Source organism: Epargyreus clarus, unplaced genomic scaffold (assembly GCF_041222505.1).
Source record: "Epargyreus clarus isolate Ecla_fem2 unplaced genomic scaffold, WU_Ecla_fem_2.2 ptg000003l, whole genome shotgun sequence".
NCBI classification, from domain to species: Eukaryota; Metazoa; Arthropoda; class Insecta; order Lepidoptera; family Hesperiidae; genus Epargyreus; species Epargyreus clarus.
The window spans coordinates 10,777,076-10,921,254 of NW_027332211.1; the positions used below are offsets into that span (position 1 = coordinate 10,777,076).

Sequence of the window (144,179 nt, forward strand, 5' to 3'; positions counted from 1 at the left end):
GATTGAAATAATTGGGAGTTACCAGCATTATTTTTATTACTTAATTTTCTTTGTATCTGTATACTATTAACTCCTCTAATTTCTAATGAGAAAAGTAATACTGAGATTAATTATTAAACTCTTCATAGTATAACAATAGTATATTGTTAATTGATAATACCTCCTCTTTCTTTATTCTAATTAACTCCTTTGTCTCTAATTTAATCAGTTACCAAACAATTCCTTCAATTATCAAATTCCCCTGATATTGACACTAATAATATAAACTGTGCAGGTAAATTTTTCTAGTACTTTTTGTCAGTAATGGAAATTCTTTGTACTTCCGATCAGACGAATGGAATGTCTCGTAATCGGATTATGAACATGTGCATACATCCCGAACTGTCACATTTTACTTAGGTAATACTGATCACCTAAGTATAATCTTTACTGTGGTTTAAACGTAGAAATACCATTTATATACCCACTTAGGGCATAAGGTTTTTAATTAAGCCAAATACTTAATATTTTTTGTAGTCGATAATAAAAAAAACTAAACATTAAGTTTGTTTAGTTCGTTTATTAATTTATCCATTAAACAATTACGGTTAATAAAAGCTATTATTTCTAATAAATACAGCCATTGCCGACCTAATAAATACAACATAAAAATGAATAATGTGAATGTTATAAAATAAGTTTCATTCAGAAACTTGTTCACATAACAAAAATAATTCATCCTTAAGCGTAATTGATACGATTCGAGCTTTTCCTCATATAACCATAATAATATTACTAACAAAATAGAACTGAAATAATTTCTAAAATAAAAATATCTACCTGCGAATACCCGGAAATAATCAAAACAATTGACCGGGTTAAAGTAACTTGACCGTCAAACAACTCAAATCAGGCAAAAGTCATTTAGCTAAACAGCCGGATGGAATTACAAAAAAGTTTCCCCGAAAGAAAATTTTAATAAAACGCTGCAATGAAACGGTTGAAAAGAAAACCTTGCAAAGTAATTATTCGACACTGAAGTAAGGATTAAAAAGTAACGATCTAAAATTGAAGTCATTTTATATGGGCAACGATCATTGTATACTGTTGGCTGGCGTTCGGAGATTCTGGGGATAATATGGATAATCCACGGCGCTTGGAATGAAGCTTCGGAGAACCTTCAAGCTTAGCGCATATTATTTATTCATTATCATATTTTCGGTCGTGATCACCTCATAACTGAAGCCGGCAGTCAGAAGGCATTGTCTTCGGAACAATAATAAATATTTACAAATCTTCATCGCTTCTACGATATACATTTAAAGTGGTATGCTTAATTTAAAATTGAAAGCTATAAAGGGAATTCTTTTCTAAGACAGTTTTTCTATATATACGTTTATTTAATTTCGTTATTATGTGCTTGTGTTTTTAGTTTGAAGGTAGCTACTAACCGATAAAATTATTCCAACATAGCATGCACGTGACCTGTGGTCTCCTTTCCCATCATATTTGTTATTAATTTTCTATGTCTATATGCTTCGAAGAACATGAGTGATGCAATATCTGGGATCCACTGCTGGAACGTTTCGGATAAATTTCTCTTGCAACATTCAAAATAGAATGCACCAGCGCCTAACACTGCTGTTTTTATCCAAACATAATCTGTTTCTTTTGCCTTAACGGAACACTTGACTTTACTCTCCAATTTCCTATAATATGCGATCTCGGCGATTAACTTTATTTACTAAGTATAAAAATATATTTCAATCTTCCTAGTAATAATGGCTGGGTTGTCTATTGATGCCCCCGCTGTTGTTTGTATTCGTCGTTCCAAACAAGCAATAAAGTCGCCGGAAAGATATTACAAATCCCGACTCATACTCCACCGTAAGTATGCAAAATCTCAAATTTCTGGGTCAACGACAAGCTTGCGCAAGATTTGTAAGGGACAATACAATACTTGAATGGCCTTACATTGAAAATTTTCTTAATATGATAATAAGGTCGCGCTTATGTAAAATCATACTTTTAATTATTCTATGATCTACCTGATCATAGAAATATGGATATATTTACTTCATTTATGGCAACATTTCGTGACACAATGAGGATGAGAGGCAAAAAAGACTAACAATAATTAAAAGTGGGAAAAGTGAAAGGCTTATTTCTACAGACCTACATAACTTTAAACACATTTTTTATGTAAATTGTTATACAGATATTTTCTACTAAAGAACTAAATGGTTGATACAAGTTCTTATTCTTTAAAGTTACCAATGTCTTTCATACTCTAGGGATAGTTTATTTTTTGTTTCCTTCACGGTTAAACCACTAACTGTAAAGTTAATATAAGTTGTAAAACTAAAAGGACGTTATCCGCCCCGTTCTAACGGACTCAATATCGACTCTTTCAAGGACCGATTCACAATATCTACTTATTATACTCGTATTCCTTTTTATTCTTGTCTTTGGATCTGAACATTTATTACTGTCTTATTGCTTGTGGAGTGCTCGGGGCAGGGGGCAGCACTGTCAACAAGCGGTTATTATGTTGAGACTAGCGAAAATTGAACAAGAAAAGACGTCGCATCGGTACCAACGACGCTTAAAAAGACCAATATTTTAAATCGACTAAAACTCGCAATTGTACAGAACGATCCAGCTAAAATTTTATTGCTCGCTGTTAAGACTGGATTGAAGACATAGAGAGATTGAAAATATTTCATTGTTTTAATAGTTTTTTTTTTCTATGTAGAAATTTGTCTACTCACGGGGATATAAAACATGCAAGTACTTATGTCAAATTATCACATTATTAATAATTTTGCTTATTAATATTTTTGTATTTCAAATAATACTATCTCATGGAGCAAAGTTCTATAAAAATATTTTTAAATCTCAAATATTCGTTGGAACCGAACTAGTCTTTATTTCGTAGATGAGGGATTATTTACTACGTTTTTAATTAAAGTAGTTAATATTTAATGTGTTTTTTATATCTTGCATTAGATGTCTAATTGTCTATTGTTTACATAATTTTATATTTCCTTCCTGTCTTCTTTAATTTACTAACCATTGTGTCAGCTTTTGTATGACCCGGCAAACGTTGTGTTGCCATATAAATAAAAATGTTAAGGGTGAACAACCCTTATTACTTAGGGGTATGAAAAATAGATAGTAGCGGATTCTCAGACCTACTGAATATACATATAAAATTTGATGAAAATCGGTAAAGCTGGAGGAGTACGGTAACTAACATTGTGAGAATTTTATACATACATAAGATGTAAACAAGTAATTAATTTAAAAAATCAAAAACCCGACTGCACCAAAAAGGCTGAAGTAGAATTTCCAAAAGCAGTGAAATAGGCATTGCATTATTTTTATCCAGAAAGCCAAATACCAAGTTTCATAGTAGGTGTCTGCTTCAAAAACAAAAGATGTTCAAACAATATTATCCTATTTTATCGTCGTAAGTGTTCATTTACGCTATATAAAGAACCTATGTGTAAAATTCCAGCACGCTTAAGTTCAGCGGTTTCCCATTGCGTTGATCTCTGGCACAACAACTCACTCATTTAGTCATCTCGATGTGTATATACGAGTATATATGTACTAGCTGACCCGGCAAACGTTGTGTTGCCATATAAATAAAAAATGTTAAGGATGAACAATCCTTATCACTTAGGTGTAAAAAAAATAGATAGTGTCCGATTCTCAGACCTACTGAATATGTATATAAAATTTGGTGAAAATCGGTGAAGCCGTTTCGGAGGAGTACGGTAACTAACACGAGAATTTTATATGTAAGATATATCATATAATGTATGTGTAATCTCCTCTTAATTTTCTTTACTTTGACACCCTACTCGATAGATTTAGTTAACTTTTTTAAAACGTGTTACTATTTCGCGAAAAAATTCACCATTTACGGTCTATAAAATATATAACTTCAGTAAATCAAAGTTTCGGTCATTATTTTACCTCGTTAGAGGTAGCATTTCTTTATTTTTATCCAACAAGCCTGATACAAAATGTCATAGTGTTTGCTTCAAAATTGACGATTGTTCAAATGAACTTTTAACCCTTATTTTACCCTCTACGGGGTTGATTTTTCGGAGGGGGATAAATAAGTGCGTACTTGTTCCTGTCCAGAAAGCCAAATACAAAATTTTATAGTAGTTGCTTCAAAATTAAAGGATTTCAAAAAAAGTGTTTTCCCCTATTTTACCCTCTTAAGGGTAGAATTTCCAAAAGGCCTTTCTTAGTACTTATTCAAGCGATATAGAGAACCTGTGTGCAAAATTTCAGAACTGTAAGGTCCTTGGTTTAGGCTGTACGTTGATTTCTGAAAAATGAAAAAGTCATTTAGTTAGTCAGTCAGTCAGTCACCTTACTGTTTTATATATATACAAATATGTTTTTATAATGTCCGTTTAATTTCCTTCCATTTGATACCCTACTCGATAGGTTCGGTTAACTTTTTATTTTAAATGTGTTACTATTTCGCGCCAAAAATCCGCCATTTTGATTTTTTTTTACTAACACCTATCTAAGGACACTCGGGTCATTGAGACAAATATAATGACACTTTAACTGTTGAAATTCATCCAGCCGTTTGTTAGATCGGATCAAATAAAGAAAGACAAACATACAAGATACGCGCGAAAAACATAACCCTTCCTTGGCAGTCGGGTAAAAATAACAACAAACACAGCACAAATAACAATTACAAATAAGCGTACCTATATAAGTCAGCGGATGAAGCTTCACGATAAAAGAATTTTAAAATAGCGACGCAAAAACACGATACTGAACCCCAATAAACGGATAGAGATACGACTTATTTGTTGGATTTAAAAGCATTGTGGGCCAAAAAAGAATCCTCGGTGTTATGGCATAATGCGTATAAAGGTACATTTGGAGCGGATTTATGAAGGAGGCAGCGGTTGGTTTATGATGACAATGCTAGCGCCGAGCGCCGCGAGCGCCACCTCATTTCCTCACTGAAAGTTATAAAAACATATTGAAAATGAGATTCCCGCGGTGGAAGACCTAGCGAATGTTATCTTGTTTGGTGATTTGCCTGTTTTTATGCACGCTCTCGGGGAAATAATCGTATTTCAGGACGCAACCTTTACAGCTCAAAGTTCGAGTTAACATTGTGAATTTGTTTGATTCTTTCGCAACTTTTATAGAAGAATGAAACATGTGGCGTTATTGTGTTGACGGATTTTATTATGTTACTCATTTTGTTTTAATTTAAGCAAGTTATTGTTATTACACGCTCTGATTCCCATGTACAGAGTGTATAAAATTCAAAATTTTCTATTCATAGATGGACTGTTTCAATAAATTTATTATTGTGAACAAAAATTAGTTAATTGTATTGAAAGAATGTAGTTTAATATGTTATTTCCTGAATTATATTATTTATTGTACGTTTAATTATGTACTAAAATAAAGTCTAAGTGTAGTTAAAACAAAGGTGTTAAAATATTTGTTTAAATAACGGTATGAAACAAGTAACGTAGTTTAAAAAGTTCACTTTATTATTACATTCAATCTTTTGTTTAATTGAAGATTTTTAATTAGTGAAAAAGTATTTTCGCCTAAAAGATTGGTTGTCGCAATAAAGTAATTTAAAATGTCATGACAACTTTAGTATCTATACGCTGTCTAGTGATGTTTAATAAATCTCAGCGTTTTTAAACCCCTAATGAAATATTGTTTCAGATTTATTTAAATTATAAGACAGAGTTATTAATAATGTGCCAGTATAATTCACTCTGTTGATGTTAATGCTAAAATTTTTCATATGTTATGATTTTTTTTGATTCAAAGATGAAATATAGTACATAGTAAGATTATTTTTATAATATAGGAGTAGCAAACGAGCATGCAGTCCACCTGATGGTAAGTGGCTAGTGCCGCCCATGGACATCTGTAATCAACCCCAGAGAGGATTAGATATAGATGTGCCGCTACCCCTGAGGACTAAGCGGGAACGCCTCGGAAAAGCCTGTCTCCCTTACCGCACCCTTCAAACCGGAACACAGCAGCGCCTAACACTGCTGTTATTAGGTAGAAATAGGTTTGGCGGTGGTGCCGCCGGAGTCGAACCTCAAAGGGTTCTACCACAAACCTATAAGATTCTTATAGTACTATAACTTCCAAAAAAAACTTATATTACAACTTCAATCTTGCCCAAAACAATAACTATGCGTGAACTATTCAACAAAATTAAATACTTAGTTAAAGTTGAAATATTTTACTTGGAAGTTACGATATCAGTCAAGGAACGTTATTTAAAAATAAATACTACAATTAATCTCCATTAAGTGCCAGAATTAAAAACCAGGATGAACGAATTAATGAGCGCACAAAAACGTTTTCAATTATTGTGTAACTAGAGAGTTTGTTAAAAAGCGAACGGAAGACAAAGGTTCCGTAACGCGGCCGTTATTCGTGTGAAAGCTCACAAGTTGCTGTTATCTGTCGAGGGCCTGTACAGGCAAAGATTGTCTTGTCGGGAGAGAGCTCAGTGCGACGCGCCCCGCGGTTCGGGACGGACGCTCTACGCCGTAGCCCGTAGCTACGTAGCCGTACTACGAAAGTTTCGAACACCGTGACTCGGTAAATGAACTTTTCGGATATGATTTACAATATCGCCCGGCGTTCTTCAACGCTTGCCTAAGTTCAGTAATTCACTGTCGTCTATTAAATTAGTGGTTTACGATGGAACAAAACGTGTTGCGGAAACTTTTTGAATAGATTTGTGAGTATCTTCGTCGAGCTTTAATTTTTTTCAATTTATGAATTTTGTTTTTTTTTTTGTAGTATATAAATAAAGCATCTTCAGATTATTTTAATAGTTAATACAGCAATTTGAAATATATAATAATCTATGGCAATTAAATGCGGTTTTTAAATTTTGGATTTTGATTTTGGTTATTTTTGGAATATCTTTTGAAAATCGTGTAAAAATATACATTTTGATTAAAAGATACAGTTTAATTAAGCGGCAATCAAATTATAGAACGAAATTATTTAAAGTGGAATCGTGTTTTTATCACATCGCAAGATATACTTAGGACAACAAAGAAAATTACCCGAAACGATCGCCGTTGGACCCTCACAATTTTCTTTTGGATCCTTTGTTTTCAGACTATACCTTCCTTCGCTTTTGTCAAAGTCTCTTTGCTGTGCCAGTTTGTCGAAGATGAAAGGAAAAATAATTAGTCCTGATGGTGAGCACCGCTTTGGGGTCTTAACTTTATAGGACCTTTATGTTTCTGATTATTAAGCATTTTGAATGGATCGAGGTGCCAATTTTGTACACAATGCCATCCTATTTTATTGTGATCTCAGTTAAGTAGATATAAAATAAAAACTCCTCAAATCTAATTGGCTTCATATTTTAATCAAATCATTTGTATTTAGGATGATTTTGGTTTCGCAGTCAGCATTTTGAACATTTAAAACTAACTTGAAACAATCTATTTACGTAGGTTTTTAATAATCTATTCATTTCTTGCCTACAAAAATCACCCTTCGCCATTTTAATTATATCCCGTTAGCTACTCTATTGAGATTTTAAATTTAGTCATATTTTTTAATAAGTTTAGTCGTATTTTTTTCTAAGTAACTAAACGGCAGCTTACAGATCCTTTAGATTTACGTGCCTCGGTAGTATCAGAACTAAGTAGTTGTAAAATGGAATATCATAAAAGGTTCTCTATACCTAAAATAATAATTTCTAACATAATGAACGAATAACGTCTTAACTAACTAGTATCTCTGCATCAGAAAAGCTGATGAGTTGGGACCTAAAAGAACCCTGTATTTATTATTTTCGTTACCAAAAAATCTCGAATTCTCATGATTTAAGCAGGAAATACCTTTGCAATATCAGGATTGAGTTTCGAATATTTAACAATGTTTGGAAATCTCGTGAGAATCGGTTCAACGGAAACTAAGTAATACTTTTATGTAATTTACATAAAATAAAGGTAGCGCTGATATTAAGCATATCAGGAAAAACTGCTTCATATTTTTTTACGTAAATCAAATCAAGTCAAACATCTTTATTTGCCAAAACAAGGTACAAATCCCTATTGAAATGTGTGAAGCAGGTTCACATGTGAACTAACAGAGTTCAAACATCGCTAAAGAAACATCGCTAATTTTCATACCATATTATGTGTACATAAAAATCAAAAAGAAAACCTCGTTCTTTTTTAACAATAAAAATGTAATAAATTGGGTAAAAATAACCGACAATTACGCTCTCACAAAAGGAGTGTATACAAAAGATATTTTTTGCTCATTTGATTAAAAAGCAATATGATATTGGCCCATAAATGTAATATTTTTAGTACGCTTTTTTACGATATATTGTTCTGAGTTTTTCTGTAAACTGGAGGTTTGATGATTTTTATTAAATTGTATATCATATTCGTTTATTTATTAACCGTTTCATTACCAATTGAATGTATTGAATGTATTTTTTTATTTTATGTAAAATTCTTATTTTTATACGAGTACATATCCGTATATACATGATAATGTATTTTAAGGTAACCGTACTCGTTTCAAGTCTTATTTTAAAACTGAAGTAAGTATTATTTCCATATGAAATTATAACCCACTTTCTTCCCTTTCGTCATAATAATATTGTGGCGCCGTGGACACTGAACAAAGTGAGATTCCTGGTACAATCCCCAGTTAAGCAAATTTCAAAGTTGTCGAAATAACGCAGGTAAAACCGCGGGGCCCAGCTAGTTCTAAAATATAAGTAACCTCAGTTACTCCTTGTTACATCAGCAACCTGCCAATAAAAGTTCCGTTAAAATCGGTTCAGCCATTTCAGAGATGAGCCAGAACAAACAGACAGACAGACAGATAAAAATTAAAAAAAATGTTATTTTGGTGTATGTACCGTATGTATATTCGTATGCATGTAGTAAAAAGCGGTTATTACAATATTAAAAACATACACTCCAATTTTATTTATATGTATAGATGTATAGATTAAATGATGAAGCAGCTAGGCAACGGCTATAGAAAAAGCTTAATTAAAGACTGATTACTGAATTCTATCAGCCAAATAGTCTTTCCCTACACATCTTTATCTGTCTCTTCCTTGAGTATTCTTGTACAGCAATATCTTATAAAAATCTTTAGTACATTTCTGTTAATCAATCTTAACTTAAAAGAACAGTTTTATACACTTTATAAATAACATCACTTTACAACAAATGTTTTCTTACAAAACCATAAAAAATACTATAAGAATAAATTCTTTCAACAACAAGTTCGCTTCCATAAAATAAAATGCACAACAGCTACTAAATATCATCGCGTTCGTCCAACTGTCTTGCTTGCAACTTAAACGTTCTTATCGTTTTAAAAAACTGCCTGAAAGTATAATAAAACTTAAAGTAGCGCATTACAGCGACGATTGTGTATAAATGGTCGAAATAAATGATACATTTTAAAAAAGTTGCAAAACAAGGCTTAGTGATTAGTTTGATTTTAACATCTTTTTACAAATACTTTCTAATGCAAATTTTCTAATGAAATTGATGGTCGTAGAACACTTTGTGGTTCGACTCTGGCGGCACCACTGCCACACTTATTTTTGCCTCATAACAGAAGTGTTAAATGATGCTGTTATGTGTTCTGGTTTTAAGGGTGTGGTAAGGTAGACATACTTTCCGGAGGCATTGCAGCTTAGTCCTCAAGGGTAGCGACGCGTATGTGGCCGACCTCAGGTAGGAATATTTAATCCTATCTGGGATTGATTAAAGAAGTCCCTGACTCGTCTGCTACTCCTATATCTATAAAAAAATATAAAGTCGGTTGGTATATCATGCGTCGTGTAATCTAAATAAATAAATAACATTCTCGCTCTCAACACTACTCAAGAATTCCCTATGCTGCATGTAAATGGACTATTAATCGAACGAGGTCGAACCTAGGCCCTCTTTTCATCACGCCGGCATAGTAACCAACGTGCCGTATGGAATTAATTTATCGTCACAGTAACATTATTCTTTCACTGAAGTATCTCATCGCGAAGAATTGAATTTTCATCATGAAGTTTTAACGTGGATTGATAATAGATGTGATAACTCAAAATTGTAAAGATTCTAATGTATCTATTAGAAACATAGTTTTCATTGGATTAGTCTAAATACATTAATGTTAGCAGTTGTTTGGAGACCAACATTAATACGTTTAACAATTTAACGTAAAATATAAAAGTACTGTGCTTTTTTAATGCAAAATATTTTTTTAACACAAAACTACTCACATTCATATAAAACATCGACCATGTTATTAACTACGTAAAAATGCACTGAAAACTGGTTAGTTTAAAGTAATAACGGCGAAGTGGCGACAAAACGGAAAATAAAATTACGATAATCATAAATTTTACCTCAAAATACTGCTAATTTATTTGCAGTACATAAACACCTACCCTTATTTCGCTGCCGAGCATAAAACGAATGAAATAGAGCCGTTATAAATTCCATCACCCGTATACTGCGCACGTTTTTTCGGACAAAATCAACATAAAAACGATTCTATGTGTAAAAGAGTATGTGAATTTTGTCAATTTGAACTGAACCTCAATTGAATTCATCAATAGGGCTTCTAACTGAATAGAGGACTGGTTTTATGTATCCAACAAATTGGCGAGCCCCGCCAAATAAACATTGGAACAAATGCCAACATTATATAACCGACTAAAATATATGCAACTTGAATCTATTGGTGCATAATTTAGTTTGCTTTGGCTTTATTTTGATGTATGGCAAGGTGAATAGGACGGGAAGTTTTGTAGTAGTAATGTTTTGTAGTAGTAGTGGCATCACATATTACAGTTTTAAAAAGTATTTTGTGGTTCGATTTCTGCATTACTACCATGTAATTTTATTAACTGACTTAATGAGCACGTTAAGGCAGACATAATGTCAAGCATTTCATTTCAGTTTTCACAAGCAGTAACGCTGTTTATATAATTTTTATAATATTGAAGTGAACATAAGCCTATGATAAATGGCCCTGTCACCCATGGAGATCAGTAGCCAACTATACATAAGAACAGAGGTCGGTTATAGTTATTTTGCCACTGGAGATTAAGTTGGAACACCTCCAATAAGAATATGTTCCTTGCCGTACTCTTCAAAACGAAACATAGCAGCGCTTAACACTTGTTAGACAGAAATAGATGTGGCGCTGATGCCTCCGGATTGAAATCACAAAGGGTTTACCACTTTCAAACATACTAAAAACCACGATGCATCGAAAACGTCAACGTTACCCCTAGTGCTACCTACTTGGAGCAGTTTCACTATAATTATTTTGAGATGCAGTATTGAGCTTGAATGACGCCTCCGCCGCATGTATGAAAACACATAAATAAATCTTAAACTGTTCAATCTTTTGTCAACTGTAGGTGGGTAGAAGCAAATATCCACCAGAGTTGTCTCGCCAATGTCGCTTCGTGCGACCAGTCGTCGTCTTGCGCTCGGCGGGAGCCTACAGACGTTCTGTACGTGCCCTCTCGCTACTCCTTTCCACGTGGATTGCCGCGCGTGCATTGTGAAGTGCAGAGACTACTCCTCGGGGAGATCAGGCCGTGCTTGCATCCTCGAACCCCGTGACAGCACCGTGCGCGTCCCTCCTGACACGATTCGAGTCCGCAGATAGACTTGGAAGGCAAGGTTGGTGGTTTTTCTACTCATCTGCTGGGACGAAGATTGGGTCATACCTCTCACACTATACAGTCCACTTATATCATCCCGTGGGATTGCGTGGCCGTGCCCGCATACCTACACCCTCGCGGTCTGGCCTTCGAGCTGGTCCGCACAATACTTTTGGCCTTCGAGCCGGAAGTATAACCCTACAAACCCGTGCGGTCTGGCCTTCGAGCTGGATCGTACATAAACGTTCAGTTATAGATGTCCAAAGATAGTAGTTGCTTAATATACGAGTATGTCAGATTAACACTCGTTGTTTGCTTACGCTACGTAAAAAAAAATATTTTATTATCTGTACTGTTACGTAAACTGTAACATCTGTTATAAAAGAATTCCGCGGAATTTATTGCTCACGTAAAATGCACCTGATGCCTATACAACTTTAATATGTTTATGTGCCACAAGTTAAAATAATTATGTATAAAATATGTATTCACGTATTGTATTTACGTACGTATGTTTGTACATCCTCATGATTACGTGCTACACTTGTTTATTTTCCATTATATATATTTAACAAGTTTCTTTTAGATGTCCTTATATTATAATGGATTAAATAGTTTTAGACATTTCGTGTACATATAAACGCATTCAAAGATTTTTTAGCCATTAACTAAATTTGGAATTTTTAATATCAGTGTTAATTTTATAATACAGTGAGTAAATACTTCATTTGTCAGAAAATGACCGGAAAATATTTTTTTATCCAAATACTAACATATTTTAACTGAGTATTTTTTGTATTATGTATTATTAGCTGACCCAGCAAACGTTGTGTTGCAATATAAATAAAAAAAATGTTAAGGGTGCACAATCCTTATCACTTAGGGGTATGAAAAAGAGATAGTAGCCGATTCTCAGACCTACTGAATATGCATATAAAATTTGGTGAAAAACGGTAAAGCCGTTTCGGAGGAGTACGGTAACTAACATTGTGACACGAGAATTTTATATATAACATTTAGTTTATGATGAAACATACCTACATTTAATTCTTGATTTTTATTAGCGGTACTTAAAAGTATCGAAGTGCTGAGACATCATTTTAATTCTCGGTTAATCCTGTAAAATTGAAGTTGAAAGCGGTCGATTAAGTAATTATCCTTCTGATAATTAAGCGCCTTGGAAGCAAACTTCCGTGCTGTTTTTGTCACCACCGAATAAATAATTAAGATGGCTCTCTAGTTGACAACTCCAAACTTCTTGAAAAATTACCAAAAGACCAGCAATCACAATATCCAACACACTTATTTTTAATTTGTTAAATAGCAAAAAAAAAAAATAACATTAAAAGCTATAAGAAATTTTGAAATTTCAATTTTTTGGGCAAAAATTGAATAGATTGATTGGTATAAATCGTGTTGATATATAATAAAAGAAACAAATGAAAAAGACACACACGTAAGGGTTAACACACACATGACGTCACATCATAACAAGTTACGACGTCGTGTAACGGAATGAATTCGTTTCATCATGAAATATTAATCATGAGAAAAAATAACGGAGGATATCATCAAAATTTGTCTTTTCACGTGTCATATTGCATTTTTTTAACGTCTTAATTTCCACGACACGACATATTTTCGAAACCGTCTTACCCAACTTTAAAGTGCTACTCTAATTATTGTTCTGTAAAATATCGAGTACTTTCAATTTGAACAAGGAATCGAGAGTTGCAATCTTGCGTACATTAAAAATAAATTGAAGGAATTCCATTTACTACTCTGCGGTAAGGAAATGAAACTGGAAGGAGCTACTATAAATCACGCAACTTCGAATGAGATACTTAATATATTTTTTATTTGCGCTTAACATTAAGTGGTTGTACTAGGGCTAGTAATATTTTATGAGACATATTTAAACGGCTGTCTTATCTGTAACTGACACCGTCTTAATATTCCCTTCAGCGTTAATACTAGATATAGATACTTTAGCGTTACAGTATAAATTATAATATTAAATTATGATTATAATACTAAGTGATCTTTTGTTCAAGAGTTATTATCTTAACTCATATAGTGTTATTGACGTTTATTACTAGGTTAAAGATTGAAATTAATATTAAATTAGAAAATTAATAAACATTATTAGTAAATTAATTAACATTATGTTTAACTTGGCGATTCACCGAAAATTATTTATAGGTACTATACTGTATATATTTTCAATAACATTCAATAACGAATGTAAAATGCGTAACAAATTCTGTTACTCATTTTACATTCGTTAAAAATTTGACAGAAATTTTTAATCGTGAAACCGATATTCGAATTCAAAAAAACACCAGTTTTCTATGTATCGAATATTATTCATTCAGATTTTGTCATGATATTTCACATAACATTTTATTTTTTAAGTCTTTATTTTTTTAGGTTTTTTATGTTACATTTATTTTTAATAGTTTGTACCGTTGAGAGGACTTACTATAACATTATATCAAGCGCTTAATAGTGGGCGTTGCCTAAACATTATTCTGATAGCATAATATATTATACTAAGTGCGTTTGATTAAACATCGCTAACCTCTCCAGACTATGATTTGGGGCGATAATGTCTTTGGCATATGATCTGCATAACATCATTAGCCCCACATATGTATGGATTTGAAGGCGGATTATATAATCCGGGATATCATCATGAGCTTGTCATAACAGAAGGAAATAGTGAAATGGAGCGTGTATTGAATTGTAATCACAGCTTGTGTTATGTAATGTGTATGTTTGAGTAGGTAACAATATGCAGGTGTTACAAGCTTCAAAGCTCAAAAATGCAGTGATAGCCTAATGATTTAGAAACAACCTCTCTAACGAGGGGTCCGAGGTACACATCCTAGGCACCTCTGATTTTTTAAAGATATGTGCGTATTAAAAATTAATTATCACTTTCTTAAAACGGTGAAGGAAAACATCGTGAGGAAACCTGGATTCCTGAGAGATTTATATAAAAAAACTCAAAGGTATGTGAAGTCTATCAATACGCACTTGGCCAGCGCGGTGGACTATGGCCTAATCCTTCTCATTCTAAGAGGAGACCCGTACCCAGCTGTGGGACAATAATGGGTTGATGACGTGACGATGACGATATATGCCTTTGTGAAGTCATCGGCCTAACTGCAGTAGTACCATATATGTCCTTAGTTCTTTTAAAAAATAAAATATGGTTTGTTTTATTACAATAGGTAAATACCTATTAAATAATTAGGTTACTGTAGCAAACTAGCATTTAGTTCATCTGATAGTAACTTGTCTCTGCCTTCCATGAAAACCTATAACTGATTCAGTTGAGTTAAGTGATGCTATTTGAAGTCGATCTCAGAAGCTTCTCTACTCCTAAAGATTAAATGGTTCCTCACATGTAAGTCAATGGCAGTGTAATATATATAATATATAATTTAGGAGTAGCAGACGAGCATGCAATCCACCTGATAGTAAGTGGCTACTGCCACCTATCGACATCTGTAATTAACCCCAGATAGGATTAGATTACAGATAGGATTACCTGAGGTCTGCCACAGATGCGCCTCTACCCCTGAGGACTAAGCTGGAACGCCTTGGAAAAGAATGTCTCCCTTATCACACCCTTCAAAACGGAATACAGCAGCGCCTAACACTGCTATTATTAGGCAGAAATAGATGTGGCGGTGGTGCCGCCGGAGTCGAACCACAAAGGGTTCTACCACCTTCAAATATGTACGAAAATCAAAATTTACTTTAAGACTGAAGCCGTAGATAGCTACTATATTATTACTTCGTACTAAAATATTAATATCAAATAAACTTCCCAGGATACAATCAAAGATTTAATCCTGATTAAGTAAACAGCTATTAAACTTAACAATAACAAGGGCAACGAACTTAGCTACGATCATACGGGTGGTGCTCGCACCTAATAAAAACATTTAAAAGCAAAATTGTACAATATTAAGGAAATATAATACATAACTCAATTTTATTTCGTATTCTCTTGTTTCTTTTAGTTGTTAGGCGGCTTTTATCATATAAAGAATAAGGTTAGGTAATTAGGTAAAGTAGTTGAAACTTTATACTCGAATAAATCACTTGTATCTAGTTTTTGTCTCTAGTGAACATCAAAATACTTAGAACAATTTCTATTATATTATTCGTATAACAGTATTGGCAAACAAATATCTTAACTTAACCGAAAGAAAACGGTATGGCTGTTTGTCCACTGCACCGTCACCGAGCCGATAACAGTTGCCATGTTCCAGGTGCCACTCGTGTGACGACAGTGTATGGACGAGTTCCAACGTGTTTTACATTGCCGGCACATCGGCCCGTCAAAAACTCGGTGCTGATCTAGCGATCACGCCGATCTACTCGGAATGACGGTGCCCGGAAGACGGATATTCGGTGGATAAGCAGCTATAGCAAATGTATGTACGCTACTTCGGCACCGTTATTAATTATCGGTATCGAATCGGTATCGATGGTCGATGGACAAATAGCGTATCACTTAATCGTATCACCTTTAATCATTTATTAAATGTGAACCGAATAAAGGGCCCTCTAGCGCGAAGCTAAAGATTTAAATATCTGAGATAGAAAAGTCTTATAATCCGATAGATTGTGTTATATATCGATCAAGGGAAAAATTATTTTTGTTGAACCAAACCAAGGTAGCACAATCGGTTCTTGGAAGGGTAACAGCTATCAGTAATTGTCTGTGATCGATTTTGTACCTCGGAGAAATCGTTAAGTGGTCGGTTCCGGTTATAACATGTTGTAGTGATTGTTTAACTTAGAGGCTTTTAGGCAGTTCAAACTCCATCTTAATCGAAACTCATGTTAACATTGCCGATAAGGTTTGTAACGAATGTTTTTAACACGCTTTTATTAGCTTGCGTTGTATGTACGTATGTACGTAACAGTAACGGAATCTTTGAACCCGATTTCTGTCCACTTTGAACGTCCAGTTTAATTCGAAATTTTGAAAAAATATCAAAAACCGATGACAATACACGATTTTAATAATTTTGTACCATTGTCCTTATCAACATCCACAGGACTAACGATTTTCGAGGCGAGAGAAAGCGCCTTAGGGAGAGTTCAGGCAAAGTTACTAGATTGATTTTTAGTTTTGAAAAATAATAATATTATATTATATTGTTACTGCCGCGCATGGATTTTTGGAGTTTACTCCTTAAGAAACGATTTGAGTTATAAGGCCCGGTACGGAAATTTTATGAGGAGTAGCGGTGGTCGTTGAATCAACGAACTAGTTAAATCAACCGTTGATTCACTTTCAACGAATCAACGTTAACCCAATAGAAATTAACTAGTTAAATACGTCAACGTCGTTGAACGGAACGTTTCGTTATTTTCAACGTAAATTGTATTTTGTAACGGTGGTCGTTGAATCAACGAACAAGTTAAATCAACCGATCAACGAATCAACATTACGTCAACGACGTTAAACGGAACGTTTCGTTATTTTCAACGTAAAATTGTATTTTGTTTAGAATTAAACTTATGTTATTTTTTTTTATAATATGCGAGTAGCAGACGGGCTTGATTGTCGGTATAATAGCATAATTTGAACTCCAATTATTATAAGAACATATCGAATTATTTCCTAATAAATAATTATATAAATATCAAGAATTGATATTTATATCAATTCTTGATATTGATATTTAATAACACGCACTACGTCAAATCCTTACTAATATTATAAATCCGAAAATATGAAATAATGAAATTTTGTACAGAGATAGTCTGAGACCCGAGAAAAGACATAGGATAGTTTTTATCCCAGAAATCCCACGAGACTAGGGATGGCGAACTAAGATCGATTAATCGGATAATCGATCTTTTGGACCCAAAACATCGATTATTTTAATCGACATTAGTAAGGATTGAATCGTAAACTATGCATTTGATCAAGTGATGATTTTTAGCAAAGTTGAAGGTACGAATTTTCAGTTTTATGTATGTTAGTATGTTATATTATTTTCTTTTAAACACGGGCGAAGCCGCGGGCAAAAAGTAGTTGTTTCTAAAATAACATTTACCGCACTTCAGTAGAGATGCGTTGATCGTTGCAGCATAGTTAAAAACCGTTTATTATTGATGCAAGTTGAAATTAGTAACACGTTAACTCGTTGACGAAATTAACTAGTTGATCAACGGAAATTAACGTTGACGTTTCGTTGACGGAAAAAACTTCAACGACCCACCGCTAATGAGGAGTAAACTCAAATGTAACACGAAAAGTTGAGGCGTAACGTAGAAAGAGACAAACATATATATCCACACTGTTCGAATTCGGAGAGAGGTGAAGGGGCTGAGGGGTTGTTACTAACCACACTTGAATAAAAAACACACTTATATGTTCCACTGAATATATATTAATAAATTTACAAGGGGCCTCTTATAGTATCTACGAAAGGTTCTCAACAGCGTGATTCAACGGCTGTTTTAGCAGCGCCATCTAGTTTAATATTACGGAACTATCATATACAAATTATTTGAATATTTAACACAAATTTGAATATTGAACACACACTTTACGCGCAACACCAGTGAAGTCACTGAATAGAAATGTCATAATTTTATTTTTTTGTACTAGTGACGTGAAGGAATGCGTTGTATCGGTAAAATAGGTTCACAGACTACATATTAAAAGTATTTTTAGCCACAAATAAAACATAGATAATTTAAAATAAGCCAAATACGAATATATTATTGATCCATCACAATCCCTCCTTTTTATTACAATCATCATATCCTCTCAAAAAGGAAGTAGCGTTTTTAACCAAAATATGAATCAAGAGTGCTTTTATTAATTTAAAATACAGTAAGTTCAAATCCCATATGAAAGTAATTATTACAATAAAAATAATTAGCAATATATAAAACATTAAAACGTTATTAACTAATTTGTTTACATTTTTGCATAAATTAAGTTATAGGTTTGATCATTTATAAACACTGTGAAAAATATGAACATTGGCGCCATAATATGATTAACAATCTTTTAAGAACGTTTTTAAAGAAGAGTAACATATAAAATCAGTAAGCAATTGAATAAGATATAATATTAGCAAAATAAGTTTTTAACATAAAGAGGCTTTTGTAAGTTACTGATATATTAATTTAACTTATAAAAATGGATGCATTATTGATCAGCACCATCTATCAACGATAAACGGGCAAAATCAAAACAGTATTATTTGATATTTATTACAGAATTATTGCTAAAGAATTATGTTCAAAATAAGTTATATACAATTAGTAATACGTTTTAAATGAATTCTAGAATTATAAAACATTCAGAAACAATCCAAATTACATATGAGTCTCATATAAATTGCATCCGTAAATTGCAACAAGGATATTTTATAGATGGCAAAGAAATTATAATTATTAAGTTTTAAGTTATAAAACGTTTAACATTGTTTTAAATATAAATAATTATATTATATTAAAATTTACTTTAATATAAACAATTATATTAAGTTACCATTATAATATTTGGAACCAACATACATAGATTGATAAACTTGCAAACTTACAATTTATAAAACTTGCCACTAGATGGCGCTATTATACCCATGCGCCCATATATACATCTATATACAACGTACATAAACAGCAACCTAACCATCAAGTTTTAATGTTTTGATTTTAAAGTTTTCTTGTACTTCTATGCATTGATACGTGTATTTTTATGTACTATTAAACAAATCATCAAGTGATTAAAGTTGAAAAAATATTTGAAAATATGCAAGAAATTGATTTAGATGATAATGAAGAAGAATCCAAAAAACACATGGATGCGGTTAATTGGTATTTTCTATTCGATATATATCATAATTATCGTTCGTGAGGAGTAAACTCCAATCGTGCGTCGTAGCTGACACACACACACTTTTTTTTATATACTTTTGAAATAACGCTAAGTGTTCAATTGCCGCCCATGAACATCTGTAACTATGTATTGTATAGAATTCTAATTAATAATAATTAATATTAATTAGTGATGGTACGGAGTTCTAGCTGAACCTAATCTATATGGGTAGAGCAGTATTCCTGAGAACTAAGATAGTTCGTATATAAACCAACCGGCATACACACCCCTCCAATAAAATGCAATAACTTGATGCTAGAAATATCAAGGCTCAAGTAATACTTCAACACCAAAGTCGGACAATGAAAATATAATACTTTTAAAGCATATAATAATACACTTCTCAAATGTGAAAACAGCAGGAAATTTAATTTTATAGCGAAGAAAAATAATCTAACGGCAGAGTCGTCACTGTCGAAAGTGGCAGTGGTGTTTCAGTCTCTCTATGAAGAGTTTACCAACTTTAAAAATGTGTGAGTGAATGTAGAGTATCCTTCTAGAATTTTCTCGGTTGGCGGGTAGAGTTTATAAATGAATTATCACTTGCCACAAACTTACTTCACCATGGCACAAGTTCGCAATTATATTTCTAAAGACTTGTAAAGTCTATTAATTCGTCTTCACGATGAATCAAATATTTGATACCGAATTTGATGCTATGGATATTGAACAATTTTATCATAATATATTCAGTAGATCAATATTACATCCCCAGAATAGACGAGATTACCTGACTTTTGCCTAAGATACGTTGGTATCCCTGAAGACTAAATTGGAATGGTGCGGATGAGTGCATCTTTCTTTACACACCCTTCAAAGTGCGCAGAGCAGCGCTTAACACTGTCATTATAAGGCAGAAATAGGTTTGGCGGTGGTTCTTTCGGAAAAGGGTTCATAAACCACAAATAGTAGACCTATTTGTGGTTTATGAACCCTTTTCCGTGGTTATGAACCTTGGAAAAGGTAATTTAATACTTATAATTTTATTTACCAACAACGAGACTAAATTATTTTACTTATCCTAACTTGTATTATAATGTGAAAGTGTGTTTGTTTGTTTGTTTCTTTGTTACACTTTCACGTCCTAACTGCCAAACCCACTGTCATGAAATTTTGTATACACGTATGCAAGGAATCCTTTATCCTGAAAAAGTACTGTTCCCGAGGGACAACTAATGTCATCGACCTCAAACGGCCAACGAAGCCGTGAGGAAAAGCTAGTTAGAAAATATTCATTCTGTAGGATTAGTAGCTGGTAACGAGGATCGGCATTCAGCTCGGGTAAACTTTCTGCGAGATCTTTTAAGTGATTAGGTTCTTACCAATGAACTTTGGATATGCTCTAAGCGATTTTGATAGGGCTTTTAAAATATTGAATTCAGCTAAAAACTTCTGAGGAATAAGGCATCTATTAGTTTGGATAAAACTTAGTGTTTATTCAAACGTACAACGAACATACTACCCACTTTTAAGAGGGTAGAATTTTCTGTAGTTCGAAAACTCGTCACACTGGTTTCTACCCAATAACACTAGTTTTAAGCACCGCTGGTTTGAGGGTGTAAGAGCCATTTGAGGCGTTCGAACTTAGTCCTCAGGAGTAGCTGCGCATCTCGGGCCGATCTCAGGTAGGATTCTAATCTTATCTGGGATTGATTACTGATGTCCATAGACAGCAGTAGCAATTTATCATCAGGCGGACCTTGTCCTCGCTTGCTGCTTCTATATGATGATTTTTATTAAACTGATAAGGACACAAAATATGTTGGTAATTCAATAATAACTATTAAGATTATTAATTACTGAACAATACATTTTAATTTACGTTTAGCTTAATTTATTATATTTTCTTCGCATCATTTTAATGCAGTGTAGTTAAAATAAATTACATGTAAGCACGTGATAACAATGTCAAGTTTAATCCGTTTTACTTACCACTTAACTAAAACATCCATTAAAACATTTATAATCCTGCATTAATAATTAATTTTACGTCTAGACTGCTTCAGAGATGTTAAAATGTACTCGTACATGTAAAGCACTTGGCTAGCGTTACAAATATGATTTGATTTGTTATCCTGAGAGATAACAGCTACCCTAGGGTTAATATAGGCTTTGTTAAACTTTTTCGATAGCCTATAAGTGACTTAAAATTTCTTTAAAATAAACTGGACTAACGTGGTGGGGCAGATTGTGAGATACAGCAAACTTATTTAAACGAGGTGCTCCAACTTAGTTTTCAGGAGTAGGGAAGCATCTGTTATCGCCTTCAGGATTAGAAGTTGATTAGTGACATTTATGGACGACTGTGATCACAAAAAATCAGATGAACTGAAGTCCATAATAATATGTGTATAAATATATGTATTCCTTCTGCTGATAAGTAGCCATTAACTTAACTAATTAATCTACCAAATGTTTTGCCAAACCAAAAATTGAAATTTGACAATTTCTGCCTAATAGAAATTATTAAATTTCGATCTTTGATCGGAAAAAAATGCTAAATTGATTAATAATGTCGAGCAATACACATATACACACGTAGGTAAGTGAGACCGACCATACATACATTGGTAAACTTGAAGTCGTAAATTATTACACCCCTACAACTGGGGCACGGCAGCGAGCTCCGCAAAAAAAAAACGACAAAAGATTCTAATACATTGAAAATATTCATGATAATAATAAAACTATTACACCCCTACAACTGGGGCACGGCAGCGAGTTCTGCAAAAAAAAACGACAAAAGATTCTAATACACTGAAAATATTCATGATAATAATAAAAATATGTATTATATTCTTAATATTAAAAAGCAACAAAAAGCTTGATCTAGTACGGGCTGTAGGGCGGGCGGCGATAATTGCGCGCAGTCATTAACGGCATCGTGTTGTCTCAACTTATTATCGTATAATTTATGGCCATACATTATAGTTTAAAGTGCTGTTGTTATTAATAATTAATATATCTATTAAATATTTTGCATTTAAATAAAATAATTAAATTTAACAATTTCTGATCACTACAAATTTTTAAAGTTCGATCTATGATCGGAAAAAATGCGTAATTGATTAATAATATCGGCCAATACACGTATAATGTAATATGTTAGTGAGACGGACCATACACATACTGCTAAACTTGAAGTCGTAAATTATTACACCCCTAAAACCAGAACACACACCCCTAAAACAGCACAGCAGCGTGTTCCGCAACAAACCGACAAAAGATTCTAATACCTTGAAAATATTCGTTATAATTGTAAACATAAATATAATGCTCTTGATATTAAAAAGCAACAAAAAGCTTGATCTAGTACAGGCTGTAGGGCGGGCGGCGATAATCGCGCGCAGTCATTAACGGCATCGTGTTGTCTCAACTTATTATCGTTTAATTTATGGCCACACATTACCGCTTAAAGTGCTGTTAAGCTTTAGTGAAACAGGCTATGGTATTAATTTTGAGTATAATTGAATCGAATTACCTAGAATAGAAGTAGCGGCGACAGAATTACGTAAAATATTATGATATGGATAAATGAACATTTAATGTATTAGTAGCAATTTAAAATAATTTTGAGTACTCGTATAATTTAATTGAATTACCAAGTAAAGATGAATATTCGCAGGTAGCAGCGATTGAATTTCGTAAAATATTATGATATGGACACATGAACATTTAAATTACTTGTCTATAAGAATTCGTCCTGAAATTTGTAAAGAATCTAGTATAATACGTATCGTGTTATTTCAATATTACAACAGTAGTAGTTTCAAAATAATGAATGTTAATCATCTTTCCTTAAAACTCATAAGAATTTTAAGGAGAATTTCTGTTTAATTAAATCTCATGTCATCTTAAAAAATGTCAATCACCATTCAAAACTGTTTAATTTGTAGCAGTTGAACTCATGGTTCGTTCGCTTGCGACGACGCCGCTGCTACATTTTCTATTAAAGCACAGTTATTTTTTAGATTAAAGTGGTGTAGTTCCGTATTCAGATTTGAAAGTCTCGTAAGAGAAATTCAGTTTTTCAAGGCGTTCCTTCATAGTTCCCACAAATGGCATCTCATTTTCATCAAACGAACACCGGTTCTATATAGATTTGGTTGTAACCACTTAACATTTTCTGAACTTAATGCAAATTTAATATTATCACACAAAAATATGTACTGAAAATCGGTCGATTTAATCGCGTACCAAATTCGAAAATTTACTATCGCAGTACCCATAATGTATTAAAAGCTTACTATGGGGCGAGCGGCACTATCCTAGAACCCAGTCATTAACAGCGGCGCTGTTGTCTGAACTTATTATCGTTTAATTTATGACCACACATTACCGCTTGAGGCGCCGTTGAGCCATATTGCTATGGACCTGCAAATAAGGAAATGCCGTTAAGAAAAGCTCAGCGTAAAAATAGGGCCAAGTCTGTTTTCGCACGCTCTTTTCGTTAAAGTACAGCTTAATAAAAACAAAATATTATTTTTATTGTTCTTGGAGTGGTTTGTTTTGTAATTTATTTTAATTTTGGTGAAGTACAAAAGTATTGATTACTTCTACATAGCTTTAATCAAAACTTTTTAATAACATTTTTTAAATAAAAAGTATGTATTTGTGAATATAGCACAGCAAAAATCTACATAGTATGTCAATTTAGTCACTAATAATATTATCCGTATACATATTATATTTAACTTAAAAATATGACTTAAAACTAAAAATGCTAAAAGTAAAGATCGAATATAAACTGAAAAGAAATTAAATTTTCATTTAAATTTTCAAAATAAAATTACGCCATTATAATATATGCATTAAATATAATTTAGACTGTGTATTTTACTGTGTTAATTTATCATCTATACATAAAAATATAAGTAAATAATGAACAAAAACAACCAGCCCCAAACACTGCCGTGCCCCCAAATCTGCCACTCATGATGAACATCCCAACTCATTTCGTTCCCGCCACCGCCACGTGCACTCGTTAATTTGTCTCCGTCACACACCATAAACTGTTTATTGTTTTCTATTAACTCTGCTTACACTCGAGTAATTTTGTTAACTGTCAAATAAAACGGGGAAGCTCATAAATATAATACGTTTATGTATGAAATAAATTTTCGAGATCTGGTTTCGTGTTGGTTACGAAGAGGGTTATCTAAGCAGAAGTAAGTGTTACATGAAATAATCTTATTGCGAAATTATTATAATGAGCAATTGATAAAATTACCTTGCACATCAACATAATTTGATATACTATTATGTATAAGAAAATTGGAACTCATACAATGACGCATGCCATATTATTAATGTTATGTAAATAAAACACCATTTAGTTAAACTAACATTAAATTGTCTTAGTAGACAACCCCATCTAAAATTAGTCCTTCGAGATAGCAACCAACCTCAAATAGGTCTCCTTTGATCCCTGAGGGATAGTTCTAGATATCTGTAGACCATTTACTCCCAACAATAGACAGTCTATCCATTTCATACTTAATTAAAATAACATGGTTTTAATAACACCTATTTCTACCTCGTAACAGCAGTGTTAAGCGCTGCTATGTTCTGGTTTGATGAGTGTGGTAAGAGAGACACACTTTTCCGAGGCGTTCAAGCTTAGTCCTCAGGGTTCGCGGCGCATCTGTGGCCGACCACAGTTAGGAATATCTAATCCTATCTGGAGTTGAAGACATGATGACATGGGCGGCAGTAGCCACTTACCATCAGGTGGAGTGCATCTGCTACTCCTTTATTATATATTTTATTGGTTGATTGATTGGCAGTATCCTGTTTACAATTCCACACGAGCTTAATTCGAAAATTAATACCAGCTGTTTGCATTCTACTAATCATTATTCAATAAGCTTAAATGAGAACCGGTGTAAATTAATTTAGTAAGGGATAACATTAGTGAGATCCGTTAATAACATATTGCGTGCAAATGAGCTAAGTAATTTACTTATTAAATGTATGTAATTGGTTTTCGTAACATGCATTAACATTTCATAAAATATATTTACGGATACACATGTGAAAGGTGCTTGAGCTAGTATAGTTTGACAGGGGAGGTACAGTCCACGCCAAACTACTAGTCCGCTCTGAATATAGAACCGAGTCGCATCGCAACAGCAGCGGGGCGAAGACGGCGAGGAACCCCCCCGGCACCCGCCGCTGCCCGCTCCCTCCCACGGGTACATTGCTGAGTCAGTATGCGCTTACTATTGCTATGGAGTATATCCTTGTAGTTGTAGTTGTAACTTCAAAGCGGACTAGAAGTTTGGCGTAGACTTTACCACCATGTCCAGTTCTAGTGTGAAGGAGGTCTGCATTCTAACAGAGGGTATGGTCTATATTGAATTGTTCACAGATGTCTATAGGCGGCAGCGGCTACTTACCATCGAGTGGACTAAGTTCGTTTGTTACTCCAATATTACAAAACACACACTCACACACACTCACAAACACACACACACAAACACACACACGCACGCACACATACATACACACACACACACACTCACACACACATACATTTGCACACACACATACATTTGCACATACACATACACATACACATACACATACACATACACATACACATACACATACACATACACATACACATAGAGAAAAGTAGAAATAATAAAATGGTGAACGTCACTTAAACTTGACTTAAACATCAAAGAGCCATCTTAGTCCTAGGAGAAAGCAACGCATCTATTCGGCTCCAATTAGAACGTTTGTTCTATTTGGAGTTGTAATTTACCGTCAAGTGGACTGCAGTGTAGTAGGTAGTTATAACTATAAAAGAAACCTTATTTAATGTAGTAATCTTAGATTTCTTTATTAATAATGTCTAATATACCGTATATTTACTCGTTTATCAAAATTTTTAAGACCAGTTTAAATCTTTATACTAACAAAGTTACTGAAACTGAGACTGATATTATATTATATTTTTGTCTCTAAAATAATTCTTGAAAACTTCTACAGTATCTGTGTTATGTTCCAAATTCTTACTTTATTATCTTCGCTTCCATCTGAGGCTCATGTCGAATCTTCGCATATTTCAGCTTTAACGTCGTTCGTAGATATTTTACAAAACAACGGAATTTTTGCCGAGGAAAATATTTAAAATACAACATCCCACGGAAACATCTCGCATTAAACAGAATCATAGTTGACATGTCTCTATTTACCTGAAACTTGGGACGTATTGCTTAAAACTACACGTAATGGTAACCAAATAGAGTACTGTTTCCTACACCAGCTCTTCCTGAAGCTATGATCCGGTCATGGAAAAACAAACTCTCTGGCGATGGCTTACATTTAATATCCGCGCATGCCGTGACGAATTTGAGCAGGTACACGTGGGTTCCGCACTATATTGTAGATTTTACCTCAGGCACAGTAAGGTACAATTTACAAATAGAAGCGCGCAAGATTACCTAGACATGCAGACGACGATAAGCGCTCAGTCGTTATAGAGGTTGTCGGAGACCCTCAAAATATAAACATCGTGCAGATGTCGCAGATAAGCGCCGAGAGCTTTTTGGCCTAATGGCAGATTACTTCACTCGAATATGTTGCGTGTCCATCCCTGCATCGCCATGACCCATTCAGTAGACGGCTTATCGCATTCCGATGACAGGGTCCACAATTTATTTCGGTGATAAAATCTTCGCAGATAAAAAATAAATCACCGCTCTTCTAATTTCGCATTTTCGACCTCGTTTAGTTTTTACGGCCATTTAATTAAAGCCTTAGGAAACCTGCTTCAATTTCTAATTAAAAGAAATACCTCGGAATAAAGTCGCTTGGGTAATTAACGTTCAAATATTGTCTTAATTTTAGACGGATTAAGAACGGGCTTTCGGTATACTTCGGTTGTGTCTAACCAAGTTATTTTCCTAATGACACCACACAATACAATGTTCAAGGTGTCAAAGAATGGGTTCTCAGAAAGTCAGCCGGGTTTGTCTGTACTAATTAGGTTTGGCCTAATGAATACAGGGTGGGGTTCACCCGTAGTTGTCTGGGTAATTAACAGCTGAGATAGGAAATATTAATATTTATAAGCCCCGGGGCTGAGAGCAAATTTTCGTTATACGTGTGAACAGACTCCAAGTGGTGCGATGAATTTTATACGTTGATTATATACGTAAGAAACATTGAATCTGTTTATTTTCACCATTGTCAACTTTGGTGTTCCATTTTAGAATTCAAATTGAAACTGTTTGAAATTTAAATTCAAATTAACTGTTTTAATATTAAGAACAGAGGGCTGAAAAGGAAAACCCTTAGGATAGGGCGTAACAAAAATCTGCCCACGACATTTTATTCCAATAGAGCCAAAGTAAAATGTATAAATTGAAATAAATGTTGCCTTTACAACGATCAAATTGAAAAAACTAGAAACACTTAGATATAAAATTTGTTTGCAAATTAAGCTAAGTAAAAGGTTAAAAAATTCGATGTAAGCAGTAGAACAAAACAAGATTATTTCATCATAAAGATTTTTTTAAGGGATGATCAAACACTTTTCTACGTAATAAAATCTGGTGCACGGAAAATAATTAGTTACTGCTTTATAGTTTCTAGACACAGCAATTAAAATAGTACTTCTGTAAAGGAGATCTCCTTTGAAGATGGTTGTAAAATATACCTAAGAAAGATGTGGGAAGTCGGAATTTCCCACAACTCGTAAAAAGATGGCGTCACATGTTTCTGAATCACGTTGATGAAGTTTTCTCAACATCTTGCATATATCTAAATTCCAAAACTCAAGACAACTAGAGTATGGTCGCTGCATGATCACCTGGCCTAGCGGAAATTCATCCTTTGTCAGGAAAAAAATAGATGTGAATGTGATTAGAGGTGATAATATCACATTAGTATTATAAAGTAATTTTTAGAAATCACCAATTTTGTTTAATCGCTAAATACTGTCATTGCCATTCTTAACTAATATAAGCACTAACTTTTACTATACTTTAGTTTTTGTTAATTCTATTAATACAAATTGTCCTTAATATAGCTTTTATTATTTTTGTAACACCTACTTCAAATTACATTGTTAGACGACCAACCCTACTGTAACTACACCTATTGTTACTATGATATAATTCATGTAATAAAATAGTCGTCACAGTTAATAATCCAATAAATCTGCCTACCTGCTAAAGCTCTATCATTTTACATATTACTGAACTAAAATCTACTTTATAGTCTAACGTTGCATAGAAACCACCATAGTTGTATTCAAATTTTCCCCGATATGAGGAGTTACGAGCCGTTAAGGAGGCTTTATTGCATTTTGTAAAGATGAATATTGTGGAACTTAACGGTCACATTATGCATAAAATTTCACGCTGTTAAATCTGATTCAACTTTTATTGCGTCAACAAAAACAAATCGTTTTATGTTTGAATTTAAATTTTAGCATTTCCCCAGAGGCCGAACACCCCGCCTGTAATAAGGCGATGTTTTTATTACAGTGGGCCCATCTAATAAGCGGACACTCGTTGTTTGTTCACAAACAATCTCATCCCATTCCGTAATTTTACACCTATATCCGACAGTAGCAACAAAATTACTCCGACTAAATGACTTGAAAAAACAAGATATTCAGTGTTGAACCTTTATTTTGTTCGCTAGAATACTTTGGTCTTACTTCTAAGATTAATTATCGAATTAAGTTTAAAATGTCGTGATTTAAAAAAATATTGTGTGTATATATATTTGACTGTGTAAGTAATACTTATAATTTCCGTAAAACTATCATAGGGATTATGATGAGTGATGACTTACGATATAAGAAATAGTACTATTAGCGAGGTACCATTAGTACAAATCTCTAACTGGTCCTTTGCTGGAATAAGCCTACTCCACACACTTCCACATTGAGTTCTTCCTGTTGTCATGCATCACACCATTGTCCAAAGGATGTACAGCGATATTAATCAACATTGTCTATTTTACGAGCAGTTGCTCCTCACACAACACAAAAAACATGCTCCACTCGACAATTCATCTCTCCGTTCTAAAATAAAGTGTCGTTGTTTGTCGTTGTCGCTGTATCTCGCGACGCCGATAAGTAAGATTTTCGTATCACATTACTTTATCCAAGTGACAAGGGAAGGCATACCTAGCATATTATGTAAATATATCTATATTATGCTCTGCTGTGGTAAAGGGAAAAATGGTGCACAATACCAGGCGGATCGTAAGCGGATTTATCCGATATCCGGCTCGAAGTCTTTATTTATTTACTTACTTATGAGCGTGCTAACCGCTGAGAAACATTTCATTTTATAACAAAGAAAGCTTATTACGATGTAGATAAATTCAAATGGCAAGTTATGTTCAGTGCGGTTTGTTTCAAGCGCAGTATAAAGAAAATAAAGTTAAAGATTCTACTAATAATTATTTCCTGCGTTTAAACTTGGAAAGGGAATATAAATACGAGTACTTGCAGAGCTTAATTGTTGATATTCTCGTATGTTCAGACATCTCTTTATTGTAGCTTGTGTATTGTGTATCGATATATTTTAAATTACGATCATTTGTTTAATTACAGTTTAGACTGCGTTTAATTAATTCTTACATTGCAATTACAATTGAACTGTCCCGCCGGTGTTTGATCAAGATGTTTTGCCTTCGTAAAACGTATAATTCCATACCATTTTATTATAGAGCAGATCTAATAAAGGACTAAGGACAAAGGAATGTATAAAGTAAATTAGACTTGATAAATACTCTGTTCCTAGTTATCTACAGTCTCATAATAATAAATTAGGAAGTTGACCATAACGACTCTTGAACTAAATACTATTGATTAATTAAATTACTAATAATATTAACGTTAACGTATAAAGCAAAATCAAACGCGTAGAGAGTAGATATGTTTTTATATTTTGTTATTGCATTACATAAAATTCCCAATCATTAGTCTTGACGAATCTCGTTATATAAAAGCACCGTAAAATCATCAAATAATACTTACTCAGTATATAACTATTTCACAGAAACTTTTAAAAGTAACGGAGACCGTAATAAGGAACAAAGTTGGAAAATAAGTTTATATCAGAAACGTCGCACCGAAACTTGCAAGACAGTGCATTTATTCGCTAAATTAATTTCTCGTGATCTGGAGAACTTTGCGTGTTCTTATTTGCAATTTGGTGAAGAATGTTCTTTGTACACTGGAATATTAAAATCGGAATTCATTCATTTCATTCAATCAAAGATAATAAAATTCAATATCTCGAACTGTAGGAATTAAATTATGACAATACTCTTTAAATTATTGGAAAGTTTTATTTCAACCCAATTGGTTGTCAATATTTTTAAATTAATGATATTTATTTACGCTCAGGTTATATTTAGTAGTAAAATATAATAAAACTGTTAAATTTACCAAAATGTGATCTAAGTACTTAAGTTTTCACTTCGAATGGCATGTCAAAAAACATTGTTAGGAATGATTCGGGAATTTTCGTGTAAAACTTTGTAAAAATGCATACGTTACGGTAGACGTAACACTACAAATGTTGCTAATGGAATCTGTCTCTTGCAGTATTGCCTAGCTGGATTAACGTCGCTTTAATCCGGGAATTAAATTAAGTCTTCGTTACTTAACAGCCTAAGCAAAAAAACATATTTTAATAATTATATGTAATTCAATGTTATTAAACGATAACCATTTCCTATCTGTTGTCTGTTCTGACATGCAATTATTTTATAAAATACATACTGTTAAAATTTTCAGGAATACATTATTTATGTAAATGAAAAAACTGTCACATGATTTTACAAGTTTAATCAGTGAGAAAACAAGAGACGACGTCACAGTATGCTTCTGTAAAATTGTCCGTCCCAAGGACATTGCAGTAAAAACGGGAATTTTATTGTAACAGACAAAACGAATGAAAGTATAAAAAAAACATATTTATATGTAAAGAGATTGTTATTTATAAAAACAAGTCTTTTAAGAAATTCCGAAGCTGAGTTAACGTGCATAGATTGCAACATCGCGTCGCCGAAAATGGAATCTGTCTCCAGCAGAACTAGTCTTTGCCTTGGTGGGGATTTAATTACCCTGGTATTTTTCACTATTCCATTGCTAGCCTCGTAAACTGATATGTTATAAAAGCGAATTAATACGGTCTTATGCATTACATTCAAAGATACATAAAATAAGTCCGAAGGTAATATAACACTTTGTTGTTCGAACGGGGGAATATTATTTCTGTTTAATAACAATATTTAGCGCTGATGGCTTGTAGGGTTTGTTAAAGCCCATACACATGTTATAACAGAGTCCTCAGGGCTAGCAATGCATCTGCGGCCGACCTCAAATAGTGCGACTCCAACCGTATTTGGGCTTAATTATAGTGTATGGACGGCAGTAACCACATGCGATCAAGTGGATAGCAAGCTCGTCTGTTAGTTTAAAGAAACTTATATGTCTTTCATTTTTTACGTTTCTTTTGGTGTTATGGCGCCTAAATCTAGAAGAAAAATTAATTAATAAAATGAATTAATTGTATATAAGTACACTAAAGTTAGTAAAGTACTTGCTTATTAGATTATTAGATATTCCATAGGATGATTATTTGGATAAAAGTAAAAAGTATACATAGTATAAAGAATTCAAAGAGTCAAAATATTATTGATATTTAATTGTTTCTGAAAGCAAATAATATAAATCATATCAAAACATAATGATTTACTGACGTGTACTTGGGTTGGTACAAAAAATGCTTCGTTGAACTAAAAACCAAATTTTCATACATTTTGTGTTTGCGCTTTTTCATCGCGAATATTTTTTCCAGCGTTATAAGTATAAAGTACAATGTTCCAAAATATTCATGCAGTTTAAGCATAATTCAGTTAGTTGTGTAAATGTAGACGCAACACGGTTTCGCTGCAAATGGAATCTGTCGCCAGCAGAGCCTAGCCGTTGTCGCCATACTGGGAATTAAATTCGTGTCCAAGTGATGCTTCGCTTTAATTATGCTATTTAGATTAATCGCACTTTTCCAAATCCATTTTTGAAAAATCGAATTTAAATTATTTAAAAGGAAATGGCGCTTTATTAGTTTTTTTAGGGTTTGTGTGCCAAACGTTTATTTTTACATATTTATAATAACAATTATTATTAATAATCAGTAACAATAAAATATATACACTCCTTTGCAAAAAAAACGGGCGGGTTTGATTTTTTAACATTATTGGTAATAATTTAGTTCTTCAGAGGTTTTAATAGCCAAACTATGTTACTGGCACTTAATAAAGAGTCTGGGTATGAAAAAAAGTTCATTCCAAATTCAAAACTTTTGTTTTTTAAATTATTAATCCCTTTTTCATTTTGTGACACTTTTCGCGGGTTTGCGGTTAAAAGGTTATCAAGCAACTAAAAGTAACTTTTCGTTATTTTTAGTACAACAATTTATGTTTATCGCATAATTCTGCCTTATTGTGACTTAAAACAGATATCTTTGTGTCTATCGTAATGGCAGAAAAAGCAATGAGAGCTAGTAAAATTATAGCGCTGCTGGAAGAGGGGTGTAGCCAATGTTACGTCTCACAGCGGTTAAACGTGAGTCGTTCAACCGTACAAAGAACCTGGACTCGATACCAAGAGACAGGTTCCGTTCAGAGAAGGCAAGGTTCTGGGAGAAAACGTTGCACACAGCCGCGAGACGATCGCTTTTTAGTGACTCAGGCGCTGAGGAACCGCAAATGCAGTTACATAGACCTCAAAAGAAACCTTGAAGAGGTACGAGGAGCACAAGTTAGCCTATGGACTGTGAGGAGAAGACTTTTAGCTGCTGATATACGTAGTCGACGACCAGCGCGGGCCCCCAAGTTACTCCGTGAGCACCGGATTGCGCGGTTGAGGTTCGCTAGAAATTGCCTATCTTGGACACCAGGTAACTGGAGTAGCGTACTCTTCTCCGATGAGGCTCGAATTTGTCTGCATGGTGAGGACCGACGTCGGCGAGTGTTACGAAGACCAGGGGAACGCTATGCCGATGTGTGTTTTGAAGAAATCACCCCTTATGGTGGAGGGTCCGTTATGTTTTGGGCGGGCGTAACTTCCAACTATCGTACCGAGATAGTATTCATAGAAAATGGCTCACTAAATGCGCATAGGTACATAACAGAAATCCTTTCTCAAAATGCACAACCCGCACTGACTGTAATTGGTGAAGATGCCATTTACATGGACGATAATGCTCGGGCCCACCGTTCTGGCGACGTAGATGCTTATATGCAAGAGGTCGGTATTCGTCGTTTGGATTGGCCAGCGCGGAGCCCCGACCTTAACCCCATTGAGCATGTTTGGGACCTCCTAAAAAGGCGAGTACGATCTGTCCAACCACCTCCACAAAACATCAGAGAGCTTAAACGTGTAATCTCGACTGAGTGGGAACACATTCCACAGGACACCATCAAAAGCCTGGTGGGAAGCATGCCAAGACGATTACATGCCGTAATCGCTGCAAGAGGAGGTCATACTCGTTATTAATTTTTATTTTTTAATGTCTCTTTTATTAAAATACCATAAAAATACTCGTAGTCTTAATTTCATTATACCCATAAAAATGTCCATTTTAACACGGCTCTCTGTTTACATTGACTAAAACACCGATACCAGGATAAAAGTGTTAAAAAACTAGATTCTCATTGATAATAAGAAATTTCTAGTCATCCAAGCTAATGACATACTAAAAATATAATAATATTTACCCATAGAAAAGCTAAGGTAAAGTGTGTGTGTAAGGTGCCCGTTTTTTTTGCAAAGGAGTTTATTAACTTTTTAGTTACCTGTTATTATTTAGTCGACACAAATAGGTAGGTACGAGTACACGTATCTACGTACAAATTACTATGTACGTGGCCCTTTAAGTAGGAACGTTTTAAATTAAACGAAATCAAGTACACTTTTGTTAACAATTTGCATAAAAATCAATGTTCAAATTGAGAAATTAGCGTAGACAAATTAAATTATAATCAACAAACCTTAAATAGCGGAACTCAAATCCCTTGCTCAAAATGTTGAACAAAATGCAAATCATACTTCGGCGTTGCGCGCAACAATTTGGCAGTAAATATCATGGCATTAGGCACGTATAATTAAATACGGCATTAACACAGCTCCCCGTGTATTATAACTGCATTATCTGCTTAATATTCATGAGTGAAACTTCTGCGTGAAACTGGTGACGAATTCTGAGACTTATCCGCGGCATCGAGTTTGCTCCATGAATATGTAGCCATGAGAACAAGATAAGCGTTCTTACTGATGGTTCCTTGGTTGAATGTTCAGCGTAGATTTTATGTCGTGCTGTAAACTTCTCTTGAATTACCCGATCCTTAACTTAGCTTAGACGTTCCCTAACTTAGTTATATGACGATCTCGAAGCACTTGTGGGTATTATGTGATTATGTAATGCGACTATGATTATTTTAGAGTTTATTAAGTTCTTTGTTTACTTCTAGTAGTGTGCCAGAATATCCTGTATTACATCTTTATCATCATTATTAACCCATTGTTTTTTTAATACCGAGTTCTGCTTTCTGAAAAACATGTTTGAATTTTTTTATAATGTTGAGCAAGTTCATATTGACGGACAAACTTTTATAAAAAAAATTGAGTATGTAATGTAGGATCACTTATCATTTTTGTATTGAGCGATAAATCAATGGCGATTTGTTACGCACACAACTTCTAATAATGAAGACGAAATTCGTACCTTGGACTTTTTGCCTGTTTGCCATAGGACATACGAATATCAGAAGACCCAGATCCAGAACAGATAATGAAATCCATCATTTAGATGTCTGCCTTACCGGAGATTGAATCGGATCGGATTAGGTGAAATCACTAACTCAAATCCTAAAAAATATGCTACGTATTTATATGTCATATCGTGTAGAAAATATCACTCTGCGGATTACTTTTTGACTGCAAACTTTCGTTTCAGCTTAAGGCGAGTTTTGTCGTCTTGCACCGAAAACAAAGGGCTTTAAATCAGAACAAAGGGATGAATATAATTTTTAATGTAACGTAAAAATGGCTTAATAGATTTTTGTTGTTTCAAGAGATCGCGATATCTGGGGTTTTTGAGCACGGTCTCAAGCGCTATCGCTTAAATAAAAATCAATATCAGAATCGGTTGCGAGTTTCTTCTTCACAATCCATTTGCGCTAAGAAAGTAGTACTTTCTCAAAAGGATTTCTGCGGTCCTTATTTCGAGATCCTTTAGGGCCATACTTGAAGAACGGTACACTGCCTTTAGGGCTCCGCTTCCGCCCCTCTGAGAAATGCCCGAGATAAGAGAGACGTTTTGGCGCCATTCATGTTTATGGCAGGGCAAATGGCCCTAGAATACTGCGTACTTATTATAAACAAGTACCCACACACAATATTATTTAAAAGGGCTTCGAGCGAGATTGAAAAACGCCTTTGGTTGTCTCAGCTTGAACGAATTTGAAATTCAAACTTTGTGCGCTCACAAAAGAAACTTACTAAAACTCGACGTTTTTATAATATGACTTCGTATAAAGTACTATTTTAAGGAGATATGACGCGAAAAATGAATACATACTGCGCTGTTTTGAAGTGAATTTTTTATTACTTTATATTGACGCCTAAAATATCATTTCAATATCTAGATAGGGTGAACTAACAATTGGTTCGTAATGGGGTTTCTTTGTTATTTAAAATTGGAAAGTAAGGGGAGTGTTCATTTTGTAAAATGTACTCATCGTAAAATTTTATGAGGGTCGTTTGTTAGATTGGGTAGTTGCTCATTAATGATTGGCCGTAGACTGGCGTTTTAAAATATTTCATACAAATCTTCGTAATTCAAGCTTGCATTCAAATAAGGAAACCAATACATGAGCGACAGCTTACTCCGACGACCATCACAGACGTTTAGCCAACTGTCGCGACGCGTCTCCGGTATCCGCCAGCAATCGCTGCTAAATGTCGCCGCTTGTCGTCAGCGACTGACGACCAACCACGACGACCGATATCTAAGATGGTCGCCGACAGTCACAACCCCTTGGTATTAACCTCCAGCAATCGCCAGCAACCACCAGCAACTCTCGGCGGCGTTCGCCAATACAAAATATCGCTCAAGTATTAACTTATTGTCGCTCGTGTGTCACCTTCCTTAGTACTCGGTATATATATTTCTTATGTGCGTGTGTATGTCACGGAACTCCTCCTAAACGACTGGATTGATTTTGATGAAATTTGTTGTGTGTGTTCAAGGGGACTTAAGAATGGTTTAGATTCACAATTTAGTCCGTGGGAAAAGGTTTTTTAATTAATTTTTAATTCGGAAGTAGTTATAGAATCGTAAACTATGCATTTCATCAAGTAATGATCTTTAGCAAAGTTGTTTTCCAAGAGCCCACGAGGGTTTGGGAGTTGTTAAGACCAATTTTCGACAGATGGCACCACTGTCATTCCAATGCAGGTACAAAATTTCCGTTTTATGTATGTCATATTATTTCTTTAAAATGCGGGAGAAGCCGCGGGCACCACTCGTATAATTATATATTTTTAATAAACTTCAGTTAGGTAACCTGTCCTATAAGAATTTAATAAGAGGCGTTCAACACGACAAGACGTTATGTCGCTTCCGCGTCTAAGCCGTTGATTACAATTATGCATCGTAATTGTTAGTAATGAATACTTCCTTACTTCCTTTTTTTGCAAAAGAAAATTACGCGACTTCTTCGCTCGTATTACTTTTCGCGTTATTTTTTTACGTGAGGGTTGCGAGGGGTTTGGACTCCTTCTAATGTTTTTTTTTAAATGTAAGTTCTTAAAATTGTACGCTAATTTAATAAGTCCTTTATATATGAAGATATGTACTAATTAAAAACATGTTTTGCATTCATCAGATTATGGAGAGTAATATTTATATTATATTCGAGCGTATATATTAGTATTAGTAAGTATTTAATTATGCCTTTTTTTGTTTACGAGGGGGAAACTAAAAGGGGGCTTCCGGGGTTGCGGACGGCAAGAGAGGGAGCTCGTACCGCCCGGCCAGCAACCCCGGGATGGACGGCGGTATGTGTGGTCGCATACCGTCGTGAACACCAGATGGTGTGGTGAGTTTCAAGCTCACCTGGGCGGAGCCCGACGGGGCGACGCGCCAAGTGGACTCCGGTTGCGTTCCGTTGGAGATCCCGGAGTCCTCTACGCAGCGCCGAGGACGGCCACGGGGGGGTTTTAGTGCGGTAAGAATCCCACATAACCCCGTGCCGCTCCCACGGCATTGGGTACCTTTTGAAGGTTTCCCCCTCGTCAACAAAAAAAAAGGTTAGATTTAATCCAAAACTTGTTATATTCGGTTTTGATTAAATACATATACAATTATATAAGTAATTCGGTCTTTCTGTATCCTGGCTGCTGCATCCCGACGCGAAACATAACTTGTGGAGTATTGCTATGTATTAACTAAGTCGATAATAACACAAAATTTCTTTATTAATAAATGCGGAAAAACGCATATGTGATACAGGTATCACATAGTATCATGTAACTTACTAGTAAAACTGGAATTAGAATATTACAGATTCTAAAAAGGAGACCTTAGAGGCGAATCATGAGAATGCAATGCAATCGAATAGACAACAAAGAACAGAAGAATTTCAATACAACATTTCCCAAGCGTTTTACACTTGCGAAGTGCTTTTACAGCTAGATCGGTTCAAAACAGGAATGGGAAGAATATATTTTTATTTCTACCTAAATGATAGGTTCGTGTCTGGCTCAACTATATGTAATCTTATTCCGTAGTTCCGTACATACAACATAATAAAATAAAGTAGGTACTTTATTTTACGTACTGTCCAATATTATCAATAACATGAAATGAAGGTAGGTTCTGTAAGTCAGTGTAAGTTCTATCTTAAATTGATGAGATACGATATACTGTCGTATACACAAAAAAGAAAATGACCAAATTTTCAATAACAAAACATACGCTAAAAAATATTTTTTCAATTGTATTAAATAACAAACATGAGTAAGTATAAGGTAACAGTTTCAGAAAATTATATCATTAATCAGTATATTTTTTTTTTGTATTTTACACTCACAGCCCCACACGAGGATTCCCTGTATCGTCGGTGCTATGGACATTGAACACACAGAGACAAATACACAAACACTTAGACCCAGACACAGAAACCAAAATTCATAATTTAGAAATCTGTCTGCTCGGGGATCGAACCTAGGACCCTCTGCGCGTCGGACCGGAATGGTGACCGCTCCGCCACACGGGTCGTCGACGTATTCGTCTTTGTGTGTGTCCATGGCACCCATGAAACAGGAAAGCCTAGTGTGGGAATGTGAATGTAGAAAGCGTCTATTTATTATTTACATGAAAAATAATAAAAGTAAGTTTAATTAAATTTTGTTCGTTTTAATAAAAATAGCAAAGTTGAGTATCCGTAACAACGCTTTTATACGAAACGCGTGCGCCCGGAACATCAGTTGCACAAAATTAACGATTATTTCATAGCTACAATATGACTGCTACAATATTACTGTTCGTATTATTTCAAGAAATATTGTACAACTTGATCACGTAGAGGCAGCGGTAAACGTACCCACAGGAAGTTCATTATGTCAATATAGTCCTGCTTATTGAAAATACGATTATATGGCTCCATTATGTACATTACTGTGCAATGAATGACGACTTTTCCGGTTTGTAATGGTTTCCAATTTTACTTTACAATGTACACACATTGTCAAGCCAGTAGATTATCACACAGAATACATATAAAATGAATAAATATAATCGTTTCATATTATAAATGTTCACTCAGTCTAGATTTTCTATGTGTGGTAAGGGAGACGTACTTTTCCTAGCATTCCAGCTTAGTCCCCACGGGTAGCGGCGCATCTGTGGCCGACCTAAGGTCCGGAAGGAGAAGGAATATTTAATCCAATCTGGGATTGATTACAGATGTCCATGGGCGGCAGTAGCCACTTACTAACAGGTGAACTACATGCTCGTCTGCTACTATTATATGATATTAAAAAAGATGCAGAGCGTTCATCTACTGGTGGTCAAGTAATTATGACATGATCATCTTGATTATGAACATATTCAGTACCAGAGAAGTTACCAAAAGGTGATTACACGTTTTTAATACATTCATATCTTACAAAATACATTCAGACAGGTAAATCATTCTACTGGTATTGCGTGTCCAATTATTCCTGTTACTCACAAAGAATTGACATCCGTACCAAACAAATTTCCACGCAATACTCATTTTTCAATTAACCGAGCCAAGTTCTTAACATCCAAATAATATAAACAAGGTACGACAAGTTGAAAGCGTCGTGAACAAAAACAAGTTCACCACGGTGGACTCAGAATTCAGTTTCAGTCCGGGGCCCTCAGAGGCGCTTGCCAAACAAACTTTTTGTTTTACCATAACTGGTAATACTCATTTTTTGTTTTATTGCTCCGAAGCTCCAGAGATTTATTGCTCGCCACTTTGCATTAATTTCGCATTCATTATGAATCTCCACTGAATTTCAGCCGCATTTTTTCTGGGTGTGAATTCACTGTGAAATACGTTTAATTGTTTATTATTGTTTTGAAGTGGCATTGATGAAATATATGAGTCATTCGCTGAGGGCGAGAGTGTAGGGTGATCCGTGCGAGAGTTTCTATAAAATATTATTTTATATGGAGTTCTTCGAATACAAGTGAATAATCTGGAACAGATATTAAAAAAAAAATAAGAATTTACTGGGACTTGTGTTAATCATGATTAAACGTTCCAAAGTATATAAAATTAATAAGAAAACATAACCAGGATTCTCGTGTAACTGTGAAAAATAAGATTTTATAAAAATTATTTTTCATTACAATTCTATATGCACTTCTATAGCGAAAAGTAAATTACAATATTAGTACTACATTCACAAACCTTTTTAGAATAATTTATATTTCTTATTTGTAATAGAAATGTAGTTGCTTTTGATTCAAAGGGCAAGTTCAAAGTGCACAGATAGCATTCACACTGAGCTAAGCGTCGCTCCCTACCAAGTGAGACTGTAGATTAACTACTTATACTTTCTTAATTGCTTAATTACTGCATTTGCTTATAATTGCTTGATTGCTTAATTACTTATACTTTCTATACTATTCTATAATATAATATGCTTTTAAAAAAATTACCTGTCACTCAAAGCATTGATCAAAACGACACTTGTATTTCTTTGTATACATTTAGCTTTCTTTAAGTTTAACTTTTAAATTTTACTTAAAATAAATCGCCAGTCTAAAAGCCGTATCTGATACAGTTACAAGCAATATATTCATGTCCAAAGACTCCAACTTGAAACTAAGAAGGGGATATCAGAATAGTTAGGAAAAGTTACAACCGCAAACACATTTCGTGTCGCGACCGGAACATGGCCGCAGTAACGCCAGTAATGAAGATTAATTGTTTCTTATATTTTACTGAAGTTAATGAATACGTAAGTTCAGTGATATCTTTCTTGAGCTTCGATCGTTGATTCCAATATTGTGTAATAAGAAAAACTTAGAAGGTACATGGAAAGAAGTGCTCATAATCAATATACCATATATGTAAATACAGAACAATACCACCAGACATCTCCTTAGAAATATAGCCCGTGACACTCCCACAATTTTGACAAATTCAACGACTCCTCATATGTTAAAATCGACACTCGACAAAATAAGTTAGATAAAAGCATGTAAAAAGTTGTTAACAGTAGAAGTGAAAATTGAAATAGGTAATTCAAAATGTTACGTACTTCTGGCACCTCTAGCTCTTAATGAGCTCATCGCACACATAATTACATTTCGCACTACGAGCTCATGTATACATTATTTACAGATGAAATAACATTGATAAGCGAATTTGAGCGCGCAACGGTAGCATGAATTAACAGAAATATTTTATTTAAAGCGATTAATGTTAATTTATTGTTATCTGTCATTTATCGCCTAAAATAAACGCGACGTTCATTTTAGTAAATAATTAAATGCACATTTTGCTTACGCATTGTCATTTCTGATGTTTTTATTTTTTATTAAAATTAACTAGACACACTAGTACAGTAATTCTACAATATTTTTTGAATATACTTCTTTACTCTACCTCCTACATCACATCCTCTTTCCTTCTCCTTCCCTACATCCTTCTCATTCGTTCTTCTCCTAAAATTCTCATTACAACTAACTCATCATTCAGAAATATATAAAGGCAAAAATAATAAAGATAGACAAAGCAAAGGAAAAATATTTTAAATTACAAACAGACTCCAATTTTATATATACAGCTTACGATTTATTTATTCATAATTTATAATCTCATAAAACAACAGTTTTAATTGTTATTGACAAAAAAATTTAATCTGTAAATTATCGGCTAAAATGTAAATTTTCTGTACACATAACTGTAGTTACTATACTATACACATTTTCAAGATTTCCATAACATCAGTTCTCAAGAGCTGCCATAACGAAGGTTCTCTAAACTTCTCAATGCTAAGCTAATAATTCCTTTCATATGAATCATTTCATATTCTAATATTGGAGAAGATCTCGGCAAGCGCGCTTGTATTAATACGGAGAATAATAATAACATACTAATATTATGTAAATGATCGCACGGGACTTGTTGATTCTGTAATACATAGATAATATTATGATTCATATAACGATATCGATGAGAGATATAATATATGTAACCTATATGTATGGTAAAATAGAGGACTCGTTTTAAGCGAGTGACATGCAGAGGAATCTAGTTTCGATCCCTCGCCTGAAAGATATGTAAATGATGGATTCTATCAAAAATATTAAATGTACAAAAATGAAAGTCTCGCAACGCAAATGCAACGCAGCAACACTTTTACCGCAAAAAGATGCTAAATTTAAACTATTACTATTAGTGTAAGTCGCTTAATTTATTCAGTACTATTCATTTGCTCCCTACTTAAATAACGAATAACTTTTTGTAGTGACCTAATAAAAGTTATTTCTTGTTGGATGATTAGTATGACGTAACAATCGCACACGAAATCTACAAGAAAATCTACGACAAAAGGTTAAGATACATGAAATTCCGTAATATATCGAAGAGTATAGTGTACCACAAGTAGCCAGTGTAAGCTGTTCCAGTAACGGCTCGTATAAAGCTTGAAATAATATCTTATGGAGAGAGCATGTTGTATCAAGGGCCGCATACTCAGCCACTTGCCTAACACCGTAAGTGTTGTGATTCAAAGCTTAAGTCTGTTCTGGTGTAGGTCTATTTTTAAGAGTTGATTATAACTTTAAAAAATAACTATTTTCATACACAGTTATTAGATAGTTTAGGTGGATTAAAAATGTTGAGAATGTTAAGATAAAGTTCGCTACTGAAGACTTGAACAATAATTATTATAAGAAATAATAATTATACCAGGCATTCCAACTTATTCCCTCCTCTTAACTACCCTAAGATTCCCGTAGGAGTCCACTCCTAACTGAAGTGCATTACAGTTATCGATGGGTGGCAGTTTCCATCAGGTAGACTGCATGCTGCTTTGCTACTTGTGAACATAAAATTTATCAATTAAAATTCTATATAACACTTTATAAACACTATTTTTCATAAATCCGTTGCTACATTTTCACCCTCAATTGTTAGAAAAATGGTTAACAAAGTGTCAACAACGGCTATTGTATGCCTTAATAGTTGTAATCGATGGCTGCCCTCGAGTGTCGCTAACGAGATTTTAATTAGAACTAAGTATTTATATTATAGTTTGAGTTTGAACCAACGGTAAGTATTTATGTTAGGTATACTAAATCACAGTACGTACGGTTTTTATCTTGTCCGGTAAAAAATGTGTATTAAATGTCTCGAAAATAATTAAGAAAGTATTACACATATATCTAATGTTTGCCTGCTGAAGATTGATATTTATTAGTTTTTGCCTACTAGTTATTGACAAATTTCTATCTTTGCTAGGCTATTGAATAGATTACTTTTATTAATAACCGGCATCAAGTAAGCTACACTGCTTTAAGAAAGAAATAAAAACGATTTCCTCTATTACAGCTTTTATTATAACAATTTATATTTTTCCAATCAATTAACTTTGTGTGAACAAATGTGTTTTACAATATACTCGTTTACATGTATACCTATTATTTTGTAAATAAAACTACACGTACAATTAATATATACCGGTGTTGTATTTGAACACCCAATCAAGCACTAACAAAGCTCAAGTCAGCGCAACGTTATCGCAAGGAAGTGCCGACAGCGCCCATTGTGTTCCGTAACAGTTGTTATCTGCCGGTATTGAGTATCGCTAATGACCCTGTAATTACGACTTACTATTACTATCCTATTTTGAACAATTTACGTAGGTACAATTAATATATTCCGATGTTGTATTTAAACACCCAATCACACACTGCCAAAGCTGAAGTCAGCGCAACGTTATCGCAAGGAAGTGCCAACAGCGCCCATTGTGTTCCGTAACAGTTGTTATCTGCCGGTATTGAGTATCGCTAATGACCCTGTAATTACAACTTTGTATTTGTATTATATATCTTATTTTATACAATGTTTAGTCTGCGTAAAACTGCTAGTCCGCTCAAAATATAGAAATGAATCACGTCGCCATAGTAAATTGTATGACTACACCTGCTCGTAACAACTTCAGAGCGGACTAGCAGTTTGGCGATAACTATAACTGTACATACAATTAATATTTTCCGATGTTGTATTTAAACACCCAATCAAGCACTAACAAAGCTCAAGTCAGCGCAACGTTATCGCAAGGAAGTGCCGACAGCGCCCATTGTGTTCCGTAACAGTTGTTATCTGCCGGTATTGAGTATCGCTAATGACCCTGTAATTACGACTTACTATTTGTATTATAAAAGATCATTCTTTTTTTCTCCTTCTCTCCTTAAAAATATACTAATGGCTTGGTTAAGCATAAACCTGTTTTAAGCATACGTCCTTAAATCTACAATGGTACCATTGTACAACTCTATAACAATGATTCCAGAGTACATATATAAGCGTTCCATTTCTAGATATAGCTCTCTTATTTTGTTTGAGAATTCTATAAAAAAGAATCCTGACAAATAACCTACATTCAATATATTCATATCGTGAAGACAAATAGAGGAAGGTCCACTATTAAATAGGTTCGTTTTTGTTAACAATACTCAGCTCAGCGCAATATACTCGTATAGGGAACTGTCGACAACGGCGTTGTATTTCGTAATAGCTGTAATCAGTATTGAGGACAGCTGATGACTTAATGATTACGACTAAGCGTTTGAGTTAGACAAACTGATCTGCCCGGCGATTCGATCTCAATGTTGTAGGCATGACAATAGTATGTAAATTCCATTGTAATTTTGCTTGTATAAATGTTAGATTTGTGTTAATATATATAACAGAGATATTAATATTTTGTGAGAAAAAAATCAGTTATACACAAGATTTTAGTAAATACTGCGTATTACTACAGTACAATATACTGTGTATTTACAAAAATCTTGAGCTGAAGATTATTGAATAAGTCACATATAATTATGAACAATGTACGTGACCTAACATTATTGTCTTAAAACATTTTAAACGCTCTATTATGAGACTTACGAGTAACTCAGCGCAGTTACTGGTAGATTAAGGATTAATTAATACTCATAGTCTATTACATTATTATTTTCTAAAGTGAATTAAAACCACATACTTATAAAATGAGGTACACCGTACCTACCGGTTCTTCTTCTAATTTTAGATTTTTCTTCTAATTTTTTATAATAATCTCAGGTTTCAAAATACACTTCATTTAATGTTTGTAATTGTAACTTCATTTGTAATTTGCAAAAGCACTTATTTAACTTGCAAAAAATCGTTTGTAACGTCAAATTAGAAAAGAGTGCAATATTTTTTCTTACAAACATGAGCGACGTTGTCACTATAGCTGCGTTATTTGCTTTGATTGAATTGTCAGTTTTTCCCCACAATCCACATCAATCCGCTTGTACCAAATCTACGAGCATACTTGAATTTTACCATACTTGTAAACGTCAAGTTGATATTTTTTTATATTTTTCCTTGCTTGGCTTGTCTAAGTATTTCCAAATCACAAATTCCATTACTCGTGCCTTATCACCAGGAAATGTTCCCATTGTATCCCGCAATAGTTGTAATCGAGTGTCGACTGCTAATAATTGAACTTTAATAAGACCTATTATTTTTGCAAAAATCGTTACTAATGTCTGAGTTACAAAAATGTCTAATATTTTTTTTTTCATCTATGATAATGTCACGATACGAGTAGTTGCGTTATTTGTTTTGGTTGAATTGTCAGTTTTCCTCTAAAATCTACATCAATCCGCTTGTACCACAAGTCCACAATCATGCTAATTTTTGAACGTCAACCTCATACACAGATATTTTTTTATATTTTTCTTTGCTTGGCCTGTCTAAGTATTTCCAAATCACAAATTCCATTACTCGTGCCTTATCATCAGGAAATGTTCCCATTGTATCCCGCAATAGTCGTAATCGAGTGCCGACTGCTACTAACGGAGCTTTGATTAGACCTAGGCATTAACACATTTCGCTTTTGGCACGAATCGCACAACGGCTTGATCGTCGCAATTATATGTTATGCTTACTGCCTCTAATTGAGTTCTGAATTTGGATTACAGTACGCAATTGCCTGTTTCGATAGCTGCTTTATGTATTTTATTGTTTTCACCGAACGTTTATAAACGTTAAATATTTTGTGAATGTTTTTTCTTTGCGTTTTTATTTTTTGAGGTTGCTGATGGTTTTTATGAGTTTATTTTCGATTCTACCGATGAGTTTGTTGTGAGTTTTTGAAATTGCAATAGATTTTTTGTACTTAATATGGTTCTCATAATACATTTAGCGTTGTCGGTTCGTTTTTGTAATTATACTCTGTTATTATTAGATACTGCGGGGATGTTATATTATAATTTTGATTTTATACTTACTTACAAATATGAAAGCCTCTACCAATTTATATTGCAGCAGCGTAGTAAAGCAGTAGCCTGTAGGCGTTATCCACTTATGGAGAAGTAGCTGTGTTCAATAGGTGCCTTGAAAAGGAAACCTGTAAAGTAGTTACTTTATAGTTATGAAACAAACGTCTTCCAGTTGAAAAAAGCCTACGTCCAAATTTAATATTAAATGAAAATAGTAATTTTAAAATATCATTTCATACATTATATACGTTCTAACGTACCTATTTGCTTATTTACACTTGTCTCGCAAACACTTCATTTGCAAAACATGCTTCCGGAAGGGTCGGGTAATTTAGCAATACGAACGAATGTGGAGGTAACGCAGTAAAAAATTAACTCATGAATATTTCTCACTGCGACATATCTCGTCCATGTGATGTAGCGCGTTAATACATTATTTCGTGTATACACACGCGTCCCTAAGTAATATGAAAATATCTGTAGGAGCTGCGGCGAGACATCTAGGGTAGAAGTGGTCGCCAATAATATCTAATCCACTTAAGCGTCCCTGACGAAATCCATTTCATTACAACCCTTATAAACGCTGCAGCACCCTAACGAAACTGAAACATTGTCGCAAATACGATACTCCGAAACGCTTCTCGGCTTCGGCTGAGGCTGGAAATCATTTATCTGAAAGCCGCTCCCTTCCGCTATCAAAACTAAATCAAGTAGGGCGAGGAACATAAACTCGACCGCCCTTGCAGTTAGATAAAATGTAAAGGGAAGTTTGATTCACTCATGTGACATCGCACGTACGAGTAGCTCGCCGTCGCCATCCCTCCGTAATGACATCTTTATATTGAGATATCTCTGTTTGACTACGACTCATATCTCAAAGAGGGTACTTAGTGGGACGTTATGGGAATATCCAAACGTATCTCGCCCGTGAGCACCTGAGATACAATCCAAACATAGATGGTAGATGCAATGTAAATAAATTTACCCGTTTGATTCCAGTATGTGCGTCAAAGGAATGGGATTCTCAGTCATAATAGCGAATGATTTTAGAAATTGGTGCTTGAAAATACATATTTTTTTTGTTTGTATAAAATACAAGCAGCAGGTAGCCGGTCTTTTTGAAGCAGTCCTTTGTACATCTGTAACAAAAAGCAAATATGTAAACGACATATACTATTTTTGTAAATTGTTTTTCATTGTCAATTCGGTATATTCACTTGGTCTCTCTACTTCAATTTAATATGACAAAATTTAAAAACTGAAAATTTTGCACAAAAGACACAAGGTAAAATAGTTCCGTGTTTAAGTAGATTTTAAGTAGCGTCTTTAGAGCACGTCTAAGGAAATATCTTGGGTGACCTCGAAGGTTCATCCCGAGATAAGCGGGGCGGCCAGCATCTGGCCCAGTAATTAAGCGCATCTGCCTACATTCAATTTTGAACCGCGGCGGATGAGTTGCCCCACGCCGCCGGGTCCATTCCGGGGGCGAAGCAAATTGCTAAACTTTCAATTAAAGAGTTGTTATTCAAACCGCTCCCGGTTCCACAACGAAATTATGTTTTATTTCACAACGAACTCTGAGGGATGGCCACTCGTTTTCGTTGTATTCGTTATCCTTAGCAGCAGTTCAACAATTTCTCAAAGTGGAGATGCGAATTTATTTTCGTGATTGTCCGTTTTATGTCAGTTCTACGTCCCGGTTAAGGCTTTAATTAAAATAAGCAAATTACGCTAAGAATATTTAAATGTCTTAGTTATTTGAACGATACCTTTGATCTTGTTTTGTGTTTGTAAAGTAAGTAGAGGATAATAGCGAGCGATTTTAGCTTTATTGGATTATGAACGAGTTACAATTAACTATTAATAAATTGACGAAATTGTGATTATAACAATCGTAATAAAATCCGTGCCGCAATTGCTTTATTTGTAATATTACAATTATCTATTAGGCAAGAAAAAGTCGATTTTCTCGTAGAAGTGTATTTTCGATGAAGTATTTTCCTAATAAAATTTATTTTTTACAAGTTTCCGGTATTAGACAACATTAAGGCCCTGTATATCTTTACAGACATTAATCAACGTGTCCGACAAGGAACGTAGCAGACAAGTCATATTTTTCTGCATTCTACATATTTTTCTTTGGCGTGGTAAGGGAAACATAATTTTTCGAGGCGTTCCAGCTTAGTCCTCAGGGCTAGCGGTGAACCTGTGGTGTGTGTGGAAAAATTAATCCTATCTGGCGTTCATTACAGATGTCCATGGGCGGCAGTAGCCACTTACCATCAGGTGGACTGCATGCTCGTCTGCTGCCTATATTATAAAAAAACAACATTTTGCCACGCACCCTCTGTGTCTGAGCGACTGTGGCTGTAGATACGTAATGCAAATTGCAAAAGAGAAAACTTTTTCGTCTGCCACGGCACGCTTCGGTCACGTTCTGTGTAAGTTGTGTGATGTAAATCCTTAAACTTGATTTAATGGTAAACAAAATTATAGCGAACTGCATTCATTCTCCACAGAGTAATAAGACCTAAACCTCCCTTATTGTGAGAGGAGACTCGTGCCCGATAGTGGGATAGTTATGGTTGATGATGATGAATTTTACATACTCGTATTTTACACGAGAAAGGAAAAACATTTTTTTGAAGGCTTGTTCGCCTTTAACCTGTCAAGCGCTTCCGCAAAGCAACTCAAAATTTCTTTCATCCTACTTAACTGATTAGAAAGAAATGTTGTTTCTGTTCTTACAAATATTGTTCTGGTTGAAGTTTATGTCTATCAGTATTTTCTCGTGGATATTAACAAAGCTTATTATTTCCTTACAATTTCAAATAATTATCGAATATAAAAGAGGTGTCCAGCCAAGAGTTGATAACTAAAACGTCGACAGTATAATGGCATTTAGCTGTACCCATTTCAAGTATGGGGCCTTTACAAAATCTCAGTATAAAACCTTTACATAAATACTATTAATTGTGTCAGGTTCAATTGATAGTACTGTCATAGCGTTCCGGGGATACCTTGGAAAGTTTATTATAAGTCATCATCATTATCATCAACCCATCACTGTCCCAGTGCTGGGCACTGTCTCCTCTCAGAATAAAAAGGGTTAGGCCATAGTCCACCGCGCTGGCCAAGTGAGAAAGAAAGTAAAGGAGAAAACTTTTTCTTTTTGTTTTTTTTTTATTATAATAATTACAAGTCACCTTCACTAAAATCGTAAATGTTATTGTTCCAGGTTCAGTCGCCAGTGTTTGGGCTCGATGTGCGCCCGGCGCGGAGCGGGGGAGCATGCTGGTGCACCTCTTGGTACTTAGCACCGCGCTCGCGGCAGCCAACAGCGGCAAACACGGTACGTCACGTCACTACACTCTCTCTCTCTTCCTTGTAGCTCTACACTCCCTCTCTCTCTGTCTGTTTCTCTTCCTTATATTTGTTTGACTAAAAAAAATACATTTAAATATTTATAATTTCAGACAACAAATATAAACTACAAGCATAATTTATTAGTCCACTTTTATCTCTTTTTTTATATCTCTAGGTCTGTCTGTTTCTCAATCTCTCTCTCTCTAATTTTATATTTATTTATCTTTCTTAACTACGTTTAGAATTAAGAGGTACGCTAGTAGTGTTGTGATCATCGTAGAGTCTGGAGTAGTTACCGATAATTACACTGACATACACTGAGTTAAATATCAATGGACTGATATCCTCAGCGGAGCGGGCGTTGATTAATTGAACTATGTTGCCAATGTTTTGTTATAATATAAGTCGATAGGTAGCAATTTTGTATTCAAATATGTAGATACAATATTCGAAATTATAAAATTGTTAATGATGATATACGAAACATTTATATTCACTATGCACAATTGATTTTGTACACATTTACGAACTATGCACAAAGGAACTTTAAAATATCAATTTAAGATATTACAGGTAAAGATGTTAAGTACATCCATATTATTTGTATATTTCATTGACTTCATATCAATTCGTTTTTGCAACAAAATACAACTAAATATCTAAATTAAATAGCTAAGTTAAAATTTGGGATTTTTTTAATAACTTAATTTACTTATATGGCACTAACCTAATCTAATCTGTCCGCCCAATCCACTTAGGATAGTAATAATGCCCACAAATATGTAAATAGGTGTAGGAGGTTGAAGTTGTTCATTCAGTACTGCTTGAAGCCTAAATGTGATGTATTTCTTAATACTGAATAATATTTTTTTTGTGGACGTTGCAATTAATTTATAGTGAAGTATCCCGTAACTTCATTTCACCCGCATAGCGCCTAGACTATTCAAGGTGCAAGCAAGTATCTACATTAACTAAATTTGAGAGTAAAACTTTATACGTTAACCTATTGCTGTAAGGCTCTAATATAATTGAATGCCCACCCAATCCACTTAAGATAATAATAGTTTCTACGAATATGTTAAAGTTGTTCATTCAGCACTTATTAAATAGACTTTAATGTGACGTATCTCTTAATCTGGAATTAAATTCGAATATCCACGGACGCTGCAATGAATTTATAGTAAAGTATTATCCCGTAATTACCTTTTGCCCACTTAGCTCCTAGACTATTTTGCTTTAATTAAATTGCGAGTTCGAAGACTACGCCAGGCTCCCTTGAGACTACCTGGTTTCGTAGCTCCGAGGCAATGTATGTCTGTTAATAACTTTAGAGAAATATTTTTATTTATTTATTCTTTGAGAGAGAAATGTTTTTGTACCTTTAGTCTTTTTGTTCTTTAATAAGACTTTATTGAATTAAGTCTAGAAGCTGGAAGTTCAGACATATACGTGCTAAACCGATATCGCTTTTTGAAGATATTTACATATAAGAAATTAATCATAGTTATAAATCTTTAGTAGAGGTTTTAACAATTTGCTTGAAATTCTTAAAGTCTACCCATCCGCATTTTTAATGGGCTAGAATATAGTTTAAAGTTTCTATAGAAATTTGGCGTAGAAAGGTAATGTAACATGGGATAAATATAAAAAAACGTAAGTACAATACAACGGAATCCTTTACCTATAATCAACAGTGTGTTTTTGTTACTATATTTTCTGTATGTGTATGTACAAGAATACAAGTAACGCATGAAAAGTATTTTCAAGCGGTATTTACCATACAATCTTTAATTTATTTTTGGAGTTTACTCCTTAAGAAACGATTTGAGTTATAAGGCCCGGTACGGAAATTTTATGAGGAGTAAAATCAAGTGTAACACGAAAAGTTGAGGCGTTACGTAGAAAGAGACAAACATACATATCTGTAGGATTGAACGTGTAAAAGAATGAGATGGAATACATTACACAGCGTATCTCATTCTCGGGGTCTCCTCTTTGCGCGATACTTCGAAGTCTCACTGTATAGTTCACTACCTCCAGTCTGAGAGTTGAATGTGTGCGTATGTTTGTACATGTGTGTTGCGCGCCTACGTATATCGTTCGTAAGGAGTAAACTCCAATGGTGCCTCGTAGCTGACACACACACACACTTTTTTTAATTAATTTTCATGAAGTAACTTTATAAAAGGTGTAATAATATTTCTTTTCTAAGCCGGTTTATATTTAACGTTACAAAAACGTGAAATTCCGTACTTACAATGCTAAATATCTCGTTCAAACGCAAATTTCCTCTCAACCCTACACTTAGTTATTGCTTATTGCCCGTCCATCATAAACTCTGTTTATCCAAAAACACCTTCAAGCAGGCGTGTTGTTTGCAAATAATAATATAACAGTCACGGTAACTTACAAAATTTTTGCGTTAAATTTGCATAAACCTCTCGAAGGCTCACTTTTTGTTACTTTTCTTTTGCACGTCTTCGAAACGGTCCCTTACTCATTGCATTAAAATTCCCGGTTTTCAGGTTCGTAAATTAATTTTATAGGTAACCGGAGCTTAGGTTAAAGACAAGATGGGGTCGTTATTTAATTTTCACCAGTACCGTTAGGAGTTTTCGGAAGCAAGGGTCTTCCGAATGAAAGATCAATTTTTGTGAACATTTAAAATCTTTACAACAAAGTCACTTCGGGGTATAGTATACGCTAACTCTTACGAAGCTGAGATATCTAAAGTGTAGATATTCATACCATAGTATATTTTTATGACCTAGAAAGAGTAAATAAATGATTGTGGGGCTGATTTTAAGTGGCACACAAAAAAGCACCACAATTCCTATTTAAATTTATTTAGACCTGAATTGTATATATATTTAGTTATATAGGATAATATATAAATATATTTATTACCTTTGCACTCTAATGACCTAATGACTTACAAAACACATAAGGTAAAATAATTCAAATACACTAATTATTATATAGACAATCTTGAAATCGGTGCAATGATAATAACCCTTATACGCCCGTAATTAAGCAGTTTGAATTCCCATAAAATGATATAAAATTGTAAGGGTGCAAAAGAGACAGGTGTAATATTTGAATGAGCGTGCGAAAACAAATCTTGAAAGGGACACGTGTTGTTTTACCCTAAGCCTGGCAGATCAAACAGGACGGTGACCTAAACCTACAGGGAACTCCAAGTAATACTTCACTCCTATACGACCGTTTTTGAAGTAATCTCAAATATTATTTTTTTATTTAAACGTAGATAAACAAAACATCCCTACTTAAGTCAACAAATAGCATGTAGATACACGAGTGATTTAAACCCTTTTAGGTTTAAATCACTTGTGTGTTTCCACTATCGACCACTATACCACCCCTATAAAGTATTATGGTTATGGTTACAAGAGTGCGCTAAGGCAGATACTTGCACGAGGTCTTCCAATTTTGTTAGTCAAAGTAGTGCATATTCACTTACCGTCCAGTGGAATTTATTATTTGCCACTTTCATAACAAATATAGTTACTAAATATTGGCTTAACATTATATTCATGATAAGGACCCATTTATTATTATCGATATTTTGCCATTTACTTTTCTGCTTCTAGAATAGCAATCTCATATTATCTCGAACATCTAATAAAGTTAAGAACAGCTACACAGCTAAATTCTTATAAAACTGCAACAGACAGCAAGAAAAAGGCGAAAAAAGTGTACAGTTAGTTGGCGAGGTTAGAAAAAGCAGACAACACTGCCTTTGTGAACTTCAAGCTGAATCCCCAGAGGTTTATGTCTTTTCGGATCAGGCGGCTTACCGTAGGACGCGCGAGGGAAAGGAGTTTCCCTCATAAATATTTACTTTATGAAATAACGCGCCCCAAGCTCAGCTTAGTCTTACATACCGCCTGCCGGCAGGTGATAACTGCCAAATGACAAAAAACAGTTATTTACTCCTATATTTCTATTAGGAATACAAATCCGTAATATCTTTAGCCCTCAAGACGGCACCGCGAGCTTTTTCAGGCGCTCCCTGACCCAAATTATTATGAATGGGCATTCACGATTTCACATGTTTCAGTACTCGCATGAATAGGTATTTATTTATGTAAAAAGGCAGATCATACATTATATTAATACTCGTGACTGACGATATCTTGCTAACGCGAGGGCAAAACATGAATATTCGGAGATTCTTCATAATACTCACGAAATATATAATTTGTGATATAGAAGGGTTATTAACATGTTGAACCATTTTCCTGATGTTCGTCTTGTATTTCTTTATTTACTTTATTTGCGACAATCTCATAATTTATTACAAGCAAAGGACATACGAGTAGTTCCTTTTATCGGTCTCTCTACTCCTCACTTGCAACAGTTTATTTTATTCGATTTAGTTTGTAGGACTGCGATACGTTCACAAAGCTAACGCTTTAAAATCATATGGATATTTTTCACGTAATAATATTACATTATATTTTAAAAATTAAACTAAGCGAAACCTACTCATTTTAAAGATTATTTCTCGTGTGTTAAATGTCGTAATTATTTTTAAGCTGGTCGTTCTAACGACTTTTATTTAATAAGAAAGTTGTAATGGTATAGTCCGCGTAAAATTGATAGTCCGCTCTGAATATAGAAATTAAACGCGTCGCCATAGCAAATTGTATGGCTACACCTGTTCGCAACAACTTCAGAGTGAACTAGCAGTATTTTCACAATACGTTGTTCCATTACTGATGCTGTCTGGTCCGATTATACTAAATAATATAAATTCCTAACAGGTCGCACTATTAACAAAACTGTAATAGTACTACTATGGTACCTGTGTAGTTTTTTTTTTTATTATACTATATAATATATTTAAGTCTCTATCTAAATATCTACAAGAAACGAAAAAAAGGACCTACTTATTACGGACTACTTAAAGGAATCTCAAATACTAAAAGTTAAATCGTAAAATATACACTTCACTATTAATTTTATTTAAATATCATGCATTTATTAGGAATATTGTTTTAATCTGTATCCATCGGAAATGAATGGCGACACTGGCTAGTGCGACGCACTCGTGAAAAGTTACATCCAATTAGCAGAAATCGATGACGCGCGAACTCGGCCCGCTCGAGTGAATTTGACAACCGCTGTCACGGCTTAAATTTAAATTATCACCCGGTCTATTTCGGAATTGTTTATTGTATTGCTTTATTATTTTAAATTTCGAACGTCGCCTTCTGTTTTGAATTCCGAGTCTCTTTTTGTAATAGTATTATTATTTAATCATTGTGAGGCTACGAAATTGATTTTTTTTACATTATCCAGTTAAACGTTTTCAGTTAATTAACATAACTTCACACGTAGTTTCCCGATTTTTTTTAATTCTAATATCGATATCTTGAAAAAGAAACTAATTGAAGTTTTTTAGTAGTTTAAAAAATAAAAACAAAAATATAAGAACTATATTTATAACCAATGGATTACAATCTGTACAGATTATTTAATCATGAAAATTGAATACGGATTCGTAATAAGCGAAAAATAAATATCTGGATTAAATCATTACATGTTCAACATCATACAAATTTAATTAATTCCATTAAAGATTTTTCATTCGTTGAAGAGATTCAGTAGTTAACGAGTAAAAACACTGATTCAATATTGAAATTATAAGAAACGGGCTTTAATATCGTAGCTTTTAATTTCATTTTACACAAATCAATATGGGACTTTAAAAGGAATTTTACATAGTTTATTTAAAATCCCTTTTAAAGTTTTGCTTTTTGATGGCATATATACGAGTATGTTATTAACGAGCTTTTGTCCGCGTCTTCGCTCGCGTTACGAAGTAATATTATTAACTGAGAAGATTATACAAACTTTCATCCCCTATTTTATCCCCTTGGGGGTAGAATTGATCAAAATGCGTTCTTAGCGGATGCCTACCTCATAACATCTACCTGCATGCCAAATTTCAGTCCGATCCGTCCAGTGGTTTGGACTGTATGTTGATAGATCACTATGTCAGTCAGTCACCTTTGAGTTATATATATATAGATGGAACATCATATTACTTACAAAGTTAAGTAATTTTGTTTGTTTCATACAGTGTCTTATAATAATTATAATGCTAATAAAGTAATAATTATCTAACTATTATTTCATACCTATGTTAAGCGTATCACGTCTCTTCGGAAAGTATAAAGAACAGACGAAATCCATCTTTTGTTAATTAGCCTGTGAACATCGTTTAACCAACTTCAACTACAAGTTGCATTTGTGTGAGTGCGCAACGATAGTACAGACAAAGGATTTGAGAGCTATACATCCCGGGTACGCTCGAAACTGGTTTTAACTGCTTTTTGGCTCTATTTAGACGATCACGTAAGTGCACAGATAATTTTTGAATTAACCATAGCTAACTAATTTAACATATCTGGAACTTGCAGAGTGCAACTCATCCCATTTATAATGACACTGAACTCTATTCGGAATAGGTTAAGAGAGGACCCGTAAGGAACCTCAAGTGGGTTGCAGTAGGTCGCTCCAATTATATGATATCATATTCTACACACCGGCTTACAACGGCTGTATTATTATATGTTGCAATAATTAACAACATAATGCAGTAGCCTCACTTCATATGACTTTCCCGCATTAGATGATATCACGGGACAACTAACTGTAGCGATAATTAACTCTCAAATAAAAATAAGACAACCTAATCTATTGTAACTAAAAAAATGAGACAACATAATCCTTATTACATTTCTATTGTAACTAGTATGGCACACTACAACATAAAGATTATCCTTATAAAACAAGACCAACACGAGTATAACCAAAATGACTGCGTAATAAAAAGGAATTCCCCTAAAACATCTTCATATGGTGTCAAATTTGATGAGTTATTTCTATGAACGTGGATTTCGCGTCGTGTCGTCTGAATTTTATTGTCATGTAAAAGAAATCCGTCGGCGCTGCGATTTCTTTTTCGTCGCTAAGTATGTTGGTGGATTACTCACAATACTGACGGATTTTATATTTGTTCGATTGTTACGAATTTTACTGATTTCGCTTTAGATTATCTACGTATAGATAACTGGTTGGAAACTCGGCCTTTCAATGGAGAGCCTGAGATTTGAATCCCAGGCACGCTCCGATGATTGTTAAAAGTTATGGGCGCATTAGAAATTAATAATTACTTGCTTAAGACTATGAAGGAAAACTTAGTTAAAAAAAAGTTATCAAGGGCATGTGAAGTTTATAGCAACCCACAGTGACCTCCGCCTTTATCCACCATTTTGCTTTAACTCCTCTCACTAAGAGAGGAGACCTGTCCAATAGCTAGACAGTAAAGAGTATATTTTCATACCCACACCGAAAATGTGTCTTGAATTTGAACTTGGACCTCCAAAATATCCGCTCGATACCAATACCACACATAACTCGGATGCATAAATCACTCGTAACGACATAACGATGATATGCAAATAAATTGTGCTATAAAGACACCCGTACAAGTGAAATTTACTATTGCCAACTTTCCAAACGGCCTTATTTGCGAACATTAAAACTTTCCGAAACCTTAAGTTTAAGCTTCGAAAATAAAACAAATAAATTGTATTTCTATCTCAATTTAATTGCACTTTCGAAAGTAATTTTCTTTATATGGTATCCCTGATCGAAGTTAGAATGAAAATCTTATAAAAAGCTATCTAGCAGATTAGTTTCATTGTTTGTAATTAAAGCATGGCTTTTCTAACCCGGATTAAAACTTGGGCGTAGGAGCAAACCCTCGAATTATATTGCTGTCTCAATTTAATGGCAGTTGCCAGAGTAATTTACATTATTGCCCACTCAACACCGGATCTCTAGTTTAAAAGCACAGCCGAGTGTCAACTTAACGATAGTTCCAAATTTAATTCATTATGGACTTGCTACTTTATGGCGGATAATAAGGAAATGTGTTTTCATTTTGCTCTCTAGTTAGTGCTGTGATCATAGTTTTGTTTGAAACGTGTATAATTAATTATAATTAATATTTACTCTACGAGAATGTGGTGTGGTACATAAATATGAAAAGTTTTATGTAAATTCTGAGAGACAATAAATTGTAAGTGCTTGAGTAAAAATAAGTCTGATTTGGATGATAATTTCTCATAAGCAGTAATTGAAGTTGGGTTGTTTGTTCGTTTGCAACTACTATACCTAAAATTAAAATAAAGTAACAGTAAATTGATTTCGATAGTCTGCCGCGCTTGAGGTTCAGGGTTCGATCCCTGATTCCTGATCAGACAAACATCTAAATGATGAATTTAAAATTATCTTTTGGTTTTGGATGTTTTTATATTTAAGTTTAACCCTCTTGACACACACGACATATAGCATCTTAATGTTGTTAATAATGATTACAGTTTATAAACTAAAACCACGGTAAAATCGCACAAGGAAAATTGTTAATCCTGTTTCCTGACGATCCTGATGGGGTAAATGCGATAAAATTTAAAATCGTGTACTGCCATCGGCTCTTGACATTTTTTATTTTTTTTAAATTAATCGGATCGAATTCAAAGTAAGTAAAAACGAAGAAAAGACATGCGTTACATACATACATACAGGTCAAGCTAATAAAAGCGTGGTAAAAAAGAGGTATTTTATTTATAATACCTACAATTAAAACTATTTTAGACCTAAACGTATAAATTAAACAATTTAGGTACATTGCTTATTTAAACTTTAATCTTAAAATGCATCTCATAATGTTTTTAATGTGGATATAACGAAGTCTCTAATAGGAACATTATCCCTTGAAATGTTAACGGTAGGTGTGATATTACTTCTGGGAGAACCTTACTTTAAAATAACTCCTTTCCTATTTTGGAATGGCCATTGAGGTTTATATGTTGCAATTAACGTTTGATAACAGATTTTTGTTTATAATAAATTAACTAATGGACAATACAGTGTTACAAGTATACATTTGTAATTACTTCAAAGTACGGGTTTTTTCCGAATTTATAAGAAATCATCCAAAAACTAATATGAAATGTAAGATGTATTTGCAAATGATGAAATGAAATATGAAATGTAAGATGTATTTTTAATAAATAAATAAATAAAATGTGTTTTACTGTAAGGTTATTTATTACGCTTTGATAAAGAATCGTTATAATCATATAAATGTAATATAATGTTTGCCTGCCCCAGGATGGAACCGGTCTGTCAAACTGTAGGTACATGGCAATTATAATATTCTGATATATAATAATATGACCGCTACATAAAGCGGGTTGCCAAATTAATACAAAGAATGTAAAGAACCCAGTTCAAACGGGAAACATTTCAAATATAATACAGCTAGCTCCAAATTCTAAACGTTTTGCAACACAAAGCTATCTGTAACACAAAAGCTGAAGTATTGACATAAAATATTCACCTTAGCCTAAGAGATTCAGGTAGAAAAGAAGAACGGATATCTACAAACGGAACCCGGACAGAAGGCTTAATAATCTTTATGAGGTACAAATCGCTCGTTATGTAAATTGAATCTCTTGCAAATTTAAATCGCTTTCATAAGGCAATTTGCTCTGAATAAAAACAATAGAATATTCTCAGAATTTAGTATAAATGGTACGAAATTCCCGTTCACTGAATAATTGATTCGTACCCGTGTGATATTGTTTTCTATGTAACAATTATTTCATTTATGACAACGGAAATAATTATATTAATATAATATTTTGAATAAACCTTTTATGGTCAAAAGAATACTGGGTATTGTAAATAAGTTCATGAATACGTTTTAAAGTGAATATTTTGTTTGATTACTTGCTTAATTATTTATTTTGACTTTATTTATTTACGAATAACTTTAAAATCATAAAGCTTGAAATTAGTATTATACGATGTTTCGCCATAATAACATGATGGCTTTTGTAACGCTAAGCAACTTAGCGTTTGAAGATGGAAGGTAAAATCAGATTGTCGCCTATTGTATTCTTCAACATAAACCACCAACTTCAGAAATTTTACAGTTATTTTCACACAGAATCCAATAACGTGAATAAATAAAGGTGAGTGATAATCAGTATATAGAAAAATATTTTCCAAATAGCAGTGAGACATACTTTGAAAAATGTCTTCGAAATCTTCCCGGATTACCTGTCACCAGTCGCGTGGGCCACTGACAAGAGGAAAAGATTAAGTATACAAAAATATAACAAAGATATCAACTGGCGTAGGTATTGTTGTACTCGTGACTTTGAAAGTTCACATCAACTCTCATTCAATTTGCAGAAAACGTGGGATGATTATTATGTACTTGATAAGTCGTCAACTTCGAAGCCAATAATGTGAATAAAACAAAATATTACGTAAAATTCCCTCTTTTAGTACACCTACGCACTAAATTGCTATATTTTCCGAGCATATACAACGAAAATATCTAGTAAAAACGAATTTAGAAATGTAACGTTAATGATTAAGATCACGTGCATTTTTTGTTTCAATGTATATTTATTTCTTAAAAATATAAGTCCATTATATTATTAAGTTCTAATCAAAAGTATATTTCAACATATTCTATAGCTTATGAAATATCGGATATAATCCGTTACCTGCAGTATGAAATATTGGTTATAATTGGAGATTTTTTTTTAATTATACTCAATCTTGCGAACTCGCAGCCACAAATTGAAACATAGCTATTTAAATAAATCGGTCGCCTGTTAGTTTGAACTAATTCGACTTCTGCATTAATACGTAATTGCGGCAGATGGAACAGTTCCCGCCATTACCGCATTTCACTTCTTTCGCGGCAGATTAATCGCAATTTGCTTTATTGCGGCAATTTACGTATTGTATAAAAAGTTTCTCTTTCTTCGCACGTTCGCTTCGAAAGAGAGACAATTAAAACTAAATACAAAGTCGTTCGGCTTCAATATGTGTTGTGGGTGTATTTTGTTGATTTTCTTTGCCCTGATTGCGCTGCGTGAGCGGAACCTCAATGCGCAATAGTCGGTATCGGTTATGATAATTGTATATCGGGATTGTTTGCTGAACACTGCACTTCCTTTGTTTCAATAGAAGAAATATAATCTTCTAAGTTAAATGACCCACAGTATTTATAGCGGTGTACGCTAAAATAATTAAGTATTCAATCGAATGTAAATTTAGCAGCAAATTGCATAAATTAGCCACAAAAGAAAAATAAACTTGACAATGGCAACTTTAATTGCCGACGGCATGGCGATAATTTAAGGATAGAATTGAATTATATTTTAAAACATTTACCTCTAGCGAGAGTTTAAAATGAATTGAATTATGTATCATTTTTCATATTTGATATCATTTTTTTATTACTTATCTGAATCTGTATTAATTTGAAAATTGTAACTGTATCATGACCAATTCATTCCAATATCTTATCTTAGATAGCCTTGTTAGGGTCGCGGTAAAAAAACGATTACACATACCAACTGTTAGGTGCCTAAAGTACTACGTAAAAAAATGACGATGAAATAATACAATATAACGATGAAAGAGCCGTCTTGAGATGTGCATTACAAGTGACTGTAATAAAAACGAACAAAACAGCTCAGTTGAGCGCCACAATGACAGTCAGACGCGGTGTCAAGTGCAGCAAATTGTGTCCATTCATCCCGCGCGGCCGAGGATTAAGCGAAATGGGACGCGTCTTTAGCGCTTTTCCGCTCACAGACAGTTTTAAGCTGCATTTCTAACTTTATATGAAAGGGCTGGGTAATTATTGTAGTTTACATTAGTTTGTCATTGAGCGTGGCGGAGCGGATAATATTCTGACACGTAGGGTTCCGGGTTCGATCCCCGGCCCGACATATATTTAAATAATGAACGGAGTTTATGTGTTCGTCACTTCGTATTTGTATGTGTATGTGTAATACACAAAGTACCGAGAAAAATCTCTACCATTGCAATATTACGATGACAGAGCCGTCTTGAGATGTGCATTACAAGTGACTGTAATAAAAACGAACAAAACAGCTCAGTAGCATTACCATGAGTTGGCATAGAAACGCCACTATAGAAATGGTAAATAGAAAACTATTGTCATTTTGCTAGTGAATAACATAACTACTATCGTTACGGTATTTCTTGACAACGTCTGTCAAATTACTGACTCATGGGACCGAATTTGTATGGCAATAGATCATAATGACATTCGCTAGCGATTTGATTTCGATAGGTTTTTTACGTATCGAGTTACGTCACTACGGATTTTAGTTCTACGAGTAACCACCAGAGGCGCTGTACAATTTTTCATACATTTATTTTACGCAGTCGCTAGCGAGTAATACTTTTGTAAACTCATGGTAGTCCTACAGTTGAGCGCCACAATGACAGCCAGACGCGGTGTCAAGTGCAGCAAATTGTGTCCATTCATCCCGCGCGGCCGAGGATTAAGCGAAATGGGACGCGTCTTTAGCGCTCTTCCGCTTACAGACAGTTTTAAGCTCCATTTCTAACAATATATGAAAGGCCTGGGTAATTATTGTAGTTTAAATTAGTTTTCCATTGTTTCCTTTGGCGGAGTCATGATACTGGTCTGACATGTAATGACTTCGTCTTTGATTGTGTCCGTAGCATCCACGACACCAACATTTCCTAGTGTGGCGCTATGAGTGTAAAAATATTCGTATCAATTTATTTTTACGTAATTTAATATTCTAAAACGCGGGAATCCACTTCGTTTTTCAATGATTAAAATTTCAGTAATCCAGTCATTATGCTAAGTTCACAATATAATTTTCGTCAGATATTTATAACACTTCTCGTAATTATATTGTATTTTTATAAGAATCTGAACGATTTTTTTGACAAATTAATGTTATGTTTTCTACGAAATGGATGATTACAGATTATTTAGGCTTATGAGACCTAAGTATAAATGTGATTGGAATGTTTGTGATTCCGAAATAACTACCCGTGCCTAGTCTAGATAATAGCTAATTATTATGATATAGCTCGTCGTATTTATCTTTATTTATATTATTGTCGAAATAAAATTTTATCATAACTGTTCAGTGTTAATTCACTTCAATCTCTAAGCCCTATTCTTACTATTCGCTTCTGATATACGTCATATTTTTAAAACCATATAATTTTTTGTCACGAATATACATTTTTATATTTTACGGCAAACTTATGCAATCCCCCAGGGATATGAGAGCCTAAAGGCGGTCATTAGTTGAAAGTTGTAGCTATTGAGAAGTTTCAGAAAAAATAATTCGCATTTCGAGTAAAATCGGCTATTTCGGAAAGAGGTCCGTGGAGCGGAGACAGAAGTAAGAAGAGCTTGGATAATGTCCTCTGGCACTAATTAAAACTTTGGAAACAGCGAGAAAAAGGGTTGAGAAATATGGCGTTCGGCTGATAGTAATGGCGCTGCGGCCTTCTTTTAGGCACACGTTTCACCGCTGCCGAGGAACAAAAAGCGATTATATTGAAGTATCATATAAAATTTAAGCTTATATGATAACATACGTAAGCTTAATATTTTCTTAAGAAATCACAACGCTAAATCAAGCTGTAAAAACACTACTTTACGCACAAGTTTACGTGTGTAGCACAACGACATGTATAATCTTCCCCAATTTAATTTTATTCCTACCTGAGATTGCCCACAAATGCTTTGCAAACATTGAGTAATACATTAAATTCGTTCGTATGAGTGTTTTCCTCTTATCATTCAAATCAATATGTCTTAAAATAAAATAAATTCGTACTTGGCAAGCGCGGTAAGATAGCTTAAACCCTTCTATCTTCAGCAAGCGACCCCTGGAAGGACAGCGGTTTGTGTGGTCGCATATCGCTGTAATCACCAGGGGATGTGAGAGAAGCGTAAATTGCTCCCCCAGGGCAGATCCCGATAGAAGGGCATCACGTTAGGAGGACTCCGGTTGTGTTCAGTTGGAGATCCCGGAGTTCTCCACCAAACGCTGAGGACGGCCACCGGGGGGTTTTAGTAAAAAAAAAAGGAGACCCATGCCCAGCTATGGGACAGTAATATGTTAACGACGACGTATTCTTACTATATAATCGTGTATCGCCAGTAGTGTACCGCATTGAGACAACGCAGTAATGATGGGCGGCCTGTTTTAATTCCCTCAGTTTTTCTTCCCGCGAATTCGAATTAGAATATTAAAACCGTCTCAACCATTAAATATGTAATTTTTCATTCGGTCTCTTGTTTTGACTGCAATCTTTGCGACCCCTTTTCTTTTTTTTTTTTTTTTTTTTTTTTTTTTTTTTATATTTGAACCTGACGATAAAGCAGACGTGCTACCTGATGGAAAGTAGTCAACGTCGCCTATGGACATTTGCAACACCAGAGGAGTCGCCAATGCATCGCCGGCTTTGAAGGAGAGCTCTTTTTGCACCTTTTTTGAAGAGCCCCATGTCATAGCGCTCCGGGAATACCTCAGAAGGAAGTTCATTCCACATTTTGCACGTCCGTGGCAAGAACGTCCGCGCAAATCGAACCGTGGAGGACCGCCACGAGTCCAGTTGGTGTGGATGGAACTTCATCCTTCGGCGAGTGGTGCGATGGAGGAACGGTGATGTAGGCACCAGGTCAAATAGTTCCTGGGAACACTCACCATTGTAAAGCCGGTAGAACACGCAGAGGGAACCTATGTCCCTCCGTAAACTTAAAGGTTCTAGCCGATCGGAAATCCTCGGATCGTTGACGATTCGTACTGCGCGTTTCTGTACGGAGTCAAGTGGGTTAAGTTGGTATTGGGGTGCTCCTGCCCAGAGATGCGAGCAGTACTCCATGTGGGGTCTCACTTGCGCCTTATAAAGCAGAAGGAGTTGCCCCGCAGTGAAGTACCGCTTCGCTCTGTTCAGAACGCCCAGCTTCCTTGATGCCAACTTCGCCTTAACGTCCAAATGACCCCGGTATTGCACATCACACGATATGTCAACTCCTAGGATCCCTATACTTTTATCAATGGTGAGTGGAATTCCCTGGAACCGTGGCGCTATGACGAATGGGGTTTTTTTAGCGGTGAACGCGCAGACTTGCGTCTTCGTGGGGTTGAACTCAACAAGGTTAAGTCGACCCCATGTCGAGACCTGCTCCAGAGAGTTCTCGATTTCAGACACAAGTCGGATTCTGCTTTCCTCCACGAGAGTCCGAGAGGTGTTTGCACGGCCTGTGTACACAGCATCTCCCGTACTATCATCTGCATAGCAATGAATGCTGCTAGATTTTTGCAACATGTCATTGATATGCAGAATGAATAGCGTGGGAGAGAGGACAGAGCCCTGGGGCACGCCAGCATTAACAGGCTTCGTGTCTGAGCAGCACCCGTCAACTACGACTTTGATTTGCCGCTCAGACAGAAAACTGGCTGTCCATGTGCACAACCTCTCGGGAAGACCGTAAGATGGAAGCTTCGCGAGAAGGGCCCTATGCCAGACCCGGTCAAAGGCCTTTGCGATATCCAGGCTAACCGCCAACGCCTCACCATTACTCTCAACGGCTTGCGCCCATCGGTGTGTGAGGTACACCAGAAGATCACCAGCTGAACGGCCCTTGCGGAAACCATATTGGTGATCGCTGATCAGCTGGCGATCCTCGAGGTACCTCAGAAGCTGGGTATTAACCACACGCTCCATTACCTTTGAGAGCAAGGAGGTTATCGCAATAGGCCTGTAATTAGCCGGGTCACTGCGGTCACCCTTTTTAGGAATCGGGTGAACGAGGGCTACCTTCCACGAAGACGGTACTTCACCTGTGGTATAGGAAAGCGAGAATAAACGCGTTAAGATGGGAGTCAACTCGGGAGCACACGTCCTCAGCACCACTGCGGGGATTTCGTCCGGCCCACTCGACTTCTTGACATCAAGGGACAATAGAGCTCGCCTGACAGCTTTCTGCGTAAAGCGTATATCAGGCATAGAACCCTCACACCGCGGGATGGTAGGCGGTGTGGCCCCCTTGTCATCAAGAGTCGAGTTTGAGGCAAAGAGGTTGCCCAGAAGATCGGCTTTCCCCTTTGCCGTGTGGGCCAGAGAATCGTCTGATTTCCGCAGGGGCGGTAGTGAGGAGTGACAGAAATTACCCACGACAGCTTTGGCCAGCGACCAGAAGGCTCGACTCCCGGAGGGGTAACCAAGTAGTCGCTCGCCAATTCTGCCAATGTGCCTAGACTTCGCCTTGGCCATATACTTCTTTACTGAACGGGAGGCAGCGTTAAGTGCGGTTCGTAACTCGGGGGTCTTCGGATCCTTGCACGCGTGTGCTGATGCCCAGGCTTGGTAGGCCTCTTGCTTATGACGTGAAGCCTTAGCGCAAGGCCCATCAAACCAGGGCTGACTCCGCCCACCGACGGACACGACAGAGTTTGGAATGAAGCATTCCATACCCTGCCGTATGACGTCGGCCACAGAGTCAGCGCACGTGCTAGGATCACCCGAGACGAAGCATAGCTGCCTCCACGGGTACGAGGCCAGGAATTCCCGGAGCCCGTCCCAATCTGCTGACCTGTAGTGCCAAACTTGTCGCTTCCCCGGTGGTCGAGCCCCCGTGGGACGCGACAAGGGCACAGAAGAACTTACCAAGCAATGGTCAGAAGATCCAAGAGGAGCCTTGACCATCACTTGGTAGTCATCAGGATAGTTGGTTAACAGAAGATCCAGCAAAGACGCAGTATGGGTCTCAATATCAGGTACCCTAGTATGACCGGGTACGACCTGGGAGAGCCCATATGCCAAGGAGAAGTCATACGCAGTTCTTCCGGCGAAGTCCGTGATTCGGGAGCCTAGCCATTCAATATGGTGGGCATTGAAGTCACCCAGAATGACCAACTCTGCCGAAGGGCACTGCTGCAGCATTTTGTCAGTCCCCCACTGGACGTGCTCGAATAGTCGAGTTGTCTCAACATCTCCGCTGTAGGACCTATAAAGGCACGCGTAGACGCGGGTCTGCCCCCCAATATCCACGCGCACCCACAACAAGGATAGGTCCTTGTCTTCGAGGCAGCTGAGACGGCGGCAGCAGATATCATCCCGAACATACACACATACCCCGGCTCGACGCCTGAAGGCATGTTCTAAACTGTAGCCGGTTTTCTTACGACCGCATTGATTACCTCGTTGCATATTTCAATTTGTCTCCGCTGTAATAATTACTTCTTTGATAAATTTAATGAGTGTTACAAGATGGAAAGTATTTTTACAAAAATTCTGAAGTATTTTATAATACTGCCAGATTGTACTAATTTTTTACAAGAAAAAGATCATCAATCAGGAATTGAGCTTTAATCAAACAGAAATACATAATAGAGCTTCCAGTTCTAATCATGGACACGTAAAAGACGTCAATAAAAATAATTACACAAAACAATAAAACAGACGACGCAATAACAAAATAATATTTACACAATAACAAACGTATATGAGGCGTTCCGACTTACTCTTATTTAGTTTACGATCGACCTCAGATAAGGTTCCAATCAGAGATCACAGTTGACTTCAGAAATCCATAGGCGGTTGCGATCACTTACGATCCGATTTTATAACATCAATGGTAATAAAATTGTATTAAAATTCTAGCACTACCATATATTTCTAGTTACATGCAGTTCTGAGTTTCGTAGGTTACCGATGTCACCTGATTTACATATAAGGCATTAATCTTAGTCCTTAGGAATAGAAACATATCTTCGATCACAGACTTCAGGTTCTTCTACTTAGAAATGATTACAGATGTCCAATTACAATACCACTTACCAACAGGTGGACAACATGTTCGTTTGTTGCTTCACTCTTGCAAAAATCTTTCTACATTCAACACGTAATGCGGTAGACGATTTTTAAAAGCTGAAAAGAATGTTTAAAGTGGCACTTGAACTTGCGAAAATGCTTTTAAAGCTTCAACTGAATCTGCGATTAAAAATCTCGGTCTCGCGTTGTTTTTCTGTGCTCCGAAAGGAAGTGGCGTATTAATTAATTCCCTCATCAATCATTGCCTTTCTCGCTTGAAGGCAACGTCATTCACATTGTTACAACTCGCCGGATTCTGGCAAAAATAAAAGTTACCGCGATATCTCATTGTATTTTTACTGTGGGATTGGTTGATGGGAATGAACGATACAGTACGATGGTAAACAAGCCGTCATAATACGCGGATATATTTTATATTAATGTAAATAACGTATCGGTAACAGGTGTTGTTTCAGTTAGTTTAGGATGCAAAAAAATATTATTCGAGGAAAATATCGGTATAAAATATCATTTTTAAATATTGCAGAAATTTATGCAGTTTGATTGCGGCAATTTCTCCTGACAAAAGTAGTACCTGTCAACTTTTTACCGGAGCCCGTGGATGATAATAATCACATGTTTAATTGTTCGATAGTAGCCGAGTTTAATAACTTGACATTAAACGTTAATGAAGAAAACTAAGAATGCTATTGACAATCACAATATTCCGAAGACATCGACGGATTTGACTTTGATATAGGACCTATTTACAATAAACGTACACATATGCATAGAAAATTCTCCGCGAAACTCCATAAAGGAACATTTCCTAATCCAAATCCACATTGGACGTAACCTAATAACACCATCTATGCGTTTTCCTCTTAAAGAGACGGACAACGTAGCAAGGGAAACGTTCGCTATTCCAACGCAATCTTTTGACGTCCGGTCCGGGCGCCATGAGGCAATTAGCCACCGGAAGTGTACTAATGGCGAATACAGACGTAAACGTAATTTTGTAACTCATAAACTGTTTATTAACGTGCCTAATGGGGAATGTGGAGCTAATATTTCGGACTCTAATGAGGGTTTCTATTTAGCGTTACAAAAGATAAGATTGAAATTGTTTGTCTGTTTAACTACGTTCGTTACACTAAGTTTTATAGAAGCGATTATTGTTATGGAAGGATACATAACCCTTTTAGGTTATGAATTCATTGTTATAATGAGATTTATATTTTGATCTTACTGAAGCTTTTTTACTTTTGTCATAGTAAGAGCTTTTTTTCTGCGGGATGGCATGAAGTTTATTACATAATAAGCATTTAGACTGTATACTTCATTACACTAGGTGTAGATTGTTAGATTTTATTAGGATAATATTTCTAAGACGCATGGGCGAATATAATGATTTTAATAAAACAAGCTGACTTCTGAACTGGGACTTATAAACATAATTTAAAGGTAAATATTATCACGAATAATGTAGACGCAACTCCATTTTATACCTCCGAATAAAGAATAGCTAGAAAGACGTACGCCCGACGCAATCAAGAAGAAAATATTTGCCGCTATTGTAATTCACCTCGTCAAGGCTTGTTTTTGCGCAAATATTTATTGAGACATAATTTGAAGTTTAATTCAGAGTTCGCTCCAAAACAGCGGTAACTTGGAAACTTAGGGCTTGGCAAACCAAACAAGGTGTGCCGGTGTGAAATCTCATTTACGAAAATCCGAAGAAAAGTTGGCGAGGTGGGTTCCCAACATTAAGTAAACAGGTGAGCTCGGTACATCACCTCAATAACTCGCACGAGACGAGCCCTGTCGACTTCTTTCTTCAGTTTCAATCCGCAAAGTTCGACTATTGTTTCGCTTTTGAAATAAAACTATTTTAGGAACACTCAATATTTATCCTGAGACTAAAAATAATATTTAATACGTTAAGCTTATTAACTTTATTCATATGAGTTTAAGAAGCGTGACACTTATTCTTAAGAGCCAAATTTGATACCAATTCAAAGAAAGTTTAAATAAAAGCAAATCAAATTAGTGAAATAGACATCAGCTTTAAATCAATTCTAACATATTATAATAAAATGTTTACAAATTATTCAAATATAAAAGAATAATATGTAGATAATTCCTTCGCTCTTTACGCGTCTGAAGAACTCTTGAATCCGGAGATACTTCACCTGCTTTTTGTCTAATTAGTAAACTTTTTGCTAAAGGCTGCCGTGTAGCAAAGGTTCTGGACGGTAACTCCCCAACTCCTGTTACTTTTATCTTAAGTTTAATAATACTGCTGTAGGTATCCCAGTTTCACTCTATTAATTAGCAAGATTACAGGTCAAATGTGTTAAAATATAGTAGTGAGAACTACAAACGTGGCGTGGTGGACACTGTCGTAGTCTTTTCATAAAGGACCCATGCCTAAATTAAAGTAGTCCTTTGGATGGTAATAGAGCGTACTGTATTGTTCACCATTTAAGTGATGACTGTTACTTTATCACGTCCTAAAAGACAGTATTGTGAAATGTGTAGTCGCTTACAGATCTATTGCAAACTTAAATGACTTGCCTGATAACTAACATTAAATACACTAAGTATATGAAAAACTAAAGAATATCCTTCAAATGTTTTGTAATTATCAATCATAGATTAGTAAAGATACTTCGCCGTCTTGCAATTGAATGAAGCCACAAACGGCTTATTAGTAAGTTCTTTTTTTTAATTCTTGACAAATAAATACATTTTTAGATAAAACTTACGAATAAATAACTAAAACTGCGTAATTTACATAATAAATAAATAATTAGTTCAAATATTTTAGGAACATTTTAGCACGCAGACGTGGCAAAACTTTTTTACGCAACTATTTCTATTCTCAAAAGAAAATATACCCATTTCTTGTTAGGAGTGAGTAATCTTTACTAATCTATGTTATCAATCGTGAAATTATATCCATCAAAACATTTGAATATATATTTTTACGCAAAGAAGTTTCCATAATTATTCATGATTGTTAATAAAACAACATCATTTCATAAGATGTGTCATTTACGCGGAAGAAGCAGTATAAGAAACTCCCTGACACAGATCTTTTTCGTAAAAAAATGTCGCTTACAAATTAATGAAGAAAAAAGAGCTACAGCTGTTCAGACCACGTATTTCTGTTCATTTTACTTCAATGCATGCATATTTATAAAAGGAGGACCTTTTATAAAATTAAGTAATAGCAAACGAAAGTGCAGTTCTTCTAAAAGTACTTGACCACTTATTGAGATTGTAGATAAGATTAAGTGTTCTACCTGAGGTCAGCCGCAGATTCGTTACTTCTCCTGAGGACTCGCCTCGGAACAATTGACGACCCGCGTGGCGGAGCGGTCACCATACCGGTCTAACGCGCAGAGGTTCCCGTGTTCAATCCCCGGCCAGACAGATATGTATAAAGTTATGAATGTATGTCTCTGTTACTGGGTCCGGATGTTTGTGTATTTGTCTCTGTGTGTGTCCATAGCACCCACGATACAGGGTATCCTAGTGTGGGGCTGTGAGTGTAGAAGTCCATTTTATTGTCCAGTTTATTGTTTCTCCCTTATCACATCCTTAAAAACGTAGCATTTGATATTGATTATATAATTCACTAGTTGATCCGGCAAACTTTGTACCGCCTCAAAATCTATTTATCAAATATATTTCATATAAAATATAGATTATTTTACTCGTGGAAAATGTAGCCTTCGAATGGTGAAAGAATTTTTAAAATCAGTCCAGTAGTTTTTGAGCGTATTCATTACAATCAAACAAACAAACAAAGATTTTCTCTTTATAATATTAGTATAGACAAATAGATGTAACTATGGTGCCACCGGAAACGAACCATAAAGGTGTCTTTAACCCTTAGAACTCTAAAACTTATGGTGATAACGCTCATATCTTCGTCCAATTGCATAACCCTTACCATCAAAAGGCAAGGGAGCTGTTCAGACAAATGCGATGCTTGCCGCGAAATGGGCCCCCATATTTTTTATCTTCAAGTGACCTATATAACTGACACTGATATATAACTACCAAAATATCTTTTTTTTTTCTCACACGAAATTATGTTGATCGATTTTTTTTAATTAAAATATTTTGGGAACTATCGAGTGACTAACATTTATATGCTATCTCCAAAACTTGATTTTAAATATTTACTTAATACAAACATTACAAAAAACTACGTTTTTCCCATTTGTGACAACACACAGGTTGCCCAAAACGACATGTTGTTTATCATAACATACGAGCTCATAGGGGTTAGAATAATAAGAAGTAAGTACATCGTTCCAAGACGCAACATGCTTATTTGGACATTAGTCGAAGCTTTTTAACATTAGCGTCAGCATATACGATACAGATATAATATATTATACACCATATTTTATATAAAAAGAAATATATATATTTCTTTTTGTTTTCGAAGCTTTTCGACACATATTTTTTGAGACAAACAAATCACAGATAAATACAATAAACTGAAAAAAGTACCAAAACCGTTTAACAAAACATGCAATAAAAAATTTCAACACGAATTTCGACAAGTAAATAATAATTTGAGTAAAATGTAGCCCAATTTGATAAATTCATAGTTAATCGGCCTCTTTCGTTCGTACATCAGCCTTTTGAGGTACACTGCTCGAAATAATCCTCGTCTAATTGACGCCACTCCACTCCGTTTGTGTCTTCTAAGTCCAATGTTTTCTCGTCGTCTTCTTCAGCTTTCAGTCTACTTGGGAGGGCGACCAGTGCTCCTTTTACCTAAACGTACTCGTCAGTTGAGATTTTTTTTTCTCATCGGTTATTTCAAATCTTTGACAATCCTGCGAGACAATATTTGACAATATTTTATAATCAATATATAATGGCATTATAATTATTTTTATGTCTCCAAAGGTATATAACCAGGAGTAACTAAAACACCTTTTAAACACTTTAGCCTCTTTAAAATCTAATTGAGACCCCTAAATTATACGTATACACACAAATGTCATGACGATAAGAAACAAGTCTGATTAAAACACCTAATGCTAATTTATTTCATGCTCTACACCATTCTGTTGAGACGTAATAAACTTTCAAGACCTCCAAAGTAACATTTCACGAAGTCATTCAAAATCTCAGTTTACAAAACGGCGTAAAAGGGAAAGACACAAAGGGCAAAAATAATCCGTTTGCCTGATACACTAGTCAAAATAAATTATATTACGAGGCGAAGTGAGATTCTTCGTCACGCGATCTCTAATGGTGTAATAAAGTTAGGAGAAAAGAAACTTTGTAGCGGTGGAGGGCTGCTCTTTTGCGTATTATTAACGTCGCCATTTTGTTAAGACCTCCGTTGTCTTCTTTATGTCTCTATATAAATGGGTGAGTTTACATAGACTTGGGTTACTGTTTTCGTACCGATGACATGTTGTGGTATACATATTTATATAAACACTTATTATTTTATTGACATTAATGTGGTTACAATATTTAAATAACTTTTAGAAAACAAATGTTACTTTTTACGGATATATAAATATAAATATACTTCTAAAAGTTTGCATGCCATATTGTTTATGGAAAAAAATGGATTGAAAATTTCCACAATTACCACGTTTTCGCTTCACACCCTTTTTGATTTTTGTATATTCTTTCTTACAAAAGTCATAAAATTGACAAAAGGCAATGTGACAAGACGCGTTATCCTCTTCTAAAAATTCCTAAAATATCCAAAACCGAGGTACGCCTAGAGGTCGTTGTAGAGTGGTCGTGTTGTGAAATCTGTTTGTGCTGTAGTCGTCACGTGCGGCCGCTGATGAGCCGTAGACGTGATATCACTCACTAGTACGTGACTGCCACTTTATCTCAAATTTTGCGCCTAAAGTTTAATGCGAGTGCAAAAACACCCTTCGTTCTTAATGTTTTCGTCTAACTCGTTCCGAGATAATTTTGTACTTAAGGAATTTGCTTTGGGCTTTATAAAAAGCATTTATTAATCGAGGGTCCTTTTTAATTTCGTTCTTTCTTTTAAGTTAGACTATTAGGTCTGTTAGGAAATTTTTGACTTTTGTGAATAAAAGGTTTTGTCGGAAAAGGTTAACGAAAGTACAATCATACTAAATGGTTGTATCAGTGTAACTGTAGCTTTATAAGTTTTGCATTTGTTGAAGTAAATTGCATTGTAAATATGTACATGTTATACAATTGACGAGAATAAAATACGGGAAACATATCGACTTAATAATAAAATTATTTTAAATCCGCATTGGTTACACATAATACACAAACACATATAAATTGGTTTATTAATATATTCTGAAATAGGGTAGGTACGATAATAATTACATGATATTTTTTTGAATATCGATTATAAATAAGTGTTAAGCGCCATTACTTTGGATAGCAAGCAAAACCGCAGGCGAATACTATAGTCTGATTCATAATTAGGTGTCCAAAATGTAAACAAAGAAATGTCACTGTCAAAATTAACAAGAAACAAAAACTTTAACAAACTCAACAAAAAACGAAAATTTAACAAATAGACACAATTTAACAAACGCGTTATGTAAACGAGAAAACATTTGAGATCGATCACAATCACGAAAATGAATAATATCAGTTACGAAACTTAAAAATGACAGCACAAGAAATGTCTTGGATTCCGATTATGTTACCATTATCACATTTTAATTTTCTACCATAAACTTTGTTTTTATTATTATAACTGTATGGAACGAAATTGAGATGACATAAATATTAGAAAATGTGAATTAATCTTAATTTATTTAGATTATTATTTTATTGTCGATATTAAAGTAATACAACTACTTTAATATCGACAAAAATAAGAAACTACCATTTCTAACGTATTTTCTTGATAGGTCAACACCTTTGTTTACATTTTGGACACCTAATTATGAATCAGACTATAGTATAATAATAATGATGTGGCCAAGATGTCGAAGAATAAGAAATGAAATTCATTATAGTTTAGCTGACGAAACAGTAACTTCATTTTTATCCGTCTTCATTTAGGTGTGAGTAATTACTAAAATGAAAAATGAGAAAACTTTTCAAGCTTCATGGAGTTGTAGACAAAATTTTTAACGAAGTTTGAAGTATTTTATACTTTCCATCTTAAGTTTTATATTATCGATGAAAGAGCAAAATATGAGAAAAAATGTACCTACCTACCCATATTATGTAGGACTGTATCTTAATGGTAAATATAGAGTAGTTGTTATTATCTCATTCTGAGAGGAGACCCGTGCCCAGCAGAGGGACAATAATGGGTTGATGATGATGATGATGATGTTATTAATATTTGAAAATGGCTACAATACAATAATATTAAATGACTAAAGTTTTGTGATTGGAAGATTCAAGAGATCACAGAGACGAATGCGGATATAAGCGACTTCCTAAAAAATATTACAAAGTACAGCACTGTGAAAATCAGCAGATGAATCCAAAGTAATATTCACGTCGCTACCACAACACCCATTTATAATAAATAATAATAATAATAATTTATTTCAGCCAATTATTATTTATGCTATTATTATTTATGCAGCCAATTATTATTTAAATAAAAACAGTGTTAAGTACAATTCTCTCCTAGGGCGTTTCAGTTTAGTCTTCAGTAGGAAAACATCTATTGCCGACATCAGATATGACAGGGGACAATCCACCAACAATTGGACAAGCTTTACTTCTTCAATTCCAAAAGAGAAACCGTACACCAAAATGTAATAGTAAATAAAATAAGGGTCTCCAAATTATTCTGCAACTGTATTACATAAGGTAAATCCGATACGTTCCGTTATCATCCCTATGATGGTCATTTCGTTACAATATTGCCGCTTGCGTACAGTTACCTTTGTTCACAAAAAATGACGTTTCGAGTTTCAATCTGACGAGATTTTTTCTGCGATGCTACGGTCGGATTACAAAGGAACTTAATAGGGCCCCGGCGATGACCTACGGAGACTGGATGGGCTATTGGTTGACCCTTTTTCCTCCATTCACGGATAAAGAACTATTAGAACGCGTATACCGTTTATTTTTTATATTGCGACTTTGCGATTTTTATATTTTGTCAATGTTTAAAAGCAGTTTAATAAATCTGAACTTCGTTATTGGTCAGGTTTGTTAACTCCTAGGCCAGTACCCTTACGTCGAGTCCTAGGTAGGTAATAGTCAAGTCGCTATCGACATATTATACAAACATATGGAAACATAATTATGACAGGTATTTTCCTGATGAAGGTTTGGCGACGTCGCTAATTTGGTAGCTTCAGAGCCATGACGCGTAGCATCCCTGTATAATAGGGACATTCAATGGTAAATTGAATTGTCAATCGATAGAAATAATGCACTATTATTAAATATCACCGTTTCAATAAAATATTTTATTTTAGGCTATAATTTATTAGACTATCAATTATTTACAGATAATACAAAATCAAACAGATAATATAAATAAACAAATAATTTGAGCAAAATGATTTCGTATTCTTAATATTTCGATACTTTATCAAACAATCATCCAGTCGATAAATCGCGCAATCTTGGTCTATAAAGTCGCATGTGTGTTCATGCCCTTACAGGCTGGCGGCTTCTTTAATAGGAGCCCGAAGCATCTAAATCATATTACGCAATCAATCACTTGGAGGACCCTATCAGAAAACTAGTGGGCTGACCAACCCTTGTTTTGTTAAACGCTGTTTTGATTTATAATCGATTCACAACCAAACTTGTTTGGTCGCAAAAAATATTTATAAGACATATTCTATACAAAAAATATACTAAAGTACGTAACGTTTACTAAGGTAATACCAAAATGTATAACAAAACGATTGAATAGTTGACCTGACTATAACTTTTTCCAAATTGACTACAACCACTGAAGTATTTTGATTTTGATTTCCACTTACTAACAAGGCAATATTCGAGGTGTCAAATAAGTCCTGATTATCCAGAAAGCTTTAAAGGTGCCTATATAAGTATTGTGTCTGCCAGTCATTTATTGATAGATTTTCAATCAAGTACTCATAAGGTAATTTTCGTATAATCTACTATTTCCTTCGATTGGTATTCAAGTAAAATTAGAGCTACATTTTTTAGACCTGCAAGGCTTTTAATTAACGCAACATTGTTACATGCTGCCCTCCTATCGTCCTATCGTGTACAACCAAACATTAGCTACAAACTTAAGTCCTTGTCCTAGAGAATGTGAGAGCATGGACACTTGCAAAGTGTCATGTACAAAAGAGGTCACACGTGCTTTGCTACACCTAAGGTGGAATGTGCTTGTCTGCAGTGTAAATGTAAAGCTCCTTGCCTCGTTGTCAGCTTAATTATTTATTGCTACCCCCAGCGCTTCCACCCACATGCACTCCAGTGCACGGTTACTTAATTTCCACGCAGATCTGAATTATTTTGGTGTAAATAAATTCACCGTTTGTGAAGTATATTTTTGTATAACCTCTTCAAAATTGGTCGTATTTTTACTTAATAGTCATAAGTACGGATCCAAATTGTGATTGCTTTAGAAAGTCTTCAAAACATTTTAATTATGCTGTTTATCATAGATTTATTTTTTGTGTTTTTATATCATACAACGACTTCATGATTTCATTTACATGTATAGAATATGTTTAAATTTAATATATACTTTGATGTCAGCATCTAAGCGAAATACCTACTTATTCATTTTGCACCAGATGGATGGAATTGGCATAAGAAAAACATTTTAATAAAATTATTTCTATGAAAATATTTTTTCCAACATCTATCTACATAAACGTGAAAACTGTATAGAAGTGTTATCGGATCGTTATACCCATTTCCGAGAAACCATTTAAAGTTACACGCTATCACGCTGACAGGCGATGTTACAAAGTTTGATGTTAACAGCAACATAAACCATATACGGTGACAATCAAACAACAATAGCCCAATACATGTATCATAAAATATTTTTGTTACGCGTCAAAATATTCAGTGTAGCGCGTAATCAATCACGGACGCCAGGCAGTAACTGTAACATTCAACAATGTTGTAATATGGTGTTGCTGCACTTAAAATGTAAATTGCCGTGCAGCCAACATTGTGTAGTATTATGATCGAGTATAATCAAGACTATATTTACAGCAGATTTTAAATTCGATCAGTGAAATATTATAATGTAATATGCTCGCTTAATACAATATATTTTATTTATTTTTTATTTTATATCGTGGAAGTATCAAACAAGCCCGCAATCTTTATGTTAAGTGGCTACTGCTCCCCATGGACATCTGTAATTAAGCCTATAGGATTCCTACTAGAGATCGGCCAAAGATGCGTCGTTGCCCCTGAGGATTAAATTGGATTGCGGAAAGTATATCAATATTAATCAAATATTTTCATAGTAGACACATCCTTAAACATTACTATCTTATATTGCCTTTAAATTGTAGTACACTTAGCATAAACCCATTTACAAAGCTTTCACCACACATTCCGCGCCAACAAAACATTTGTTCTCAACTGACAAAACTATCCACATACAGAAAAAAAGCAGATGACAAAACACAAGCTGTGCGACGACCGCATTAATAATTTATAAGCCGCATGACGGCTGTTCGCAAATAAAGCGTGAATTCGCTGCAAATATTAATAAGAGCAGCTTGCAGCCGGAACTCGGGGTACCGCCGCCCGCCCATTGACAAATGACCAGTCGCTACTTTCATTTAGTTTGTGTTTAAATTAAACAAGCGGACCTAAATGCATTTTGTTATTACGTTCGAACTACGCTATATTCTGTAAATTTTATATGTGCATGTACCTATGTAATTGAAAGTTTTGGAATTAATTCTGAATTAAGTGGGGTCGGCTTTTGTTATTACGAGATTTCCGGCAACAGTAATATTTTTTGTTTAATATTTAGCTTTCCCTCTAATTCGCTTTGACATGCCCAACAAATGTTTTATTTGTTTTAAATCCTATATATTTATTAGTAGTGAAAGTAAAAAGTGGGCATATAGCACACTTAATGTTAAGTGATGACGGTGAAGGTGATGAAGTGATTTGTAGTATAAATAATAATATATTTGTAAAAAGAGACTAAGTAGGTGCCGTTTTTCTCTATAAATGGATCGTTAGTAAGAATCAGTGTGACTCAATTTTTTTTATCCTCCAAAGATTTAAATTTGTCAATGTTCAACTAATGCTAAAAATTTGGCAAAGTACGAGTAGTTAAGAGTTTTATTAACAAACGTTAGACAACAACCAATTATATCCGTATTTGTATCATGTTTCTATAAGATCTACTTTGCTCATGTAACTGCAAAGCAAAAATGAAAGTAAATCAAACCCATTAACTCTAGGTACGTACTAGTAAAATCGATTTTCTTTTCTGAAACAGCAACTAGGTACTATTTACGAGAGTGTTACATGCTACATAGTCACGACGCCGTCTAAGCGTAATCAGCATGTTCACGAGACATGACGTTTGATAGATTATCGTACAGTCTCCCACAGTTCTCGCATGCAATTTCATTAGTAAAACATGCCACGTAAATAACTTTCTAACTTTGTAGTGATTAGTGTTCTTACTTTTAATTTTGAGACTAAATTTGAACAGAAAATTATTACTTATACTTATGAAAATCCCATAAATCTTATAATATGTGTATGGATAGTATTACTTCCATATTCATCATCAACCCATTCCTGTCCCACTACTGGGCACGGGTCTCCCCTCAGAATGAGAAGGATTAGGCCATAGTCCACCGCGCTGGTCAAGTGCGTATTGGTAGACTTCACATACCTTTAAGATTTTTTTTTTATAAATCTCAGGTATGCAGGTTTCCTCACGATGTTTTCCTTCGCCGTTTAAGCAAGTGATAATTAATTTCTAATTCCATATTATTGTGTTTTAATTTGTAGATTTTTAATGTAAAATATGAAATAACGAACGAGCATATTCACTTGAAGGACAGTGCTCATAGCCGCCCTTGTACATCTGTGGCCAACCAAGAAGATTAGATTTTTGGCTAAGGTGATACATTGTTATCGTAGAAGACAAAGTTACAGCGGCTTGGATAAATATAATTCTCGTAACATTCAAATTAGTGGCAGTGGAACCTCTGGAATCACCACAAACCTTCTTCTTCCTTCTTCCACCTTTGTTTCTACCAGATTCGAAATATGGGGCCTACGAATATCTAAATATATATAACTCAAAGGTGACTGACTGACATAGTGATCTATCAACGCACAGCCCAAACCACTGGACGGATCGGGCTGAAATTTGGCATGCAGGTAGATGTTATGACGTAGGCATCCGCTAAGAAAGGATTTTGATCAATTCTACCCCCAAGGGGATAAAATAGGGGATGAAAATATTACTTCGAAACGGGAGCAAAGCCGCGGCCAAGAACTCGTGTCTGATAAAATACATCGAGTTCGAGGTGTATCATAACAAAAACTATAATGGTTGCACTGCAGCTAAAACTCATACAACGGCATAGGGTACGTTTAAATATACTTCAGGGTATTTGTTAAGGTCTTAGATAAGATACCCACAGACAGCTTTAGTTACAAATGACTTCTAATATTTCTCGACTCTCTCGAAGCAGTCGCCGGGAAATGAGATCGATTTGACGTAGATACCACACTTTGACACTTTCAGATAGGTAGTAAAGTAGTAATGCTCTTTCATGTCTAAAGAAATGAAAGTTTCTAAGGCTTAAAATCTACTGAAATCGGTAGCGTCGTTTAATTTTAAGTGGCGGAAGATTACAATAATTTCAAGTGAATTTTTAAATTTACGATTTGTGAAACGATCCTAAATTGAAAATCATTATAACCAAAAACTTAAAAAATACTGCCCTAATGGGCTTAAAAGCCTAAAGGAATCCTTTTTTTTATTATAATATAAGAGTAGCAGACGAGCATGCAGTCCACCTGATGGTAAGTGGCAACTGCCGCCCATGGATATCTGTAATCAACCCCGGATAGGATTTGAAATTCCTACCTGAGGTCGGCCACAGATGCGCCGCTACCCCTGAGGACTAAGCTGGAACGCCTCGGAAAAGTCTGTCTCCCTTACCACACCCTTCAAACCGGAACACAGCAGCGCCTAACACCGCTGTTATTAGGTAGAGATAGGTGTGGCGGTGGTGCCGCCGGAGTCGAACCACAAAGGATTCTACCACCTTTACAATTTCCTGATTTATAAAAAATGGTGAAAAAATATCAAAACTGTATAACAGGTATAGTTACCTGTTGTAAAATACTAATTTTGTTCTAATTACTTACTTGTAATTAACTACTCGTAATACACGTGCGCAATACTTGTTAATTGACCCGAAGGAACTGGAATCTGATCATATTTCTTTACTAATTGGTAGTTATTATTTATCAACGGAACAAGTTGTTACGCAGGAATTATTATGCTAGTCTCGACTCTCGACCGTTGACTATGCTGTATAGTTGAAAATAGAACAAGTAATTGTATTTCATTGATCGCTTGGCATCCATTACGGGTGTGTTACTAAGGCTGACTATCCATTGCTTACTATCGCCTAAACAACAGTTGTAAAGACAATCTCGTCGCTTAAGTGAGTAATTGCTTAATACGCTGCCGCCCCGTTATCCGATTTGTTGTTTGAGCGACTAAAGAGCGGCACATTTTATTCCAAAAATCTGTCTATAATCGTTTGGCGACGCCTTTGTTTGTGCATAAGCTACTAAATAATTGCCAAGCAACCTTTGACTGTCTCGTTAATCACCACTTATTCTAGCTACCAGTTGCTTAAGCGATAGTAGTCAATGGACAGTCAGCCTAACAGAAGCGGTTATTTCGCTCCGTATCGTACAATTCTTTCATATTCCGAACTGATTTAAATATTTAAATTTAGGAATTCATGAGCAGCTGCTTTTTGCTCTATATTGCGAGCCATACTGATTTATCATTCGCGTGATGGTCGACATTGCTAGGCGCTGTCTCCACCGGGAAATATATGGCCTCTTTGAAGCGCAGAAAGATGGGTAATTTCATTGAATTTATGAACGTATCACCGTTGAAATTGCGAGGTTGAAAATTTCAACGTAAAATTGAGATAAACATTGTAAACGGTTACATTGAGAGGTAGATTTATTAGAAACGTAATAAGACACATCACATATCAATTTATCTTCATCCGAGGAATAATTTTGTGGATTTCTCACAAACACAACATAATCACTTGTTATTGTGCCTTATATTTCTCGGAAAAAATATAAGTATTCTATATACTGAGAAGTAATAAATCGTATAAGCAAGAACAGTATTTCGGTTGACTTTGGAAAATATAGGTAAAAATAATTAATAAACATATTAATTTTTATTATACTGAAGAAGGAAACGAGCATGTAGTCCATCTAATTGTAAGTGATAACTCGAAGTAGAATAGGTGTTGTACCTGAAGTTAATTGCAGATGCAATGACACACCTGAAGATTTAGATGGTCGTCTTACATATGAGTCAGTCGGCATCCACACCTTAACACAAGAATTGCTATACGCTAGATATTTATGGTTAAACTCTAAAATTAATGTTGTAAAGCGAGTTTATGTTCATTAACAATACTAATTAACATGGACATGGATTAATGAAGATCCTTCAACAAGGAAATCTCGTGGCAAAGTACAATTTAAAATGCAACATCTTTCCAACAAGTCTCCACAAAATATAATACGAGGACGACTTTTTAACTGTAAAACTGAAAAGAAATTTGAAACAAGCCGTTGTAACCCACATTCAGGAAAATAAATGTATTCCGTTCTCCGCCTCAAGACAAGATTATGTGGCTCTAAGTGACGTTGCATTACGACGTCGACGTTGCAATGGAAATGAATGCCGAAAGAAGTTATCGTCACGAAACGTAGCAAGAGCACCCTCATGTTTAAGGTAAACTCTTCATTATTGTAATATTCCTTTCCTTGCTTCTGAGAGGTTAATGCAATATGGACACTGATGTTCATATTGCGTTGCTAATAGTGATTATGTTGTGTAATTTTTCGATATCTTGGTTATCTACGAAAAACGAAACGATTTTGAAAATAATATTATCGGCGTGAGATACTTAACCATATTAATATTGTATTGGATTCAATGTTGATTAACTTCCAATATTACAACTGATCGCTTATCAGTTGCCATTCTAAAATTTTACAATATGAAAGCAATATATTCCTGTTCACGTTCATATTGTAATTGTTTAAACCAGTATGTTTATGATCTAAAATTTTGTTATCGATGCAATATGTCTAATGACTATTCATATTCATATTGTATTTACTTAGCCAGTATGACCAACGGCTTGCCTGACATCAGTCCTTAGGGATATTGTTCCAAGTCCTCCTTGCAATAGTTAGATTAAGATTAATCAAGATTTATTGAGTAGTCAAAAAGGTAGTTCTTGCTCACAATTATGCTTTTAAAATTATATTTTCAAAAAATCAAGAGTTAATAAGAGTTTCCTTGTGCGTTTGTAGTTTCCACTTCGTGTAAAGGACCAAGACACGTACGAAAATCCAACAGGAGCATATACAGAAACAAAGAATGACGGACAGGTGGACTGCAAGCACGTTTGCTTATTCCGTACAATAAAAATACATGAACAAGAATACTTTATATTCTTGTAGATTTACTGACAGCCAGTCTGTTTACGTCAGTTATAAAAGGTATATTCTACATTTTGATTCAAATTACACATATCTGTATTTTTATACGGGTACTAAGTGAAGCCTTTGACTAATTATAGTTGTAAGATTTTATATTAAGTAAACTATGTCTACTTCGTTTTCACTATTCGATTTTATGTCTTCGTTCAAATGAAAAAAAATGTTTTATTGTCAAATAAGAGAACTGACGATATTTATTTTTTTGTTCTTGATGTCTGTATGACAAACACGATTCAAGGAAACTAATTGCAGAAAGCGCGTTTTAGGTTTTATTTTTTTTATTTCGATAAATTAGAGGACGTCTGGAATTTGGTCACCAAACCTAAAGAGCGTCAGGTAAATTTTTCACAAACTTCGATTATCACCGATTGTAAAGTAGATATCATAATGAGCCGTTATTATTTCTAGTAATAAAAAACGTTATACAATAAACAGCTGCAAACTGCCTCCGGCGGTGCGCTGCTGCGACAACTTGTTATTTACTCGTTACTCGCTCCATGCAAGTTTTCTGAAAAAAATTCTCGTTAACGGTCTACGCCGGGCGGATACTATAGAACAGATATGTTTTGATTTGTTTTATAACAATAGTTCTTCAATAAATAATTGTTGTTACTCTATATGGCTGGATCACCGCCTCAATTGTCTTTGCTTCGTCAACAGTGATTTCTCTAGTGGATTGTTTTGGGTTTTTTTAGGCAAATCTTCCAATATAGTTTTATACTCTAGTTCTGCGTAAAGTCAATATAGATATAAATATTGAAATCGGTATTGCTAGTATATCCAAAATGTCCAGTTGAATATGAAAAGGTTACCATTATCCTTAATAGGAAGTAAGTAATTATACCAGTAGCCTTAATAGGAAGCTTAGAATACCTCAATGCGTTTTGGAGAAAGATAATTTAGATATTTGTCAAAAAGAATTTGTCGTAATAAACTCCGTAGAAAAAAATAGCTTACCCATGTAGCTCTCAGAATTAGAGGGCTAAAGTGCCAATTCGTTAACGTCATTTGAAGATCTGATAAAAGGAAAAAAGATTCTCGAGTGACAACCACGCCAACGCAAAAGAAACCCAAGTCGCCCACGAAGCGTGTGGGCAGATGATCGGAATACCTCTAAGCACCGCATAATTAATAACAACCTATAAGTTTTTATCAATTGATAATAATTATGATCATGGTACTACGAAAAATTTAGAAAGCTATTTTGTAATACTTAATTTTATCATCATCAACCGTTCAACTGTTCCACTGCTGGGCACGGTTCTCCTCTCAGAAAGAGAAGAATTAGGCCATAGTCCACCTCGCTGGCCAAGTCGGTATAGGTGGACTACACATATCTTTGTAAACTGTTTTTTAAAGGTTTCTCAGGTATGCAGGTTTCCTCACGATATTTTCCTTTATCGTTTAAGCAAGTGATAATTTATTTCTAATACGCACATTACTTTGAAAAATCAGAGGTGCCTGGGGAATCATGCCTGGGATTTGAACCTCGAACCCCTCGATCAACGCCGAATTTCTTAGCCACTAGGCCATCACTGCTTGATATTAAATTAACACAATATACCCTAAAATTTTCTCTGACGTCGAGAAACTTCTGTCCCAAAAGGCCGTCTAGTAAATTCTCATAAAAATTAATCTCGTCCAAGTCGTGCTAATCGTCTCTGATATTCACAACAGCGCTGGTAATATTGCATTACGCTTTTAAATGAGGCGAGTGTCCGCAGTGCGAAGAAACGTTAAGCTATAACAACTTTGGGGACGGCTATACACTATCCGACATCATATCGGATTGCATTATGTTTTCTCGACTCCTACCTAGCATTTAAAGATTTATTTATCATCATATATGCATACAAGCAAACTTAATTTTCGTGAACAGCTGCTATAGTTATAAAACTGTGTTAACATTACAACTTTTAAGTGTTTCAATGGTATATATAATAATATGGTATGTTTATAAGGAATTAATGACGTAACGATCGCTATATGATGGATTGAGCTATACAAATATTCATATCCAAAGTAGCGATCTAATGGAAGTAGTTGGCAGCCGGCAAAGCATCCGACATGTAGGATACTTTGTAACGAACATATTAAAAGTAACTATAAATATTTTTCATTGATTAAAATGTGTAACCACGCTTACAAAATTTATATCATCATTCTAGATTTTAAATTTCAGATTTACATTTTAGAGATAAATTTATCATTTATGTTATTACAGTAAACAATATAAGTAAAGATATCATTTGTATTTAAAAAAGTTTTTAAAAACAAGCTTATTCGTATTCGTCTCAGCATATCCATTAATTTGGTACGCATATATGTTAAGATGATGTCTGCCATAATATTGGATGAAACTTATTATGCACTGTCATCTAAACCAAAGCAAATTTTCAGCTGTGTCAGCCGAGATTTAGAATAAACCGGTTTAAAATTCAGTTGCAAGATTTGACATCCATACGAACTTACAAGGGTAGTTAAAAAAATCTCGCAATATTAAAATGTTAATGCATTGAAATTTATCTCGTTTTGGTCAAAGTTTCTAGTATAAATAAGTTTTAAATGGATGCCTTTTATTCACACCAGCGTTGACGATATTGCATTACGCTTTTAAATGAGGCTTGCCCGCAATGCCGCAAGGACCTGACGTAAAGCTGCTTCTCAAATATTTAATCAGATCGTAATAATATTGGTATGAATACCCAAATCCAAACTGTATCATCTTTTTTTCTGGCTTTGATGGATGTGGATCTCCGCTCAGTATTAAGAGATAAGGCCATTTTAGGATGTATTTTTCAAGGCAGATAAATTGAAAGCTTGTTTCGATGTTCTTGGTCTATAGAAAGATACTTTCAAGTATTTATGTACAAGTGCAATTAGGGCACAATTAATTATATCTACATACAAACGTTATGAAAGAAATCATGTCTTTTTTCTATAAAATATTTTGGATATTATAATTATCGGATTTTTTGCTACATAATATATTACAAATGCGGTGATACATATTGTATAGGAGAATACAGTTTTGTCTGACGGCATGAACCTGACACACTCTATGTATTTGATAAAAATGAACCAAACACGAAGAGAGACAAAACCACTATAGTCTGATTCATAATTAGGTGTCCAAAATGTAAGCAAAGGTGTTGACCTATCAAGAAAATACGTTTCAAATGGTAGTTTCTTCTTTTTGTCGATATTAAAGTTATACAACAATAATAACATAATAATCTAAATAAATTAAGATTAATTCACATTTTCTAATATTTATATCACCTCAATTTCGTTCCATACAGTAATAATAATAAAAAACAAACTTTATGGTAGAAAATTAAAATGTGATAATGGTAACACAATCGAAATCCCAAACATTTCTTGTGTCGTCATTTTTAAGTTTCGTAGCTGATATTATTAATTTTCGTGATTGTGATCGGACTCGTTTACATAACGCGTTTGTTAAATTGTTTATATTTGTTAAAGTTTTAGTTTTTGGTTGAGTTTGTTTTGGTTTTGGTTTCTTGTTAATTTTGACAGTGACATTTCTTTGTTTACATTTTGGACACCTAATTATGAATCAGACTATAATTACATTCATAATAAGTGTGTAAGCACATGATATTATCTTTCCATGAACATTTAAAAATCCTGACAATATGAATCTCGTCTAAAGTAATCCTACCCGATATTCACAACACCACTGGAAATATTACATAACGTTTTTAAATGAGGCAAGTGTGCGCAATGCCGCAACAACCGTTAGCTTTAGCGTAGTCCTGGAGATATTTAAATGTTATAGTAGTCTCGGCATATCTAAGAAACATTATCCTAATGTGTTTTATTACAATATTAAAAAAAAACAGGTGTTAGTGTTAGACTTATAGATTCACAACAAAATCGAGATTCAGTGCAAAATCTTGATTTTATTGGGCATAAAAAAAAACAAAAGACACCTAACAACTAACATCAGCAATCAGAATAGTAACGGTATGCAAATCTTTCTAATCTATCAAGTATTAATAGGTATTTTTATGATATACGAATAGCAGACGAGCATGCAGTCCACCTGATGGTACGTGGATATTGACGCTTATGGACCTTTGTAATCAACCCCAGATAGGATTAGATTGCTACCTGAGGTCGGCCATGGCACCGCTACCCCTGAGGACTAAGCTGGAAATATATGTCTCCCTTAGCTCACCCTTAAAAAACATTACACAGCAGCGCTTAACACTGCTGTTATTAGGTAAAGATGGGTGTCGCGGAGGTGTCGACGGAGACCACAAAGGCTTCTACCACCTTCAAAATAATATTTTTCCATTACTGATGCAAAAATTTACAATAGATTATAACCACATCGAATACATATACGAGAGTTAAACGAGCTTTGATACAATGTACGCTGAATTCGGGCGTCAACTACGGTAACTGACATGTTGTAAACGGGTTGCGGTGTCGGCTACCTCATATATAATTTTGAAACTTGGATAGGTTTAAGCAAACAATGAATTAGTTCATTGATTTAATGAGATAATCGAACTTAATATAACATCTTACAAGCGGGAAATTATTGTAACAATAGGAATTCGTGAATAAATCTATATAAAATTCGTGTGGGAATTCGTGAATAAATCTATATAAAAGCTATCTTAAATTTCAGTCCGTCAGAGATTGCGCGTGACTATGACATGAATTTAAATCGTTAAATCTAATGTCAAGTGATAAAAATGACTAAAACCGTTATTTAAAAAAGGTTTTAATTTCATGAAACGTTATCTCGTCCTTAATCTTAACCTTAGGGTCTCCGTACATACATACGCAGTATCGGCTTCAGTCTGTTAGAAGAAAAAACACGCTTTATGTAACTCGCTCACACAAACGACGGTACTGCGAATGCTGTAATTAACACTTTCATATGCAAGACATAAATACTGACAGGCTCTAACTGATTCCACATAGACAATTATGGGGAGACCCTCATACAATGTAACTACTCTATGCAAACACATTGACAGCCCGCCTCACAGCTCAGTTCACTATTTAATGATGCAAACCCTATACTGTAGCATCCTCTGCAACCATGTTCATTCTCCCACAGGATGGGCTTACACTTACCTTACACATCTACTATTTAGTATGTAGTAAGAACTAACTAAGTGATACTTAGTAAATTCAACATACAATCATAGATAAGTAAAGATTACTCGCTCCTAACAAGAAAATGTAACCTTTTGACAATTGTCACTGTCATCTGTTTTCGTGTTTGAAAAATATTAAAAAATGTAGTTTTTAGATCATTTACGAATGAAACAATATTTCTTCGCATTTTTCTTCGATTTCATGTCTTAACTGCGCATGTCGGCATTGTTCCGCGTAAATTACACCATGACAGCGTTAAGCGGCTGACAAAATTGTCAGTCGTTTATGTCATTTAATGGCTTCCTTCAATTACAAGGTTGTGAGATATCTATGCATCTCGTGTGACTCATCTATGCATACAATATATATACTAAGTAAACATATACACAATACGTACGTAGACGAGCGGTAGTGCTTCAACCAAAATTTCATACATTACAGGTACGTCAAATAAAAATTTCCTAATTTTGTATATAAACGATGTTCACATAAATATTGAAAAAATAGCTTTTCGTTCATTGTATTTATTCAATGTATCTTGTAACTGTCATAGAACTCTAAAACATTCAAAGCAACTCATATCTTATTAGGTACTTGTAAGTACTGGCCACCACCTATAACGGGTTATACTTAACTCGGCTTTAGTTAGTTTACTTAACTTGCATTTAGTTTAGTTTACTTAACTTGCATTTAGTTTTTCAATTGGATATCTTTTACTAGATAGTATCTAACAATACTACAAAAATTTAATAGCTAATTTTTTATTGTTAAAATTGTTTTTGTTACGTAGTTTCTTTCGATTTTCGGATTGAAACCGTAGACTTTTCTTTTCTACAGCAATAGCACAAAAAATCAGAAAAAGAAAAAAAGAACTAATTAATACCTAATGTGTACCTAATATAATGCTTTTAAAGCTAAAAGCGAAGAAATAATAATAGCAGATATAAAACCAAAAATCTATACCCACAGCTACAAAACCTGTAACACAAAAACAATATCAACCATTACGCTGAGCTAGAAGACATTTCGTAAACATTTTACTGCGTCCCGGTCTGCGACGCGACATTATCTTATACAATGTTGGAAAATGGCAACTTCTGGCTTCGTTTTCAAAATGTTTGATAATGTTATGATGCTTAATGTCAAAGCCAGAAAATGTAAAAGTGTATTTTAAAACTATAATGTTGTCTACATTGCATGTTTTATGTTATTATTGTTTCTTACTTACATATATAATATGAAAAGATAACAAGAAAGTGTAACCAGTTTTGAGAATTGAAATTGTTGCGTAAATAAACTTTTTCCACGTCTCCGTGCTAAAATGTCCCTAAAATGATTGAAATAATTATTTATTTGTAACGTTTATTACTTAATATTCGTTATTTTTACGTAGGCACATTTTCTCTCAAAGTGTTTGTTGTCAAATTAAAAAAATAGTTGACAAATTCAGTGTTTTGTGGCTTCATCCAATTTCAAGGCGGTTTACTTATCAAAGGTTTCTTATTAGTTCGTATTTTTAACTTATCGCGGGAAGACACCGCTATCCATCTCCTGATAGTCTGTTAAGGGGTCAATACAACCCAACACATAGGGTCCTCTTTACCGTAGTGAAGGAGGTCCACGGGGTCGAAACCACAAAATCAAATGTATCTAATTATTTCAAAATTCTTATTCTTCAAATATCTAAATAACTTTCTACTTCCAAAATTTTTCATAAATTACTGAGAAATTATATTTTATATTCATCGTACGCTACGTTCTTCATCACAAAATAATATTTTCAGTAGGTATCTATTTAATTACGATAAGGGCCTTATTAGTCTTAGTAGTAATAACATTCCCAGACTTTTTTAGGTAATTGTATACCAAATTTTCTCATAAAAATCATATTATTGGATTATGTAGGAATTTTATTATTTTAGTAGTAAAATTCAAGATATTTTGTGAAAGATTACAGCGTTCCTGCTTATTCTGTAAGTTTAGTTACTTGTCGGACTAAAATAGAAGTTTCACTACCTTCGACTTCGTTGGCCCTAGAAATGTTACTATACTAACATTCAAAAATTTTCTTTTCTAATTTTACATGCTGTTGTTGTTTTACACAATAAAAGGAATTATGAATAATTGAAACTCTTCCATATCCATTAAAGTTTATAAATACGATTTCGAAGATTTTCAAAACATTTCCGAATTCCTTACTCTCCGATACCAAATTCTCGTTACGTGACAAGTTTTCATGTAGAGATACCAAATTCCCATAATGAGTAGAATCCAAAAATAATACTCATAATGAAACGAGGAAAACATTAGCAGACTAAATAATCAAAATGGCAAAAAACTTGAGGTTTTAAGTTTCACTAGCATATCTCGATGGGCAGTGCCGCTAGCGACCTCAAACTGGGAAGCTGCCAGGACGATTAATTTTTAACTACAGATATAAAGTGCAAGTACTCTCGATACTATCTCCTCAATAATAAGGGATTTTATGTTGCAGAACCATAGAAGAGTATAGAACATACTAGCTGACCCGGAAAACGTTGTGTTGCACTATAAATAAAAAAATGTTAAGGGTGAACAACCCTTATCACTTAGGGGTATGAAAAAACAGATAGTAGCCGATTCTCGGACCTACTGAATATGCATATAAAATTTGGTGAAAATCGGTGAAGCTGTTTTGGAGGAGTATGGTAACTAACATTGTAACACGAGAATTTTATATATAAAATAACCAGTAAATTTACCCATAGGTGTCACTCAAGAAGCGTGCAAAACCCTTGTGTAGATTTTAACCGACCCAAGAAATTAAGTACAGTCATTAAATCGCCTCCTTACAGAATGTTTGAAAACATCCAACAGGGGTTTGTCACTAATCACGTTTCTCTCCATCAATAAGCATTTGAGCAGCGTATACGCTACAAGCCTATTTCAGTTGTGGGAAAACTCCCGTGCCCAGCAGTGGAACATTAAAAAAGAATTGCAGCCATGCGTCACTACCCCTGACAAAGTTAGACGCCAGAGGTGCCAACAGAATTCTTAAGAAAGAGCTACAAAAGTACTTTTAGTCCAATTTATCATGAAAAACAATTTTAATGTACTAGAAGTTATTAGACTTTATTTGGCCTCTTTGTTTTGTAGACGTTGTGGAAACTTCCCGTCACGGGAATTTTCTTTTTTCATTTGAATACAAAATGAATATCGCCCTGAAATAAAAGTGTAGGTACAACTTTCTAATTGGTGTTATTAATAATTTACTATTAAACATTGAAATTTTTATAGTAAATTATTAATAACACCAATTGAAATTACACAAAAAATTATACACAAAATACACGATGTGAACTGAGAATGTTGTTTAAAATACCGATTATGTATACGAGTATAGGCAGTAGTAGTTAAGAGCTATTAACGGTTCCTCACTAGTAGGAATATTACGCAATTATTGTAATAAGTGTAGCAGTGCTACGTGGTCCTGAATTGAATAATTTATAGCTAGTTGCGTGATAATCGCTGGCGCGTCGACAACACTAACGTTATCGCAACCAAAGTTATTCATGTCTCTCAATTCTTGAAGTTGCGACGCTCGACTCGAAGTGGTTAGTTGACGCTTTGTTGCAAGCTCGTACCGAAGTGCAACTGCGACTGACAGTATCAGAGCGCCTACAGCGAAGAGCCAACAGAAACTTTGCGGTAACATCCCTGATAAGCTAAGGCACGCGACCCACAAACTAAGTGACTTACTTCTCATCAGAAGGGGCGCAGTTCAAACAATTGTCGCGGCAACTAATTCGAACCGCATACACGAGGGTGTGTTAATAACGCTCTGTTTTATGTCGCTATGTTTGTTTAGAAGGGGAACAGCTTTCACGCTAGCTTGTCAATAATTAACCACTCTCTCATTTTAGGGAAACCTCATTGACATCAAACGTTACGCCGTAAAATGTGTTAACGTCAATTTACAATCTTATATGGATTCGGTGATATTGTCATGTTCTATACGTATACTGAGGGCAAAGATAATCTGATGTATATTTTTTATATTAAGGACGAATAAATCCTATTTGTTTGTATTTATTATATTTGATTTTTGCATGACTACTTTAGAAACTGTTTTTACAGTTATCAGTTAAAGGAGCAATTAAAGCTTTTTTGAAACGAGACGGTAACCTTAATAAGCTAATCGGTGCTGTGGGAACGAGACCAGTCAACCAGAGTCCTTGCAGCGTTTCGACTCTCGCCGCCCGCAACCTTGAAAGGCTCTTTTAATCGCCTCTTACAAAACTACATGTAGTGTATCACATTGTGGGTAGTTTTTCTCGAGCGCATACGACACGGAATGAGAGCGGACTGTGTGGGGGCAGTCATGCTAGACCGTCGGTGAGGACGGGCTTGTTGGTGCGTCAGCGAGCCAAATGGGGTTTAAGTGATGCTACTATACCGACGTTGAGTCGGGAACACTACACTACAGATTCCCAAAATTGAAGAACAAGGGAGATTTACCTACCCCCCATGAACATTCCAACTATCCATAGCTCCGTAGACAAAGCACCTCAAAAATTATTGAATGAAAATTTCACGATGGCGGAGCTATCGTAACTCGTACGACGGAGTTCGCTAAGCTTAGTTCTCGTAATGATTGTCAGTTACTTGTATTGCAGTATGCACTCACTAAGTTCTAACCCATTGTACTCAGTTTCGAAATACTCCGGCTACATAAAGGATTTCATGAACTATCTAACAAAAGACACTTTTTAGTGTTCCCTTTTTGCTCTGAACAACTTTGTTCGTGACACAAAATCGTCACATATTTGCGTATTCAGCAAATGAGGACAAAATAACAATTTATGTAAAAGAAAATTTGTTCTAGTTCTCCCTAGAAGTTTGAGTTCGTGCACACGACCAACAATGATGCAGATTTGTACCGAGTTGTATAATTTTTAATGTAGCTTTAAATTTTATCTTGATTTTTATATTGTTAGTACACAGCTTGTGCATTCGTATATTATCCATAATATAAATATTTACTCCATAAGTTTCATATTTCAATATTATCCTATGATACGTATCTTACGTATATTATGGAAAACATATAACCTCGCTTAATTAAAAGCTTCCTTCCTAATAACAAACTAAAACATTTCGTATACCACTCGAATAGCTAAATGATCACCATGTAGGATAAGTATTAAACTTCTCTTTTATGCGTTTTACCTGAATAATGGATTTCACTTAAACACAAAGACAAGTACACTAACAGCCAGACCCAGAACAAAAATCTAAACTCATCATACAGAACACCTGACCAAGCATCAAACCCGGAACCCGCCATAGTAACCGCTTCGCGAAGCTGATCATCGCCAATATTTCGTATTTCTAATATTTTTCATTTATTTTGTCAACAGGAGGCGTAGAAGTACCGGAGTTCGGGGAACCAATAACAAACCTGACGGTTCCCATAGGACGGGACGCTACATTTAAGTGTATTGTCGTGAACCTTGGCAATTATCGGGTGAGTGTATCCATACAATTGTAACAACTCACCGTAAAAACAAACTCCATTTTTCTACGTATCGAAACGACCAATGTTAAAAATAATTTATCAGTTTCCTAACTTGAATATTTGTATACATACACGTTGTTGACATACTTAAATGGTTGAATGGCTATTGATATATTATTTTTACTTTAATCTATGTAATTTAGGAATACTTATAAATATTTTACAGTTATAGTGAGGGTATTTCGAGTGATATTTTTTTGTACTATTTGTAGAAGATCCCGATATAAGACGACCTTCACTGAGCTGCTTAATGGATGAAACGTTTTTTATATGAAATTAAATTTGTCAAAAAGTATATTACAAATGGGTTGTCTAAAAATTTCAGTCCAGAATATGATTTTTTTTTTCTAAATCATTTCAATGGTCTGATTTATGGCAGGAGTACACCCGTACGCGCATGCTCATAACAACATCTGCCGCAAACAACAGCTGTACTGTTTCAAAACTCGCGAGTACAACTTGGCGATTACATATCCGCCCTGGTTATCTTGAAAGCACAAGAAGGAAAGAGATCGTATAAATTTCCCACGGTTAAAATCGAAATATTTTTATAAATCTACTCTTGCTGCGGTTCCGCATTCGCATTCGTTGCGGAAGAAAAACGCTCCGTGCGTTTCATGCGGCCTTCATCGTCAATCATGAATGCAATAACCTTTCTAATAAAATGTTTTAGTGCTAATAAGTGGTAATGATAATCCATAGGTGTTACATAATTTGAAAAGTTGGAGATCTGTCGATAATAAAATGCTTAAGGAATATAAAAATTCATGTAACGCGTATTATAATAGAACCGTCCATGAGCATTTAATTTAAATTCTCAATTATACTTGTTACCTGCTTAGGAATCAAACTGAAAGCATATGTAAAATAGACCATACTATCATATCAGGGTCTTCATTAATCCAGATGAAAAGAACTCACCCAATTCACTATTACTAATAGACAATTGAGATCCATACAAGAGGCATATTATGTAGTATCGTGCATGCAGTACCCTTACCATGAGTTTTTACGTTTTGACAAATATGACTGTTTTTGGTATTTTTTTACGTATTTGCCCATACAATTTCCAATAATTGCCCCTAGCAGATTGTATCAGAACTGTAGTGTCAGTAACGTAACTTTAAATGTCTAAATTGATAAAATGGCGCTTTATGTTTCTCTCTTTTTTGCGAACATGGGAAGACAAAAACTTCATCGTCACTTGAGCACTTACTTATTGTTACGTTTACTCAGTCTACTGAAACAAACGGAACAGACTATTGGATTGAGTTAACGTAACATAGAATTGTGGGATGTCTTCAAAAGTCATGGTCGTGTACAGGAGAGTGAGTTTCAGGCTTCCGGATCAAATCTTTAGTCAAACAAACATCTAAATGATGAATTTAGATTTCTGTTCTAGAACTGGATGTTTGTTTATTCGCCTTTGTGTGTCTATGGCATCCAAGACAAAGTACTAGAATAACTGTAGTCAAAAAATAAAATAACGTTATTATTGTTATATCAACTTATAAACCTCGAATAACAATATTCCTCGCTATAAAATTATAAAAATAATAATCTGTAAAAACAAATTTCTATGACTTATAACAATATTCGTGAAATAATAATTGGATGTTCGGTAGATTTCACAATTGCTTATCTCTTCATTTACCTGGAAATTCTTTTATCGTAGAATCTTTTACTTTATTATGAAAATAGTTAATTTTATGAATTGGATTTTTTATGGAATACCTATCTGTATTAGACTTTTAGTAAGATTTTTAGCTATATGAACTTTCCTGTTGACTAACATTTGCAACATACATTTTAAAATTCGCATCTAAGTCGATCGACCCTTACATAGTACCGTACATATTGTTTTCCAGCTCAAACCTGATTTAACCGGTTTTATCTAGTTTTAAACTTGTTCAAAATCCCTGAGTACAATATCCACCATCGGGATTACCAAAACTTCAAGTACCGAGTGATGATCCGCGCCGAAATTCATTAAAATAGAACAAACAGACCAATATTGACACTATTCGATGTTTATTAATTTTAAAACGTATCGAAAATTAATTGAGCCGCAACTATAATGAAATTAATTATCAGAATCTACACACCACGGTTTGCTGAATCGAACTCTCGTTCAGTACCGATATCAATTTCAATTCGGTTAATTAAGCATCCGTTACAATGAATACAACTAGAGCTATTTGTTTACCAAAGTTTACGCGCCTATTGGCAATGTTGTGATAATTGTTTTACAGCGAGCTTAGTAGCTCACGTAGTTTAGAATACGTTGATTTAGCATACAGTCCTGTGGTATTTTTAGAATATAGGAGTAGTACGGGCGTGCAGTCCACCTGATGGTAAGTGGCTAGTGCCGCCCATGGACATCTGTAATCAACCCTACATAAGATAGGTCGGTCACAAATGCGCCGCTACCACTGAGGACTAAGCTAGAACGCTTCGGAAAAGTATGTCTCCCTTACCATACCCTTAAAATCAGAACACAGCAGCGCTTAACACTGCTGTTATTAGGCAGAAATAGGTGTGATGGTGGCGCCGCCGGACTCGAAAGACCAAAGGTTTGACCACCTTCAAGTTCGAATTCTTACTTTTTATCTGGAAATTGGTTTAAAGTCGTTGTGCTCTCGTTTCAAGTATGTGATAAGGCATAGATGTACATTGTACATATGTAATTTGAGGCATTCCAATTAATCTCTTAGAACGCATGTCTGATTGATCTCAAGTAGAATTCATGCGTTATTTGGAATCCATGATAGACGTCCATAGGCATCACTAAACATCTTGTAAAGGTCACTTAATTCGGGTGTCTGCGTCTCTTTCATTACAAAATGTAGACATAAGGAGTCAAGTTACATTTTCGATGTTTTTTGGCAAATTATTTCAATATAAGTTCTCTAATGTCAAAATTAATATAAATAGGCTTAAAAATATAGTTTAAAAAACTAAAGTACACGCTTTTATAGAAAGCACAGTAAAAATATGAAATATACTTAGAAAATGTTTAATGAAAAATTGTATTAATAACAAAAAAAGATATATTTAATTGTAAAAAAGCGTGGGGTGCACACTCTCGGTAGTTAAATAAAAGCGAGTTCTTTAGTATACTGCTGTTCACATTAAGCATCCACAAAGCGTCATAATTATAAGGATGTATGTTGATCTCTTTCTACTGAAAAACGGAGTTACTCACTGACAAACATATAAGTGAAGCGAATGTAAAGCGTGTAAAAAGCAACTCTGTTAGATTAAACGGTTGAAAAAAATTACAACGAATTTTCGCATCTTTCACAAACACGAACCTATTCTAAACTCATTGTTACTAGGAGAATAGCCATCCTACATAACTAGTCCCTTACATAGAAGGACATTACATCATACCACTCTTTGTTCGAACACGACAGGTGGGCTGGGTGAAAGCGGATACGAAGGCGATACAGGCGATCCACGATCACGTGATCACGCACAACCACCGGGTCTCCGTGTCACACAGCGATCACTCCACCTGGTACCTGCACATCAAGAACGTGCAAGAGGAGGACAGGGGGCAGTACATGTGTCAGATCAACACTGATCCGATGAAAAGCCAGGTCAGTTACAACATTTATTTGGACTTAAACTATTAGAGTATTTTTTTTTAATGTAATTAAATAATTCGCCAAGTACGAGTTGAACACACACATGAAGGCTTCCGTACCACCAAATGTTAATTATATTTTACGTATTTTTATAAAATAACCATATTAAAATATGTTTTATTGTTATTATTTATTATGGCAGTTATATTAGTAAACGGACTGTAAAAATTTCAATTGTCTTCCTAGTACGGTTTAAAATTCAAGTGTCTATCTATTACGGTTCCAGAGATAGAGCCCTGTGACAGACGGACAGACGGATAGACAGCGAAGTCTTAGTAATGGGTTTTTTCCGTTTTTACCCTTTGGATACGGAACCCTAAAAATAAAGTGTGAAATGATTATCTCGGAATTTGATTTACGCACAGCCGTGAGTCTACATCATAAAAATTTAAACAATTGTGGCGGATATTGTACTTAAATATGATTCTAATTTTATCAGTATTAATAACATGATTTGATTAGTTGAGTACGAGCTCCACTCTTTATTGGTCTATATTTAGCAATTTTGTATAAGGATTGAAGTACGAATAATATTAGCATCACATTATTAAGTATCGTATATTTTTATTTTTTTTGAGTAAATAAAGAATTTATTTATTCTTTCTTGTGAAGAGATTTTTATAATATAGGAGTAGCAGACGATTACGCAGTGCACCTTATGGCATCTTCTACCGCCCATGGACACCTGTAATCAACCCCAGATAGTATTAGATATTCCTACCTGAGGTCGGCCACCGATGCGCCGCTACCCCTGAGGAACTGGAACACCTCGGAAATTTATGTCTCTCTTATTACACCCCTCAAACCAGAACGTTTAACACTGCTGTTATGAGGAAATATGTACGGCGGTAATGCTGCCGGAGTCGAACCACAAAGGGTTCTACCACCCAGAGATCATAAATTATAACTCATGTAACGAAGAAATGCTAAAAGGAATAAACAACATTTGAAAACACACTGAAGCGTTAAGAGAGTCTGTTTTAATTTGTGACCGGCGTGGCGGACGATTGAAATATATTGAAAAAACGCTCAAAGATAAAAGCTTAACAATTTTTAAACCAACTTACGGAAAGATTTTAAATTGGTCTTTAAAATTTGGCTCATTTTTTTTAAAACTGGCGCTATATTAGTGTGTTGAATCAGACTTCAAATGATCTGCCTGAATAATTTATACCTAGGTTAGGATAAAGAAACCTTTCCGTGATTTCGCCATTCCATTCCAAAAACGTGTTAAAACTGCGCTGTTCTGATTTGAAACTACATACATATACAACAACGCCTACAACGACTTAGTCCACGAATATAGCAGCGAATTAGTGACCTATCTTAGGTACCAACCGTCCTATGGATCTGATTAAAAATTTACAGTCAGCTTCAGAAGTAGATAAACAGATGAAAATTTAAAAAATACCTATAGACCGAAACGCGACAAAAGGACACCGAAATGTACAAAATAGCTAACGTCACTAATATGACATACCATTGTTCAGCTACTTTTGACACTAGTGTTCATCTACTTTTGAAACTTTATGACGTTCATCTAATTACGACTATATTGATAGTTCTATTCAGCTACTTATAGACGCTTGGGTATATAGGTATTTTTGGAACCGTAACCTATTTTCGGAGCTGGCTGTACATGAACAACAATAACCAAAAACCATCTGGCAGACTTCATACGTGTATAGTACTTCAATTTCATACAAAAATATAGGAGCACTCAAACGGATAATAAGAAAGGCACAGTCAAAAAACTAAAGCCAACACAATAAAAAACAATTAAAACAGAATACATTGCAACGTTACGTTGTTTGCCGACTTTTCAGTGAGTGGAGTTACCGACAACTGAAAGATCGCAAGACAAAGGGCTGAAATAACAAAGGACTGCCAAATTATTTTTCAGTGTGTTTATTAATGATTTCCTGCGCACAGTCAGATAAAGGAGTATTGTACTCAAAATATGATGAACGGATGAATTAACTATGAATTATAATTATTTCAAAGGGACACTCTTTGTTTTACTCGATAATTATTTTGTTCGACAGTATGTAGTAGCTTTTGGACTCCCAATACGATTCATTTAATTTTAAATCAGTGGTTAATTAATGAGTAATTGACTAAAAGTCATTTTCATATCATTAAATTTCTTACTTTTGTACGTATGTATCCTTATATGAAAATCGATGACATACACTCTTTATTAATAATAATAATCAATCTAAAACTAATTTTCCCTGGCCAAATTTCTAACTTTGATCAGCTAAATTAGGATAAGATTGATTATTCTACCCTTCTTATCATACTCAATTAACCAAGTTATGTAGATTAGAAAATAGTATGCATATTTGATTACAATATAAGCGATAAAAAGTCCAACATCAATAAAATTCCTTGTGAAAACTTGACACAATGTACCTAATATCTCGTTTAAGTGTAATAAGGACGCCTCCATGTATTGCATACAAAATAAAAATATTTACAAGTAAGCATGAGAATATTCTATGGAAAACATGATCAAGATGCGTAAAAACCAACAGTAATCTGTTGAAATGGTGGCATATGAGCACTCGCTTATTAAGATCCATCAATCATTAGATAATTACAACTCCTGATGTTCCGGACAGCCTGTATGTGTTCAATCTTAATCATTGGTGATAGTGTGTTTTGATGTTTCCGATATTTCGCTATTCGCCATATTTGTAGTTTTGTCTTATGCTTCCATTACTCTACCACGACAATTTTTGCCTTATACCGGCAGTGTGAATGTAATGTTGTAGGTAGCGCCTACAACATTACATTCATAATTAGTAATATAACGAGGCACATGAGAAAACTTGGTCTTCAGAAATAGATAGATTCATAGGTTACAGATATTCTTGACAGGCAGTGGACACATAACATCATGGAACCGTACAGGGTCGCTTATTGCTTTCATTTTAAGTAAAAAAAATAAACCAGCTTGCTTTCTGTAATAGAACGAATATATTCATAAATAGTTTTCATGTCTGTTATCAGAATGGGTAAAAATTATTATTCTCTACATTGGATTGATTAGAGAATGGTAGAACCGCAATTTGATATGATTCATACCTGCCAGACAAGTCTATGTAATTTCGCTTCAAAGGATGATCAAAGGACATACAAGAAAGCGAAATTATTCTTTCCCTGTTTAATCCGCTTGTAAACAATAAATAAGTCAGTAATAGCATAATAGTATTCATTATCATCATGTATTCATTTAAAAAGTGGATAGAAATAGGGTTCAAAGATTCCGTTACTTGTTACCTACATACATACAACCCAAGCTAATAAAGCGTGTTAAAAAAATGGATTACCATTTTCCTTAATTACCTACGTACATAAAAAAATGCCTGGCAGGGGGTAGGTAATATAAATTTTATGAATTAGACTTCTGTTGGAATCCTAGTGTTTAGTGAATCTCTGTGACCGAATAATTTCAGTGCTGGCCAATGTGTGAAATTATTCATTCATTTAATTAAATAAAAATTCTTATTCATTTAAATATCTTCTCTGTATGCACGAAAACATTATGTGAGTTGATTCTAAAAAAGATAATCACTTATTTATTAATTTAAATAGCTTATCTGTATGCACGAAAACATATCCTATATAGGCTAGTTCTAATGAACATAAATATTTTATGCTTCATGAGAAAATAAATTAAAATGATTTATTACTTTGAGGCTTTCTTGATTAAGTAGCTAATAAATTGGCCAAATTTCTTTATTTCCATCCATAAATTAAGTTTGACATCATTTTAGTATTTTTTCATTGAGAACCCTAATCCTAGCAGTATGACATTATATTTACAGTTAAAGGAAAAGCTTAAATATTCTACAGTACTTTCTTCTATCTTGAAACTTGATTAGAGCAAACGTTAATAAAAACCGAATGCATAAAATAAATCTTGAAGCTACGTTCATCTTGAATGTAAAACTTTTGTTATGGGACATTGCGACCGTTGCTTTATTAGAACATTCTAGTGAACTAAGACTAACACTGCTTACTAAGGAACACGAGCACACGGTCACACGAGCGTCAACAACGACGACACAGGGCAACAGACGACGACAGAAGACAACGGTTATTGACAAGAGGCGACGGCGAGAAAGGGTGACCGTTGGCCATAGTTGTAATTTTTTTTATAATATAGGAGTAGCAGACGAGCATGCAGTCCGCCTGATGATAAGTTGCTACTGCTGCCCATGGACATCTGTAATCAACCCCAGATAACCGGAATACAGCAGCGCCTAACTGCTGTTATTAGGTAGAAATAGGTGTGGCGGTGGTGCCGCCGGAGTCGAACCACATAGGGTTCTACCACCTTCATAGCCTGTCGCCCGTGTGTAAGTTCCCTTAAATTTCGTATATGCCATGAATACCTTTGTTTCTTTGTCTTTTCATACCCTAACAGTAGAAGAATACTAGATACCTTGACCTACAAAACAAAAAAAAATATACAAAAAGGTGCATTGTGATTGCGCACAATTTTCTTATAACAATAAGAAAAGTAATATAAAACTTTGAACCAATGTTTCTCAACCTAGTGGTCCACTCGCTAAATGGGCCATGAAAAATATAGCCACAAATAACTACACATTTCTTTGTTCTTGTACTGTAAAAACTGTCTGTATAAATTCCCCTTACCTCGTTCCTTCTGTATCTTGGTAATTATTAGTATCATGTAGGTATCTTAGAAAATAGACGGAAATAGACATTAACTTTTCGTATATATTATATATAAATCTATAAAACACAATATAAGTAAAACGATATCGTTATAATTCGAAATATGAATAATAAAAAGCAAGAAACGAAAAAGTATTTGTGATGTTACAGAATATTATTATTATTATAACACAAAGTTTGAGAAGCTACGCAACAGCTTCTATCGCAAGATCATAGGCCACAATAATCATATGAAAACTAAAGTAGAAGCGTTAGATTATCATAACATTGGTATACGTTCAGCCGGAATAAAAACCGTCATAGACGGAAACGTAATATGGAACTTTTCCAAAATATCGCAGGAGGGGATTTTTATTCTGGGGACGATAAATGGTCGTTACGAAACTCGAATGCTCTCTAACTATCTGAATAATTCTTTCAGTAACGGATAGCCCATACTGTTTGATTTATGATTTTTACCACAACACTATATCGGATAGGAGATCTACTCGACCGGACTTGCCAACATTTCTGTTGTAAATGTAAATAAACTTTTTTTTGTTGCTTTACATGACAAAGTTAAATACAATAAATATTTTCATTTGATAAAGTATTTTAATTTTCAGAATCCTAAAGAGTAATGTATTTATCGATATGATTTGACACAATGACTATTTTATTTTATTTATTTCATATAATACTTCTAATTAATAATAAGTAAATAATTAAAATTAATTACTCTACTTCCCATATATCGCTTACTTAAAGAACATCAAACTGTAAAACACGAAGACTAATAATAATTAATACCACAAATTTAAAGTATGTGTTTATTTTAAAGCTTAAATTACTGAATTTACCGCGCTTAACGCGCGGTAAATTCAGTAAGGTTCGGTAATTTAAAGTGTAGGCTCAGTTCGGTAAATTAAAGTGTAGGCTCAGATATTTAACGTACGTTAACGTCAGTAAACCAATAACAAGGTTGTCTTTCACGGGCGTTTTAAAGCAAATTACCTCTCGGTCTATTTAGCATTCGTCGCTCGCTTCAACATAACGTACGTTAAACTGAAAAGGCTGTAATTAATTTTTAAATGTAATTATTGAGTCGATGCTTTACGCCAAAATAGCTCGTAAACTTTACATATTAAAATCATACTGTCTGTTACTTTAAAACAGATGGCAATATTGTAGCGATTTGTCAAATTTAATATTCGCGTACCGTTTAAAGAACACCAACTTTATAACACGAAAACTAATATTTAATACCACTAAATTATAGTAGGTATTTTAAAGCTTACATTACTGAATTTACCGCACGTTAAAGTGTAGGCTCAGATATTTAACGTACGTTAACGTCAAAAAACCAATAACAAGGTTGTCTTTCACGGGCGTTTTAAAGCAAATTACCTCTCGGTCTATTTAGCATTCGTCGCTCGCTTCAACATAACGTACGTTAAACTGAAAAGGCTGTAATTAATTTTTAAATGTAATAATTGAGTCGATGCTTTACGCCAAAATAGCTCGTAAACTTTACATATTAAAATCATACTGTCTGTTACTTTAAAACAGATGGCAATATTGTAGCGATTTGTCAAATTTAATATTCGCGTACCGTTTAAAGAACATCAACTTTATAACACGAAAATTAATATTGAATACCACTAAATTATAGTAGGTATTTTAAAGCTTACATTACTGAATTTACCACACGTTAAAGTGTAGGCTCAGATATTTAACGTACGTTAACGTCAGTAAACCAATAACAAAGTTGTCTTTCACGGGCGTTTTAAAGCAAATTACCTCTCGGTCTATTTAGCATTCGTCGCTCGCTTCAACATAACGTACGTTAAACTGAAAAGGCTGCAATTAATTTTTAAATGTAATTATTGAGCCGATGCTTTACGCCAAAATAGCTCGTAAACTTTACATATTAAAATCATACTGTCTGTTACTTTAAAACAGACATGGCAATATTGTAGCAATTTGTCAAATTTAATATTCGTGTACCGTAGGATTTTTAAGACAAAACTCATTTACCATTGATAACTCGAATCTCGGAATACTATTATATATTGGACAAAACAAGAAAGTAACGCCTGAAATAATATATATTATATTTCTGAAGCCTTAAATCAGATTTTATAGCTTTTCTAATATTACGTCTGTCATTGGATAACAGATATTACACGATGATCGATTTCATTTCATTTTGGGTGTTGAAGGACACTTCTTCGAATTGCTTGAAAACCTTAAATAATTGGGTTGGTCATTCACCTCTAACGTATCCACATTGGAAACGTGATCAGAACTCATATGTGGGTCACGTTTTAACTCAATTCGTAAGAAAATGTAGTCTGTGTTTTTTCACACAATTCAAAGTGACAGCAATAGCATCGGTCCACTGCCGCTATATATTTGTAAATGAATATCCTAATAATTCGAACAAGAACATAATCAGTACTCGTACTTGTTTTATCCGTTTTTTTTAACTATTAAAAACATAATTTACATCAGTTTACTTACTTAGGAATTTCCTTTGTTATTTAAGATTTCTTCATTATTGTTTCAGGTATCAGTTTAACTTCTTTTCTTTCTTTAATAAAATTGTTTTTCTCCGAAAAATTAAATCCTAGTATTACTTTCAGATGGGATTCCTAGAAGTGGTGATTCCTCCAGACTTTGTCCCAGAAGAGACATCAGGAGACACCATGGTTCCAGAAGGTGGAACCGCAAGGGTTTCCTGCAAAGCTAGGGGTATTCCACCACCGCGCGTGATGTGGAAACGGGAAGATGGGCAGGAAATCGTAGTTCGAGATCACACCGGTGCCAAGAGTAAAGGTAATTCTCAAAATTGACCCACGTTCGGCTATTGAATGAGCTGAATTGGCCTTCGATTTAGAAGAATTGGGGCAATTTGATAAAAATATTTCGAAATGCAATTTATCGTTACGAGTCATAATACACGGAAATTTCGTGCGCTTTTGAACGAAATAAATCAGGACATTATTGATTGTTAAGCATAATAAAACCTACTGTAAAACATTGGTATATTATCGATTCATAATATTTAAGGTGATTAATGATAACTATTGAAGTAGACTTCAAAAATAAATCGCTAGATTTAAGAAAATCTATTAGCTAACACATCTACCGGAGATTTAAGAATAATCTGAAGGTACTCGACAAAGTTTTACGGCGTTCACTCATTGATTTTTAATTTGCCCAGCGCGGAAATACTTGAGAATTTCCAACATACTCCGACCACTACATACATTTATATTCAACGTTTAAAGACTATCATTTCCATATTTCTGGGCAACAAAGATAATTTGAAAGCATCAATTACATATTTCTTAAACTTGGTCTTAATTATTTCGCCTATTTTATAAAATCGTTTTTAAATAAAATTGCCAATATATATCATATCAATGAAAACTGAAGATAAAATAATTAATATTTTTATTGGCAAATACAATGACATGAATATTTTCAGGAATGTTTTCGCAACTTTTCACAGAAAACTGAAATTAATAAATATTTAATTACTCCAATCGCATGTAATATTTATGACACGAATCTACATGTTTAAATATTGAAATCTTTATAAACGAATGTAAATAACACTTAACATTTATTGATAAGTGATTACGTCATCGGTATGTTTAAACAAGTAAGCTCCATTGTTAATAATCAATTTATTGAATGTATTGCTAAAAGACCGAAACTTGTCAACTTCAGCTTACTGGAAAATGTTAATTTTCCATCCATTCCATTGATAGGCAAAAATTAAATAAAAATATTATTCATAATAGGCATAGGAAGAAATTTTCAAATATCAATCTTTCCTAGGCAAAACATTGAATAGATCGATTATCAATAATTAATAACAGGCGTAAGAAACGATAGTGCTTGACTGCATAATCTGACATTGCGATACGTACCACAGACAATTTCCTGTTTTTAAGGAACCTAGGCACATTTCACTGGTATTGTTTTACAAATTACCGGTCTTGTGGCGTAGAAGGCAATCCGACTTCCCGCGAACAATCTACATTGGGCCGATAAAATCAACATTGAAACACGCGACCGTGGAATAATATTATAGTGATTGAAAGCGTTGCTATGTAGCGGACTTACAGCTATTACACAAATAGTTTTGATAATAATTGACCAACAGTTGCTCGTTCTTGATACAAACAATTTACTTGCCGTTGTAGGTTTTTACAAAAAAAAAAACAGAATTCATTCACGTGGAAACATGAGTTTTGATTAATAGTTGGGGAGCCCAAGAGGGGAGCTAAGTGTCTCGAGCGCGTCAGACTTAAATATGGAAGATACCTTACACCCTGTAGAGTATCCTAAACCATAAATGAGCTTTCTATGTCGGGGGCTTTGCAGAATCAAAAAAATCGATCACATTTTCGAGCGTGGTCAATTTTCTTTTTAATATAAAAGAAATAATGCTAGAAAACGGGACACATCATAATCTGCCAATATTACCACACGTCGAAGTAGTGAAAAAAGTCATATTGAAAAAAACATCCTGTATTATTATGCTATCTGATAGTGTAACTTACTAGCATGAATGCCTAGGAATAATGGTGCATCACAAACTAAAGGAAAAGGCTCATCTTTAGGAAAATACATTATTCTTCATACATTCTCATACATTTTTTTTTCAAATCGTCAGAATAAGGAAACCCCCCGTTGAATCGAAAAATTTCATATAACCTTTTCTTCATTCTAATGTCTATTCTACACAATCGTATAGGTCCCAATGACGCTTGACAATGACAATGAAGTTTCTGCACATTTAACATCGCACGCTCCCCTACTATAACATGTTTATTAACAAAATATATAAACACACAAAAATGTTAAAATTAACCCATCGTTTCCCTACCTAAAAATATAATGGGTTTCTGCGCTGTAAAAAAGACCGTAGGGAAGAGCCAAACAGGAAGCCCCGAGGGGTGTTATGAAATATAATAATAAGATAATAAAATTTGCTTGCATAAATTTTAAATGAAAATTTTAATTCTCATTATTTACTAAATTTTTCTTCGTGTTCTAAAAGTTGTTTGTATACTAAAAATTAAGTTCGATATAGGTACAATTCTTTGCGAGTTCTAACTCTCATGCATTTATCGTATAGAGGTAATGAAGAAACATAATATCCGAAAGCGCATTACAATCCCCCAAATTACACCGAACCAAGCAGGAAAAATACCTCATTTGCCTTAGTTTATTTGAATAGCGCGAGGAAAGCATTGTTTTTCTGAATATGTATAATAATACGACCGTCTGTGTGACCGCATTTGTGGCGCCACAATGAGCTGCGGCGACCATTCTCGGGATGAGTTTCGCGTCCAGTATTGTTTAAAGTTTGTCGTAATTAGTAGAGTTCTGCGTTGAATAGACTTCTAGGTCTCATTGTACTTGCGTAGGTCATTGCGAAAAATCATAACCGAACTTTCTTTACTTCGAAGACGTAGAAAAGAAAATGTTTTTCCACTGATATTATTTCTGGACGTTACGAACGAAGCTTGTTCATTGTTTATTAGTATAGCTATTTGAAAATAATTTAAACAATAGATATACTTGAAGTGCGAGTTATAAAAAAGTAAAATAATTCAATAAGTATACTGGAATTGGAATTCATTACTATTATTACATATTTATAACATTTTGGTCATAACAAAGTCAGCAGAAACTATAAGAAAGGGTAGTTATTTGTAATATAATGGGCAATAATGAGTAGATTAATCATAAATATACTCTTACAGTACTAGCGAACCATTTATAAATAAGACCGTCTAAGAAATGACAATTTTTCATCATTAGCCCTTCATCGAAATGAAAATCAATTCGATAAAATGAAAATGTCTGTGGTGATCTCATAAAACACATTTTATATCGTTACTTATCAGGAGATATTTATGACATTAAAATCAATAACCTTCGGGATAAGGATACAATTATTATAATAAACATTCATATATTCTCTTCACAGATTAACATATTTTATTTTGTATTCACAGTGCTCTCATACCAAGGTGAAGTGCTGAAGCTGACGAAAATATCCCGATCCGAAATGGGGACGTACTTGTGTATCGCTAGTAACTCGGTCCCGCCCAGCGTCAGTAAGCGGATCCATATAAGCGTACATTGTAAGTCAATACATTATTTACATGTTATATTATGTTTATCTACCAAAAATAAATACATATATTATATTCTCATCCAAAATGGGGACGTACTTGTATATCGCTAGTAACTCGGTCCCGCCCAGCGTCAGTAAGCGGATCCATATAAGCGTACTTTAATAGTCAATTCACTTTTTACGTTTTTTTTATAATATAAGAGTAGCAGACGAGCATGCAGTCCACCTTATGGTAAGTGGCTACTGCCACCCACGGACATCTGTAATCAACCTCAGATAGGAGTAGATATTCCTACCGGAAGTCGGCCACAGATGCGCCGCTACCCCTGAGGACTAAGCTGGAACGCCTCGGAAAAGTCTGTCTCCCTTACCCACACCCTTCAAACCGGAACACAGCAGCGCCTATTACTGCTGTTATTAGGTAGAAATAGGTGGGGCGGTGGTGCCGCCGGAGTCGAACTACGAAGGTTTCTGCCACCTTCAAAATGTTATATTATGTTTTTCTACGAAGATAATCTATGGGTATATTCTTAAGATTGGTTCCCTGTAGCACTCCTATGTAGGTAGTGGCCGGCAGTGACCACGTACCGTCGGGTGAATGAAGTCCACTCGCTAATTCATCATCAACACATTACTGTTGTTCTGCTTCTTGTCAAAAGAAAGTCTGCAATCAGAATGAGAAGGATTAGGCCGTAGTCCACCGCACTGGCCAACTGGTTAGTTACCTCAGCCTAATTTTTAAAAATCTACCGATCGCGATGTAACTTTAGTAATTTTCTAAGTTCACGCGCGGGAATGTTTCTGGCATAATATGTTGTTCGAATATTTTAAGTACAACTTGTAGGGTTAATTAATTACTTTTTACTATAATAATTATCTTACTGATTTGTTCTATTAGAGTTTTCCAATAACATTTCAAATTTAATTTGTATACTTGCATATAAATCCTTTGAAGCCTTAAAATAATACTGTTCAATTATAGGTTTATTTTTCTTAGGCAAACATTATAATATTAATTAATAATCTAGGATTATATTTTTTATTCCAAAGATATCAGCTAAAGGAGCTTCTGTTAGCAAAGTATAATTAAAATAAATTGTGGATTCGTATTCTTCCAGATAATTTGAGACTACGAAAAAGTTTTACCCTACGGTTTATTTTCTGTAGAAATTGCTCAAACATTTATAATTGTAAATTATTTCGAATGTTATTTATATTCCATTTTATTTTAGGCATTTTATTTTTATTTCGTACATTAATGAGGTATGAAATATAGTTTTCAAAATAACTAGTATTCAATTCTCACATAATTATCACAGAAAATCGGAGAAATCTAAAAAGAAGTTTTCGATGTTATGTGAAGTTGGTAGACTTAGCCAGTGGCGTGGACTATGGTCTAATCCTTCTCAATTTGACAGGAGACCCGAGCCCAGTAGTGGGAGAAAGATGGGTTAATGATGACAATTACATAGGCGATGATACCTACTTTCTACCAAGTACTCTATCTATCTTTTAGCAAGGATATAGAAACAAATAACACTCCATTTTATTACCTAGTATTTTTTTAATTTATCACTAAATTATGCTCATTGGGGTCATTAAAATTTTCCACATTTCCTTTTTTTAGCCAGATAAGATTTCTTTATATAATAGTTTATCTACAATCTCTCGGGTTCCAGGAGTATCACTGTGAACTTCCGTACATAGCATAAAAAAGATTCAATTCTATTGGTTTTTTTTTAAATATTGATGTATTTATTATTATTATCTACAGTTCATCCAGTAATACAAGTACCCAATCAATTGGTGGGAGCTCCTCTTGGTACTGATGTCACCCTGGAGTGCTATGTCGAGTCTTCGCCTAAATCTATCAACTACTGGGTCAAAGATCCAGGTAACAATTATATTTTATGATATTTTTATAAGCCACCATTTGTATACCTACTTTTATATTATTGTTTAATTAAGTGAAGTTTCCGAATTAATCAATATTAAGCTATTTAAAGACCAAGTTCAGGGAATCCGTAATTAGATTAATTAAATTACGAATTCTCTGAAATACAACTTCATTTCAATTTCCTGAAATTAATTAAGTTGAAGCTAGTTACCTCTTGCAACAAGTGCTGCAATTAATATATAATAATGCTGTAGTATTTTATCCAGGAAACAATATATCTCTAATCTAATTAGCATCTTCGTAAACAAAATAATAAATTCACGCAATTATTATTACCTTTCTTAGCCAAGCATCGGCAATAAAGAAAAACAAATTATAAGGCGGATATAAAACTCTAGGTGTCTGCGCAAAGTTTTTACATTTTTCATAAAACTTTGAGGAGGCAAGATGAAATTCTAATATTGGATTTGAAAGCGAGTGTTGTAAGTAATAAATTGTTTCACAGGTGAGTTGATAATACCATCTGAACATCACGAGATGACTGTGAGGCAGAAGTCGATGTTCGAAGCAGAGATGTCGATGACTATAAAGAATATACGACGCGAGGACTTGGGAAGTTACATATGTGTTGCGAAGAACTCTCTTGGTGATGTCGAAAGCAAGATAAGATTATACGGTACGTATACTATTGCATTCTAAGTAAAAAAATGTGAAATGATTGCAGTCTTATAATCTTATCGTGTGTTACTCAAAGTGTCAAAGAAAGCTTAAAGAACTCCCAGCTATAAAAATCTAAGTACTCCTCGAATACGTGACTTAGTTAAATTTAATTGTAAACTAATAAAGTGTAAAATATGTATCGGAAGTGTTAGCAATGTAGCTGTGGAAATTACGTAAAACTTTACTCCATAGTGTTTACATTCAACTGCATTTAAATTTATAGTTAACTATTAAATTTGTAAACCGTCATAAAACGTTATTACGTTTCGTTATTCTATTATTGAATGTACTCTTTACATAACGCCGCTAAATAGTAATTTAATTGATTAAATAATTATTTTTATTTGTTACCTAGAAATACCGGGCAACGACAGACACGTATTCCAGTATCCAGACGAACGAACAACATCAGACGACGAGTACGGCACGGAGGTATACGATGACGATGACGTCAGCAACGATAACGAGAAAAGCAATAGAGTCCCAGACCGCGCGAACAAGTGGTACGCCAATGACGGCAAAGTTATCGTTACGGGCTCCAACAACGCGAACATTATCACCGCAACGATAGTTCTAACGACGACATTTATACGCTTAGTTAAACTGCTCATTTAAGTCATATATCTGTTATGTACTAGATGTAATACATTTCGAACCAAGGCCGTATTCTGTAGAACCTTTTTCAGTTATCATTTATCCGTTTTATGTATCTCTGGATGAAAATTACTTGTAAATGTAACACCTACGTGTATGACAATTATTTACCAGTGATAACGAAGAGAACAATAAGGTCGTCCGCGCGAAAAAGTGGTACGCCAATAACGGAAAAGTTATCGTTACGGACTGTAATAACGAACGTTACTGTCGCAACGATAATTCTAATGACGACATTGGACCCTTATTTTAAGTACTCTTTCAGTCATAAATCTGTACTCGATGTTACGCAACTGGGCTTCAAACTAATACCACATTGTATACCTTTTTATTCTATAAAAATATTTTAATATTTTATTCCTTTTTTAAAAATATATCATGAATACAGAAGTACATTTAACAATGAAGAATTACAAATAACAACGAAAACAGAGATAAAGTCCCGAACGGCGCAAACACGTGGTACGCTGGCAGCGACAATGCAATTCCAGTTAAAACCTAAATGTGATTTTTATCTACGTCATTTTGTTCATTTATCATGATAATTTACACGTATTTAAACACTTATTAAAACTACGTACCCTTTCTGCGGCATTCCTATATAAAGGCCTAGTAAAAATGTGGACCTATTTGCATGACAACGCAAACTTTACTAATATTACTTTTTTGACTGACGATGCAGTTGAACTGTAGTTGGAGTAGTTCAGTAAAATGATTTTTACCAGCGATATCACGAAATTGCAATCGCGTCTTATCACCGAAGCAATAGAGAATGCATGCAAAGGACCGATAATATGCAGACATTTAGATATAGTTCGAAAAATAACTGGGGCAAGGTATCTTGCTTGTAAAATTGCAAATTCTATTATCAAACCGTTTTGGAAAAGTACATATGTATTTGTAGTTAGAGATACTTAAATTGTTATAGAAAATTGCGTTCTTTTGTACGCGTAGGGTTCTATGTGTGCGTTACTTTGTTAATACGCAGTTTTATCTTTTATTTATTTGTCAGTGCGGCAACGTAGTGTGGGATTTTGTACAGTTGGCATCAATGTGTATGTATGCTTGTCTATGAGAATATCAAAGTGTGATATTAATTAACACGCACACAAAGTCAATATACCTATCGGAAGAAAGTCATTCCACACATAGAACGCGCGTACTATTGAACGAAATGACCTAAAATATTGTCTCCTGCGGTTATTGAGTTCACTACTTCTCAGCGTGTAACGTGATAATAACTAGTGTTAATATATGTGTATATAGGTAATACTATAAGCGAATACAGCATAAACAATAATCGTATTCAATTTTGAATTACTGTTTTCAGGAGATATAAAGGATGATTCGTGTATGAACGTGCCGAATTCAAGATCATGATCAAATCATGGCACAAATACTTTTCGCTGTAAGTGCCTTATTTAAGAATCATTTCGGCACGGTCTAGCATGAATCATCCTTAATATAAAAGTTAGAAACTGTTTATATCATGTGTATTAAGCCCTGTATATTGCTACGAGTAAATTAAGTAGAGCGTTTATATTAATATCTATTTATATAAACTGTAAGTGAATTTTTATTGAGAAAAATATTGAGCGGAGTGTAAATAAACGTAAGTTTTATAAGTTGCTTTGATTTATTAGAAATGATAACCGACTAAGTATTTATAAATAATTTCCCGGCTTTTCCTTCGAATGCAACTTTGGGAACAAAATTTTGAGTTATTTTGTATTTATTTATTATTATTAATGTAAGTCGATGTATATTATGTATTTGTTACTGTGCCAATGATGATTATCTGGGCTTATCATTCCAAAAGTAACTTGGGTGTCTATATCTATATCCATTCGCGTATCCCTCTTTGTTTTATGTATATGAACATATTAGTAGTCCTTGTTAAATAATGGACTTGACCCAATCAGTCTGTAAAGTTAATGCTTCTATATTATCTGTTTCGATTTTACAGACTTGTACGTTAACAAAAACGGAGACTTTGTTTTACAACACAATATCAATTTTAATTTAACTTCATTAAGAGTTCAACCTTCTTAGGTTATTTTTCATAGATTTATTTTTAGTTTATCAACTTTAATTAGTACAGACAAGTTATTGTAACTTTTACATTTACTTTTACATCTAGCCGCGTAAGAGATTACGCTAAAGTATATATATTTAGATAACCCTTATTTTAGTCATATTAAATTTAACTCATTCTTTAGTTACCTTAAATTATATTAATTACTCTAAGATTTATCGCGTAATTCTACTTAAGTATTTTTGTAAGTGGCATTCAAAGGACACACATATAAAACGAAAAGCCTTCAAAAGTTGCATACGGAGTTCCTTTATGCATGTCTCTTCATAGTGTATCTAGTCGAATACAATTTCTTCTGTACAATGTACGTTAATAACCTGATCGTTACAAAAAATAATAAAAGCAACGGCATGTAACTATAATGACTTTTTTATTTCTTCTCATCCTTTGTTGTAAAAGAAGTTGTTGTAAGTGGTCGTCGCTGTCTGTACCTATGTACTAACTACTAATAACAGTGACCGAATATGTGCGCGGCGCCGTGACCCCTTTTTTACGTGGGGAAACCCTCATGGGTTTCTCCCTGCCGCGGGGGCAGCTGGGAGGATATGCCGGACTCTTACTTCTTACTTCCTGGCGGAGCGCCGTGACCCCTGACCAAGATGAAACTAAATGTTATGATAAGATGTGTTCTTCTATACTAAATGACGTGTCAACATAGCCGTGCGATGCTCAGCGGCGCATTGCATTGCGGTATCGCGCCGCAAAGCGTGTTGCTTGAGTAAAGTGAGGAAACCATTTTCAAGCAAACCTGGGAATATGCAACGCGTTGCACGTCACTTTCTACGCTACGTTTTGTAGCGTTGCAGCATCGCGCCGTTATTAATCGAACACAACAGTTAAAACTTTAAAACTGTAACTTGGACAAAAATAAAACAATTTTACATCATTTTAAGAAGTAGCGACGCAATTGTGTTTTAGTTATCACGGTAACACACGGCGAGCTTATAACGATTTCGTATCGATACCACAATCAAAACAATGACTTTGTAGCGATCGCAATAATTGTTAGTCTTATCGCACTTATTCACATAGAATTCTGTCAATAATCATACGAGTCATTTTGTTAAGGTTGATTTCAGGCAGCCAGGTATATACAAACACTAGTATAGCAGTCAGAAAGCACATTACAACCTTGTCACACGTAATAAAATCAATAAATTACAATTACTCTGATATTCTCATACGTTCTGAAAGCATTAATTAATCCAATTAACTCTCCTGCTCGTAAATGCAACGATTTCACGTCAACCAATTAAAGTCATAATTTAATTTAGCAACATCAGGCAGTGAAACAAAATTAATATTAATTTAAGACCTTTTAGGCGGGCGGTAAGTATACTGTTACGTTTTAATTTAAAAAGTAAAGCTGCACTATAATTTTATTTTTCTGAAAGTTTGTTCACTTTGATCGCTATTAACGGACGGCATGTGTATTTCATGAACATCAATACAGCTTTATTGAGGGTATTTAAGATTTGAGATTAATGGATAGCTGGTGATTACATGTATGAGATCCTCAGTCAAATCATACGTCCTCCTCCTATATAAGTTTTTGTTAGCAGAATGTCTTAACACGTTAGCTGCGGAACGCGGCTTAAAACACCTCGTCCATGTCTGGTCGTTATAGCGGTAAGAAAAAACTTTAACTTCTCTGTGGTGCGAGAGGCATAACTTCCGTCTGGTTCAGGGTAGGAGAGTGATAACTATATGTTTGTGATGTGCTACTGATTCCTAGTTCTATGGTACACCAACCTAATGTCGGGTTTGTTAGACCTCGTACCGCACTGAACAAATAATAATGCTAACACAGTGCGGAACGAGGTTGGGAACGCCTCGTTTCCCCACGCACCTCGTACCGCACCCCACGCTAGCTTCACGTGGTTAGTGTTGTGCAACGCAGTCGAGGCTGCGTAGCGACGAAGTAGGACCGCTGTCTTTATGTTGAAAATTATCATGTCGAAACGTTGCCGAAAAAGTTGATCATGGAGGAAGATGAAGAAAAACCAGTTGAAAAATCTGAGCCAGAATCAGAATACAGGAAGATATTTCAAAAACAGGTAAGTCACAAATATACTCTGTCTAGGTGAAAGTCCAGTAGTGAGACTTGGCAGGCTAGGCGTATATCCGTAGGTATAGTAAGAAATTACATTATAGATAATTACGTTTCCTGTTATGGTTCAAACAAAAGTTAAGTAGCTACATTATTGATATAGGAAACGTAGGCAAAATCGTTACCGAGTATTCCGATTACTCTTTACCCTAATCTACTCGCTCCTACTTTTCAGAATCCACTGCAAAGAAAGCACATCATCTCGATAAGGGTCCAAAGAAGAAGAGATGTGTCGGATGCTACGAAAAACTCCGCACATTCTTGACATGTCGTGAGGCAGACAAAAAAACCAAAAAAAAATCTCACGGAATGCACTGTTTGCAAAAAACCTTATTGTCTGAAATGTTTCAATGAAAAACATCCATAACTTTTCCCCTTTTTGTATTCATTCTGTCCATAACGTTGATAAATGAAAACAATAAAATAAAATCGATATTTATTTTCCCATCACTAAATTATATGGAAACCTGCCATTTTTCAGTGCGGTCCGAGGTGCATTAGACCCACATTTTATTTTACCCATAGAATCTAAAGTAACGAATTTAACCAAGGGCGGCGGCAGTTTTAGGTTAATCAACTCATTGTTAATAATAATCAAGACAAAAGCCGTCGATTTTGTCTTATTTGGCGCCAAAAAAAGGATTTTAGTCTCCTTCGGGCGGTGGGATTTAACACGCCTCGTGCCGCCACAATGTCGGATATAGGACGAGGTTTAAAACAACTCGTAACGCAGTAATGGAAAGTACAGAAAAATCTGTGCCGCAGGGAACGTGTTAAGACAAAAAATCTAATGATACTTATCTCATCGCCCGTAAGCCGTTTACGTTTTGTTAGTAATTTATTACAATATAACAACACACGAAGACGACTACACATACAATCAGACTTAGTAGACATCTTAGATATCTGTCTTGCCGGGAATCAAATCCACTGCGTCGACCGATATGATAACCGCTACGGAAAATTTCATATAAATTATTTAGTGTTATATCCTAACACTTAGCTTAGCTTAACTAATCATAATAAAACTTCAACTGATACAATTACTACGACCATTTAACTAAAGTCCTTAACGAAACAAGCCGCAGGTTAAATTTAGTTTTCTATTTAAGCCAATAAAATTACTCCCACAAAAGTCAATAAATCAACACAGCTAAAATGAATAGGCAACATCCGTTTATTACCCTTAATATAAAACAACGTTAATTAAAAGCTTCCGTATTTAACTAAACCGCCCTTGGAAGTTCATTACCTGCATTATCTTCGCATTATTGAAACTTGCCGATTCACGAACTAAGTGATTGGGTGGTAAATTAGCTAATCCGGAGCCGTCAATCACTTTGAAGTACGAAGTCAATAACCTAGATCGTCTAAATATTTAGATTTTGACTAAGTGTTGTACATTAAACTAAATAGATTGCGTGGTTATGAACAGAACACTCGCTTTATTAACCGCTTCTAGTTGCTTCATTTATGTATACAATTACATAGAATTGATGAATCTGTCTGTAAATAAAAATAACTGGGTACAAAATACGATAATTTTTGTTTATTTGCTTATTTTATGTACATGTTTTAGGCAATTTATGAATACGATTAATAGTTATATCTGTACCTTTTTCTTTCTTTTTTTTTCTTCTCGAGGGGAAAACCTTCAAAAGGTACCCGGTGCCGTGGGAGCGACACGGGGTTATGTGGGATTTTTACCGCACTAAAACCCCCCGGGTGGCCGTCCTCAGCGCTGTGTAGAGGACTCCGGGATCTCCAAAGGAACGCAACCGGATTTCATATCTGTACCTACTCACCTTCTAACTTGTAACAGTTGGTTTGCTATAAAACCAAGATAAATATGTATCTTTTATCCTTTTTTAAATCTCAACGCCTCAAGTGAAAAACTCAACACATTCACAAAAAATAAAGTAACAGTCTCAACATCTCATTGGACAAATGCATGGCATTTGCCGTTTATGTCCTAATTTAACGGCCCGTGACTTTTTAAAACGACTAATCTGTAACACGTTGTGATTAGAGTCACGTAACAACACTTGTTACCGCCATCAATCAGCTCCCCTTGGCCTCGGGAAGAATAATAGCGATAACTCTTCTCCTTCATTCGTTTGGATTACCTATTTCTTGACAAACATGTTACAAGGCGGTGGAAAGGGTAAGGATATGTGCTATCTTTCGCTATGTTTATGAAAAAAATGTTTATGGAAAAAATCAGGGCAAGACTGAAGAAGAGATTTAGAATTATTTTAATTATATATTTGTTAATGAAATTGCTCGACTTGGCGGGGGGCATTGCAGATACATAGTTATTACTAAATAAATGTACAAAAAGCGTACATTTATTTAGTATCTATATTCTAATAAAACCACCGTTTCTTTATCTATACTCCAGTAAACAATGTCTTAAGGAAACGAGAAATTTCCATCCATATAAAATCAAGCAAATTAACTGAACTTTGACTTCACGTCAAACCGGTAATTCAGAATTTAAGTTTCTGATTATTGCTTATTCAAAATTATAGTGAACAAACTTCCCTGAATAGTAGCGTTAGTTTAATGTTTAGGTAAATGGTAAAAATATATTACTTCAAGACTTTATAAGATTATACTTACTTAAAACCAAATAAGACAGTAGTAAGAAGTTAATCACATTTACGTTGGAGTGTAAATAATATATGCTATAAACTAAAACACAGCAGCGACAACAGACCATTACCTAATATCAGTACCAATCTAGTACCAGGAGAAAACAGGATGTGAGCCTCTGAATAAGTCTTGTCAACCTTCGGTCCAATTTACAAACAATTGCCAAGCTAGGCTAAGCAGTCCTTCATGGGAAGCAGCTTATTTCGATAGTCTGAATTTGGTTCTAAGAAAATTGTGAACACACTTCTAATCTGCACTTGTGTAGGCTTTCTAGGACTTGGAGACAAACATGAATATTCAATAGACTCCTCATATTCTGAAAGACACTGTCCGATACCCTGAACGGAATATTTACGTAGAACCTTGCTACGGCGTAGAGAGGCATAGTATGAAATGATTAATGCTATCTCTACGAGTATATAGATGGACATGTAACATATTGAACTACCATCTATTAAACTAAGGTAAATGGGATACCAATATACATAACTGTCCTTTATAAGGCCAACATTTCAGATGTTCGTGTAAAATAAGGTACACATCACATGGTATTTCGGGTGTTGTTATAAAACATCATTTAATCGATTTTTAAAGTTAACTAGAACTGCGGGATAAAAATGTCAATAAACTAACATATTACACACCTTAAACAAAGTATACTGATTTTTTTATTTATTCTATCCGGCATGAGCTTGAGATTTACATAGACTTGTTACTAATACTTATTATTAATATTCAATCTACAATATGTCACGTGTAACATATATGATAGTTTTATAAAGTGTGCAAAAATCTAAAAATACAGGGATAGTTTTCCCTTTTGGTGAACCGGTACGTCAATGCGATTTCTATTGGCCTTTATTCCGCCGTTTCGTTGAAAACCTGTACGAGTACACGCAAAAATATAGACACATTTTAAAATTACAAGCTAGTGTTGACTCGCGGTTGAAAAACAACGTAACTACTGCAGGGTAAATACAGACAGTTTGAACTATATCAAACAGTCATTAACACTGTGAAGTGTGCTCAGCAAACAGTAAAGCAATTAATGCTCAAGATATTCATCGCTGCATTCATTGTTAACTTTAAGCGACTTTTTCTCGCGTTTCATTTTTACGGACACAATTCCTCTTTTGTTAAGTATAAACGTTTCGCGCTATTGGAACATCATTATTATTTTACTTTTTGCACAAAATTTAATGTCCCAGCAATTTGCGTTACGCTACAACAACTTTTTAACAAAACCTCAAGTTGAAAGCGAAATAAGAGTGTAACAGCAAAGAAATAAGTTTGCGTCTTAGGTTTATACACCGAATAAACAAATTAAGTTTTCAATTAAGTAGAAACAGAACTTTGTAAGCTAACTTAATTACAAAATTACATGCAAAAATGAATTCTCAAAAATAAAGTTAGTTTGTAAGTTATGAATGCGAAATTCAAGGGAAAAACCATCCGAAATTTATTACTTATTTATTTTATCTTTTCCCTTGCCTCCGAAGTCTCTGCAAATAGAAGACGTATTCAGTTTGTACTTATAATATTTACTCGCACATATAAGTTGGGTATTCGAACGTAAAATTCGAATGCTATAGCTTTGACCGTTCAGTCAAACATTGAATAAATGAATGTAAGCGATATTCCTTTGATAAGAAACTCTTCATATAAAAATCTTTATTATTTTTGGATATGAATTTTATTTGATAGGCTTACATGTGTGCCTTCTCACGGATTTTATGAATTGATTTTGTAAAGAATCAGACGTGAATATAAAGTGGCATAAAGCAATGTTAGTGCATTGCATCGAAATTTGATAAAGTTTTTTTATGAAAATTATGAAAACCTTTGAAATTTGACTACGAACTGTTTTCTACCTACTCGTAGTGGTATTGAGTTGTTTATAGGATGCTGTAGGTAGATAGTTTGATAGTATCAACATTACACAACCGAATATTTAGATAGTCTCTAGGGATAGCAACGAATTTGTGATCGATCTGAGGTTGGACCAGTACAGTACTACTTAAGATCGGTTAAATAATCATGTAAATGGGCGGTAGCGGTAGTATACCAAAGGGGCGTTTTTCTAATTATCTTAATTATAATTTAAATTTGATGTACGTCATCAACGAGGCTTGTTCTCTAGTGTTATTTAAACTACCACCACTAGGGATTACCACCACATCTAAACAGGTCTAAATAGATGTGGTGGTGCGGTCACGCTAGAAATCTAGCGTGAGGCAGTTATGCGTTTACGTGGAAAAGTGACGCTGTCGGTTGACATGATCATTTCAGTGCTCAGAAATGACAACGTCTCAGTGTTCGGCTTCAAATGGCATACATCATGTTCTATCCATTTCAATGTCAATTACCCCTACCCTATATCAAATTTACTTCACACTTCAATGGAAGTCAGGTGTATAAACACGTATAACGCATAAGTAAATAAACATAAGAATATAGTTATTAATAATAATAATATATAATTTATTGCACCCATAAACAGAATAAAAACACATGGAAAATTAATAATTTAAAATATACAATAGGCGGCATTATCGCTAAGCAGCGATCTCTTCCAGGTGCCAGGTGCCAGGTGCCAGATCCAATCTCTAGGTGCGGAGTTAAAGTGAAAAGAAATAGAATGATAGGTAGGGTGCAAATAACAGATTGTAGAATTGGCATAAAATACAAATTTTGGAACAAATTAAAGGAAGGCATACGTATTTAAAAAGAAGAGAACCAAGATTTAAAAGAGTTGTGACAGGTTTAAGATTTCAATAAACAAAGATATTAAATTACAGATAGCAAAAGCATACGGAAAGGAAACGAAACAGAGATAGAGTTTATTATAATAAGTTTATGATATTAAGTTATATCCAAACGTGTCGCTGCCTATGAAAATGTGTCATCCATTCCAAATAGTACTGAAATCCTATTTTAAACCAACTAAAATGCGTCGCTACGTATATCAACTAAGGTGAAAGTTGTCCTGTAACTATATGAAATAGAATTACTCATAATACTTACTACTTGTAATACATATTCATAGAATATGTTACTCATACTGATATATTAATAGATATTACGATAATAAAATGAGTGTAAGTCTGTGTTCCACGCTCCGCTTATAGTTCCTCGCATCGGATACTGACTTTGACATGTGCATTGTTCAGCGTCCATACGTCTCTTATTACTCTATTTGCTGTTAATTAATACAAAGGGAAGCTGTTGTGATATGAAATTAATGAAAATTAATACCTGAAAATATTATGTCCCTATTGTTATTTTTTTGATATTTATCCTCGAGACATCTAAGTTATTGGCGATTGTATATTAACTGTTACAAAGGTAGATATTATCACCTATTGGGTAAGAGGGTATGTTGATAATAATTTTATTTGTATACACAAATGCTAAGTAATTGTCATCATACCCCGGATATGTGTTTAGTGCGGCGCTCCTTACTCTGATTCACTAAAAGTAGTAAAGTAGTAGTAGTAGTCTTTCAATTTATATAAAAACGTAAAAATATTATTTATTTTACGAAAAATATACATAACTGTTAACTTTTTACTGAGGCTGACATAACTATAGAAACTGCGTAACAGCAGTAGCACTACCATGAGTTGGCATAGAAACGCCACTATAGAAATTGTAAATAGAAAACTATTGTCATTTTGCTAGTGAATAACATAACTACTATCGTTACGGTATTTCTTGACAACGTCTGTCAAATTAATGACTCATGGGACCGAATTTGTATGGCAATAGATCATAATGACATTCGTTAGCGATTTGATTTCGATAGGTTTTTTACGTATCGAGTGGCTCACACTACGGAATTTAATTCTACGAGTAACCACCAGAGGCGCTGTACAATTTTTCATACGTTTATTTTACGCAGTCGCTAGCGAGTAATACTTTTGTAAACTCATGGTAGTGCTACTGGGCACGTTACAACACTACACACAAGACAAAAGAAGCATGACAATAGTAGTTACGAAAACGAGAACACCGAATTTTACGTTTGTGTTAACAACGTGTTTGGAAACAAAATATTGCATTTGACAGCCAGAAATATAACAGGAATTCATCTAGCTGAAAATGCGACTTTTACATTCCAATTATGTGAAAATATTTTATTTAAGTATATACTGAAGATTTACGAACGTAATATATGAGAGTATAGATAATTACAGGGATACGTGCTTACTTAACTCTGAGTTTTAAGTAATAGGTTTTAACAAAAACGCCTATATTACGTACTTAAAATCAGCGACAGATTTTCATTCAATAGCAACAGTTACAGAACATTAAATATCTGTTGAGCTACATGTGGATATGTTTTCAGAAAGTTCTCTAGATACCTCCTCTAGATCTTCTTAAGTTATAAGAATCGAACTTACACCGAAAGTAAAATACGTAAACGTCAGATATTAGAAATACATTAGAAACACAAGTAAGCATTTTATAAGAAAATCTAATTTATATACCATTTGATATCATATCTACTGACTGCGACAAAAAACCTAAATAAAGGTTAGCCTTACACTATACTAACTCGTACTAAACAAAATTAAAAAGCCTTACTTTCAAATCAAAGTGCTAAAAAGACAGTTAGTTTATTGGAAAAGTTTAAATAAAATGTAAGCGGAGAACCACTCACAAGTTCGCTACAACTAATGAAACACCTGCTTCATGTAATTATCGCACACGGAACCCGTTTTATTTAAGATTCAGTTAAGCTTTGAAGCATCCGAATGATATTAATTTGATTACAAACTTTTGTTTAATTTAACGTTAGGTTTGTATAAAGTAAGAGTTATTTCAGGATTCTCCAGACAAATAACAACAAATATTACAATTTTCTGATTGTTTTCCTGCCGTTCCGTATATCATAGTTATCTTATTCATAAAAGTAGATTATGAATATTTATTTTATATAAAGACTAGCTGACACCGGCAAACGATGTGTTGCCATATAAATAAAAAAAAATACGGGTAAACAACCCTTATCACTTAGAGGTATGAAAAATAGATAGTAGCCGATTCTCAGGCCTACTGAATATACATATAAAATTTGGTGAAAATCGGTAAAGCTGTTTCGGAGGAGTACGGTAACTAACAGTGTGACACGAGAATTTTATGTATAAGATTTCATATTGATTTTTCATTTAAGTCAATGTTACAGATTTATTAAAGTACAATTTTCTCTGCTCATAAAAATAACAGATTATTTAATTGTCGTGGTTCGAAATATACTTGGGTACGCTCATGGACACCTGTCAACTGATCCAGCTGAATTTTGTGCATGGAAAACATGATAGCAATGCAATATTATTGTATTGCTGAAGTTTTAATAGATGAAATGCAATGTAATCTGTGCTTTAGAACCATCGCCTATGAACTTTATAAATCACGGAATATACCATATTCCAATTTTTACTTCATAATTTGTATTCAAAGCTAACAGACAACTATTCAACGATTACTTAGGAATAATAATTATTGTGTAACCCACTTACAACTAACTTCGGTTTGCAGGTTAGCAAATCATTCCATTGCGAGCAACTCGCTAACCCAATTTATTATCAAAATCTTAACTACTAGTTAAATTGAATCTCGCCAGCTTTAAGTAAATTACTTAGCCCGAAAGTTTGTATAATTTAACGACCGCCGAGTACATGTGAAACAAGGGAAGGTTCATCCCTCTTTATGTAGTGAATTTGATAATTAACATTCTAGGAATACGGGGCGTTCATTTTCAGGTAGATCGGTGTTGCCAGATTAAGAGATTTGGTAACTTCCCTATTTTCGGGGCGACTAAAACTCGTGCTTTATTTTGGTTAAAAGACATTCAAAATTCTATAGCAGCTTAAATTAAAACTGTATACAAGTATTGTGAACAATATAAACACTTTACCGCAGTGTGTTCTATTGTGAAGTGTAGGGATGGTTATGAAAAGACACTTGTATGAGACGTTCCAACTTAGTCCTTAAAAACGCTTTCTACACTCACAGCCACCACACACTGTACCACCACACTAGGATTCCCTGTATCGTGGGTGCTATGGACACACACAGAGACAAATACACAAACACCCAGACCCAGAAAAGTAAATCTAAATTCATCATTTAGAAATCCGTCTGGCCGGGGATCGATCCCGGGACCTTCTGCGCGTCAGACCGGCATGGTGACCGCTCCGCCACGCGGGTCGTCAAAGTCCTTAGGGTCAGCAATACATCTTTGTTTATCCTCTAGGTATTCTTATCCTATCTAAGGTTGATTACAGATAGTAGATTACAGCAGTAGCCTAATTTTAACTTGTTTCCTATTTCTATAATATAAAATGTGTTCCACCAGGCAGAGGCCAGACCTAAAAGTGAATGTGGGAATTGTTTGGTTTTTAGGTGGTCGAGAAAGTGTATCGAACACCCTAAGATATGGAGTCTCCTAAAAGCCAAAAAACGTCCGTCCAACGGATAATTTTTACTATAATATGTTTCGACAAACTGGCAGTTCGCGATTTAAGCACTAGCAATACCAATTGACGTCTTATCAGCCTGATTACTGATTAGGAGAAGATTAAACTAGGCGAGTGGAATGCGTTATTGCTGCCTGGATGGACTTCCGGCGGATTTGCCAGCTCAGAAGCTCAGATTTGCATACTACATACCAATATACAACTGTATATATTAATATTAGATTCACTGAACTTCGTCTTACGATACATTTAAATGAATTCCAAAACCCGTATGTAATAAATAAATAAAATAAAGGTTATATTATAAATCATATGACGGTAATAATTATCTATTATTTTGTGCTAAGTTACGAATAAGCTAATAATAAAAACTGATCATAAAAAAATAAAAAACGAGGTTTTCTAAAAATCTTACACTAAATTCAATAATATTTTATTACCTAAGAATAATACTTTATACAATTTACTAGCTGACCCGGCAAACGTTGTGTTGCCATATAAATAAAAAAATGTTAAGGGTGAACAACCCTTATCACTAAGAGGTACGAAAAATTTATAGTAGCCGAGTCTCAGACCTACTGAATATGCATATACAATTTGGTGAAAATCGGTAAATCCGTTTCGGAGGAGTACGGTACCTAACATTGTGACACGAGAATTTTATATATAAGATAATAAATAAATATTTATATAATTTAATAGCTTGCAGCACAAGAACTTTTGTAAATTCGCAATTCCCAGACTTAATTTGCGCTATAAGCTCTATCTTAAGCGCCACGTGTCATACGAAAATCGGCGCATACACTTGTGCGAGTTACTTCTAGTGACACTAAAACAGGTTATAGGCACATATTAAATACGCATATTATGATAATTCTACATAATAAAATTCTAACACCATCCGACAGATACGCAAAAAAATGAAAATCGTTTTTATAGAAACACAATTTGTTAAAAAAACGTCCAGTTTTCAACCTGGAACCCTATAATAGAGTAATGAGAAAGCTTCCAAACTTTCATAAGAAGTTCTGACTTATACCTTATCACTTTTATTATTTTGAATAAATAATATTGTATTAGTAGCTAATTATGATATAAAATAAAACATAAATACATAAATAAGCTCTTACCCTCAAGCCTGGTAAAAATTCCTTCTACGAACGTAACTAAACAATTTACTAAACTAAAAAACGCATATCATTATTTCGATCTCTATTTCAAAACGATACATCGTTCAGATCGTCGCTCTTTGCATTTTTATCTACAGATGGAAATAACAAGCATATGTAGAATGTGCAAGTTTTAATAAAAATCTTTCAGAACTGCAATCATAGCAACGATATTATCTGTCATAGAACATTGTTAACCGCTACACTGACTTAATGATACTGATAATGCGATATTCTTCTCTCCTGCCTTTATCGGAAAGCACGTAATTAACTTGGAATGTCTTTATTTTTATGTAATACATATTGTGTTAAACGTAAAAAAATAATAACATAAAAAATTAAAATTCGTCCGTCTATTTTGGAAGTTTTCGTCAAACGTGACATCATGGTGATTGTTGGTGGTACGTGTTAGCATGGTAACATGGACGTTTTCATCAAACGTGGTGGCGTACAATATTCTCATTCTAAGAGGAAATTTGTACTTAGCAGTGAAACAAATAACAACACCCGAGGGCGGTAACACACGTGTCAGCGACTATACGTGTGTCGCTTTTCGCCACTTTGTGTCGACGATCGTAGTCGATCATTGTTCACTTATGAAAGACGGCGAAGATCGACGGCTGTCACCGCCTAACCACATGACTGTCGTTGGTGTAGGCCGTTCCTGTACCCCCCCAAGTTGGAGTGCGCCTTGTCGTGGTGGGGGGGCTCAGTAGCCCGTTGCAATCCAGCAGCGGGTGAAGCTAAAGCGCTCCCGTGGTGGTTGGGATACGCTGTGTCTGCCCCTTATCGGGCGGCAGTAATATCTCGTTGGTACGCTGCGTCTGTCCCGTATCGGGCGGCAGCGCTACCTCGTTAGGTCGTTGTGGTTCTCTGCGTCTGTCCCGTATCGGGCGGCAGAGGTACCACTAGTGGTGGTTGTAATGCGCTGCGTCTGTCCCGTATCGGGCGGCAGTGGCATCTCGTTGGCTGTCGGGGTATTTGCCCGAGTCAAGGGTGACGGGCGTGACGTGCACTTACCCTGCCGTTGCGTAGGCATTCATTTGTCACCGTCACCAAAACCGCAGCCCATTAAAGTGTCGTGGTCACGTCTCGCGGCTTTGATGGAGCGGGGGTCTTGGCTTAACCGCCCGGACCGTGAGGAGAAAACCTCTTTAAAAACCCCAAAGGCCGGACGCTGGGGTACGTGGCGTACGGCCGCCTCTCATTACAGCTGAGAGGTGGTAGGCTGGGATAAGTCTGCCCGCTAGCGGCCACCTGTGCGGGACTTCTCGACCCCGCACAGTATTAGAGTTGCCAAAGGACAGGGGGCTCTCCTTTGGTTGACATTTTACTTCCCCCATAATCGTGGGAACAAAAATGGATAACTCAAATTTAATTTTAGACGATGTGCCTGTGACGGGCGGTATTGAGGTGGTGCCTGAAAAAGGCGGAGAACGAGAGGAAGCTGTCGAGCCTCGCTCCAGCTCAGCTATGAGCCATGAAGGCTCAGACAATGGAGGCAGGTTCTGGTTACGGAAACGTAACCGAGTCGCCGCATCCGAGACGTCCGATGAGGACAGTGCGGTTAATTCGGAGCCAGCAAAAGCGCCGAAAATTTCTGCAGCCCGCCGTGGCAGGGGTAGACCGCCTACCACGGGCAAGAAAGTTGGTGTCGTAGGTGCAAAGGGCGCAGAAAATGGGGTAGAGGCTTTCCGCAAAGTCAAGACGCAAGAGAGGAGAAGCTCGCCAACTATCGGTGGCGATACGACAGAAGATGCTCTGGCAACGGAGCTTCAAGATCGCGTCCGGGCTTCCGTAGAGGCCATTTCCAAGGTCGCGAGCTCATCGAAGAACCTCAAGGGGACCTCGGTGAAAGCTCTGAGGGACGCTGCTGCCGTCATCTCTGAGGCTGTAGGTGTGCTCCAGCGACGCACGGAGTCAGAGGAGGTGACCCGTTTGCGGCAGGCCAATGATCGACATAGAGCCGACAATGAGCAGCTGCGAAAGGAGCTGGAGGAGCTTCGACGCGAAATGGCTGAATTGCGGGCTGAAATACGGCAAGGTGGTACGAGAGTGGTAGAGGATCCGAACTCAGGGATCACCACAGATTCGCCGGCAACTGGGTTTGCATCGACCTCCGAGGCTGAATTGGAGAGGACCATCATGCTCCGAGTGGGCACAATGGTAAACGCTCGACTCGAGGCGCTAGAGCAGAGGTTGCCGCCTGAACCCCGTGTTCGACCGCCGCTGGCCGCCGATAAGGCGAAAGTTGTCAAGCTCCCCGCACCGCGCGAAAGTTCGGTGGCGCCGATGTCCCAGGACGAGCCTGCCCCCAGTCCAACCCCAAAGTCCCAGAAGGGTAAAAAGGGAAAGACCAATGGCAAGAAGCCTGCCCCAAGTCCGCCCCAAAAGGAGCCCCGGCCTTTGCCACCGGCTCCTACGTCAATGGACGAAGGGTGGAGTGTGGTGGCAAAACGAAGGTCCAAGCCCACGCAGCCCACTGTCGCACAAGTTGCGGCATCTGGCACCGGGTCGTCGCAGCCACAAAGGGCCCGGTCTGCAGCACTTGGCTCCCAGTCGCCGCAGGCTAAGGACGCAAGAAGGCGGACGCGCAAGCCACGTCCTCCCCGCTCTTCGGCTGTAGCTATCAAGCTGCAGCCGGAAGCACTGAAGAAGGGTGTTACGTACGCCGCAGCTCTTGCCGAGGCCAAGGAGAAGATCGATCTCCAGGGTCTTGGCATTGAGTCTGTCAAGTTTAAGGTGTCCGCTACAGGAGCTAGAATCCTGGAAATTCCGGGTGCTACTAGCACTGAAAAGGCGGACACGTTGGCAGACAAGTTGCGTGCTGCCCTAGGGGAGGACGCGGTAGTGTCCAGACCAGTGAAGTGTGCGGAGTTACGTGTGTCCGGTTTGGATGACGCCGTCTCCGCATCAGAAGTCGCGGCGGCAATTGCCAGGATTGGTGGATGTGCTCTAGCGTCCGTCAAGACTGGTGAAATTCGCCGCGACCACTTCGGTCTGGGCACGCTCTGGTTGAGCTGCCCGGTAAGCGCTGCTAGGAAGGTGGCTGATGGCGGACGAGTGCTGGTCGGATGGGTGTCGGCCAAGGTCTCGCTGCTCGAGGCAAGACCGTTGCGCTGCTACCGCTGCCTGGTAATAGGGCACGTGCGGGAGCAGTGCAGCGGTACGGTGGATCGCAGCGGTGATTGTTACCGCTGCGGGAAATCGGGCCACGTAGCTCGAGACTGCAACGCCGCCGCGGCACACTGCACACTGTGTGCGGCAGCCAAAAAGCCGGCCGACCATAGACTGGGGGGTAAGTCTTGTACTGCCCCTCGGTCTAAAGGGCGTAAGCCACCGACTGTAGCCTCAACACAGTCGGCTAGTGGCAGCTCAGCTGGAGGGTCCGGGAACGGAGTTGTGGTTATGGAATCCTAATTATGGACCACAACCTCCGATTCCTCCAGGCGAATATCGGCCACTGCGCAGGAGCACAGAGCCTCCTGACCCAACACCTTAAGGAGTGGTCGATTCACGTGGCTGTGGTTGCTGAGCCGTATTTCGTTCCGCCCGACAACTCGAATTGGGTTGGGGACCGTGACGGCTTAGTGGCCATTATACGACAGGAGGCGATAGCTTCCCCGCCCTTTGAAAAGGTAGCAAAGGGCCCGGGATGTGTTGCTGCTCTGTTGGGAGATGTTGTGGTAATTGGCGCCTACTTCTCTCCCAACAGATCGCTCGCCGAGTTCGAGGTTTTTCTCGAACAGGTGGGTGCCCTGATCGTACAGAGCCACCCTCGCCCCGTACTTCTGGCGGGCGATCTCAATGCCTGGAATACGGCTTGGGGATCGCGCGTCACGAGTGCGCGGGGTGAGGTACTGGAGGAATGGGTTCTCGGACAAGGACTAGCCCTTCTCAATCGGGGATCTGTGAGCACGTGCGTGCGGCCTCAGGGTGAGTCCATTGTGGACGTAACGTTCGCAAGTAATACCCTCGCACGCCGTGTAAGAGGCTGGGGAGTCATGGTCGATGCGGAGACTCTGAGCGATCACCGATACATTCGATTTGATCTCTCCGCGTCCCAGAATGCTCCGACCAGCACATCCCGGTCCCCGGTTGACAACGGCCCGAGGTGGCAGTTGAGGCACCTCGATAGGGACCTTGCGAGGGAGGCTGCAATTGTGCAATCTTGGGTGTCGCCCGCTGACCCTGTGGTAGTGGAGGACGAGGCAGAATGGTTTCGGGGCGCGTTCACACAAGTGTGTGACGCGTCTATGCCCCGTTCCAGGCGTCGTCCTCCCAAGTGCCAAGTGTACTGGTGGTCTGCAGAGCTCGCGCAGCTGCGCAGGGCTTGTATTGTGGCCAGACGCCAGTACACGAATTACAGGCGTCGACGGATAAGGGACGCGGGGCAGATTGCACTCCTGCATGCTTCTTTCAAGGAGGCGAAGTGGCAGTTGGTGGCAGCGATCGGCAGAGCCAAGACTCTGGCCTGGGACGAGTTGTTGGGGACGTTGGATTGCGATCCGTGGGGCAGGCCGTATAGGATGGCGATGTCGAAACTTCGCCCCTGGGCACCCCCACTAACGCAAAGTCTCCGACCTCAGCTTCTGGACAGAGTCGTCACGGCTTTGTTTCCGCGGACGGAGGAACATTTGTGTCCTCCCATGATACCTTCAACTGCCGCGGCGCCCGGACCGGATTTCGTGCCGCCAGTGACCTCGGGAGAGCTGGGAGCAGCGGTGTTACGGCTTTGCGCCAAGAACACTGCTCCAGGTCCTGACGGCGTGCCCGGTCGGGTAGTGGTCTTGGCCATGGAAGTCCTTGCGCCTCGTCTGAGGAGGTTGTTCGACGCCTGTCTGGCTCAGTCCAGAATACCACTACGGTGGAAGACAGGTCGTCTGGTCCTCCTCAGGAAAGCAGGACGTCCAGCGGAATCCCCATCCGCGTACCGTCCCGTCGTGATGCTTGACGAGGATGCCAAGCTTTTTGAGAGAGTTGTGGCATCCCGAATCGTTAGGCATCTCGAGGGGGTCGGTCCGGATCTTTCGGAGAACCAGTTCGGATTCCGCAGGGGTAGATCCACCGTAGACGCGGTGCAGAAGGTAAAGTCCCTAGTGCAGGATGCGGTCGCCCGGGGTGAGGTCGTGTTGGCGGTGTCTCTTGATATCGCCAACGCTTTTAACACCCTCCCCTGGAGTTGCATCAGGGAGGCGCTTCGTTATCACAGAGTGCCTCCTTACCTACAACGGATCATCGGGGACTACTTGTCTGGGCGTGCGGTGGAATACCCCGGTCAAGACCGGTGGTGTCGGCGGGAAATGTCGTGCGGAGTTCCACAAGGGTCAGTGTTGGGTCCCCTCTTGTGGAACATTGGCTACGACTGGGTACTGAGAGGAGCTCTCCTTTCGGGTGTCGGCGTTATTTGTTACGCGGACGACACCTTGGTGACTGCTTGTGGCCAGAACCACAGGGTTGCTTCTCTCCGCGCCACCGCCGGCACGGCATTCGTGGTGGGCCGCATACGGCGATTGGGTTTGCGGGTGGCGCTCGAAAAATCTGAGGCTGTGATATTTCATGGCCCTCGGAAAGCGCCACCCCGGGATTGCCATATCGTCGTCTCCGGAGTTCGCATCGACGTGAGGCCGTCGATCAGGTATCTAGGGCTCGTCCTGGATAGCCGGTGGAACTTCGGTCCCCACTTTGAATGCCTAGCGCCTCGGCTACTGAGGACGGCAGCGGCCTTGGGCAGGCTGCTGCCAAACCTCGGCGGGCCAGAGACGTCGTGTCGACGTCTCTACACGAGCATCGTGAAATCGATGGCTCTATACGGGGCCCCTGTATGGGCCGATGCCCTGAATCGCCGTAATGTCGCTCTGCTAATGCGAGCCCAGCGGGTATTGGCGATCAGGGTTATACGGGGCTATCGCACGATCTCGTGTGAGGCAGCCTGCGTGCTGGCGGGTTCTTTGCCCTGGGATTTGGAAGCGAGAGCCCTTGCGTCGCTGCGTCAGTGGCGTGAGGAGGCGCACCGATCCTGGGGCCGCCCGCCCGCACGGCAGGAATTGGAGGGGCACAGAGCTGAGCTGCGTCAAAGGGCTACCGAAATGTGGACGTCCAGGCTGGCGAATCCTACCGCCGGCCAGCGGACTATCGAGGCAATTCGTCCGATTTTTCAGCAGTGGTTAGGTAGGCGATTCGGCGTCCTGTCTTTCCGTCTGACACAGATACTCTCGGGACATGGTTGTTTCGGGAGTTATCTGTGCCGGATCGGGCGGGAGCCGACAGCCAGGTGCCATCACTGCGACAATTGCCTCGATGAGACGGCCCAGCATACGTTGGAGGTATGCCCTGCGTGGAATGCGGAGCGCAGCGCGCTCAGCTCTGTATTAGGGGCCGACCTCTCTCTCTCGACCGTAGTTCGTGCTATGGTTGAGAGTGACAGGTCGTGGCAGGCGGTGCGCTCCTTCTGCGAAGCAGTAATGCTCGCGAAGGAAGCGGCGGAGAGGGCTAGAGAGGATGATGTGTCTTCCCAGCCGCTTCGTCGCAGGCGCACGGGACGCCGTAGGGCGGCTCATGCTGAAGGCCGCCCTTTCCCCGTCCCATGAGCCCACCGAGGCGGATTCGGGGGAATCCAACTCTTTTAGGGCTCGAGGTGTCGTGCGTGCGTTCTGCACGCTCATCTCATGAGGGACACCAGTGAGAGGGGCCCCTCCCTCTCGGGACGTGGCTGGCGTTAACATCAGCGCCGGCCGACGTTGCCGGGCCGCGAATGTAATGCTAACGCTTCTCGTGACCCGGCATCGAGCGTCCAGAGGAACGCCGCGGAGTTTTAGTCGGTAAGAGTCCGACATATCCCTTTCGCTCCCCCGGGCGTAAGGGAATCCATGAGGATTTCTCCGCGTAAAAAAAAAAAAAAAAAAAAAAAAAGGCCGTTCCTGTATTACCTCCCTAATTTGTTTACTTCACCAATATACGTAAAATACGGAAAAGTTTAATCAATTCCCATACAGAACTTTCCATATTCGCGTTGGGGCTCGAAATAAATGCGGTATGAACGTTGTGTCTGAATTCAATTGTTTTCCCGTTTTTCAACAAGCCCACAATTCTCTATTTCAAACGGTTTATTTTGCATATTGAGGGCAATTTTCTATTGAAAGGTCACCGTTTTTAGGTAACAGCTGTAGCTTACTGTTTATTTTCAGTACGATTATTTATTAAAACGTTATGTAACGTAACACACAATAGTCCATTATTAAGACGATACAAGTGTTTTTAAAAGGACTTTTTATTTTTTGGACAAAACTTCAGGAGTTTCAGAATATAAATAAAAATATTTATTTAACTGCATCTGAATTAACATAGAATGCCACATTGGTTAATTGATATTACCTACATTTATTATTAAGTATCACATGTCAGAACTATTTTAACAATTCAGGCAAATATCCTTTAGTTATTAATGAGCCCCAACCCATTACTCCACCCGCCTCACCTGCCTCTCTGTAGATCCGTACTATATTTAAAATAAGAAAGCGTGTTAAATAATATCAAGATACATTCAAATAGTCACTTATACAATAATGCACTTTTTCGATTCGTAGCAACTTTAACATTTACAGAAATTTAACCAGCCGTAAAATGCATGGTTAAAAAAATAATTAGTTGCACCATTTTAGTTGAGGTTGAAATTACGTCATAACTAATATTTAACTTTAACCGCTCGATTTCGATAAGTTAAAGTTACTGTATTTGTCAACTTCCCTATCTGTCAATTTCGAATAAAAATTGAATTGGTGCAACACAGAATTCTTACATTCCATCGCTACTGCCAAAGTTACTGTTATATTTACTTTAACGCAAACTTTAACCGGGCTTTCGATGCAACCCACCCTTAGTATGTCAATATTTGTATAGTGACAAATCATCTGACATAATAAACGTCACTCGAACATGGAATTAAGCGTATCAGGAATAGATATGGCATCCCTACAATCGATCCGCACGAGTCACTGCAAGTAAATTGTTTCGTTCATTACGTCGTGTCTATTCTAGACTGAATATAATTTACTGTTCTGTAATAGTTGAAATGGAATCAGTGAAGCGTAGTTGAATATGGTGTGTATTAATAATTGAATGCGGTGAGGTGAGACCTCCTTGTATCAACATTTACATTAGTTTCTCAACTTTTGCTTTAGCCGATGCGCGCTGTATAAACTTGGCGTATTGTTTTACTTCCGCTTCTTACACTTCGATGATTTTCATGACGCATGAGCTCATTCAATATGTAATGTATGAATATGGATACTACTTATTTGTAATAGAAGAGTGGCAAAAGAACATGCAGTACCTGATAGTAAATGGATACTACGGTTTAAGCTGAGGTATAAGCTGGATAAATATGACTTGATACCACACTCCTTAAACTAGAATTTAGCAGCGCTTAATACTGCTTTTTAGAGCAGCCTTGCCTAGCTTGATAGCCTAGTGGTTAAGAAACTCGGCCTCTCGATCGAGGGGTCCGAGGTTCAAATCCCAGGCACGCACCTGTTATTTTTCAAAGTTATGTGCGAATTAGAAATTAATTGTCACTTCCTAAACGGTGAAGGAAAACATCGTGAGGAAACCTGCATACCTGAGAGACTTATATTAAAAAAGATCTCAAAGGTATGTGAAGTCTACCAATACGCACTTGGCCAGCGGTGGACTATGGCCTAATCCTTCTCATTCTGAGAGGAGACCCGTGCCCAGCAGTGGGACAGTAATGGGTTGATGATGATGATGATGATGACCACTGCTTTTATTGCGAAGAAATAAGTGGGGTGGTATTATTAATTCAATTCCGCGAAGTGAGAACTCCTCATATCAAAATTTACACCAGTTTCTCAACTTATGCTTCTAGCCATTGTGCGCTGTATAAACTTGGCGTATTGTTGCGCTTCTATTTCTTCCACTTCGATGACGTATTCATGAAGCGTGCACTGATTCGGTGTTGATAGTGCATTTAAAGTGTTGCTACCGAACGTATACTATTTTTTTATAATATACTAGTTACAATATAATTTGTAGTCTTTCTCATAGTATACGAGCACTGCCACCTATAGTCAGTCTGTAATCAACACGTAAATTGGGTAGTAGTAGAGTCAAACTTCTCTGACTTAAAATTCGCTATAAGCTCTATCTTGAGCGCCACGCGTCATACGAAAATCTGCGCATACGCATGGAGGAGCGACATCTAGTGGGACTAACCGGAACCTTATGGTTGCTCGACTGTTTACGACATAGACGACAGACTTAGCCTTATGATCCTAGCATTATGTTACTATGCGAATAAATACACATTTCAATTCCCTATATTACAATACGAATGTTGATGTAAACTGAAATCTCAAACACATAATTAAGTTTATGCCACCGACAACCCTCTGGCCGACAATGAGTCTAAATGCAGCTTACAAAGCTCGGCACAAAGCGTCAGGGAGCTAATGGTTCGTGCATAATGTGCAAGGACGCTCCTACTGCCAACTGCTAAATGTTCGATCAATTTTATTTACTGACATAGATTGATCAAGACGGAATAGAAACTAAAATTTCAAATAATTGAGTCACCGATATCTGTGATAAGTGTGATACGTATACAGCATAGATATCTCACCGCCTTGTAATTGAAGGAAGCCATTAAAAGGCTTTAACCGCTGATAAATCTGTCAGCCGTTTAATGGCTGTCATTTACGCGGAACCATACCGACATTTGTACAGTTATCTGATGCAAGAACACGAAATCGAAGAAAAAGTGCGAAGAAATATCTTTTTATTCGTAAACGTCATTTTTTAATTATTTTTCAAACACGAAAATAAGATGAGAGTGACAATTTCAATTGTCAAAACTGGTTACATTTTGTTATTAGGAGTGAGTAATCTTTACAAATCTATGGTATACAGCAAAATCTAATTATACACACCTATATATTATTTATGTAGAGTGTCCCTACTTCCTACTCCCTCCCTACTCCCTACTATTGGAACTTCGACTTCTTTTAAAATTTAATAAAAAGCGGACATGGATCTCCTCTCTCTTAGGTTAAAGTCCACCAGGCTGAGAAAGTGCGGATTAGTAAACATCTCATACGCTTGAGAACTATTTGTAGAGAAATCTCAAGCGATGGTTTATAGTTTGAGCAAGTGATAATTAATTTCTAATACGCACGTAAGTGCAAAATCCGAGGTGTGTTTGTGATTAGTATCTCGGACCTTATTTAAGCTATGAGTAAATACGTAAAATCTATGTATTCTCCTATAAATGAGCCTAACATAGGCGCTGCTCAATTCATCGTTCAAAAATTTGGCAGTGAGCGGTGAATGAAGCATCTTATTCTCGTTATGTACGCGTCATTAGACCCGCTTTGTCGCCGTAAGCTGCATTTGGACTCATTGTCGTGCAGAAAGACTGCTAACGAAAGAGACTTAATTATCGACACCGCCGCTTCAACTCCAATCTTGCTGGAAATGATCCAATGTATGCTTTTGTTACTAAATAGTGCTATCCGCGCCATTAATATTAAGAAACCGAAGATTATATTGATACGTCTTTATTTATAAGTCTTTAGTAATATGTATAAAGGAGTTTCATTTTTTTTACACTTACACTATTTTAACAATTATAATTAAACATGAATGAGTAACATCTATAATATCCTCGTAAAGTAAAGTAATTAAAAATAACGTAATTACATAAATACAATAAGTTTATTTAGAAAAAACCCAGAAATGTATTTGATCCAATCTGAATGAATAATAAATTAATCTTTTTTAATTTGTTATCTGTTACGATCTTACGAAAGCAAGTACAATTTAAAGTACATTTTCATCATCAAAATAAACGTAGTTTTCCACCTTCGTAATAAAGCTTTAGAAAGCAATGTAATAAAAAATATATATACGCATTCATACATATAGTAATACATTAACATAATTATAGTAGACTCACATAATAAATATTAATTGAACGCCTCAATACCTGTGACCTTCCGATAATTTTACAAAATTCATCAATTAAAAGTTTGGACAGGTAGCAATGAATAGGAGGACTATGCCGCATTATGCACGCGCCATTAGCTCGCCTCTCGCTCCGTTCACCGCACATTCTTCCTCGAGCTATTCGTGGACTCATTGTTGAGCAGAAAGGATTGTCATCGAGACAGACTTCATTGACTCGCCGTTTAAGTTCCGATCTCAGATTAAAGTGGTTCAATTAATCCCATTTAAGATTTCTTAAGAATGTGTTTTTTATTGTCATTTGACGTTTCTTTTAAATTTATGGGTTAGGATAGGATATTGCAACCAATTTGTACAATTTATTTCCTTACCGTAGTATTTTAGTACCTTACCGTAGTCTGATGTTTACAACTGAGCTGAATAAATGTTATTTTGATGTAATTTCTGTCAATACGCGTTATTATGACGCAATTTGTGTGTATCAAAATTAAATTAAATTAGACAATTTTCGACTGCCTAAACTGTCCAATTTCGAACTAATAGAAAATAACTTTTTCTAGATCCAATTTACAACTTCTCAAACGTCAAGAGCTTTCTTTTTCTTTTTTATACTAACCATACAATCGTAACATCAGCAAAATAACACGAAATAATTAATTAAAATAATACTACATGGAGTACTGCTCCCATCTCTGGACAGGGGCGCCCCAATACCAACTTAACCCACTTGACTCCGTGCAAAAACGCGCTATCCGAATCGTCAACGACCCCAGGAGCTCCGATCGGTTAGAACCTTTAAGCTTGCGGAGGGACATAGGTTCCCTCTGTGTGTTCTACCGGCTTTACAATGGTGAGTGCTCCGAGGAACTATTTGACCTGATGCCTACGTCACCATTCCTCCATCGCACCACTCGCCGAAGGATGAAGTTCCATCCACACCAACTGGACCCGTGGCGGTCCTCCACAGTTCGGTTTGCACGGACATTCTTGTCACGAACGTGCAAGATGTGGAATGAACTTCCTCCTGAGGTATTCCCAGAGCGCTATGACATGGGGCTCTTCAAAAAAGGTGCAAAAAGAGCTCTCCTTCAAAGCCGGCGACGCATTGGCGACTCCTCTGGTGTTGCAAATGTTCATAGGCGACGTTGACTACTTTCCATCAGGTAGCACGTCTGCTTTATCGTTAGGCTCAAACATATAAAAAAAAAACCTACAATTATATAGTTTGAATAGATTTCTAACAAAACATTAGTACGCGGAAATAAGTTAAGATTGGTTTTATTATTACTAACAGACGTGAATCAAACGCCATATATTTAATACATATACACATATACATACACTACGAAACGTGACAACTCATTTGAATCTAAACGTAGCTAAACAATGCATGCTTCATGAATACGTCATCAAACCGGACCGAAGTGGAAGCGAAACAATACGCAAAGTTTATTCGGTGCGCATCGGCGTCTGTTCCGGCTAAAAGCAAAAGTTGAGGAACTAATGTAAATGTTGATACAGGGAGCTCTCACCTCGCCGCATTGAATTGATAATACTGCCACATCCAACTACGCTTCTGCGTTTCCATTCCAACTATTCGCGCAGGTAAATAATAAATTCAGTCTTGAACAGACACGCGAATGAATTGCAACTACGAGTATCTTCACTCGCTTGATCGATTGGATTAATGCCGTTTTTAGTCCGTATGTTTTATTTTTATAATATAGGCGTAGCCTACGAGCATGCAGTCCACCTGATGGTAAGTGGCTACTGCCGCCCATGGACATCTACAATCAACCCCAGATATAATTAGATATTCCTACCTGAGGTCGGCCACAGATGCGCCGCTACCTCTGAGGACTAAGCTGGAACGCCTCGAAAAAGTATGTCACCCTTACCACATCCTTCAAACGGAACATAGCATAGCGCCTAATACTGATGTTATTAGGCAGAAATAGGTGTGGCGGTGGTGCCGCCGGAGTCGAACCACAAAGGGTTCTACCACCTTCTTGATTAGTTTGTGATTCGAAACTTTTCTGGTAAGCTCAAGTAGCAAACCACCATAATTTCCACATAAAAGTCACTGTTGTTTATAGTTCTGTAACTAATTCCACATTGAAAAAAAGGTTCTACCAGAAGTTGACCATCCACATCCATCGCAATGGTAGAACTGCTTCAAGCTAAAACGTAACGACGATCCCTCTCTCGTCGAATCGTATTGGTTATACCATATTTCAATGTTATTGTGAAGTATCTAACGTCCGAATTACCAAATAGGTTTTATTACGTCGAATTAGAATACACGATCATTTGTAATCAATTTTGTCCAATGAATCATAATAATTTACAGATGTATTGACCCAATAATCTGATTTTAGCTAATCTGTATGTCATATCCGCGTTCCGTGGACGTTAATTACTTATTGACGTGTAGTTTAGTTATTGACAAATATGCAGTAAATTACTAACATAAACAAAATTTTCGTTTGCTGTTTTGATTTATCGATTTATGTGCTCATACTTTTGTCTGACTGGCGTACTGCAAACGATATATTATTAAAGTTTATGCAACATTGATCGAGGACCAATTTCGGATGGGTGGAGGATGGGAGGATGGGACCATAAGTAGGAGGAGTTTTATAACCGTTTCTCTGTTTCGAAGGGCACGTTAGTCTTTATATTTTGTAGCTTAAACTTTCAATATATAGATTGGTGAATCGGTACCGAATCAGATTGCATAGAAAAATGCACAAGAAACTCCGCCCGTAATCATAATGCAAAATGAAATAAATATCAGTGCGTAAATTTAACGAACAAAAATACCTAAAATATAAACTATTACATAAACTATAAGCGTATAAAATTCTACGAAACTACCAAATATTTCTATCAAAATACACATAGAATATGCACGATAAACCGTTTGAAATAGAGAATTGCGGGAACATTGAAAAACGGGAAAACAATTGAATAAAGACACAATGTTCATATCGGATTTATTTGGAACCCAAACCCGAATATGAAAATGAAATGCGCTGTATTGGATTTAAATAAAATTCTCCTCGGTAAACTGTAAACTAGTCAAATAAATTACTTCGGCCACTACCGACTGTACACAATTCACGTGTAATAAAACTGTAAATTTTAGGTTTTGGTTCGTTGATAATGTTTGCATAAAAATGGTTTAAAAACAGTAAATGGTAACAATAAAATAGAACGAGAACATTTTCAATAAACATGGATAAATATGAATAGTTTCTATTTAAATGAGTCCGGTAGGTCCTCCACTATGTTGATTTAATGGCGTTTTATAGATGAAGTTAAGTGGCAAACCTGTGGATTAAAAATGTGATTATAGCTTACACTGCCACCTAAAAACCACTTAGCACTTAGAGCACTTGCTACCAGACAAAATAACGTGATATTGCCTAAAGCAAAAAGTGCTATTGCTAAGACAAGCTATTGTAAAAGAGAAGGGGGTATTTAAATCCAGTTTTATCTGGTTTTCATTAAAGAAGAAAGATTATATAAAAAAAAATATTGCTTAGGAAACTTATTTAATATTAAATATTCTTTCCCGCGGCTTCTAAATTTTTGCTTTGAATAAGTTATGATATAACGCGTTATTCACACGGAGTATCGTATGTCATAGCATTTAAAAAATCAGTTTGCACAAGCCGTGTTTCTATGCTCGCTTCTATTTATGATTATTTAGTACAGTAGGTACTCTGATATACCGTACCCCAAAACTTAAGGATAAACCCAAGTCGGTGAAGAGGCTATTCAGGTCACAACACACATAAAGCTCATGAGTCGCGACCTAAAGGATGTCCGTAACTAGTCGACTCTCGTGAAAAATATCCCTACATCAAGTCGTTTGGGAGTATAATGTATAATATCGTGGCTTTAAGATTAAAATGTTAAAAGAAATACAGACTAGGTTAAATTGAAACATATCTTTTTTTATTGTAGTACTTTCGGAAAAGTTTAGGAAACGTACTGTCAGGCTTTCATTGTCGCTCATAGACATTTATAACCATAACCAACCCCAAATATAAATTATATTAGTTGCCTCATTTATTTATTCTAGTATTTGCCTCACAAGGTTCTTCAACTTAAAACACAGCGGCGTTACACACTTATCATACTCCTATCTAAATATATATAACTCAAAGACTAACTGACATAGTGATCTATCAACGCACAGCCCAAACCACTGGACGGATCGGGCTGAAATTTGGCACGCAGGTAGATGTTATGACGTAGGCATCCGCTAAGAAATGATTTTGATCAATTCTAACCCAAAGGGATAAAATAGGGGACGAAAATATTACTTCGTAACGCGAGCGATGCCGCAGGCAAATGCTCGTTTATATCATAATTATAATAGTAAAATATGAAACATAAATATGGATTTTTTTAACTCGTAGAGTTCGATGACATCTAAATGAAAAAGTCCAACTTTACGTGCCAACATACGAGTAGTTATTTTTGTTTCAACAGAAACTAATATTAAATGATATACACCAAATAAACAGTAAATGTAAGTTCATTAACAATGTAATCCTATCAGCACTCTTAGTATGACAATAAAAAAATGACCGTTTTTGTATTTGTTTATTTTATGTATTTGCCCATACATTTTCAATCAGCGCCCCTAGCGGTTTGTATCAGAACTGATTGGAAATGTGTGGGAAATACAGTTAAATGCAATACAGTCATTTTAAAAAAAAACGTAAAAACTCATACTAAGTGTACAGGTATGAAACACTTTTTTATTATATTATAAGTACTCCTCCTTATCTTAAATGTCGTTTCAACTACCTCCACTTAGCCCATGACCGCTCTCTACGTTCTACAAAAAAAAAGTGTGTGTGTGTCAGCTACGACGCACGATTGGAGTTTACTCCTTACGAACGATAATTATGATATATATCGAATAGAAAAAAATACACGTATCTGTGCATAGAAGTACAAGAAAACTTTAAAATCAAAACATTAAAACTTGATGGTTAGGTTGCTGTTTATGTACGTTGTATATAGATGTATACAATAGATGCTACTGTATGCATTTATTATACAGAATGCATACCCTGTACTCGGCAGCAGTATACAAGTTGTGGCAGAACTTCGTAATACGCGCAGGCGCGCAACACACACGTACAAACATACGCACACATTCAACTCTCAGACTGGAGGTAGTGAACTATACAGTGAGACGAAGTATCGCGCAAAGAGGAGACCCCGAGAATGAGATACGCTGTGTAATGTATTCCATCTCATTCTTTTACACGTTCAATCCTACAGATATATATGTTTGTCTCTTCCTACGTAACGCCTCAACTTTTCGTGTTACACTTGATTTTACTCCTCATAAAATTTCCGTACCGGGCCTTATAACTCAAATCGTTTCTTAAGGAGTAAACTCCAAAAACCTTGCTCTCAGCACTCCTATGCACTCTTCCTCCTTCTACCATAAATCCTTTACTGTTGTTGCTGTCCGTCTCTGGAATTCTCTCCCTAAATCTGTCCGACTATCTAGTTCCTTACATGTTTTCAAAAACCAAGTCAAGGCTCATTACTTGCTTTGATTTAAATTTCCTCCTCTTTTTATCCTTCTTCTCCAAGACGTATTTCCTTTTAGTGTACCTATTATACCTATTTAATACCATTTACATAAGATATATATGTAGTTTATTTATATACTTTCTGCTTTGTGTGTACACCCTACCTTCTACATGTCTCATATATCTTTAACTCCGTCCAAAGGTTGTCTGGAAGAAATCGCTCATTAGCGATAAGACCGCCTTTTGTATACCGTCTCTAATATTTTCTTATGTGTTCCTTGTATTGTGGTGTACAAATAAAGAGTATTTGTTGTTGTTGTTGTTTTTGTTATATTTCGCTTTAAGTAGCATATAAATTGCCTAATTACAATCACTAATGTATTACAATTTCAAAACGGTTGCCCACGTAGCGAGCTTACTCAAAACGTATTTTTGATAAGCGAACGACGTGAAAGTTATAATTAATGTGTAAATCTATTATCGCAGCGTCTTCCCAGATATTGAGTTATAAAACAAGTTGTTAAGATAAATTGGAAAAAATACTGTTACGTGATTTTTGGGATTCCGTACCCAAAGGGAAAAACGGAACCTAAGCCTTCGCTGTTTATCCGTCTGTCACAGGGCTCTATCTTTGGTGCCGTAATAGATAGACACTTTAAATTTTCACGAACATGTATAATGATGGCCACTATAACAACAACAACAAACAGAAATAGATAAATCTTGAAAATAAATAGGAATCGCCATACAAGAGACCGCTATTTTTCGACGTTTTTCGCTTTATCTAATATGTCACTATAATACTAACAAATTCTAAACATAAAAAAGAAATCTGGAGGCACGGAAGTGCCTCCGCCAAGTCGAGCCAAAACCAAAAAAAGCTAAAATTATATGTACGGGACCATCGGGGTGCGAGTTCAATTCGCACTTGGTCAATTTTTTATTACCCCGCCCGCTATAAGCGCGTTATGATTATTTGAACGTTCCTAACGCCTAATAAAATCCACAGCCTATTTGCTGACAGGTAATATCGCGAAATATCTACGATGTAAATTTTATGGATCGTATCTGTGTTTTGTAACCACTAAAGTCTGCTATAAA

The 144,179-nt window shown here is 35.7% G+C and overlaps 2 protein-coding genes across 2 annotated transcripts; both read left to right on the forward strand.

Moving 5' to 3' along the window:
* The first annotated feature begins 6,535 nt into the window (after positions 1 to 6,535).
* LOC140753714 (lachesin) lies at positions 6,536 to 112,579 on the forward strand. Its single transcript, XM_073088480.1, has 9 exons — positions 6,536 to 6,757; positions 49,932 to 50,045; positions 94,093 to 94,199; positions 97,667 to 97,852; positions 105,235 to 105,427; positions 108,631 to 108,759; positions 110,527 to 110,646; positions 111,155 to 111,325; positions 111,725 to 112,579. Exons 2-9 carry the CDS (start codon positions 49,985 to 49,987, stop codon positions 111,982 to 111,984), a joined length of 1,227 nt encoding a protein of 408 aa, XP_072944581.1. The 5' UTR covers positions 6,536 to 6,757; positions 49,932 to 49,984; the 3' UTR covers positions 111,985 to 112,579.
* Positions 112,580 to 127,893: 15,314 nt separating this feature from the next.
* On the forward strand, positions 127,894 to 129,954 carry LOC140748224 (uncharacterized). Its single transcript, XM_073080991.1, has one exon. The coding sequence runs from the start codon at positions 127,894 to 127,896 to the stop codon at positions 129,952 to 129,954; it is 2,061 nt and encodes a 686-aa protein (XP_072937092.1).
* Positions 129,955 to 144,179: the final 14,225 nt, after the last annotated feature.

Bases quoted from the DNA above. Each gene is read 5' to 3' on its own strand.
- LOC140753714 (XM_073088480.1), top strand. From the start codon at position 49,985: ATGCTGGTGCACCTCTTGGTACTTAGCACCGCGCTCGCGGCAGCCAAC. The intron at 110,647-111,154 runs GTAACAATTATA...ATTGTTTCACAG, and splicing joins CTACTGGGTCAAAGATCCAG to GTGAGTTGATAATACCATCT. The intron at 111,326-111,724 runs GTACGTATACTA...TTTGTTACCTAG, and splicing joins AAGCAAGATAAGATTATACG to AAATACCGGGCAACGACAGA.
- LOC140748224 (XM_073080991.1), top strand. From the start codon at position 127,894: ATGGATAACTCAAATTTAATTTTAGACGATGTGCCTGTGACGGGCGGT.